This window comes from Lemur catta, chromosome 7 (genome assembly GCF_020740605.2).
Source record: "Lemur catta isolate mLemCat1 chromosome 7, mLemCat1.pri, whole genome shotgun sequence".
In the NCBI taxonomy this organism is placed as follows: domain Eukaryota; kingdom Metazoa; phylum Chordata; class Mammalia; order Primates; family Lemuridae; genus Lemur; species Lemur catta.
In genome coordinates, this window is record NC_059134.1 from 85958367 (window position 1) to 86060157 (window position 101791).

Consider the following 101791-nt stretch of genomic DNA (forward strand, 5'->3'; position numbering starts at 1 on the left):
GAGCAGCTGGGGACAGGCCCACTGCGCTAACCGCAGTTCACTGTTCATAACTCGCTGCCATTTCTGCAGAAGCTGGGGTGGCAGCCCCTTACTGCCTCCTTAGAAGCCCTTTTGCCCTTTCTGCTAACAAATGACCTGACTCGTGTCATTTCTCCTTTCCTTCCTTCTGCCCCCTTGGTCAGAGGTGCGGCAGAGCAGTGAACTGACCCCCAGGCAGGTTTCCTGCAAGGAGAGGAGGAAGAGGCCCAGCTCCTAGACCAGCGCAGTAAGCAGGAGTTGACCCATCTCTGCCAAGTTCGCTTGACAAAGGACTTTGGTACCCTTTACCTTCCAGCCTTTCTGTACCTGCCCGGCGCTGGCTGAGAGCGTACTCTTCTAGCAACAGCTGGGTCCAAGGAAAATGGCCCACCCCTCCCACAAGAATGCAAAGAAACAATCGGCTATTAATTTCCAGCAACAGGAACCCCTTCAGCCAGGAAATCTAAATTGAACAGTGATTAAGTCATTCAAGCTCCCTGGCCCCACTAACTTTCAGGACTACAGATGGCTCTGCGTTCCTCTTGCAGACCATTTTTAACCACTGGTCTGGGGAGGGTATTTCACTTTTAAATGAGGCACCTGCATGTTCTTGTCGGGCAGCACTCTGTGGTGGTTAAGCCCACAGACTAGGGAAGCAGAACGTTCCGGTTTGAATCTAAGCTCTACCATGTTCTGTGTGGCTTTGGGCAAGTTACTTCACTCCTGAGCCTCTGTGTCTTCATCCGCGAAATGGAAATAACAGTAACAGTCCTGACCTCACAGTGTTGTTTCATAGCGCTAGGAGAATTACATGAGTTGATATTTGTGATGTTCTTAGAAATAAGCACAGGAAATACTTTCAAGGGTTAAATTAATAAAGCAAATATATTTAATTATTCAACTGTGGATGGTACTTGCCTCTGTCCTTTCCTTCTCTCAGGACATCTGCCATCAGATAGAAGGAATGGATTTAGTAAAGAGGTTAAATACAGAGATTTGGGCTGAAATTGCCTCAGTTCAAATCCTGACTCCACCACTTGATTGGAGATTAAGTCACTTAATCTCTCTACTCCTAAGTTTCCTCATCTGTGAAATAGGTTGTAATTGTCCCTATTCCTTAGGATGCTCATGGGGAATGAGCTTTGTAAAACTGTTAGCATAGTGCTTACAGTTGCTAAATGCTCAATAAATTTTAGCTTTTGTCATTATCAGGCACTCAGAAAAAAGTGCCATATAAACACAGCGGTTCTGATTGCATGAGCTATCGTCGGGCCAAAGCTAACATACTGAGCAAATGTGGCCAGAGCCTCAAGCCAGCTCTCAAAGGCTGGCAGCTTGTCAAGGTGTGGAAGGATTCAGCTCTTCTGTGTTGGAGTCGTAGCTCCTCTACCTGCTACACAGAGGTGTGATCTTGTGCAGGTCAACATCTCCAAACCTCGAATTTGCTTCCTTCCTCTCTCCCTCCTTTCCTTCCTTTAATGAACATTTATTGAGCGCCTGCTCAGTGCAGGAGGCCCTGTGTTAGGTTCTAGACATTCCCAGATGGACAGTTGAACCATGCTCACATCACAGGCGGCTGTAGGCTGTAAGGATTAAACGGGTTACTGTTCACTGGGGGCCTAATTGAGGCCTGGTACCTAGTGTGCATTCAGTAAATGCCGGCTGCTCGTGCTAGTTTACTATCAGCTGTCCTGAGACCACATCTGTATTAGGTCTCATTACCCCTTCCATGAAGGAGTTGGCCGGTTCTTATGATGAGGCTCTCAGGCAGGACAAGGGGAATAATTGTTCAAGGTTACTCGTTTTGTTTCTGCTGTGGAGAGTGAAGCAGGGATTTTTTTTTCCTCTGTAAATTTGGGATACTATCAGCAGACCAGTCATCCAAGAAATTAAAAAGCAGAAAGCAGAGTCTACCGAGTAGATTCATTTAAGATCTCCCCTCATCTTAGACAGTCGTGGGCCCTTTCCAAGCAAGTTTGACTGACATGGAATTAATTCTTCTGTGTAGGAAAACGTTTCCCCAATTAAATGCTGCAGAATACTACTTCCTTAAGCTGTTAATAGTATTCCACGAGAAGAAATTAAATTATTGAATGTTTCTTTCCTGCAGACCACCTCCAAGTTCTTAATATATTAATGCATTTTATGATATTGCAGGCAGTATTTCAAAAAACCATTTGTCTAAGAAATCTTTCTCCAGTAGCACTAGCAGCATCTCACGGTATTACCCCTTTTCAGGAACAGTGTGAGAAATGCCCATCTAGAAGAGCTAAGTTAGAATTCATCAAGGAAAGCCAGGCTGGCACACTGAAACTCTGGTAACACAAGTATCATACTCAGAAGGAGAAGTGACGAGCAGACCAGAACTGCCCTAGTTAATGCTGGAGGATGAACAGAGGATTCTTTGTAAAGGGCAGCCATGCACTTGGCTGGCTTGGCTCACCTTGACTGATTGAGACACTCCGGCACTGTTAGGTACAGGTGTTCTTAGGAAACGGGGCATCTTTGTCCGCTTTTTGCTCCTGCAAAATTCCCCTCATTTCCCACATCCGGCAGAACACCTCCCTACAGTTGGTGGTTTGGATGAGAATATTTATCTTCCCCAAACAGTTCTGCAACTTCCTCTTCCTAAATTGGAGAGGTCACGATGACTGAAGGTGGGAAAGAACTTAGAATGGGAAATAAAACTGTACAATTTGTGGTTATTTCTACCTCGGACAAGCTGTGCGACCTTGGGAAAGGACTAAATCATTTCTTGTCACTTCATCATCTGTAAAATGGGGATGCTAATAGAACCCATTCCACGGTGTTGTCTGAGGAGTGAGACACAGCTTGCAAAGTGCCTCACGCAGTGTCAGCACGTTGTATGTCTGCAGTTAATATTAATGTCAGTTGTAATTGTTTTTTATAGATTCTACGTGTGTGTGTGAGTGTGTGCGTGAGAGAGAAAGGAGAGGGAAGCATCTGCAATGCTGGGAGTGTAACGTGAATTCCATTTTGCGAAGGAAGATTTAGACTGAAATGGAAAACAAATACATTTCCTACTAACTTCATCTCTTTCACCTAAAGAGATAATTTATAGACGTGATTCTAGGCAGAGAGTCCTAGAAACCAATGTTACTAATTAATTAGTGTCTTAGTTTATACACTGGTCTCTGGAGAGTTTAGTTAGTGTGAGTCAATGCCTAGAAGCTTACTTTGTGTGGGATGTACCTTGTGGGTGTATTATGGTACCCAGGACACTGAATTAGGGCTTACAGGATTGTGCGGTGGGCTTTGATTCTGAGAAAAGGGGCTTGAATTGCCCTGAGGGATTTTTGATCAGGCCTCTTGACCATAGCCTAGATGAAGTATCCTGGCCAGAATTCTTTCACAGTAGAGTTTAGAACCTCTTCTCTCTCCTTCTTTCTCCCCATCCTTTCCCTTCGCCCTTGACAGGGATGAATAAACTTAACACATTCTTGCTTATCCCATTTACCTTGTTATATATCCAGTGCAGACTACTACCTTATGGCATTATTTATGTTATATTCATGTGATTATGCTCCTTATCCTTATTTTACCTGTTTCTGAAGTGAGGAGGGTATAACATGATGCTTTACTTTTAGGATTACTATGTTATTTCCATATTCTTGGACTACTATGAAAGTCTTTATAGTCGACAGCATGCAATAATGCAATACATATTAGAGTATAAAGAAAGGCTAAAACATATGCGAACCAAATTGGGACTAGAGTACAATACTAGGCTTTACCATAAAAGAATCGGGATGGTTTATCTGGGGACACAAACATTATGGGTAATAAAGGCACAAAGATCTCTTACTTTGAATATGGGGCTTGATTATTTTTCTTTTGCCACTAAAAAAAAATGCATTACAATGTGCCAAACATTATGCCAAATATTTCACATAGCTCTCAAAAACCTCATTTAGACCTCACAAAATCCCTGAGAAATAGGTAGCATCTGCAACTGAGACTCCAACAACCCTCAAATGGAACTGCCCCCAAATGCTACTACTAGAGCTCAGTCCAAAGGGGCTTCTTCTCCACAAAGAAACATTTATTGACTCCAAGGTTTGGCTGACAGTACTAGAAAGGATGACTGTTCTGGTCAAGATATCTGGATTTCAAAGGACAACCTTACCTGGACCCTGGGCCTCACTATCTCAAATATTAATAAAAGGGGCCTCTCATGGAAACCTGGCCAAGCCAGGATTTATGGGAGTTGGGCCCAGGAACTTCGAGCACTCTCTATCTCTGTCAAAGCAAATACAACAAAGTGAGCAAAGGACTAAGGGAGTCCAGGGTGTGTGTGAGGGAGTTAATCCAATAACGGAATCTAATCTGGGTGAGGAAGGAAGTGAGGACAGGGAGGAAGAGCAGCCGTGGGATAAGGTAGTGTATCCCATGCCGCTGGAGATTTATGGGAGCCAGGGTACTCGCGGGAGTGACCTGGAAAGACAGGAGGTGGTGGTTAGGGAGTGGGAGAGGGTGTCACTAGGAAATGGCAACATCAAGGCTGACCATGAGAGCAAATGGCTCCCTAGAGTGGGGGACAAGGTCATTGGCACAGAGGGCAAGGATCTGAACTTCCAGGGTGTCGTAAGAATTCCTTCTATGGATATTGAAATCACTAAGAATTATGACAGGAGCAACATCTAAGACAGTGACCATAAACCAGCACTGAAGGCTTCCAGGAAAGAGGGGGATAAGCCAGGAGTCTGCAAGGACCACAACGAGGATGGGTAGTGAGTAGAACAGTCTGATGGTCTGATGGGGATTTTTAGGGAGGCACTGTGGTCCGGAAGTGACACGAGGAACAAGGAAAACCACCACTTCCCTCAAAGTCCAGTGATGCCAGGAGTGTGGGAGGGAAACCGTCACCATTTGAGAGGATCTGGGGGGCCTCAGTGGAGAGCCACAGTTCCTGTAGAACAGGGATTCTCAAAGTGTGGTTCAGGGACCCCAGGAACTCTCTAAGACCTGTCAGAGACCCACAAGCCCAAAACTATTTTCATAGAAATACTAATACTTTTTCGCTCACATTCTCTTACAAGTATAGAGTGGAATTTTCCAAAGGCTACGTAATGTGCGATAATGCAACATATCGAACGCAGAAGTAGATAGAAGAATCCAATAGTCTTCTATTAAGCCAGACATTAAAGAGATTTGCAGAAATGTAAGACAATACCATCCTTCCCAATGTTTTTTTTGTTTTGGAAAATATAGTTATTTTTCATAAAATATGTGATGGTTTTATTATTTTAAATTTAATAACTTAATTTTAATTTAAAATTTCAAATACAGCCAGTATTGGTAGATATAACCCACACAAACACAAGCTCTTTGGGGTCCTTGATCATTTTTTAGAGTGCCCTGAGATCAAAATGTTTGAGAACCACTGAGTTAGCACACATGTTCAGAAAAGCAGTTAAAGTATAGGGGATTTTGCTGGTGATGGCCTATGGGGTCCAATGCACACAACAAGAGGTTTTGGGGGGCGGGGAAGGGCTGGGAGACAGGTCAGAAATGGGGATGGAAAAAAGCACATGGTGATGACAATTTAGGGGGGATTAAGAGAAGCTTGAGCCTTGGTTTCTTGTACTGATGGGTAGAGACAGGGATGAAGGCCATAAGAGAGCTAGTCCTGATGTCCACAAGGCAGAGAGTGGTGATGGGGCTGTGAGTATTGCCAGGAAACCAGGAGCATGTGGAGCCCGCTTCTGCTGGGGGAGGATGAAGCCAGGAGACCAGTCCTCTTACATAGTGTGTGGGTTCCTTAGTTTGAATTCTAAAGGGCAGTCTGATCGGCACACCTCACCTGCTCTTGTGTCAGATGCTCACTCCCAGGAACAGCCACCTGATACAAGTCACAGGATAATTTGTTATCTCATCCTACAGAGCCTGAGGTGTGTGATGTTTCCTGGAGAAGGGAGTGTGGTCTGGGCAGATGTCCCCAGATTCTACCTACAATGACTGAGGAAGATGAAAAGCCCCTTTTTGGATAACTTTGAGTATTCACTTGGGGTGTTTCCCATTCAATCCTGTCTTAAGGTGCAGAGATGGACTGTGTGCTGACTTTACATTGTGACACAAATACTCGGATACTCGGTTTGTCATGAATGTTTTCCCTTGCCTCTAGATGCAAAAGGCCTCCTGAGACATGGGTTGGGCAATACAATGTCAGCATTTTTGGTCATGGCAGTGGTGACTTCCCACCGTGACCAAACTCCTTACCATGACCTACCATGTCCTATGTGGTCTCACCTTGATCCATTTCTTGAACCTTCTCTTTTTTCCCTCCCCACCTGATTGCTATGCTTCGGCCAAACGGGCCTTCTTCCCCCTCTAACTTGCCCAGGTTCCTCCTGAGTCAGGGCCTCTGTACTGCCCATTTCTTCTGTTTGGAACATTCTTCTGTTCCCATGGAACATGGGAACATGTTCATTATTTGTCAACTCCAAATTCACCTTCTCTGAGAGACCATCCCTGACGACCTTAGATAAAGCGCTTTTCTTTCTTCTGCTCAATCTAGTACCCTATTTTGTCTTCTTCACAGCACATATCAGTACTGGAAATGATCTCCTTTATGTATTTGTTTTCACGTGCATTACTTGTCTTCTGCTCCTGGATGGTAGGGACCTTGTCTTTCTTGTCGCATTTCTGCTACTTGACACCAATAAGTGACCAGCCAATATTTGTTGACCAACCGAATGACTTGGAATTGTGGGCAGGAATAACTGAAATCTGGACTATCCAAGGAAAATTCACACAGAACCACCAAATTTCTTTTCACTTTTAAGATTTGCTTATTCAGGTTATTCTCAAGAGACAATCAGATTTAAATCTCTACCAGTCCCTTTAGAATGGAGGGTGGCCACTCCACAATACCACCAGGCAAAAAAAGATAGCAAACACCAGCATACCAGAAATACCCCGTTGCTATCAAGAAAAGGATGAAAGGGACTAAAATAAGTTTTTTGTTTATGTCATCTAAAATTCTTCCAAAAAACAAACTTCAAGGCTCTCAATTTTTCTATTGTGGAAATTAAAAGGAGGGCAGAGGAGGGCAAGGTTTTTTTTTCATTTGTGTGCTAAGTCTTCCTGCTGTACCAAAGGTCACTGATTTTACACCCTGGTGTGAGATCAGATGCTGAGGCTATTTCTCAAATGGCCCCTTTATTAGGGATGGTGCAGTGCTGTGGATGTGTATTGAGTGCTTATGCAAGTGCTATATCTAGATTGGTATTTATCATGAGTAACCACATTAACTTACTTTATTACCTGAGCTCTAAGAATCTGAAAAATCTGTGTGTTCCAATGCTGCACGTGCTTGGCAGATCTACCCGTGCTGCTCCTCACAAGTTCTGTACAATTAACAAAAGATCTTGGATTTTCAGAGTCTGCTTTTTTTCATCTTTAAAAATGAGAAAACTTAACAGGTGGATATATGCTTTTCTTCACTGAAATACTTTTGTGAACTGGTCTGAGACATCCAGGTATCATAGAAGGTCTGAATTGGAGGTAAGACCTTGAACACCTAAATTTGGCAGATGTTTGTTTCACAGCCATTGTGTATAAGACACTTAAGGCATTAAATGCTGTGATTCTGTAAACTGATTTTCACTATTATTTGAAGATGGAATCAGTTAATCAGACAAGAAAGAATATAATGTAAAAGGGCACTGAATTGGTATTGGGCATCCCTGCCCTGTCCTTTCTTGCTTATGTATAACTTTGGGCAACTCACTTAACCCTTCCTGAACTTAGTCTGATCAGGCTCTTTTGGGGGATAGAAATGAGTAAGGGGGGTGGGGTAGGCAGGCACTGTCATGGGAACGAAGGAAAAGTAGAAAAACAGGCCTCTGCAAAAGCAGGAACTGAAAGGTGGTATTGACCCTGAGCAGCCCAGGGAGGGCCTCTGCTACTCCCTGTCTTGATGTCCACTTGCTTCCTTGTCTACAGCTTCCTTTACCTCAGCAGTGCTCAAACTGTGTGGTTCCAAGCAAGGTTTTGTTTGAAAAATGGATTCTCTTGCCAGGGGAAAAATGGTTTGAACCTGTGCCATCCCGTTGCATAATTTCTGCTTGCTCATAGCTCTGGCCCGTCCTAACTATGTGCCCGCATCCCTGCTAGCTGCATCAGGAGTGGCAGGAAAATGGGTGATCAGGCTGGGAACAAGAGAAGCAGGGAGTGGCTGGTATTGTGGCAAACTGGAAACTGCATGTTCTCCCTAAAAGGGAGAAAAAGTACTGCAGAGCTAGCCAATTGTGGCCATGCAGGCCTGCAGCAAGAACTGTGCTAGGTCTCCCAGATTTTTCAAGTCAAGCTGAAAGATCCATATTTTAGCATGAAGTTTTCTGATTTTTAAATATTGGCATGTAATTCAAAAAATGTTAACACCATGAGATTCAAACTACATACATCTAATATACATTTAATTGGGCCACAGGCAGCCAGTTTTAAGCCTCTAGAATCTAGAGTTCAGATATGTCATGACCTTTCAGCTTCTGCTTTGCTTACTAGCTCTGTGTGTGTGTGTGTGTGTGTGTGTGTGTGTGTGTATGTTCACATTCCTGAAATAGAATCTGATTGGCCCAGTGAACCTTTTAGGGCCAGAGTTTGTCACTGGGCAAATCTGTGGATGGACTGCCCCTGGGTCAGGTGACCACCCTTAGGCCTAAAAGGGCTGCCTAAGGGTTACTCTTTCAGCAGGGGCCTTGCTTGGGCCAACTTTCATTTCAGAGTCTGTGGACATGGCAAGCTATGTGTCTGATATGTCTAATAAAGACCTAGAATTTCTTCCTCCATAAATTAATGTTTAAATAGAATGATCTATGCTAGCTTCTCTTGACAAAATTCTGTTTCTTAATTTAAAAAATGCAATGTTTCCTTGACATTTAGAATTTTGGTTAAAAATGGGATGTTGACAAGCATAATGTATTGGCATTGATGGTCCTTAGAGACGAGCTCTGATTTATACAGAAATTTTGGCTACTTCTCATTTTAAGAAAATTCTGCTTACAAAATTAAAAACTCTTAGGATTAGAAAAGACTTTAACCTCTGCAAACCTCTCTTCCTGTCCTTGAATACTTTTTTATGGCATCCCCACCAAGCTAGTATCCTCCTATTTCACGAATACTTCCATTTACCAGGGAATGCACTTCTTCCAGGAACCTCTTTCATCCTAGGACAGGCCTGGTGATTAACTTTTTTTCTTATTGCACAATGCCCGGCCCACCACAGGCAATCAGTACAGCATATGCTAAATGAATTCACTCATCGATTCATTTATATGGTATTTGCTGGGTGCGTACTATGTGCCAGACACTGTTCCAGGAACTTGGGCTGTATCAGTGAACAAAACAAATCTGGGCCCTTGGAGAGCTGGTGTTCTAGCCTGAAAGTAGGAGGCGGTGAGACAGAGAGACAATAAATTAAAAAAAATAAATCATATAATACATTACAAGGTGATAGATACTATGGAAAAAAAAGTAAAAGGTACAGTTGAGTGAGTGGGGTTAGGAGGGAGGGGCAAATTACAATTTTAAATAGGTGGAAGAGGATAGGCCTCATGGACGGAACTAAAGGAGATGAGAGAGTTAGCAATGTGAAATGGATGCTCCCAAACTGATCTCCCTGCAGCCACGCAGAACTAGCTCCCTTTTCACTTCCCAGACCCGAGGGATAATAACAGCAGTAATAATCGCTTAATATCTTCTGAATCCCAGCAGCGATTCTACACACTCTCTCTGTTTGAATCCATTAAATCCTCACAGCCACCCTAAGAGATATCTACCACTTTTATCTTCATTTTCATATGAGTAAACTGAGGCCCAGTGAAGTTAAATAACTTGGCTAATAACTTGAGGCTAGGAAGAGGAGGAGCTGGTATATACACCTTGCTGTTCTGCCTCCAGGCATTAGTTCTTAAGCTCTCAGAACAGCTTCCTTGAATACCTTTCTTAAGTTCCTTCCTTGCTCTTTGACCTCTTAAGATTTTCTTTCCTGGGCCTGTGCTGGGTGCTGGGTGATTCTTGGGATGAGATTTAAAGGCCCTCTGTCATCCTGGGGTTTCTGCTGAAAACCCTTTAGCTTTACCTAATATTACCGGACTAGTGAGACACCCAGAGCTTCATTAACCTGCAACCCTAACACATAGGTTTTGTAAGGTCACAATGACCAAAACGAAAAGGAATTATGATCCGTTTTGAGATAAAAGGACACATACATTTTTTTCTTCAGCAAATGTCGCTGTGGTTTCAAAGCCTAAGTGTGATCAGGCAGCATTTTTAAAGTATTTCTTGCTCAACCATAGGGTGAAATTGTGCAAGCCAGTGAGTCCTGCAAACAGCTGCATCAAATTCTTAACACCTGCAAAAAAAAAGTTCTGAAAATAGTTTTACATTGTTTTTAATCTTGGGATTGGTTGGTTTTCTGTGGTTTTCAAACCCTGAAGGGCCCTTCAATTTATTAAACCTTCCGTTGGAATGAGAATTGGGGACTTTTAAAAGAATTTTGAGAAGTTAAAAGAGAGACTTCACTTGACTTATATTTTCATGAATGCACTTTAAACAACTTCTGGAATCAGCCTGGTGACTGTTGAAAGACAAAAAAAGAAATAAAAGAAAGGAAGATAGAAACAAACAAACAAACGAAAGAAGAAAAAGAGAGAGGGGGAGGGAGGGAGGGAAGGAAGAAAAAAAGAAAAGAAAAGAAAAGAAAAGAAAAGAAAAGAAAAGAAAAGAAAAAAGGAAGAGAAACGAAAAGAAAGAAAAGTTTCATGCTCCTGTCCTGTATTCAGTCTAGCCTTATTCCTTTTAAATGAGCCCCCAGAACCACCTCTCGGCTTGGCAGAGCTTCCCTCCGTGGGGCAGGGGCAAGGGCGGAGGCGGGGCTGTAGATCTCGTGTGAGAGAAACAAGCACGGAGCTCCTCGGACTTGGGGCATCCTCCTCGTCTTTTTTAAGTCAAAGAGCTTGGATTTCCTGAAATTGTCCAGCTGGATGTAAGTGCAGGGCCCCCCTCTCCACCCTCCCGGAGGGGTGAAAGTTGCAGGGGATAAGAAATGGGATGGGGTGAAGTGGGGTGGGGGTCGTTGGACAGAAACTAAAGCGATGTGCCTGGGACAGGAAAAGTGGGAGGAGGAGGGGGGGGAGGAGGAGGAGGAGGGGGAGGAGGAGGCGTAAGATGAGAGAGGAGGGAAACGTGTCACCAGCCCGGCTCTGGGAGCTCCGGGCCGCCGCGTTTGTTGACTGGCGCGGGAGAGGAACCGAGGCTGGACCGGACCCCGCGCGGGCAGAGCTGGGGGAGGAGAGAGGGAGGCAGAGCTCAGCAGAGCGCGGCGGCGAGGGCCATCCAGGTCGCTCATTTCTCTCCGGTGAGAAAACTTCCTTGGGAAGGCCGGAAACTTTTTCCTGGGCGCGCGGAGTCCGGGGCGGAGGCGAGTGGCGATTGTGCGCAACTCAGGGTGACTCACACCGGGGACCCCAAGGGGGTGAGTGGGGAAGTCCCCGGGAGGGGCCGGCGTCCTAGGCTCAGCAGTGGCACAGGATTAAGCAGGAAATCGCCAGGCACAATCTGGCGGGGCACGGCGGGAGGTTGAGGGTGGGCTGGGGAAAAGCGTCACATTTGGGGGGCAGGCAGGTGGGGACCCGCGCATGGTTAAGGGCGGACGCTGGAGGCGGGCACAGGGGACCATGCTGGCGACCACCACGGTGGGGCGGGCAGCAAGCCGCGCTCCCCAGGGGCCATTTAGGGTGATTGAGGGACTGCTGTGAGATGGGATGGGGGATGCTGCCGATCGTGGGACCCAGGCCGAGCCAGGAGGTCGAAAAAGAAAGTTTGCTTGTTTGTCTCTCTTGTTCTTCCTCTGCCCGAGGGACAAATCTAAATAGCTGCCGCCGCTCAGGGGCGGGCGATTCAGTGCCTGCAAAAAGCCTTTTGCTCGCCGTCCCCATTTCTGGAGGGGGGCGTGGGAGAGGAGGCAGTCACTTTGTCTCGCGTGTCGCAGCCCCGCCGACGGGGGCGGGCCGGAGCTGGCTGCAAGGAAGCCCTGGGGCCGCCCCGCTGGGGACCCCTTGCTCTGAGCCCGTGGCATCCCCTTTCCGTTCCATCTGGGGCGCCCGCCCTCCCTTTGGTGAGGCTTTGCCCTGCTCGCCCACCGCGTGCTCCCGCGCGCAGGGAGGACCCTCCCTTCCCAAGCCTCCTGCCGGATTTCCTAGGGGCCGCCGCCCGGGGTCAGACCCGGCTGCGTACTTGCGGCTTGTGCTTCAGGAATGGGCTCTGGGATGCCTCCCTGCCTGGCAACAGGGTTTTCCCCCAAGTTCCACCCAGCCCCTGCCCTCGAGCACATTGCCGCCGCCGCCTCTTCCCCCGCGGTGCCGGGAGCCCGCGTTTTGTTTGTCAGCAGTAAGGCGGTGAGTATTTATAGAGGCCACTGCAATCCTGCGGTGTGCAAGGTTTCAATTACTGCGATGCGCCCCACATGACCGAAAGCTCGCGCGCGGCTGCTCAGCTGCACGTCTGCCCCGGAGACCCGCGTGGAAGAAGCTCCGGGCTGGAATCTCCCGGCATCCCGGCTTGGGCAGAGTTCAGGACCTGTTGCTCAAACGATACGTGCAAATTCAGATGACCCATATGCTAAGGACCAGAGCCGACCACGGGCGCCAGTGGTCCAATGGGTTGCCTCCATCCTCACCCCTCATCCCCACCTCCCCAAGGCACGCTCGCTGAGGAAGCCTCGAAGACTGCCCTTTCTGACTTCTCTTGGGTGATCCTGACCGCCACCGTAGGTTTGCAGTCGTGCCATTGCATTGCCCTACATACTGCAAAATGTCATAGTGCTGAGCTCTGGTAAATTGCTTTGGGGTGGAAGGCGCTGTCACTGACAACATGAAGCGGAGGGGAAATGGAGCTTGCAGAAACTAATTTAGCCACATTTTAAATTTAGCTCCTGGTAAGGTTCCCAGCTCGACTGAGGAGGGGCAGTGCTTCTGTCTGTGGAACCTGGCTGGTCGGTCTTCTCCGGTTGCAGCATTGAGCCCTAGAATCTGATCAGGGGTGCTGTTTAGAGCGGTTTCTGTAGAAATGCAGCCTTGCCAATAGAGGAAACAATGCTCGGTCAATCCACAAAGTTGTCTTCAGTTTTTCCAACCCCAGGCTTTGTCTTTTCTGTGTTTTATTGATGCTTCTAACACCTGGAACCATTAATGTGTAAAAGAAGACAGGTATTAGAGATAAGCATGTCTAACTGGCTTATTTCTCAAGGGCTTAGTTTAGACCAGCTTGTTTCTCTGGGTTGGGTCCTCTTTTCTTTATTTCAGAGGGTGAGGTTTCAATAATGTTCTGTGTGTGAACATTGCAAAAATGTTCTTATTTTAAAAAGGGGGCAGGTGCAAATAACTCTTGTCTCAAACTCCTGACCTCAAGCGATCCTCCCGCCTCGGCCTCCCAGAGTGCTAGGATTACAAGCATGAGCCACTGCGCCCAGTGCAAACAACTCTTGAAGTCTTAGGATGCCTTAAACTTTGCACTAGGAGAGTGTGATAATATGTAATCCTCACCAAAACAATGATATAGGTATTATTATATACCCACTATATAGATGAGCCCACTGAGGTTTAAAGAATTTAGTATGTTGAAGGTCACACACACAGGGATGGAGCTGAGAATGGATTCCAGGTTCGTAACTACAGGTTTGTAGGCTGGAGATGTCTCTTTCTTCAGTTCCCCAGTTGTTGATTGGATCATCCTGTGGTTGATTAAATTGGTGGCTTTTTATTTCTTTTTTTAATGTTACAAAATGTCACAAAGTGGCTCAATTATTGAAAAAAGTCCTAATCTTGTCTTTAGAAAACTGTTAAACTATCTGAAAATCTCATGCGGATAGTCCAGACCTAAATGTCATAATCTTCATTTTGCTCATTGACTTAATATAGGTTCAACATTTAAGCCATTTGTGTATAAAATTGAATTCAGTAAGGACTTTGTGGATTTCTTAAATTTTTCCCCAGATTTCTCTATCCTAATGACTTGTAGGTATGCATGTATCTGTTTCTCTGTGGTTATTCCTTTTGTACTGCCCTTGTACAAGGTAAAATATGCTGAAATCTTTCTTGAATTGCAGACTTTTTCCTTTTAGTCCTTTCCGCAGAGCTAGAGCAATACAGAATTGATTTGAGAAATAGTGTGAGTCCCTCAGAAAGTTCCCTGCAATATCTAACATTCATCATTAAAGGTTTGTTCCCCAGAGTTGCCTCTGTATACAAAAAATGTAAATATGTGTTAAAAGGCAATGCTTGTAGAAATGATCCTTTGTTAACAAATCAGTGTGAATTAATATCTCGGTTGCCGAAATCTGAGAATAAAATGTTTTGTGGATTTTGTACAGGATATGGCATTTGGAATTTGGGAACAGAGAGAGTGGTACCCTGATAAGCAGAAAGTACTGTTTTATAAGGAAAGATTTTACACTGGAGCCAAGAAGGGGATGGGAGGCATAGAGGATGCATGATAGTGATGGGGCATCAACGATGAACTTGAGTTAATTCACATTTTTTCAGCACGTAGAGATCCAAGATTTACTTAGAAACTCATACAGTTAAAACAAATGGACCAACTTATTTATTGGATAAGTACTCTGAGCCAGGTACTGCTATGGGAATGATATTCAAGCCTCCCAACAACCCAGAAAGGTAGATATTATTTTCTCTATTTTACGGTGAGAAAACAGAGGCACAGAGGGGTTTGTTAACTTTCCCAGGGTCACACAGTCATTAACTTAAGCCTGTTGTTCTTTCCAGTACCTTTTGATACCTACCCTTGAAGGCCTTCAATGAAGAACCCAGGGTCCTAGGTTCTCAAGAAGGTCCTAGTGGTTCACATGGAAGTTTCTGCATCAGAAGTCAATGCCAGAGCCGTGCAGGAACTCTAAAAGGAGGGGACAGGAGGTGGGTGAACAATGGTGGCTGATGGGATGGTCCTGGAGAGCTCTTCCAGGGGTTACTCCATGGAAGGAGGAGAGAGGCCCTGTAGATACTGGGAGTGTGGGGAATTACTAGCATTGACCTGGGAGGGGATGGCTGTTGACCTTCCAGATGAGGTTCCCAGAGGGGAGAGGTAGGGAAGTAATGACCTCCACCTCCCTCGGAATGCCTTCCGTTGTGTGCCATCCTCTTATAATCCGTATAAATTAGGGAGCCTGTGAAACTTGCTTCCATTTTAATTGGACTTGGCCCCAATCTCTCTCTCTTTAAATATTCTTTTCTTATGCTTTGCCAGTTTATGGCCTTTGTAGATCAATCCTTGGATTTCATTTAGGGGAGAGAGAGAGAGAGAAAAAAAAAAAAGCAAAGGTTAGTGATTGCCTAAATTGGATTAAGTTCTGTCTAGCAGCCTTTAAAGAAATGCTGCTTGCTGTCTAATTACCATCAAGTAGGAATTTAAACGGTCTATTAAATTTAAGCTGACTTTTTTTTTTAACTCCCTGATATTTCCAGCTGTAATGTGTTCTGGGATTTTTGAGGGTTTTATGTATTCTTCTAATTCGTAATGGACATTCTTTGCCTCCCCCATTTTAAAAATATGACATTTCTGTAACAGGATAATAAATGATATTGTTATATACAGACGTCATTAAAGAGAAGAAGCTCAAAGCCAGGTTCAGCTGGCTCTGTCAGCCTCTGAAGAGCAACTCAGTTAACTGAGTTAACCCAGAAGGGTTTTGGAGAGGGGTAGACCTCACCCCAATCTCTCTCTTGTCCTTGTTTGACCATTGCCTGCAGGAAGGCCTGGTAAACATTTACCCCTGCCAAACAATCTGTCGTTATTATTTGCCCAATTTATTTGGCAGATGATTATATATTACATAAAATCATGTATTTGCCCATATATTAATCTCTCTAGGCTTTCATTCTCTTTCCCTCTCCTCAATTTTGAGGTGTAAATATAAGATTTCTCTATCACACGTATCAGTATTCTGGTTTCACTTTAGCTGGTTGCCAAATGCCAGCAACACCTCGTTTAATGTTCTCTCCTTACTTTACTTGTTACAGAATTTTCTACAACTTTGCCGGTTCTTTTTGACACAGGCTGCGTTCTGTGTTTTGTGGAAGGCATCTCTGATGGCATTTGGGTTTTCTAGCAAATACTAGGATTAAGGGACTGCGTTGGACTCCTTCAGCTGTTCAGGAGTATGTCAGCTTAAGTTGAGCCTGGAAGAATAGCCGAAAACATTTGTTTGTGTCTTCTTCCCAAGGACTGGGGGCAAACATCCACCATCAGCTCTGACGTGTGCCTGTATTAGTCTGAACCGAGCCGCCTCAAACCCTGTCACAACCTGCTTGTGACCTCAGCTGCGTAAATCCTCGGGGTAAACCCTTTTGACGCTTGCTGTTTAATTCTAAGTGCTTCTTTGGAACTGGTTTAGCGTCATTCCCCAGAAGTCTTTTGGGGAGACTGCGTCCACTCTGCTGTGGTGTTGGAGAACTCTGCTTCTGCTTCGTCGTGCAGGCTGCCGGGGGCCACCCCTGCGGAAGCTGTGTGGCCACTTTCCTTGTGAAGTTTATGGGGGCAAAATTGGTGGGTAAACACAGTAATCCTTTGTGGTGTTGGAGATAATTAAAAAAAAAAATTCTTCACCAGTCGGACAGTAGATCCCTTTCAGGCCTCATGACACCCCCCACTACCCCAAAGGTCGGTATCCTCTTTTCAGAGAGGCTGAGCTGTTGAATGAGCCCATGCTTTGCTCCTAACTGGCATCGTGGAGTTTTCGTATCTCTAAAATAATGAGATTGGCCCACCACGGAGGTTTCTTTCTGTTCTAAAATTCCATGGTTGCCAAGGAAGCTGGTCAAAAGCTGTGCTTCTCAAAGTGCGCACGCGTCACCCAGAGAGCTGGTAAATGACAGAATCCGAGTCAGTAGGTCTGGGCTGGGGCCTGAATTTCTAACAAGCTCCCAGGCGATGCTGATTCTGCTGATTCTCAGACCACAGTGTGAGTAGCAAGGCACAAGGGTCTTGATCAGGGTTTCTCAACCTTGGCCCTTGATGCTTCTGGCAGGGTAATTCTTTGTCGTGGGGGTCGTCCTGTGCATCGTAGGATGTTCAGCAGCATCCTTGGCTTCTACCCACTACCCTAGGACCCTCCACCTTCAGCCTCCACAGTTGTCACTACCCAAAAGTATCTCCAGACAGAATGTCCCCTGGGGAACCAGGGAAACCAGATCACCCCTGGTTGAGAGCATGGGTCTAGACCAGTGTTATCAAGGCTCGTTGTACATCAGAATCACCTGGAGGATATCTAGAAAGTACAGATTTATGTCCAGACTTCAGGCCGAATGAATGAGCATCACTGGGAGGGTCCAGGATAGCCGGGAGCTCTGCTTTTTGAGATTCTGGAAAAGTACAAGTCCTAGATCTGAGTCCTGGTGCTGTCACTCCACAGCTGTAGGACCACAGGCAAGTTGCTTAAATGTTCCAAACCAGAGATTCAACACTTCTACAACAGGGGGAATAATAGTGCTTACCTCCTAGGGTTGTTGGGGGAAAGTGGAGTGACATGAGAAAAGAGCATTACAAACTATAAAGTGCTGTGCAGAAGTTAGTGGTGAGTGTTATACCACAGGCCTTTGGAGTTTTACTTGATTGGTTCAGTTACTTTATTTATTTTGACCAGGGCTGTATTCATTTTCCCTTGGGCCTGGCTCTGCAACCTTCACAATATCTCTTCTTCATTCCTTTGTCTCTCACAGTCACAAGCTGTGTACATTTTTCTCTGCTCACTCTCATGCAAGGGTCTCCAACTGGCAGTCTGTGGGCCAAAGTTTGGCATCAGACATGTATTGTTTGGCTTGCATTGTATTTAAAAGTTGGGAGAGTTGACATCTAAGCTCAAGTTTCCAGCTTTTTTTTTTTTGAAAATGAGTCTCACTCTGTTGCTCTGGGTAGAATGCAGTGACCTCATCACAGCTCATTGCAATCTCAAACTCCTGGGCTCAAGCCATCCTCCTGCCTCAGCCTTCCGAGTAGCTGGGACTACAGGTGCTTGCCACTATGCCTGGCTAATTTTTTCTATTTTTGGTACAGACAGGGTCTCACTCTTGCTCAGGCTGGTCCTGAATCCCTGACCTCAAGTGATCCTCCTGCTTTGGCCTCCCAAAGTGCTAGGATTATAGGCATGAGCCATTGTACCTGTCCTCCAGCTTTTCTTTGACAAAGGAAAAGAAGACAGAGGATGTTCTTTGCTGTAGTTCCCACCTGGCCTTCTAACCTTGGTCAAGTTCTCTGTCTTTGCCCCCTGTAGGCATTGCGTTTGCCATCCCTCCATTAGACCTTAATGTTTTTTCTTTAATGACCAATGACTGTTCCCTTTTATTATTATTGGTAGGAGCCATATCTGGCTTGTCTTTGTGGCCAAGGTAATAGATGCTCACTATATAGTTGTTGAAATGGAATATTTTCATCCTATCCTGGTCGCTCCTATATAAGGCGTTGGATACACCTCAAGCTTCTAAAGCTCTTACCCATGAAAGCTTGTTTTCCCTTCTCAAAATTTCCTTTCCAGCCTCCAGTGCCCATGTTCTCTAGCGTTATGGGCAAGGAAATGGAGAACCTATAGTTTTCAGTTGACCTTTCATTAGCTTTGCCTTGTAGCTCTAGAATGTGATTTAACTTTTCTGCCTCAATCTTGTCTCAGCTGTCCATCTTCAGTTATAGCCGTCGGTGTCTACTTGCATTTATAGTATTACTTTGGATATTTCCTGCGAGACCCTGAGCTCCTTGGGAGCAGATACTTTATTCTTCTATGCCCCTATGAGTTCCTTTACGCAGACCCTCGCACATAGTGGACCTCGTAACATTTGGTTGCATTAAATGGACTTGAATGGGACTCAGCACCTCCATGAAGTGATCATACCTGGACAGCCCCATCTGCTTTCTGATCCTTTATTCAACGTTCTTTATACCTGGCTACACTTCCCTTCATCTGCTTTTCTTACGAAACAGCATTTAATCTTATTTCTGCAGTGAGAGAGTGGAGCTAATTTTTAACAAGTAGCACATTTTAATCTAGAGCAAATTTTCCCACACTTAGAAAACTCTCGTTGGCTGCCAGACCGTGGTTTTTGACCGCCCTCTCGCCCGCCAGGGTTTTATATACGTTACATGTCAGCAATGTAATTGATCACGTAATGGTCAGTCTTAGCTCCTGCCTGTGTCTAGACATTTTGGCTTACCGTGTGGTAGGCACTGCAGAATCACTCTGGATGGCATTTATGGGCCACACCCAAACCATCTGCACTCCAAGACACTTGATACTTAATGTGGACTTACAGGTGAGTAAATAAGTTGTGGGATTATTTCCCACAGTTTTGCGTAACTTGTACCACAGACGGGCATTTTTCTGGTGATTGTACAGTGGTTTGCAGGCCCCGGTGATGATGACATGATGTGATGATATAATTCCTTGTAGGTGCATCTAAATTGTCAGTGTTCTGAGTCCTGCGGACATTTAGAAAACACTGTTAGGCAGAGATAAACACTTGAGTGTGCATCCTGTTTCCTTTAGTGTTTACCGTTGCACAAAGTCAGACTCCCAGACTCTCCTGTCTGCGCTCGGTTTCCAGTGGCGCGCTGAGAAAGCTGTCTCCTGCTTCCTGTTGTGCCTTTTCCATAGTCCACACTTGACCCTTAACATTTTCTGGTTTGTAGGAGTCAGTGTCCGATCCTTGGCTGGCTTTTGTCTCCTAAGAGTTGTGAAGGTTGGTCCTTCATGCAAACAAACATGCTGTGCCACGCGGCAGGCGCCTCTCCGCTGCCTTGTCTGGAGGATCCACTGCCCAGCAAACCCGGTTTTCCTCTCCCACAGGGCCCAGGTCCACGTCCCTGTGGACAGAAATGCTTAGGTGGACCCGAGTTCAGTCAGCAGCAAAGACAATTGTTTTTGGTCTCTCAGAAACAAAAAGCTGCTCCTTCTCGGGGCTTGGGAATCCACCTTTCTTTTTTTTTTTTTTTTTGGGACAGAGTGTCACTTTGTTGCCCTGGCTACAGTGAGTGCCCCGTGGCGTCAGCCTAGCTCACAGCAACCTCAAACTCCTGGGCTTAAGCGATCCTCCTGCCTCAGCCTCCTGAGTAGCTGGGACTACAGGCATGCGCCACCATGCCCGGCTAATTTTTTCTATATATAGAAAATCCACCTTTCATTCCATTATTTAAAAATATTTCCTGGGAGCCTTTGATGTGCCTAACACTGTGCTCAGCACCAGGGTGTAGCAGTAAACAAGACGGAAAAGGTCTTTGCCTTTAAGGAACTTCCATGCTATCAGGGCTTGTGAGACGCTGAACGAGTAAACAGACACAGTGACTTCAGCTCTCTTGGTGAGGGCCATGAAGAAGCCAAGCCTCCTTCCCAGGAGGGACAGAGCGTGCCTGCTGCCAGGACAAGGTAAGAGGGGTGTTTGTGAGGGGAAGCGAGTGGCGTTCAGTCACTCGGCTCTGTGTGTGGCAGGCGCCAGTGTTGTTTGAAACAGAGGGCCAGGAGCTCAGGCTCCGGAATCGCGTAGGGTTAGACTCTCGGTCCCTCTTACTAATCTTCTCCCTTTGGGTGAGTGACTCCGTGTGCTTCCGTTTCTTCATCTGAAAAATGGGCCTCATGAAACCTACCTCACTGGTTTAGAGCGGAATTCACGGAGATAATACGATATCAATAGAGGCTTGTCACCGTCCTGACTATCACGGCCAGCCTCTGATGATAGTTGATATTACTCTAATCAGCAGTAATGTTAATAAAATAGTCATGGTAGGCAATTGGTTTGGCAAAGTGGTCCCATGCTCTTGGAAATGTACTTCTGACCTGATTTCCATGCAGTGGGCTGGGGAGTGGGGAGAGGGTGGACTCCAGATCTGGTTTCCTTGGCTGGCTTGGAGGGTCCTGCCTGCTGCGAGTTTCCTTTGGCCATACCTTGGGTGGTGCTGCTGGCTTGCCCTGTGTCTTTGAAGAGTGCGTCTGGGTATGCATGTAATACAAAGGGGTGCTTGTGGCTCCGTGGCTCCGGGGAGGAGTCGGCATGGGGTGAGAGTGAGATAAGACAGAGAGCTGCTTAGTTAAGAGGTTGGGCAGTGAGATGATGCGGTAGGTGGGCGTTGAAACATCAGCGGAGGGCTGGCTGTGGGTTTGAGTCGTGTTAGGGTCTGAGCCCCTGCCTAGGCGCTCAGAGCTACCCATTGTGTGCAGCTCCCAGGGTAGGGCTGAGTGCGTAGCCAGTGACGCTGGAAGAGAATCCTGGCTCTCAGCTGGGCCAACCCCTTAATTAACTGCAAGTCAGCAGACCCAGAGAAGTGAAGTGACTGGCCCAAGGCCACCGCAGCTGCTGAGTGCAGGCCTACTTGACACCTGGTTAGGCCCTGGATAAAAGGTCTGAAAGGCTGGTGGTTGTAGCTGTGATGGGATAGAATAAAGGTCACAAACCTACATATTTCTCCCCAAAAGAGCTGGTTGGCCTGGTGCATTAGTTGCCAACAAATCAGGTGATTTCACAAATCTGGATTTTTGGCTTCTCTTGGGAAAAATCAGATCTCGCAAAGCTGGGCTTGTATCCTGAGATGGCAAACACCAGATTGGACTGAGTGGCGGCTGCCTCCTTTAGCCTAAGCAGGGAGTGCTAGTAAAACAAGCTTGCTGTGTCTGCCAGTCTCACTCATTGCGACAGTCCCAGCCCGGTGCTTTTGGCCAGTTTGGGATGCCTGGTGCAGACGGAAAGGAAAGAGATGGGTTCTTCCTTTCATCTGCTTTCCTACAAGTGTTTACTTTCTGGCCCAAGAGTCCCTACACAAGGCAGCTCCTGCTGTGGAGTAAGTGCTGAATAAATAAATTCGTGTTGAATGAATGAACCAACTGTAATTAGTAGAGCCCTGGCTTGAGGTCAGAAGCTAAGTCTGAATCCTGACTTCCTCCTAACAGCTGAGTGACTTTGAACAAATCATAGAACCTTTATATTTTGGTTTTCTGTTTTTGGGGGAGGTGGTTAGGAGAGTCACTGTTGTCTTTACTTATTTGAATTGGTAATGAATTTTCTATTTTTTTTTTTTGAGACAGAGTCTTGCTCAGTTACCTGGGCTAGAGTGGGTGCCGTGGCGTCAGCCTAGCTCACAGCAACCTCAAACTCCTGGGCTTAAGCAATCCTACTGCCTCAGCCTCCCGAGTAGCTGGGACTACGGGCATGCGCCACCATGCCCGGCTAATTTTTTCTATATGTATATATATGTATGTATATATATATATATATATGTTTTTAGCTGTCCGTATAATTTCTTTCTATTTTTAGTAGAGATGGGGTCTCACTCTTGCTCAGGCTGGTCTCGAACTCCTGAGCTCAAACGATCTACCCTCCTCGGCCTCCCAGAGTGCTAGGATTACAGGCGTGAGCCACCGTGCCCGGCCGGTAATGCATTTTCATATTTCAAAATTCAAAAGCTACCAAAGCACTTATAGGGAAAAGCCTTTCCCACCGTGTTGCTGCCACCTAGCTCCCTGCCCTGGGCCAGTGTTGTCCATTTCTGGGTTGTCCTCCCAGAGATACTCAATGCACATGCAGAAAAATATGTAAATGTTCTTTTTCATCTTTTTTTAATGTATGTGATAGCATAATATAGACACAATTCTGTGTTTAGCCCTTTGGTTCGAAGCAGCCCTTAGAGAGCACCCTGGTCTGGGCATAACGAGATTTCTCCTTCTTTCTTCGAGCTGCGTGGCATTCCGTTGTGTGGGACGCCACAGTTTACACCTAGCCAGTCCGCTCTTGCTGAACGCTTAGGTTATTTCCAACCTGCTGCTGTTATGCAGAAGGCTGCAGTGAAAACCCTTGTTACAGAAGCCACTTGATGTGCCTGGAGTAAAATTCCTGGAAGTATTAATAGAATTTATGAGTCAAAGGGGATGGCCTGCGTCATTTTGGTAGATCTTGTTGAATTTCCCTCCGTAGCAGTTGCCCCAGATTGCTTCCCCCCCCCGGCAGTGCGTGTGAGTGACCGGCTCCCGGCCCTGCCGCCCGTCACCTTGTGGGGACTGAGGGTTTTGTGAAGAACATGTGTTGTATAATGCTGTTAATGCTCGCTACAGCTTTTTTGGGCCCCAACTGTGCCAGGCCATGACCTAGGTTATCTCCTTTTCATCTTAACAGCACCAAGATAAGCATAATGTTCGTTTGATAGACGAGGACGCGGAAACTCAGAGCATGTGAGGAACATACCCAGGCCACCCAGCCAGTACATTGCAGAGGCTGGATTTGAACCCAGGTTGGTCAGATTTCAACACCATGGAAAAGCCCCGTGTAATTTTAGGTGTCGGTATCCTGAGCTGATGCTATGGTTCCTGTGTTGTACAGTGTTTTACAGCAATAGCGCCTCGCATGCAGCCGGGGCATTCACCCATCTGGAAAATACCTGTGGAATGCCCACTTCACTCGGCACTGTGCTAAGACCTGGAGACATACCTGAGAACATGACAGGCATAGTGCCTGCCCTCGTGGGCCTCACAGAACTATCACAAATAATTCTGTAGTTGTTTATTGGAGTAGATGTGACAGGACTACAAAGAAGGTGGGGAGAGTAGGACCTAATTGGGGCTGGGGGGAAGGAGGACCTCTCTGAGCAAGGGAAGGATGTGTGGTGTGAGCCTGGAGAAGCGGGTGGGAAGTATTTCATGCAGAGGCTACAGCACGTGTCAAGGTCCTGGGGCAGGGAGGAGCAGGTGCTAGTAGAGGGAATGAAGAAGGCCAATGAGGTGGCTTGCACAATGGCTGGAGGTGAGGCTGTGAGGATGAGATTTGTGGATTTTAAGAGTTGTGGGAACCCTGTGACCTTAGACAAGTTAAACAATTGGTGCCTCCATTTCGTTCTTTATAAGTTGGGAATGGTAATAGCACCTACCTCCTGATGGCTTTAAGACCAAGCACAGGTGCTTTCATGCAGTTCTGAGTGCTACGTATGAAATACGTGATACATCTTAACTCAGTAAACATGAACACACATGTAAGAGAACGTTTCCCCCAAATGTGGTGTGCTCTGATATTTCTTGTTCTATTAAAGGTCAAGACCCTGTATGTTCACTTTTTTTTTTTTTTTGAGACAGAGTCTCACTCTGTTACCCAGGCTAGAGTGAGTGCCGTGGCGTCAGCCTAGCTCACAGCAACCTCAAACTCCTGGGCTTAAGCGATCCTGCTGCCTCAGCCTCCCGAGTAGCTGGGACTACAGGCATGCACCGCCATGCCTGGCTAATTTTTTCTATATATATTTTTTAGTTGTCCAGATAATTTATTTCTATTTTTTTAGTAGAGACGGGGTCTTGTTCAGGCTGGTCTCGAACTCCTGACCTCGAGCGATCCACCCGCTTCTGCCTCCCAGAGGGCTAGGATTACAGGCGTGAGCCACCGCACCCGGCTGTACGTTCACTTTTTAAATGCTGAGATAATACAGGTCAAGTATAGGCTGAACAGTTGGCACTCAGTAAATGGTGCTGTCATTGTCATCGTTGTCCTTTAGGAAGATCATTCTGGCTATGATTAGAGGATGGATTGGTTGAGTTAAATGACTGATCGTTATCTAAATCCTGACAGCGTGGAAGGACGTTGGGTCTTCATTTGTGTGTTCATGACCCACAGAAGGAGTTCCACCATCTCCCTTGTTTTCCTGGGAACGGGCTGCTTCTTGTTTTCTGGGCTGTCACATCAGACTGTGTGGCTCAGTTTTCTTTGACTTCTTTGTTATTTACGCTCAGAGTGGCTTTTTCCTGGAAGCCTCAGAGTCATTATAAGCCATGCACTTCTTTATTTTAAGTTGCTGGGCCGTGATTCTACTTCCCCTTTCAGAGTCAAAGGTTGGAGCCCTAGTGGAATTCATTTGCATTTTCCACTAAGTGCACCCTCTCCCTTTACCCCTGTGGCCCCGTCCCGTGCCCTGGCAGCTGTGAGCAGACGGTGACATATCACATTTCTTTTTCTCCAAGAAACACATCCTGGATCCTGGGTGTGAACGTTTTCAAAGAAACCCATGTGAGTCTTAGCAAGCAAGGCCCGTGCTGCCTCTCAGTAACCCTGTAACCGGGACCCCGGCTTTCCGGATAACTGAAATGAACTCTCTCAGCACCAAAACTGAACCATTTAAATCCCTTTTGCAGGGCATTTTTCTAAATGTAAACTGATGGGTCCTTCAGGAAAGAATACTCGGCAAAACCGTGGAGTTTCTTGAAGTCAGAGACGTTAGGCACAGAACTGCTTGTGACAGTGGTGGTGACGGTGGCTGCTGTGGGCCGAGTTGTGCCCCAGCCCCTGCAAATTCCTGTGTTGAGGCCCTGACCCCCAGTGCCTCAGAATGGGACTCTATTTGGAGACGGGGCCTTTCAAGAGGTGATTAAGTTAAAATGAGGCAGTGGGGGTGATCCAGTCTGACTGGTGCCCTTATAAGAAGAGGCAGTTTGGGCGACACAGTGAGACATCAGGACGCAGATGCACAGAGGAGAGACCAGGTGAGGACACAGTGAGGAGGCAGCTGTAAACTAAGGAGGGAGACCTCAGTGGAAACCAATCCTGCTGACACCTTGATCTTGGACTTCCAACCTCCAGAACTGTCAGGAAATAAATGTATGTTGTGTAAGCCACGCAGGCTGTGCTATATTGTTGTAGCAGCCTGAACAGGCTATCGCAGGGGTGCTAGTGATGGTGGTAATAAAAATACACAATAGGTAGCATTTATCAAGCACCTACTGTGTACCAGTACTATTCTAATCTTTAATTGAACCATCCCATCCAATCCTCGTACCAATCCTAAGTCACCAGCCCAGGGCCCCACAGGAAGCGGTGACACCAGCGTGGCTCTGGTGCCTCTGCTCCGAACCTCCACCACACCTGGCTCTAGCACCTGTACAGTTCAGGAACCATGCAAGGTACTTCACAGACAATATTTCTTCTCATCGCATCAACTCTCCAAGGTAACTGTTTTTATCCCCACTTTTCAGATGTAGAAACTGCGGTTCAGAGTGGTCCAAGGCCACACAGTGAGTGTGTTCGTTTCCTGTGGTTGCTCCAACAAATTACCATTACCTGTGTGGCTTAAAACAACAGAAATTTATTCTTTCAGAGTTTTAGAGGCCAAGTCCAGAATGAAGGTGGACCAGAGCTGTCCTCCCTCTGGGATAGAATCTGTTTCTTTCCTCTTCTGGCTTCTGGAGGCTGCTGGCATTCCTTGGCTTTTGGCCGCATCACTCCAATCTCTGCCTGTGTCTTCACATCACCTTCTCCTCTATGTGTGTCTGTGTCTTCTCCTCTCCTGTCTCTAACATTCTGCTGCAACCCCCTTATAAGGGTACATGTGATTGCGTTTATAGCCGTCCCCCACAACCCAGGATAAGCCCCTTCTCTCAAGTTCCTTAATGTAATCACATCTTTTGCCATATAAGGTGATATTCACAGGATCTGGGGATGCATCTTTGCTGGGGGGAGAGAGGAGGCATTTTTTCTCTCCACTGCGGTGAGCGAATGGCAGAGTGATCAAAGATGCCAAGGGTTGTCTGTCTCCAAAGCCACACAGGCCTGTGGCCTCTCATCCTTCAGAGCTCTAGGCCTTACGCCTCTCAACTCATTTTTTGCAACGCTATTTCTGGGCTGCAGTGGGGGTCAGTGTTAGAGTCAGAGAGTGAAACTAGCTAAGAACTAGTGGGCCCTTTGACCCAGCAGTTGCACTTCTGAGAACACACCCTACAAAAATGGTCGTGTGGTCCCTAAGACATACAGTTATGCTCATTCTTTGCAATAGCAAAAAACTGGAAACTACCTAAATATTCGTCCACAGGGGACTGGCTAAATCAAATAAGATATCCCCACAGTGGACTAGTTAGGCTACCATTAAAAATAATAAAGTAGACCAATATGTAGTGAGATGGTAAGATGGCTGTGATGTGTTATTAAGAGAAAACATTACCATTCTTGTTAAAATATTGTGTGTGCACACGTGTGACTATTAAAATTAAATAAAATGAAAGTTCAGTTCCTCATTTGCACTAGTCACACTTGAAGTGCTCAAAAGCCACATACGGCCAGTGGCTACCATACTGGACAGCACAGATACAGGACATTTCTGTCATCTGAGGAAGTTCCACAGGGTAGACTAGACTAAATGACTAGAAGGAGGCCTTTCACTTGGTATGTTACAGACTTATGTGAATGTTTACATTTTTTATAATAAATGAGAAAGCATGCTATTATCAGAAAAATAGGAACACATTTCCTGCATAAAAAGTAGAATGTTTCCAAGGTAACAGTCTATTTTTTTATGCAGGCAGTAGCTTATTATGATTATTTAAAGTGTATATTCTTGTGTGTATAAACTTTTCAAGTATGCTTCATATTGAAAATATTTTGAAATATTTAGAAAGAAGGAAAACTCCAATCACCCGGCAGGTGCACCAGTGGGCCAGGCGTGGAGGTAGGAGACTTTCGGCTGGGTCTGGGTCCCTGACCCGACAGCTTCCCAGCCGTGGCTGAGTCACTTAGCCTGCTCAGGCCTCCGTTTCCTAATCTGTGACAGAATCCCTGTACCACCTGCCTTCTAGGGTTGGGGAAAGATTTACAAGGACAACAATGTGTGGAACAACCTTTTGCAACTGAGGAACATGCTACCCAGAGGTGAAGTGTCAGTAAATAAGGCCTGAAAAGGCAAACTCGAATGCACGTGACCACGACGGGGGCTCAGAAGTCTTGCCTGCTCCCGAGTGGAGTATTTTCCAGATGCTGCTGAGGTCACCAGGAGCAGAGGGAAGTGGTGTCATATCCCCACTACTGTCATGGCTTGGCAATTTAGAAATAACTACAACAAAGCTATTTTATTTGTTTAACAAGCACTTATGCAGTACTTGCTTTTTTGCAAGGTACTGTTCTCCGTGCTTTGCAAATATTTACTTGTTTAATCCTCCTATAACCCAGAGGTAGTCACTGTTTGCATGGTCATTTCATGTGGGAGGAGATCAAGCCTCAGAGAGGTCAAGTAACTTGCCCAAGGTCACACAGCTTAAGGGGTGAGTGTCCACCTAAGGCAGCGTGGGCTTTCTCCTTCTGTCCTTTCTCACTCCTCTTGCCCCATCAACTATGGTCATAGAGTTCCTTATGCCAGCTTATTTATCTCAGGGGCATGAAACTGAGATTTTGGTATGAAGTCACATGACTGGTGTTCCCGACTGACTTAGTAGCTTCAGTTCTAGTTTTCTGGCTGAGTTTGGTACCATGGCAGAGTGGGGATGGGCTGGGCAATTTGGCTGATCTGGGCACCAGCCGATGATTTGCCACTTAGTAGCTGTGTGACTTTCGGCAGGTTACTTAACTTCTCTGATCTCGAAGTGGCATTTCATGAGGGTCGGGTCAGTTTACCTGGTGTGACAGTGCCTGGTGTCATGTCAGGCAGACAGTCGATGCCTTCTTAATTCCCATCGTCTCCTTCATCTTCATCTTAAGCAGTGAGCTTAGGCTTCAGGATTCAGAGATGCTTGTCTTTAAGGAGTTTGCAGCATGGCCTAGGTGGGGTTTGGGGAACATTCTAAATCAGGTGACAAGGAACCTGAGTGCTAGCCAGGCCTGGCTGTCTTCTGCCTCGGAGACCTTGGGTAAGTTTCTTGCTGCTTTGCCCCACTTTGTCATCTGTAAGTGGGCCTGGACTGGCCCCGCTCTGAGGCCCCTGTCTGTCCTGCCATCTTCTGATTTGTCATATGTGGGTCAGGACAAGCCCATGCCGGCAGGGCCAGCGCTGCAGCAGGTGGATCCAGGGAGTTTCAGTTCTTCCCTGCAGGCCACGCTTGCCCGTGCTCCCAACGGCATCCTCCCTGTGGTGCTCTGGGGAGGCCTCTTGGCCCTGCCCAGAAGTAGGAACGGTGGAGACAAACGCAGCCTCCCGTTCTCCTCCCCCGTCGGGATTGAGAGTGGCAGATTTGGGCGGTGAAAAATGAGTCGGAGGCAACTCCTTGTTGCGTGTGTGACTCTGCAGTTGCTTCGTGGCTGCGGGAGCCACAGTCATTGTTCTTGGCTGAAAATCACCCTCATTTAAGAGAGGTTGTGTGTGTGGCTGGGCTGTCATGTGCTTTGCTGGGTACTCAGGCAGCGTGGAGTAGGCGGCCTGGGGCCACCAACTGAGAAGTGGAGGGAACAGGAGCCAGTGTCATCCTCAGTGTCTTCCAGCCTCCCAGGGAGGTGGGTGTCCGGCAGGAAGGTGGAAGGTAAACACCTGGAACAATCCGTTCTGCTCACTTTTCTACTTCTCTGTGCCAGTGCCATGGAATGAGAGGCAGCTCCATCTCCCCAAGTTTAAGATTCTTGTAAAGGGAGTTAATATCCTGTAATTACACGGCTGAATTGCACTTAGCAGGCCCATTTCAAGAAGGGCAATGAAATGGATCCTGTCTTAGTAGCATGGTCTTTACAGGGCAAGGTAAATCCCAAAGCGAGCCAGTGTGAGGGTTTGGAAGGGGCTTGCATGGCTTTATTCCTTCTTTGCCTTATTTGTTGATTTGCATAGATCTTTCCAAATGATCCAGTGGTACTCTGACATTTTGAGACCTTCTAAAACTTAGCAGGCCTACTAAGACTTGCCCAGCATTTATAGATACATTTTATTAACTATTGGCTCATTCTGAGCATGGGGTGGAGGGGCAGAGACTATACAAGAAAATCGTACACAAGTCTGCTCTCCTTTTTAAAAAAAAAAAAGCTAAGACACAGGACAAGCCATTTCTTTTTTGGTTTGGCTCTGGGTATTGCAAGTTCATTGTTACTGTGTCCGTTACCTACAGACAGCTTTTAGCACCTCCTGTGTCCTCTCAGTGCACAGCTTTGGTGCCCATCTGAGCAGTCTAGACTGCTCCAGCTCTGACCACAGCAGCGTGTTCAATTTGCAGGTGGCACCTCAGTTCCTCCTTCTTCAAATGCCACAGCAGGAGCTGCACAACCTTCTCCTCGGCCAACCTGAAGGTTGCCACTCATGGCTGGAACGTCTCTTTTTCTTTCACCGTGGGTTTTGGGGCAGAGCAGAATTAGCTGGTGAGAGAGGTGGCAGTGAGAATACTTCTGGGCTAAATCTGCTAAACCCTCGAGAAAAAAAGTGACTGTAACCTTGGAGGTGTTTCTTTCTGTTCGTCACTCTGTTGAGCTCCCAAGCTCATCTTAAGTCATTCATTTAGACTGTAGATTCACTAAAGAGTAAGAGACTGAAATTACAGGTCCGCAGCTGCCAAGGAGAGAAAGAGACGCCTGAACAGAAGGCCTGAGGCCCCTGGCTCTGCCATTCTCCTGGGCATGTCCCGTGGCCTCATTTCATCTCTCACCAGTCCTGGGAGGTTGGCACTGGTAACAGCTGAGGACTTTGGACTCAGTGTGTCCAAAGTCATACAGTTTGGGAGTGGCCAAGTTAAGACTCGAACCCAGGTTCACTCCAAAGCTATTGCCTTTAACCACGAAGCCATAAAATCTCCCAGGAACTGCCACTAGGGAACAATATCCTTGAGCCCAACCCTGCAGGGTAAGTTGGGTTTAGATAAGCAAAGAGGAAAAGAGAGAGAATTCTGGGCAAGGAGAGCAGTAGGTAGGATGGGAAGCCTGGGGGAGGGGCTGAGTGTGACATGACACGGTGCCCCCCGGGGCAGAGCCACCATGGTCTCCAGGGCCATCGTTACGTCTCCCATTGCCTAAGTGAGTGCCTGTGCTTAACAGGTGCTCAATGAATATTTATTGCATAAATGAATACACCAATAGACAGTTATCTTCCCTATAGACTGAGTCCTTTGAGGGCAGGGACTTGGTCTCAGAAATCTTTGGGTGCTCCTCAGCTCACAGTGGTCAATAAACAGTAGACACTCAGTGAGTATGCCCGGATGGAATGAATGAACAAACAGCAGGTAAGGGATGGTGAGGGTCTGCGCCTGAGTGAAGAGACACTGATACTTTGGGGGACACTGAGCAATACGCATGGAGTGGCATGGTAAGGGCGTATCATGGAAGATCTTCAGTGCCAGGATGAGGAATTGTTGTGTTCTTCTGGAGGCAGGCTTTAAAAAGCCATATCTGGCTCATGCCTATAATCCCAGCACTTTAGGAGGCCAAGGCAGGAGGATCACTTGAGGTCAGGAGTTTGAGAGCAGCCTGGGCAACATAGCAAGACCCTGTCTTTGTGAAAAACAAAAAAAGAAATTAGCTGGATGTAGTGGCACCTGCTTGTAGTCCCAGCTACTCAGGAGGCCGAGGTGGGAGGATCGCTTGAGCCCAGCTGGTGGAGGCTGCAGTGAGCTATGATCATGGCACTGCACTCCAGCCTGGGCAACATAGTGAGACCCTGTCTCGGAAAAAAGGAAAAAGCCATCTCTTACTGCACAATGTTGGGGGCTTCAGGCACCCAGACAATGTCCTAACTGATGGGTATACGTGGGAACCAGAGTCACGCACAGCTCAGAAATCATTTTTCTGCAGGACTGGGCTCGACCTGGCCCCATGGTCATTGTCTTCCCATTTTGGGGTGACCACACTGTTATAATCAAAAACAAACCTGTGAAACCTTACAAATGGGAACCCTCAGGGAGTGGATGCTATTGCTGGGTCCAGGAGTTGATTTTAGGATAGTTTGGCTGGAAAGTCCCAGCCAAAATCCTCTAAGATTTGGTCTCCTCGGACCAGGAGTTCTCAGTAAAAGCTGCCCTCTCTTTTCAGGTGTTGGCTACATTTGTGATTTTAAGAAAGCCTGAGGGCGGGAAGGCAGCCCTGGGAGAAGCCCTTTTCCTGGGCAGTCAGAACCTTCCGGTCCTAGAGGCGAAGCCGAACCCTCACCTGGACTTATGACCCGTGGCTTCCCTCCCATTCTGCCCGTCGAGTTCCGCAAGATGGGCTCCTTCCGCAGGCCTAGACCGCGCTTCATGAGCTCCCCGGTGCTCAGCGACCTGCCCCGATTCCAAGCCACCCGGCAGGCTCTGCAGCTGAGCTCCAGCTCCGCCTGGAACAGGTAAAGGAGGCGGCCAGTGCGGGGCGGAGGGCTGCCACGGGCCAGGGCAGGGTGAGGGGGGACATCTGCGCGCTGGCTGAGCTGCTGCCACCCCTGGGATCTCTGCCTCTGGAAGGCCGTGATTACAGGGGCAAATGACATTGAGAGCAAGTTCTTACGTCCAGTTGTGTCCATTCGCTTACCTTATTTTAGTAGCAGGAAAGTAGATCACTGGGAGCCTCTGGCCTGTCAGAGTCAGTTAACCAGCCAGGGAAAGTTGGATTGGAATTTGCAGTTACTGTTCATGCTCATGAGTCACACTCCAAACTCTCAGAGGATCTGAAGGTGGGCTCGTGTGAGTTACCTCCTTCCCATTTGGGAAGAGAAGACATATATCTATGAAGAGTTAAATTGAGTGGCGTAAACCGAAGATTATCAGTACCTGTGAGCCACAGGTGCTTGGGAGTTTTGGTAGGTGTCTAGCCCACCTTTCCTGCACCAGGCAGTGCGTGGAGACTGAATCGGTTCTATGCCTTATGCTCTTGTGGGCTACCATTTTAAAAATCTATGCAGATACTCTTTGGATGAATTATGTGCATCATTATTTTAAAACATGACTGAATTCTTTGTCGTTTGGGTCAGTATGGGGGTTTTCAATGAATGGACACGGAAACCACAACTCCGATGATGGGGATGGAGCGGGAACTCTGAAATGTTGTGGTGTTAAATGGATTCTTATTCTTTAAAGAAAAGGCCTGGGGCCCTGGATAGAGGCAGGATTGTGAGCAGCTGTTTTGCTGAAAGGTTGGGCTGGGGTCCCAGAGCCTGTGGCGTTAAGCCCTGTGGCCCCGCGAGGGACTAACTCTTACTGCCTGTACGCCCCACGGGAGTGGGAATGGAAGTGGCATGTAAAGGAAACCAAAAAGGAAAGGGGCCAAGGAAAATGTTATTAAAAAGGCAAGGAACTATCATTTCGTGTTAGCGCCAGGCCACCAAGCTGCCCCGCGAAGGCAGTGACCTCCCAGGAGAAACAGCTCCACACAGGTCAGCTCCTGCTCGTAGCAAGTGCCATTTCGGATTCTTCCAGGCCCAGTGGTGCCAGGCACGCAGTTTCCTGAGAGCAGATCCCAAGGCCTGCCCTTTATTGTCACCGCGCACCAGCAGGGCTGCCAGGGAGGCGAGGGAGGAAGACCTGCCGCCTACGAGAAAGCGGGGGCCACTTTGGAGTCCTTTGAGCCCATCTTCCTTCCTCTCCAAGGACGCTGAGAAGGAAACGGTAGACTACGGGCCTGGAGAATGTGGCCGTGTTCGTGCCATGGGTTTCCTGGCCCTTCCACCCGCCTTCGGCCCTGAGTTGCTTGTTGAAATGGCCCTGAAGGCAGATTCGCTAACCAGGTTTTCTCTATTTCCCTGCAGCGTCCAAACTGCTGTGATCAACGTTTTCAAAGGGGGTGGCTTGCAAAGCAACGAGCTCTATGCACTGAATGAAAACATCAGGTATGTGGCAGGCCAGGTCTGGTGCTGTTTTCCCCCCATGGGCTTGAGCTGAGGCAGAGCCGGCTACCCCACCAGGAGCCTTACCTTAAGTTTTGTAATGTTTTGTTTTTCTTGCTGGGTTCTTGTTGCTTTTTCTGTCAGCTATATTTTATGTTGCTCTTATGGCTGTTGACTTCTGATCCAGAGACAGTTCATCCATTTGTTCATGTGTATAGTATGTTTTAGGGGGTAAGGGGTAGAGGGTTGATAGATGGTAGCTGTCATTTATTCTGTAAACATCTACTGTGCTCTGCTAATCATTAGGCACTATGTCAGGCCATGTGGCTTAGTGGTCAGAACCGGAATGCTTGGGATTTTATTGCTATACTTTTACTAAGTGGTTTACCAACAAATGCTTGAGTGTCTCCCTGTTGGCCAGGCACCAGAGAGACAACAAGGAGCAAAGACAGAAGTGGAACCTGCCCTCTTGGAATTTATTTTCATTGGGAAGATAGTCACTAGTCACTTAGTCACACATGTAAATGTAAAATTCAACTGTGACGGCTGCTACAATGCAGTTGATCAGATGAAAGCATGTGTTGGTATGACTTGATCTTGCCAGGGAGGCCAGGAATGGCGGATATGATGCTGGTGCTGTGATCTGAAGTGTCAGTGGGAATTAACTAGGTGAAGAGGGCTCCAGGTGATAGAAACTGCATGTGCAAAGGTCCTGTGGTTGCAATGAGCAAGGAACCAAAAGAAGGCCCGCCCAGGTGCATAGGGATGTGGTTGGGTTTGAAAGTCAGGCAGGTCCCTGAGCATCAGAATCTCCTAGGGGTAGGAGGTTGAACCATCAGAACTTTGATGGTTCCTCTCCAGGTGTGTTAAGTGCAGAACATCAAGGCCCTGGAGTGGGCAGAACAATAAACAAGGCCATTATTTGGGTCCTGTTTACATTTAGTTAAGGCCCGTGTTAAGAGTAAATGAGGTGTTTTAAGAGCTTTGCTTCCATTAAAACCTTTAGAGCTCATAAGTAAACAGAGTTGTGTTAAATTTCTACCCACGTGCTTGAATTTCACATCACACTCACGTAAATATGGAAAGAGACAAAAGCGATTATCTAGCTCAAAGGCTGATTTTACAGAGGAGGAAACTGAGGCCCCAAGAAGTTGAGTGATGGGGCCAAAGCTAGGTCAGCCAACCCTCAGGTTGCAAGAGCTCAGTTTTCCTCTAAGAACTCTAAAACTAAGATCCTGGCCTTTCCATGAAGTTCTTTAGCTCACAATAGAAGTGTAAATAAATAAAACAGCGACTCAGGAACGTGCTCATTGTTCCTCACTGCGGGAGGCTGATCCTGAAATTGTACTTAAAAACTCTGTTTGCGGGCAGCTAGGACAAGTAGAAGCCAAGCCAGATGTCACCCGGGGCTGCTGATTCAGAAGCCTTTAGGTGCCAGGCAGGCCTTCTAAATGGGTGAAGCTGGCCTGGGTGCCCAGAGGCGAAATCTCGCCCTCTATCAAAGGGGGATTACCTTGGCAGAACACAGGTGCAGTGATACATAATCTCATTTCTCAAGAAGAGCCGGAAATTGAGATTTTTATGTGAGATTTCCTGACTTTCAAATGTTGGTAAATAATCCAAATTTCCCCAAACATTGGTGCAGGCCAAACTTCTGTGGACTGAATGTGGCCAGCAAGCTGCCCCTTACGGGACCAGCTGTCACATGCAGGGGGGAGGCGTTGCTGCTGGGGGGTGAGTCCCAACAGCGCTAGGCACCTTCTCTGTGCATCGATACGTTCAACCCTCCTCACAGCCCTTTGTTAGGAGTGGTTGACAGAGGGGAAAATTATGGATAAGAGAAACTATATAACTTGTCCAAGGTCAGACAGCTGTGAACAGTGGAGTCAGGATTTGAACTCCTCTCTGATCTAGACATCTGCTATTAGTCAGCGTGGGCTGCCATAACAAGTACCATAGACTTGGTGGCTTGGACAACAGAAATTTATTTCTCTATGTTCTGGAGACCAGGAAGTGCAAGATCAAGGTGCTGGCCAGCTCAGTTTCAGTGAGGGCCCTCTGCCTGGCTTGCAGGTGGCCACCATCTCAGTGTGAGGTCACTTTGACCTCTTTGTGTGTGCGAGGGGGAGAGCAAGATCTCTGGGGGCCCTTCTTATGAGGACACTAATCTCATCATGAAGGCCCTACCCTCATGACCTCATCTGACCCTAACCATCTCCCGAAGGCCCCATCTCCAGATCTCACCCTACGGGGGCTAAGGCTTCAACATATGAATTTGAGGGGACACACAGCAAAACCTTTGTTCTTTGCACTATATTGTAATGTCCGAGGGAGAAGTTTTGTGTTGGGAGAAGGGTTAAGCTGATGGCTCCTGATCTTTTTTTCTGTCATCATTCCTGTCCCAAGTCCTCTGTGAGCTATCTCTGATCATGTCCTGGGATTGATACGCCACCTGAGGAGCGCGGCACTCCCCCACCCCCCTCTCTAGTGTTAGGGTTAGGGGTGCCACTAGAGGTTTCTCTCTGTTCTGAGTGATTTTTCAGACTGGTGGGAAATGCGTACAATGGGGGCTTGAAACTATTTGCTCAGATGTGAATTGAGCCCAGAATAAACCAAAGCTTTAAGAAAATCAGAGCTTTTACTCCCCATATTTCTGCACCTCTGTCTTCTGGTCTCTAATACAGTGGCTAGAATGGAGATCAGCTTTCACATCAGACTCGGGGTATAGCCGAGAGCGTGAAGCGCGTCCCAGGCATTGACGTGACCTGGATGTCCCAAGCTGAATAAAGCCAGCTGACCTGCACGTGCTCCCACAGCTGCAAGTTCCTATGTGGAAATAAGCACAGCTGCCCTTATGTCAGAACTTAAAACACTGAGATGGACATGCTGCTTTGTGGTTCCCTTCGAATAGACCCTTGGGTCTTGATTTTCCTTTTCATTTTCCTTTTGGAAGACTTGTTTGTGGAATGGATACATCAACTCAACAGGGTTGGGGCATGACCAGTGGGGCACGTGCTGGAGGGGGGGGCACAGGATGGTGGGAACGTTAGAAAAAAGATATGGAAGGAGAGAAGGCTGTGTTGTTCTCGGGCCCATCTTTCAATCAGTTGTGACAGTCCTGTTTGCAAGAAGATCTGTGCTAGGTTCAATAGAATTTTTTAACTTAACAGAACAGCTTCTGGATGCAGAGACTGGGGATCAAGATGAGGCTAGCGTGTGACCTTGGGCCAGTTACTTCATCTTTCTAAATCTGTTTTTTCTTTTATAAAATGAAGGTAATAATAATAGCACCAACCTCAGGGTGGTTCGGAGGATTGGGATAATGCTAAAAGCATCCTTAGGACAGGATCTGGTGTATAATAAATGTTTAATAATTCTTAGCCATTATTCTTATCACTGGGAACATTTAGGAATAATAAAGTGATAAATGAGGGTGAGTATTGTGCATGAGAGCACAGAGCGGTGTGATGAATTGCTCCATGCACAGCACTGTATAAAGACTTCTCCAGCAGTTTGGATGGGGTGAGCTCACTTTGAACTGGAGAGTCTGAGACTGGCTCCTCAAAGAGTGTGCTTGGAATTGAAGTTTGGGTGAGGCTAAGTTCTTACAAGGAGAGCCAGCTGTTTCTCCTTTCCACAGAGGAAAGAGCAAGAGGAAATGACTTTCTCAGTTCTTCATTCTACTCAAGCCAAATGGTAATAAACTTTTTGATGGATTATCCAAGTCCAGTGTTGAAGCCTAAATCAGTTTCCCTGGGCCACCCATCCTAGCCATCCCTGGCCACCTTTCTAATTGTGGAGTTAGCGTGGACCTGGGCAACGTGCATTTATTTAAATATTAGCCAGTGCAAAAGATGAATGGGAAGGTCGATATTTTATGTAACTGGGTCCTGTAATGCAGTCATTACAAATAAGTGGCCCATTCTCTTAAGACGTGTCTTTGAAAATGGGCTCTGGTTTAAATTATAGCAGACAGAATTTGAGGTTGCTATGAGGAAGAACTTGGGACTGAGGATAGCCAAGTCCTGAAACAGAGTATCAGATCCGGAGACATCTGTCTCTATGCTTTAAGAGTAAATCCATCAGAAATGTCACACCTCAATATAGCGGCCAATGTTCCCCCAAATAAAAATCAGGGCACGTGATCTGTTGATATGAAAACCATAAATAAGAATATTTTCTAATGAAACTGCTTTAGAAAGCAGAGCTTGTACATTGTTATATCCCTAAAGGCAAGACAATGACTTTTCGGAGTAGATATACTATGGCTAAATACCCCAATCATCACACAACCTATAATTCTGGCACCCCAAAATTTCCACCTCCCATAGCTTGGGCTGATCCTGGGAGCCTTCTTGTTTGAATTCTCTGTGGGTCCCTGACGTGGTTTTCAACGCCCCTCTCCAGCCTCACCCCTGCCGTGGCTGCATTTTGGCAGTGGGGATGAGTCTGGTTAGAGGTTTAGGTTTCATGAGCCCTTCCAAGAACGGGAGTGGCGAAGCTCTCTGCCCCAGGGGCACACTCTTCCTAAACAGTCCTCTCAGCCAACTGTCCTACTGATTTTATGTGACCAAGAAGAGTTAGAAAAGTGTGGAGGGAAAATACCCCCAAGGTTTATGTTTACTGGTTCTTGTAAGAACCTGTACACAGTAGGTTCTGCTCTGCCGGGTACTGGGCTGGGTTCTGGAGTGGCCCCTGAGGTAGCTGGTTCTTGCTCTTGGGGAGCTTACAGCAGAGTGAGAGAGGGGACCTACGCCAGCAGTTATCACATGATGTTTTTAGTGGGGTGATAGCAGAATCTGGGGGGCCTGGGCTGTGTGGGGGAGGGCCACATGATTAGATTCAAGACAAAGTGATATCTAAGTTGGAATGTGAAGGGGGAACACGCGGGGAGCAGGCGGAAAGGGCAGCTGAGGATAGAACTTTCCTGTCACCACTCTCTCCGTGCCCTCCCACCCCCTCCCACCCCTCCGACTCCCTGGGAGGACTTGTTTCTCTGCAGAAATAAATGCTCAGAGATGAGGTTTCCGGAAGCCAGACATGAGTTATCTGCAGCTGGCCCGAGGCAGGAAACGCACATTTTCCTTCTCTCTCCAACCTTCTGTTCTTGCCGGGAGGGAGGAGGCGTTGCGAAGGAAACCCCAGAGATTTTCAAGGAAAGGGGAGGTTCCAAGAATTGTGCTTGATCTCTGACAGGTCTGAGTTGAAATGTCCTCCTTCTGAGTCAGTTGGCTGCTCCAACCCCGCAGGGAAATCCACCTCGGATTTTTCCACCTCTTTCACGGAGTCTGCCGACTGCAGTGGGACCCACAGCTGGGGGAAGATCTGGAAGGGGGTGAGAAGGGGCGCCTGGGTCCAGCGCACGGGCTGGCGGAGTAGACCTGTCTGAGGCCCGATTCCATGAGGTTATGATTATAGCAGACGCTTGCTGAGCATTTAGTGTGTGCAAGGCTCTGTTCTAAGCTGCGGTCCCCAGCTCCTGGGCCACGGACCATTACCGGTCTGTGGCCTGTTAGGAACCGGGCCGCACAGCAGGAGGTGAGCAGTGGGCGCGCGAGCAAAGCTTCATCTGTATTTACAGCCACTCCCCATGGCTCAAATCACAGCCTGAGCTCCACCTCCTGTCAGATCTCCCCCACCCCCAGTCCTTCCACCCCTGTCCGTGGAAAAATTGTCTTCCGTGAAACCAGTCCCAGGTGCCAAAAGGGTTGGGGACCACTGTTCTAAGTGCTTTATGTATGTGAACTCTTTCAAAACTCCCCAGGCTCCTGTGAGATAGGTACTATGTCCCTGTCTTACAAGGAGGAAGTACAGACCCAGGCAGGTAGAATAACTCTCCCAGAGTCACCTATGGAGTAAGTGCCTGAGCTGGGATTTGAACCCAAGCCTCCTGTGTTCTTAAATACGTAGTAAGTAGGCTGCAAGAGGCACACAGAGCTGGCATTGTCCAGATGTAGGTTCGACACAGGTTTACCAATAGACCATGAGGAAAGGGGGGCATTGTCTTCTGAGGAGCCTTGGTTTGGGAAGGGTTAAGGTGAGGTCTTCTCTTTTGGGCCCCAGTGACTCTGCCCGATTGTGTGTTGCTCCCTGGTGCCCGCCGTGGTTGAGAGACAGCCTTGGTTTGGAGGGTGGGAAGGGTAGTTAGAGGGAAGCGGCAAATCGGAAACCCACGGGGATGGCCCACCTGGTGTTTGGCCTAAAAGTTGTTTAGAAATGTAGACATCTCACCTGAATACCCAGGTGTCTGGCCTCTCTGGAAAGGTCTGATGTGGCGATGCCAGACCCACAGTCTGGCATGGAACCTGCCAGGGGAGCGAGGCCTGGCTGCTGGCTTTGGAGAAATTCACCTGCTTCCCTTCCTCACCTGTGGCATGGGAGGCAGCACTGCCTGACGTTCAGGCGGGCCTCTGAGTCGGGATCCACCCGTGTCTGGCCCAGGCAAGGCTCTGCACATCAGTTTCCCCATCCACAATGCCGCATGCAAATGGCCTAGCATAGTGCATACCACATAATTAGGAGCTCAATAAATGCTCTTTGTCAGTCTGTCTCGTTTGTGTTTCTCACTGTCCCCACGGCCACCCACTAGAGTGCAGACAACAGGAAGGTGTTAGCACTCGTGTGTCCTGAGTCGTGGGCACCACCTCCTGTGGGCCCCATGGAATGGATCGGAGGAGGAGAGGGGTCTTTGCACAGGTCACTGCTTAAAAGATGCTGCCTCCTTGAAATACGTCCTGTTGCAGAAGCCAGGTGGGCATCTTCAGAGAATCTAACAGTCAGGCTGGGTGGGCACTGACTGGCTGTAGCGCTGGGCGCAGGACCCCGGGGGGACTGCTATTCCTGGATCTTGACGTGGTCTGGGTGGATCTCGCAAAGGAACCGGGGTGGGATTCTTGGGTGCTTGGGGCAGCCCCTATTAGCCAGATGGCACAGAAATATTTAACAACAGATGTGGTGTCTGAACGCACCCTGGCTACACTGCAGCGCTTGCCTGCAAGCTGCCTCATGCTCTTTAACCTCGCCTGGGAAGAGCATGGGGCAGAGAGAGGGCTTTTGCTGCCTTGGGTCTTTCCCTGTGTGCGGGGGAGATTGTGCCTCGGATTCGAGGTGGTTTCTCCCCGTCACATCTGCCCTCACCCGCTCTGCCTGCCATCCCGCCATCCCGCCATCCTGCCGTCCCTGAGCCTCTCCACCGGCTAGAATTCAGCTCTGGCAGTGCCTCCTTTATTTACCTTTAAACCCACAGAAGTGGGAAGTTGAGTTAACAAGACGGTGAGGAGTAAGCTAGCAGGTCTGCGTAATAACAGGAAATCCTGTCACCTGGGGTGGTGTCTCAGCTGGTCAGCCTGGGAGGGAGAAGGGGTGAGATAATATAGACCAGTGAATGGTTCCCCATTTTCTTTTTCCTATTATGGCTCCTTTTGGCTTGTGATTGAACTTCACGCTCTGTTTCCCTTTTTGGCCGGGTCCCACGTAACTCTTCCCTTCCCATTACTCTCGTCTCCCCAGCTTCCTCCTCCTAGCTCAATGGATTGGTGGTGGTGGTGGTTAGCAACAGAATTCTATTTTCAAATGAAACCCGGGCCCCGAAGTCTGGTACATGAAACAGATCGAGTGGGGGCCGCTGAAGCCGGGGGGCTGCTTGCATGTTAGTTTTTAGTACCAGCAACTGTTTTCTCCAAAGCTCTGCTTCTACTTTCCTACCTTCTTAACCAGGGGGATCTGGCCCTAATATACTGCCCCCTTTATGAGTTTCCTCTGGGTCCTCAATCCCAGGCGTAGGAGATGCTAGTTTGGTTGTACGTGTAAGAAGACGCTGAGAGCGGCGATGAGGAATCCTCATGAGCGTGAGCTTTGAGGTTTGACAGATCTCGGTGAAATCATAGCGGCTTGACGCTTGCTGAGCCTTGCTGTGAGCCAGGCACCGTGCTCGGAACTCGATGAGGATTAACTCATTTGACCCTTGCAATAATCCTGTGAAGCAGGCATCCTCCTCATCTTCATTCCTCAGTTCTAGTTGAGGAAATGAAAGTGTGAAGGACCAGTGAATCTGCCCAGGCTGTTGCTAACAACAGCTACTAAGTGGCTGTCGAGAGTCAGACCCAGGCAGCCCTGGGCTCCCTGCTCTCAACAGGACACCTGTCATCTCTGGCCTGTGCTTGTTGGGGTCATTGTCCTTGTGAATAAAAAATGAGGATATTGCTACCACCTTTCGGTTCTGTTTTAGGCGTAAATGGAGAAACACATATGTTGTTGACAATGGTATCTGGCACCCAGCAAGCGCCCAGTAAACTCTAACTGGAAGAGAAAAAGGCTCCATCCCAGGAGCAATTTGTTTACTGTTCCTTATTGTGATGATTATTTTTTATTCCAGTAGATAATTGCTTTGCTGTTGGCAGGGAAGGAACCCTAGGAAAGAGGGGGAAAGTAGAAGGCAGGCTGCCAGATTCTAGGCCCCAGCCTCATGGGAACGTATGTCCCAGGTATCGGGAATTAGGATTTTCGTCTTTTCCACATCTAGGGAACCACAAACCACAGGCTGTTTAATTCGGCTGTCTCTCTTGCTTTTCTCTTCTTCCTTGTCCTTTACCAGTTAAATTGGCACACTTAGTGCGTGAGGTTACAGGGTGAATTGTCCCTCTGTGATTTGGGCCTATGTATCTCTGTCTCGATACTTTTTACTCTCAACTTTAGGGTAAGACAAACCTCCCGTGCCCTACGAGAGGGTGGCCCAGACAGGAGGAAATTGTTGTCTGAGCTCTATCTGTTTCATCCTTTTCTTCTAGCATCCAGCACCATGTCTAACACATAACAGGTTTTCAGTAAATGGTTACGATTTGAAGAATTAAGTAATGGGGTCTCTGACCTCTGTGAGTTCTTTCCTTTTGGGGGTATAAGGAGAGTGTGACTCTTCAGTGGAAGAAGTTCTGCCAAGTTCCACTAGAGGTGGTGTGTGAGGACAAAGGTGTCTAAAATCCCCTTTTCTCAGTTCAGCAGAGATAAGAATAGAGGTTTTCGAAAGCCTTGTAACCCAGTGCACGCGGCATAAACACGGAGTATAGAAACAGATGGTAGATTTGCAGCGCGACTCAGCTGTGGTCTACCCACAGGTTGGCTTAGGCAGCACCTGTGGGTGGACCCCGGGCCCCCTTTCCTCGCCTTTTCACTCTGTTATGTAAGAGCAGAGGTTCTCAGGGTACCAGCCTGAGGGGGCTGGACAGGCAGGTCCCCCTGAGCAGCCTGCTTCCTGGTAGGGAGACTCACACCCATGATTCTTTCTCGGCTTCAGGCTGTCCTGCAGTCACCTTGGTTGTGGTGATTGTATTTTAGAATCTTTTAAAAAATTGTTTTTGAATAGGATTGTATTCACATGGTTAAAAAATCTTAAACATATAACAAGGTATACAGTGGAGAGTCTCCCACCCGTGTATCCCAGAAACCCAGCTCCCATTCCCAGCTTCCTCAGAGATAAATATTCTAACAGTAGCCGATGCGGCATTCTTCCAGAGTTTCTTGATGCATATGTAGCTGGCGAAGCTGGACACTTTATACCAGGTCCACGGATTGGACGACTCCGGTCCCAGGGCGGGTAGTACGTCATCTGTGGGACGGTGTCTCCCTTGAACTTCAGGGAATAAAGTTGGCTAAAGTGTTTCATGGCCCTATTTAATTTCCAGTAATAACTTCCAGCTTCTCCAGTCTCTTACTGGGGAGGGATGGAGAGGAGGACACACAACCTACACACACACACACACACACACACACACACACACACACACACATATATAAATGATTTATTGTATATATATGATTTTTTTAATGCATGTGTTTTTTTGTATATGTTTAAAAATCCAGGAGCTATATATTTCAGTTCAAAGGGACTACAGGAAACCAAATCATATTATAGCTAATACAGGCTCGAAGTACAGTAATTGCCCACCCAGGACATTAGAATCTTGACTCAAATGATCAGGTAGAGTCTGTTCTGTCTAGATGACTCTATAACAGTACCTAGTGGAGAAGGCTTTGAACTCGGGATTTGATAAAGGGACAAACACGCGGTTCTCCCGCTGTACCTGGGTATAGTCCGTTACGTGTAAAGTACATAAAGCAGATTCCCACATCTGTGTCCGGTTCCTCGTCAGTGAAGAACTAGTCATCACCCCGTCAGCGTGGCGGAAGGCACCGCTTCACATTCTGCTGCTTTATTCTTACCTGTGACTGACTGTCCTAGTGGTGCTGACACGGCTGCGTCTGGCTTCAGAGTCCTCTTCGCTAAGGCTTTGTCTTGGCAGTGGCATCATCTCCTCTGGCTTCTGCTCCATGATTGGCTGATTTCTACCTAGACTCTGTCTTCCCGTGGCGCTGTGCAGAGTGCTGGCCTTGGCCGGGGCTCGCTGCAGCCTTGGCTGCGGTGTAAGGGTGCTGTGCCTCCCGCCTCCCCGTGGGGTGCGGCCTCTTCCTGGTAGGGAGGGCAGAAGGCCTCTTGGATTCCTCAATTGGTAGCATCAAGTTTCACCACTGTGACACGTCCTGGGGCAGTCGTCACTGGTATAATCACGTCCAGCTCCAGTTTACGGTTTTTATGCCAGCACAGATCCCTCTTCTGTGTTGTTCCACGTGGTTTTTGACCTTGAAGGCCCCCTTACCCCTGACCTCTTTCTAGTTCATCTTACCCGTGGCATCTTCACGAGCACAGCCTTTTCCCAGCGTGGGTTTCTCGGGACACCAATTCTGCCACGTGTCATTTGAGCTCAGCCGTGTTAGTCCCTCAGCATCGTGAGTACCTGGGATATCCTTGGCAGAGGCTCTGCCCTAAGTGGCTCATTATTAGGACTTGTTTTTCCACTTTTTCATGAAGCTTGGCTTCTCCACCTATAGTTTTTTTTCTTTAAAGGTGGGGTGTTGCTTTGTTGCCCAGGCTAGAGTGCAGTGGCACAATCATAGCTCACTATAACCTCGACCTCCTGTGCGCAAGCCATCCTTCTGCCTCAGCCTCCTTAGTAGCTGGGACTGCAGGTGCACACCACCATACCCGACTGATTGTTTTCTTATTTTTTGTAGAGGCAGGGTCTCACTGTGTTGCTCAGGCTGGTCTCCAACTCCTGGCCTTGAGTGATCCTCCTGCCTCAGTCTCCCAAAGTGCTGGGATTACAGGCATGAGCTGTCACACCCAGCCTCACCTATGGTTTTGAGACTTCCCAATGGCCACCAAGACCTTGTTAGGAGGTGTCTCTGTCTCCTGTGGTTGGAAGCAGACTCCTTACCTCTTCCTGTTCCAAAGCCTCCACCTATCCACTGGGGGCTGCCTGCTTGGTTGCTGTTTCCTATCTGAGCGAGGCCTCTGCCTCAAAGACCAGCTACGCCCAACCTGCTCTTAGCTCAGTGCCTTTTGACAAAGGCTTCCCTGTCGCTGATCAGACTGCCCACACCTGGGAGAACCCCTGGGTTGTGTTGATGGGGTGGCCCGCCAGGAGCCTGCCATGAAACTGGATCTCAAAATGCAGCATCCACCACAGACACGTTTGCAGCTCTCCAGGGCTCTTTCTGGTACAGAAAGTTAGGTCATGGGTATTTCTCTCTTCTGTCTCAATGCTATTGTCCCTGTTGTCTGTGCAGAATGTCTTGCTGTAGCCTCCTGTTTACCCTTCAGGGACGTGTGTGAACGTGTTCTAGGGGGAGGTAACACCAGGAAGGGTTGTCAGAAGCTTGAGCATTTGTTCCTTAATAACCATAGCCCATGGGCTGAGTAAAGGAAATCAGTTGAAGCCATGAAGAGTTTACTCCCCGGGGGACGCATAGGCTCCGGGAAGCCAGTCAGTCTCGTTTTGAGCTTCCCTGGATCACAGGAAAGAAAGAGCAGGGGGGACGGCCCCATTATTTGTCAAGGGAGAAGCAGAGCTGGTTCCAAAACCCTTATTTTTTTGGGGGGGGCCACTTAAGATTCTTTGAAATTGTCTTGAGTATATTTATTAATGTGCTGTCCACCAACCCCCGAGAGTAGAAACCCCGGAGAGCAGAGCCCTTGCCTGTCGTGTTCACCTTCGTACTCCTGGTGCTAGAACAACGTCTGCCCTTAAAGGGCAGCTCAATCCTTGTTTGTTGCTGGATAAATAAAATCTCCATCCACCTGCCATGCTCCCCTTTGAGGACTGGCTCGGTCTGTCAGGGAGGGGTGGGGAGACCACCCGAACCATGGCTCCCAGTGGAATTTCAGGTCTGAGTGTCTCTGGTGGATTTGGAGGAGAGACGGGGTAGGGTTACGGGAAAAGATATTGAATTTGCAGAAGGACTGGGTTCAAATCTTGGCTGTGACTTAGTTGGGGGGTCCTCTCTGGGCCTCAGTTTTGTTTTTGTCTGTATAGGAAGAATATTAATTACCCCCCTGACACACACACATACTTTACCACCCTTGAAGAATGTATGAAAAATGCGTTTTAAACTATCAAGTGCTCTGCAGATGTGGAGGATTGCAAAATGGTGATGGTCTCTCTCTTCCTTACTGCTTTTTGCTTCATATGAAGCCAGGTGCCTTGGGCTGCCCCTGCCTACCCTGTTAGAGTTAGGATTTCCGGTGGCTGCCCTCTTCAGATGGTTACTTTCCCAAGGGAACTGAGGAGCAGATCTTCTGGGGTTTCTTTCACTGCAATTCCCCGATAGGAGTGGGGGCTGAGGGGCTACCAGGTCCTAGGAAAGTGCACTCCTTTCTTAGGCCTGGCCCCAGCCCTGTGCCACTGGCGAGCACATTGTCATTGTCATGGGCCTTGAGCTCATCACCACGAGCTGTACCATCGAAGGCTGCTTGACGGTGTTTCTCTCTCCCCAGGCGGCTGTTGAAGAGTGAACTTGGATCGTTCATTACAGACTATTTCCAGGTAAGCCATGTGAGTGTTGGCATCCGCCATCATGCATGTGGGCCCCTGTCCCTGAAGGGATGGCCAATACTGTGCAGCTGGATATTCCTCCATCCAAAATTACACGTCCCAGTCCCTGCTGCGTGCCAAGCACTGCAGAGCAGTGGCTGCAGAGGGCCACCAGGCCAGTGTGGTCCCTGCAATTAACAGACACTACAGTCTCATGCAGCAAGTCTCAGGACCCCTTTACACTCGTAAAACAATTATTGCTCATTTGGGTCATGTCTGTCTATCTTTACCGTATTAGAAATTAAATCTGGGAAGCTTTCAAACGTGTCTTAATTCATTTAAATAATATTTATTATATATTAGCACAAATAGCATTTTTTTCCGCTTGGTGATCATTAGTTGCAGCAACAAATAGCATTTTTATGAAGACTAACTTTGGGAATAAAAAGTAAGAAGAGTGGCATCGTTTTCTGTGTTTGCAAATCTCTGCACTGTCTTGCCTCTTAGAAGACAGCTGGATTCTCATGTCGGGTTCTCATCCAACCTGTTGTGATGTTGCCATCACGTAGCCTCAGGAGAACTTGTGGAGAACGCAAGGGAAAGGCAGAAACAGCTTAGTGTTATTGAGAAAATCGTTTTGACTGTGTAGATCCCTCGAAAGGGCCTGGGGGAGCCTCCAGGGGACCCTGAACCAACCACACTTCGAGAGCTGTTGCTCTAAGGACATTCTCCCCCACTCCCGTGCTTGGTGTTTAATTGGATGTAATTATGTGTGCCCCTAAGCCAAGTTATTTCTTGTCACTAAGCCTCCTGGTGTGTTCTGTTAAAGATAGATCAGACAAACTTCCCTCCTTCTTATACAATATCCTACAGGACTAATGAGCTCGAGGTTCCAGGTCCAATTAGAGGATAATTTCTAATCCACAGACACAGCTGCTTTCTTGCCTCTCACCAAAGGCATATGGTGGAGAGGGCGTGGGAGGTGTTGGGTGACAATGAGTAACTAACAGGGTGACACCTTAGTGAAGTTGGAATCCCCGGTTCTCACTTATTTGCTGAGTGGTCTCTGGCAAGCTGCTTTGCCTCTCTGTGCCTCAGTTTCCTTATCTGTAAAATGGAATAAAAATATGACTTACCTGATAGGTTACGGTATGGTGTACATGAAATAACACACAAAGCACTCAGCACATAGTGTGTCGGGGACAGCACAGAGTAGTGGTCAAGATCACGGCCCTTACAGGCAGACTGCCGGGTTCAGTGCCCAGCAGAGCCACCTACTACCAATCTGGGTTTTGGTTCCTTTTTTTGTAAAATGGGTAATATCAATAGGACCAAGCCTTCTGGGGTTGTCGTGAGGACTAAATAAGTTGTTATTTATAAAGTGCTTAGTGACTAGCACGGAGTAAGACAGAGTGATGTTTATTAAATTTATACAGGTGCCTATGTGTTATTATTCTAAAGCGTAATTCATCCCTTTTAATGGGAAAGTAACATAAAAATGCATAACATCTTGGTTCAGGCTGGTGATATGATTCTGAGTCCAAGTAGCGCATACTTTTAAGACAGTTTAAAGAGATTTTAGGTTTTAAAAATAAGGCAGGCATCCTTTTATTATTTTTCTTTACAAGATTCAGGAAGCTTAAACTTTTTTATGTGTGCTTTAAAAGAATGACAAATGCCAGTTGTTTAAAGACACAAACACACAGAGCAGAGAACAGCTCCTCTAAATCTGAACAAACTGAGACCCAACAGAAGCCTGGAATGCATTCGGGCCGTATGTCTCAGCTGCTTGGAAGACAGCTCCCTTTCGCGGAGAGACAAACATAAAGATGAAGAAACAGATAATTAGTCACCAGTGTGAATCATTTCAGTTGCCCTTGACTCAAAGGTCAGTCCTGGCCTCGCTTTTTTTCTCTTGCTGTCTCTACTGATTGATTTTAAATCCAGCCACAGAGAAGTGGTTTTTCAATCAGTCCTGGAGAAACCTGCTGAGCTGAGCTGCCTTCCTGCTTGACATTTAAAAGAGACACAGTTTGGTGTGGTTTAAAATGTCAGTTGTCTTTTGGCACGGGGGGCTACCCCTCAGACGGGTAGGGAAGGGCATTTGGGTGGGGACTTGTTTATCTGGGAAGCCCTGAGGTTTTCGGGGGCAGTTAATACTGCTTACAAAGCATGCGTGTTACTTAAAAACTAATAACCACTTGTCATTTCCTATCTGGAGCGTAATCAGAGACGCTGCTTGGTGAGTGTTGTGTCTCTTGCAGGGGAGTGTGCGGTGGGAGCTGGTATTCAGTTTTGAATCTGGGGCTTTCCTTATTTAAGGTGCTAGACTGGAAAGAGGCTCTCCTAGACTTTTTTATTTTTTTCCCAGTGTATAATAGATTTTAAGTCTCATATGGCACAGAGCTTTTTGGTTTTTTTTCTTACTCTGTTTGGTGCCCTACTTCCTACAAAGTCCCTGGTACATAGTAGATGCCCGATAAATGTTCTTGGGAGACAGGATGGGAGTGTCCACCACGGATACCTGGAATGATTTGGGATGACACACGCAATGGCATTCAATAACATTCAGCTGTGGGTAGAAAGTGTTGCCCTGTTTTATTGTCCCTCAGCCCTTAGGCCTGTGCTGGAGAGTGTCCTGGGTTGGGCCACTGTATCCTTCATCCTCCTCCGGCACTTGGCGGTCTCCTTTGTTCAAGGAAGTGGGAGCGGGCCTCAAACTTAGTGTCTTTAGCTAGGGACACTGACATTAGTTAGGATTTCATGACATTATTTTATTGGCATTGAGGTGATCATTCCACTTACAGTAACTGATGTTGCTACAGTTTCCTTTTTAAACACATTTATGTTTTTAAAAAGTGGATTGATTTAAGAAAAATAGCACGCAAAGAATAATACGGTAGATGTCCCTGGCTATGGCCCCAATTTGGAAGGTGGTTCAAGAGAGACTCGGGTTTGGAAAGCCCGGGACCAGGCACTGCTTGGAAATGGGGTGGTCCCAAGCCCTTCGCTCTACAGAAGAAATCTCCATGTGAAGAGGGAAATCCAGAGGGGCAGCTTATCACATTGACTGCCACACTAGAAAAAAATATTTTCCTTGGGGCCATGGTGTTTTATTACAAATATAGAATAAAAACTTCAAAAACAAAATGATCCTTTCTAACTTAATGAATAATTTAATGAAAAACAAAATTTATTGACTTCTATTCATTTGATCCACGTTTTTAGAATTGTCAATATAAATTGTAATAATAAGAACATAAACAAGTAAGATTTTCACAAACCAATGGCAGGTTCTGCCCAGGTCTTGCTTCATGAGGCCCCGGGCTCAAAACTAGCGTGAGTCAAATACAACTTGCGTGGCAGTTAATGTGTTCTAGAGGCAAGCTTGGCCTTCACATTCAACTCTCAGATGGAGTCTCATGAGGGAAAGGCAGAAGGGGCCCCAGAAAGTGTGTTCCCCCAGCAAGGGGGTGGGAGGAAGGTCTGAGAACAAATGAGGACCAGAACCCAGGAGGGGACAGGGAAGCCACCAAAACCGTGGATGTGGTTGTTCAGCAAGGTGAAAAGTGGGCTCCCTCGGTGCCGGGCTCCTCCATGCAAAGGCTCAGATGGTCGTGCCCCGGCATCTGCAGTCAGCAGTGAAGTCTGTCCCCTCCTGGAACCCCGACCCCCAACTCAGAGCTCACCACGTGTGCAGCCATCTCCTTGACTCTGCTTTTGAAAGTGAACATTTTCACTTTATAGCTTTAAAGAAAGACTCACAGAAAAAATATCCTTAGTGAAGACTCATGAATATGACCCCAGGGGACAGCAAGGGAAAACAGGTGGGAAAACCGTGCTTGTCTCACGTCTGCATGCAGAGAAGACAGGCCGTGTGATCCGCAGGGGCCTGGAGAGGTGTCCGTAAGACACCGGCCGGGAGAATCTCTAACATTTCCAGTATTGATTTTTCTTTTCTCTCTGTTTTGAATTGTGCCCAGGAGGAGAATTGGGGTTTCCAAGAGGAACTCTATATTCTTGTGACAGCTCTAAGGGATAATTGGTTCCTTGTAGTTTTTGAAACTGATGATATGGAATGTTCTGCATTTTTCTATAGCCTAATTAGGTATCTTGGCGGTTCAGGGCATGGAGGTGCTTGCAGATTGCACTTTCTGCCATTCTGCATCTGCTGGCTGCACTGGGTTTATTAGAAACTTTTTCCCAAGCCCAGAAAGTTCAGTCCTTTTTGTTGGAACTGGAGTTTTGCTTGATACAGAAACTCAGGCTAGAGTCAGTGGCTGTGAATGAGTTAGCAGGAAGAAAGGAAACTTAGCTACCATGATTGCCAATAGGTCATGGATGCCTGGTAGCGTTGGAGTTATACGTATGTGTCTGTGCATGTACATGTGTGTATACATGTGCATACATGTACATGTGCACACATGTGTATGTATATTTGTTTTTCCATTTGTTGCTCATATCTGTGAGAGTCCCCAGAGGCTGGTTTCCCTCAGCTCATCATTATCAGAGACTATTAAGAGCTTATGAGGCTGGGTGTGGTGGCTCACGCCTGTAATCCTAGCGCTCTGGGAGGCCGAGGCGGGTGGATCGCTCGAGGTCAGGAGTTCGAGACCAGCCTGAGCAAGACGCCGTCTCTACTAAAAATAGAAAGAAATTATCTGGCCAACTAAAACATATATATAGAAAAAATTAGCTGGGCATGGTGGCACATACCTGTAGTCCCAGCTACTCGGGAGGCTGAGGCAGAAGGATCACTTGAGCCCAGGAGTTTGAGGTTGCTGTGAGCTAGGCTGACTCCACGGCACTCACTCTAGCCCGGGCAACAGAGCGAGACTCTGTCTCAAAAACAAACAAACAAACAAACAAACAAACAAAAAAGAGCTTATGGCACGTGGCAGAGAGCTGAAGGGGGGACCCGTGTGATGTGTCCTGGCCACCACGGAGTTTAAAATGAAGACAGTGCAGAGTTATAAACACGTCTACACAGGTGACACACAGTGTAGCACTAACTGAAGACCTGAAGTAGACTTCAAAACAGGCCCAGAATAAACAAATATACTTTGTTAGGGATGAAGGTGGGACTTGTAAGAATTCATGGCAAATTGGGTGGAGAGAAGATGAAGAGTGGTCAAAATAACTTTTGTGATTTTCAAATGCAAATCAAAGAGGGGGAAAAAAGTTCCAGCTCTTCTCCGATCAGCCTGGGAAGGCTGCTCTCACAAGAGGATCCCCCAAATGGAAAAAGAGATAATTAGGTGGACACAGGGTAGTAAGAGGAATCCCACATATGCTCTGTTTTGAAGGTAAAATGGGGCCTGTCTACCAAGGGGCTTTGAACAAGGGGAGCTGGGATCTGGTGAGAAGGCAGGGCCAGCAGACAGGTTATGTTTTTAGGAGAGAAGGTCATTAGAGGCTGCATTTTGGATTCAGAAAGGCATCGTGGAGTTTGTAAACATGGGGTGGCCTCGAAGCTCCCAATGGCCACTATGAGGGGAGAAGATGAGGTGGAACTAGCCCGGTGGCTTCAAGATACATTACTCCCAGTGGGACTGCCCGCCAGCCAGCCGTCTCCTGAGCAATTACTTGAATTTTGTGCAATTATTTGAGTATTTTTTATTGTACTTTTCTCATACTTTATGAAGCCAAATGGAAAAATGGGTCTTGAAATTGATAAGCACAGATCCTGATGTAATTGAGATGAAGATGAACATCCACAGGCGAGCAGAAATGGCATGTCTTTAGCTTCGCTGGACTTGGGTTATTGCACATTCAATTGTGAAGGAAAGGAGCACGTAGATTCAAAATGCTGAAAATATATCACCCAAAGATGAGCTCTGAAGTGAGCTGTAATTAGGGATTTTATAATCCTTTTTTAGCTCTATGGGGACAGAATTCCTCCTATATCACGTAAGTGTGGTGTTCTATCTGAGTGCATATTTTTGGGAACCCATTATGTATGAAATCGGGTGATTTCTTGAAGACTAGGCAAGGATGGCAGGAGCTGGTTTTAGGGCATTGATGGGGGAAGCGTAGAAGGCAGGGGGTGGGGTGGATGCTGGAAGCACTGTAGTGTTAAAATAAGTAGAAACATCAGCCATTCAGTGGGCATGAGGGGTAAAGACTGAGTGGGAAGTGTTGGGAAATGTTTGTTCAATATGGAGAGTGACAGGCAACTTTCTCTGAGGCTCTTTGCGAGCTGTACAGAGGACAAAAGTAATGATAGCAGTAATGACAGCTAACATTTTCAAGTACTTCCGTGCCAGGTGTTGTTCTAAGTCTGTGGTCCTCAGAGTGTGAGCCTAGAGCCAGCAGCATCGGTAACACCTGAGAACATGTTAGAAAAGCAAATGCTTAGGCTCCATCTCTGGCTTATTGAACCAGAAACTCTGGGGTTGGAGCCCGGCACTCTTGTGTTTTAATACATTCCCTATGATTCTGATGCGTGCTCAAGTCTGAGACTGTGCAGAATGTGTCTCATGTGCTAATGGGTGTATTCCTCCTGACAGCCCGTGAGGAAGATCCTGTTACTATATATCCTCTTTTTACAGCTGAGGCTTAGCGAAGGGGGTGATTTGTCTAAGATCACACAGCTAGTAAAAGGTTCAGCAAAGATCCAACCCAGGTCATCTGGCCACAGAAGAAAAATTTCTTGGATTATGCTTTAAATGTTAAAATGCCCTCGAGACATCCCCTGGAAAAACAAAAAACCCAGAGAGGTGGAGTTTCAGGATTACTTTTTGTTTTTTGTTTTGAGTGTCTAGCAACTCAGACAGACATGGACTGTTTTCCTGCTTCCTTGCAAAAAAAAAAAAAAAAAAAAAATTTTTTTCTTTTTTCTTTTTTTTTTTTTTTAAGAGACAGGGTCTTGCTCTGTCACCCAGGCTGGAGTACAGTGATTGATCATATCTCACTGTTGGCTTCAACTCCTGAGCTCATGGTATCCTACTGCCTCAGCCTCCTGAGACAGGTGTGCACCACCAGGCCAGGCTAATTTTTTATTTTTATTTTTTGTAGGGATGGAGTCTTCCTCGGTTTCTCAGGCTGGTCTCAAACTCCTGGCCTCAGGTGATCCTCCTGCCTTGGCCTGCCAAAGCACTGTGATTACAGGCATGAGCCACCATGCCCAGTGCAAAAATAATTTCTTTCAAGCTATAATTCACCCTTTAATTATCACTGAAATGGTGCTAAATGAAGAAGTAGCATTAGTACCGAGTTTCTAAGCTTCTTCAGTCTCCATCTGGGGACTATTCTCTAGTCCCATCACACCCACATACCAGGATTGGTTTATTAGGAACTCTCTGGCCCCAGGGGTGAGTTGTGTTTATAAGACTTTTTGTTGCTTATGTAGGAAGGCATCCAGGTTCACAAGAGATGTAGACATCATTAGAGGTGTTGGCTGGCCTTTCAGAGTCACAGAGGAAAAAAGATGGAGGTGGCCCATGGTTTTCATCCCTGGGCTCATGCCAACAACAGGAACCTTGGAAGACACTGATATCACTGGAATCAAATGCTTGGAGTGGAATTGGTTCACACAGGTTCTTGGTAGGCAGAGCAACACGGCTGCTACCCCTCTGGGGTAGGAAAGAGTGTCCATTTGGGAATGGAATCCACCTGGGAGCCAGGTGTTCCCCATGCTAGACATTGAATGTGGACAGTGGAGGGGCAGGCCCAGCTGAATGGAAGCCTGTGGTAGAACCTAGTTACCTGGCCTGAGATCGCCAAGACAGCTGCCCCCAGTATCTGAACCTGAAATGGATCCCATCTCCTTTCTCTTGTGGGCAGGGACATAAGAAACCTCTCCAGAGCAGGAGAGCATGGTGGCTAAAGGCAACCAGCTTTTTGGCCAGGTAGGTATGGGTTCTAATCCTTGCTAGAACATTTACTAGCTGTGTGACCTCAGGCTTAGTACTTAACGTCTCTGAGCCTTTCTTAGTAGTAATCTAGTTGTAATCATGGTAGCTACTTCATAAGGTTGAGGAGCTTACTAAGTGAGATGACATATACAAAATACTTGGTACATAGCACAAAACCCACAGAGGAGGAGTTTCAGGATTACTGAAACAAATGATAGGTATTTGTATCTTAGTATTTTCATTATTATTGCCAAAGTAAACCAGAGGAATGTAGTAGGGGAAAGATATGGGTTTTGGATTCAGACCAACGTGGGTGCAAATTCTGGTCTCACGTTTGCTAGTTGTTTCTCTGAACCTCAATTTCTTCATTCATTAAAAGGGGATAGATTTGTGGCAAAGAAAAAATGTGATAACGCATGAAAAGAGTCTAAGACAGTTCCTGACACAGAGCAAAAACCAATAATGACTTTACTGACATGCTTACTGTCATTATCATTGTTACTGCTAAAGCATTAGACATGGTGGTAGCTAGCAGCCTTAGCGTTTACAGAACTGTGTGGAAAGTTCTTCCAGCTCGGAAGGTGAGGTTAGCATCTAGCCTTCTTGGTGACCAGTTTTCTCTGGGTCCCTCTGTCTGGGTAGGGGAGGTGCCTTTTTGGCAGGAGGCATATGTCACCGGCAGGCCCCACACCACAAACGCCCACCCCCCTCCTCCGCTCTCCCCACCTCCTCCAATCCTCCCTCCACGATGAGCTGGGGCTTTCCTACCCACTAAAGACGGTGGTTTGGGATGCCTTTCCCCAGACATCCTTGTTTGCATTCTTCCTAGCTAAGCCTCATTTTTCTGTTTGCAGCCCATTTTTCTATGTCTTAGAAAAAAACAGATACGTTAGCTGGGGTTTTTTCACTTCCAGATTCCTCTGCCACTTCATTAAAGTGCTATTTATTCCACGTCTAAGTTCATTTACAGGGTCAGGGAGGATGCATTAAGTAACAACGGGCCCAGTTCCAAGTCCCAAGTCATTTCCTAGGTGGCTACTGTTTAATGTGGCTTGGAGCCTTCGGGCTGGGGAGGTGGGGGTTGGTGCCATCAGGCAGGGAGTGGGACAAGAGAAAAGTCAGGTCTTCTCCAGCTGTTGCCATGCAGCCCATCACCCCTGCTCAGCTGCAAGCTGACTCAGATCCTTCTGGAGTCAAGCATTTGTCAGGGGGTGGGGATACTTTGAGACAAGGTCCAGGAAGACCAGTCACTTAGAAAGACAAACAATGGAAGTGCGGGCTGGTTTTCTTTCTTCCCCCTCCCACCATTTGAGCAGGCCTCAGCCTCACAGACATCAGGTTGGCATGTCCTCAGATGAAGTGACCAGCAGACAGGGTGGGCTTCATAATTTACAGGGCCCAGTGCAGAATGCAAATGTGGTCACCTGCTGGGCTGGGGGTGTCAATCTTCCCTTCCCACGGGCCTCCCACTGCAACCTCTGGTGGGGAGGTAACACCAGGAGATTGTAGCCACTATACTGGGCCAGTCTTGGCACATAGATCAGGGGTGGTGGGAGCCCCCGTCGAGTCACCAGCAAATGCACCACAGCGCTGCCGGTCCAGGGAGTACAGGGTGAGTGCCACCATGCCTCTCCCCAAGATGCTGCAGGATGCATGCCCAGCCCCGCCTCTCCCTGCAGCAGTGCCTAGACCCCTACCAATATAACCCTGTCCCCTGGAATAGGGTGACATGAGTGGTGGGGCCCAGGCACCAGGGCAGAGGAGTGGGTGCCTGAAAACCCCTCCTGGGATGTGGCAGGAAACAAGACCACAAGTGAATGGAGGCTTCAGACCCTGTTGCATGCTCTGTTGTCCCTTCAGACTTCCCTATAAAACCCAGATTCAGAGATGAAAATATTAAGAATTGAAGATGGCAGCCGCAGAGCACATGAGTGGAGGCCTTCAGAGTGCAAGGCCCTTAGGAATGCAGGACCCTTTGGGCCACAGATTCCCAGGAGAGGAGATTGTTGCTCAGTCTGAGACCCATCACTGAAGCTGGGATATGCAGCTGGGGCTCAGTTGTTGGAGCATGAAAAGGGGCACAGCTCCCCTGGGTAGATGGCGGGCAGCTCTCCAGGGAAGAGGGGCTGGGGGCGCGGCTGACCTATAAGATCCTTACTCCAATAGCATGTGCTGGATAGAAGGTGAATAGTGGAGAGACTGAGCTTCACTCCTGTGTGTTTCGTTGCAATCTGGGGGAGCCTCAGTTTATTCAACTGTAAGATAAGAGCAAAATCTACAAGCTTCTGCAGCGGGTAAATAGTTTCAAGATGCTTTTGCAAGGTGCTTTAGCTTCCTGGAAAATGGTTCCAGGAAAAAACTTGATTTTTTTTTTTTTTTTTGAAATGACAAGGTCTTTGTCACCCGAGCTAGAGTACAGTGGTATGATCATAGCTCACTGCAGCCTCACACCTCCTAGACTCAGTCAATCATCCTGCCTCTTAGCCTCCTGAGTACCTGGGACAATAGGTGTGTGCCACCATGCCTGGCTAATTTTTCTTATTTTTTGTAGAGATAGAATCTTGCTATGTTGCCCAGCTGGCCTTGAATTCCTGGCCTAAACAATTCTCCTGCCTCAGCTTCCCAAAGTTCTGGGATTACTGGCATGAGCCACTGAGCTGTCTAACATTTTCTTTTTCTTTAACAAAGTTGGTGTATTCCTATACAGTGTCACTCTAACATTGATTTGGGGTTCCATCCGCCATCTTGAAACTACATGGTGGCCAATTAGTTTTTAAAATTGGGTCATATCTGTGAATCTTAATTTGGTTTATGTATATCAGTCATAGAAATGTGATAGTACTTTTGATAAAATATTCTATTAGTACACTTGATAACGGCCTTTTCATTACTGACTCTTTACCTTGCACTCCTTTTATGAAGAAGTTGGGCTAAGATAGTAACCGTTACCATTGCTACCACCACCACCAATTACTAAGCTTGTAAAATGCTGTGTGTGTGTGTGTTTATAATGATTAATTCTTATAAGAACTTTATGATATTGCTAGTATTATGCCCTTTTACAGAAATTAAGACTCAAGGGAAATTGACTGCAAAATCACATAGCTAGAATATAGCTGAGCTGGAACTTGAACGCCCCCCTCCCCCATCTGATACCCAAGTTCTTTCCACTCTGCCATGTGTGCTGTCTTCATTACTGTAATAAGGTTTCAGGGTTTTATAAAGGACAATGCTAAGGAATGCATTAGGTTTTTTGGTGACATATATATCGCCTTTGCCCCTGCCTCTCCCATAAGCATAGGCCTGTGGCAGTCGAATAATGTGAGATGAATGGAAAGACACCAGCCCATCATTGGTCCCTGAGCTGCTATGACTTGCAGAGAGGCTGCTCCGTGTCTTATGGGACCAACTGTAGCCCTTCAAGAGAAGGAAGTGGTCTAGGTGGGAAGACTTGCTGGAAGGCAGCAAAGCGGAAAGGAAAGAACATAGTCTCTGGAACCAGGAAGACCAGCTGTCTCCCGTGGGCCGGTCTCCTCACTGACTCAGTGAGGATAATAGCACCAACCTGATAGGACTGAATTAAATGACAAGGAGGCTACACAGCCTATGATACACACAGGACACTCAACAATTGTTGGTTGCAATTGCAAGAAGACAACTTTACTCATTCTACACCTTCCCAAGCACATGCTCACTGCTGCTGAAGCTTTTGCATGCAGTCTCTCTCATGCTAGTGTGAGAAGCCCAAAATGTATCATGTTTAAAATTATTATTTCTGTATAAATAATACATTGCCTCAATGCTCCCTTTTGTAAATTTAGGTCATTAAGGGCCTCCAAGGACACTGGGTGTCAACAGTAGTGAATTCATCCAAGCTTGTGTCATGCCTCTTCCCTGGTTTGAGGGCTGAGGGTGGTGGTTGGGTTGGGCTCTCATCTCACTTGCTCGTTCGCTGTGGAAGTCTCCCTGTCTCCTGAGGTCTGGGCCTTCTGACAGATCAAAAGGCTTCTTAAACTGGCAGGCATGGCTAGCACACAAGTGCCTAGAACCCTGTGCCCTTGCCCGTTGGGAGTGGGAGAAGGCTTGTCCCTCACGCCCTGGAGCTGCCCGACTCTTGTGTTCTCTGTTCTCTTTTGGCAGAACCAGCTTCTCGCAAAAGGACTGTTCTTTGTGGAGGAGAAGATCAAGCTGTGTGAAGGCAAGTACCAGGCAGCCCGCAAAGATCGGGCCCTCTGTGACTCGGCCTTTGGTGTTGGGACAGCTGGACACTAATGTCCAAACGTGGCAGGCTCCAAGCGAGGGGTTCACCCTGTCGGGTTCTTCCCCAGCTAGGTGGCAGCTCTTGCATTTGGGGTCAGCTGCTTGTGGCAGAGTGAGTCAGAACTGTGTTTTTAAAAATGAAGTGGGATTGGGGTGGTTTCTTGGGAGACCTCACTAAGGGGGTCTTTCATGGGTTGCAGCTGGTGGTCTCCTTTGACGGGCCGAGTTATACTGGGGACCCCGCTGGGTCATTCCCTCTGGTCTGCCACAGCTATTTCCTATAGGCCTTTGTAATGTTTCTTGGGGTCATGGAAGCCAGGGGTCCTGTCCATTATGGGGACATTAGGCTAAGTAGACACCCACTTAATGGGGTATGATTTGACAGATGAAGGGCAATTTCCTTGTAAAATTTCCTTCTTGTAAGATTTTGGAATCCAGCTAGTGGGATGGAAAGGAACTGAAAGGAGTTGAGAAATGGTACCAAAGGCAAGAACTGGCCAAGCCAGTTCTACCAAGGGCTACTGCTAGCTCCCACCTCAGTGGGGCCTGATCTTAGCTTGCTACCTACTTGAGTGACTTTTGGCAAGTTGCTAATTTCTAAGAGTCTCAGTTTTTTTTATCGGTTTTAAAGTGATAAATTGGGGTGAGGGGCTATGGGGGGGATGAGGTGCATGGCTGGTGCAACACCACACTGGCGCATGGCAGATACGCACGCTGCTTCCTTTGCTTCCTTTCTGTTTTCCCCTGTAGCTAATGACCTCTCTCTGTAGGCCAAACTCGCTTCCAGGCCCACACTTACTAGGTCCAAATGTCATCCCTTTGCTTCTTCTCATTCCCTGGGAAAGAGACAAGTGTCCACTAAAGTGGCTCCTAGAAAGACAAAGTAGGAAGAAAAATGAGAAACTGCCGGTGGACAGTCCCAATGCCTGGCACTCAGTAAATGCTCACCAAACCTTTGGAAGAAGAGAGGTTAGAAATTAACCCCTCTGCGTATTTCAGAGTTGGCTGAACCTGTAGCCTTTTTTCCCCTGAATATATCTGTGCTGTGATTTTTTTTCCAAACCTTATAAACACCCACTAACCCAAAGCCTTTAAAAACCATTTTTTTTAATTGTGGTAAAAAAACACATAAAATGTACCCTCTAACCATTTTATACTTCAGAAGTGTTAACTATGTTCACGTTGTTGTGTAAAAGATCTCCAGAACTTTCTTTTGCAGAACTGCAACTCCATGCCTGTACACAGAACAACTACTCCCCATTTCCCCGTCCCCCCAACCCCTGACAACCACAATTCTACTTTTTGTTTCCATGATTTTGACACTCCAGGCATCTCATGTAAGTGGAGTCCTATAGTATTTGTCCTTTTGCAGCTGGCTTATTTCTCTCAACATAATGTCCTCAAGTCCATGTTGTAGCATATGACAGGATTCCCTTCTTGTTTTAAGGCTGAATAACGTCCCATTGTGTGTGTGATGCCACCTTATCTTTATCCATGTGTCCTTCAATGGAAGGGTCTTGTTTTTAGGCTACTTGCTTTGACCAGGAACTTAGTGGCTCTCTTGCATTTTGGAGTCAGGCTAGTATAGTACCCAAATGTGGGAGGCGGCTGCCTGGTGACGGGGGGAAAGGAAGCATTGTTCCTGGTCACATCATCTGTGTGTAAACCATCGGGGAGTTATTCCTGGAAATGTGGTGAAACAGCTCTATGAAAAAAGCACTGAGTGAAACCAGAGATGCAAGTGCCCTTAAAAGGGGAAGTTAAACGTCTCTCACCCAAGTGACCCTCGGCAGAGACACTCAGCGTGAAAACTCATAAAGGAGCTGGCTGGGATGAACAGGGATCGTCCACGCGTCTGTGCCCCTTGCCCGGCGTGGCCAGAGAGCACCAGGCCAGGGCATTCTCTCTGGGTGTCCCCTAGCCCCAGGGTTGTGAGTGTTGGGGTCCTTGCTGCACAGTGAGTGGGCACATGGGGAACCTTCAGGGGACTCTCCTATCTTCAACCAGACATCTCTACTTTTTTATGTATTAGGACTCCAAGGAAGATTTTTGTCTGGATAAAAGGATTCTTTTGCTATAAAGTAGTTTTGAAACAACTAATATGCTTTATCCAATCACTGAATAAGCTTCACTTTATTGACATATTTGTTTATATATTTACATATCTGTTGATGTATTTATCTATCTGTTTATATCTATACACCCCCGATTTATTGCTGCAGAAAGGACAGGTGGCAGCTCACGTCCACCTGTTGCTCTCCTGTGGGCAGGATATGCCATGTTAACTGCAGGAATCTTCTCCAGAGCTTTAGTGACTTTGACTCTTAGGAGGTTTCTTATACCCACCTATGTGCTTCTGGTGATCTAAACCCCTGTGGTACATTAGAGGGCAGATTTTATGGGGCAGTCATCTAGAACCTTCCATCCAAACCCCCTTCGTCTTTGCAGGGAGTTAAGTCCTTGACTGGTGGGCTGTTTTTGGAAGTGAGGTCGCCTGTTTCCTTTCACTCTTTCTTCCCCAGGGTTACCCTGTTTTGTTAGCCTGGGCCTGTCTGACTGTCTTCTCTGAACACCTTCCAAAACCTCCATTACTCTCTGAAGTTTGTTTGCAGCCAGCAATTAGACCTGGGTTCCCGAGAGGCGCCTTTCTGCTGACGGGTTTTAGGATTACCTCGTGTGCGATGAGCTTTCCGTGTTGGCACTGAAGGGGGGAGTAAGTAGGCACCAGCACTCACCTGCAGGGTCCTCTCCCTCCCCCTCCTCCAGGTCGGGAGGGCCTCTGCTTGTCCTCCTGGAAGGCGTAAGATAAGGGCCATCCACAAAGGAGCTGGAGTAGCCTTTTCCCCTCTGGGGTACATTATCCAGGTGTTGAGTTTACCTGGGTTTTAGGAATCGGGGTGACCTAACATTTCAGATGGCCCTCTTGACTTCCCCACGTTCTCCCTGCAGTGAACTAGCGTAGCCTACATTTGTAAGAGGATGGTGCTTGATTCAATCCAACCCTTGTCGGTTATCTGCTACCCTCCAGGCACTTCGCTAGGTGCTGAGGACTCAGTGGTGGACAGAACTGTCGTAGGATCACAGGCCCTAGTGAAACTCACAGACCGGTTATGGAGACGGATGTTAGTCACATCATCCCAAACATAAAACTGCAAGCAGGACAAGTAGGAGGGGCATTTGAACAGTAGGGAGAGACTTCCCTGTCCCATATTTGGATTAAATCGTAACCTCCTTCCACCCACCACCCTCAGCATATGCTAAAACCTATATGGTACTTTTTACTCATTCATTCAAAGAATTTTAAAGATTGATGTGTCGATGTGCCTGACACTGTGCCAAGCACAGCAGTACGGCGGCGAGCAGGACAGGTGAGGCCCTGTTCTTACTCCTATTCTAGCGAGGAGACAGAAGCAAATAAGCAATTCCAACAAACTGGGATCAGTGCTTTGTGCAGGGAAGTAGCGGGTGTCGTGGATTTGCATTTTTCCCTGGTGTATTTCACCTTGGCCTTTTAAAACCTGCTGGCTACTAGTCACGCCCTTGTTCTGTTCTCTCCTCAGTCCTGCTTTTTAGTGCCCATTAAATTAATAGACGGAAGGTGCCAAATGCACCTTTCAAGATTTGTGCAGTGGAACTGGCAGCGTCTTGCCAAATGCATCTCTCGGAGTCTAATCTTGGCCGACCCAGTTTCTCTGCCTGGGCTGAGCAGAGACGGTGCCCAGTATCAGCTCTGTTATCTAGGTCATTAAACAGCGGCCGCAGGGCAGGCTCCTCTCTGCCAGGGCCCGTCTTTCCTGGAGGTGTGGAGTTCCTCACACAGCCTTCTGGTGGCACTGGGTGACCCGTGTGCTCTAGCCTGGGGGTGGCACTTGGCCATAGCTCAGGCTTCCTGATCCTAGGGGTGAGCAGGGACAGTATCAGAAGGTGGCCCTGTGCTTGGCAGGTGGCCTCTCTGGAGAACGCTGCCTTCCCAGTTACTGTGAAGCACTCAGTGGAGGGGACAGTTCCAAGTTCCTTTCTGCCTCTCTTCACTGACAGCTCGAACCCAGAATAAAGCCAGTGTCTTAGTGATTAAGAAAACAAAACAGTATCTAACTGTGCACATGATCTTCCCAGATTAGGTTAGTCAAAAGCATGGGTTCTGGAATCCCTGGGACAGTTACTTGGCCTCTCTGAGCTTGCAAAGCAGAGGTAATAGAGTCTTACTCTGAGATATCTTATAGATAAGGAGTTTAGCATAGTGCCTGATAATGTTGTAACCATTCACGTGATAGCAATTACTATGTGGTTTTAAGATTTCAGCTCCCTTTTCTGGATTGGGGACTAGAAGGGCATATTTGCCTATTTTCAGTTGTGTCTTCCCACCCAACCCCGCATTTACTGTAGCAACACCTTGTAGATCAAATGTAGGCAACGAGCTCTCTTCCTGCCCCCGGCACCAAATGCCACTCCTCTCACTTAGAATCTTCCTCGTGAAGTCTGAGTTTCCACCCATGTGTGCATCCTTGCGAGACAAATATATTTTCTGCCCTGAGAATTTCTGGTGGTCTTAGCCAGGGATAAAGACCCCGCAGCACCACATCTCTGTTCTGTGGGCTTCACCAGCTCCTGGCTGCAAGTGTCCTAGCATGTGCGACTTTGCATTTTACATGGAACTGTCTTCTGGCCTCTCCTACAAGTAATGACAAGTTCTTTTCTTCCTCCCCTCCCATCTTCTCGCCCTCGTGTAGGTGAAAATCGCATTGAGGTTCTGGCTGAAGTCTGGGACCACTTCTTCACTGAGACTCTCCCCACCCTGCAGGCAATATTTTATCCAGTTCAGGTCAGTCTCACTGGGGAACGCGTCCTGCTGGCCTTTGCCATCTGTCCTCTCTCATGGCCTTGGCAGCCCGGGGCCTCCTGGTGAATGGGAGAAAACTTGGAGATTGGGCGCGTGCGTTGGTTAAGGACCTCGGAGATCTCTTGAGGGCTCTCTGGTTCTAAATTTAGTGCCTAACTTCAAGCGAAGAAGAGCGCCTGCATAACTAGCAATTTGTAGGCTCTCTTCACCCTGTTGGTTTTGAGTATGTCTTTATATTCTTGGAGTGGTTTGTTTTTCTTAGTTTTCAGAAGCAGAGAAGATGGGGGAAGGAGATTCTCCTTTTTCTTTCTCCTCCTGCCTCTCTCCTCCTTCCCTCCCTTTTTTTGAAGCACAATTTTTAAGCAAGTTTGCTGTTGCTCTCACATCGTGGGGAAGGAAGAGTGTTCCTTGCCTTCTGAGGATGAGAAGCCGTAGGATGTAGCAGGAAGAGCAGAGGACTAGGGATTGGTAGACATGGGTTCAAGAGTGCAGGTTTGGGCAAAATCATTTAACTTCTCTGAGCATGGCTCCATCTCACCTCCTGCAAAATGACGAATTTAGAGTAAAAGATGAGTGATGTCTCTTTAGTGTTCTTGTTCTGTGACCTCAGCTCATCCTACCACTTGTGTTGCTATCCTTGCCCCCTTCCGCGGGGGCTGATACCACGCTGATTGCTGCCAGGTCAGTTGCCACCTCTAAGGGAGGTTGACCAACAGATGTTCCAGTGCAAAATACGTGTCTGTGTCCTGCTGCAGTCTGCTCTCTGTCCTGCCCCTCCCACTGGGGTTAAGGCTTCTCATGTAATCAGTCAGGCTTTGTTGGTGTGGGTGCCGTATGCAGAATAGAGCAGAACCGTTAGGAACAGTTAGAATGACCTCCTACCAGAGTAAGGGCCCCCGTGGACTCTTTGCTCTGAACAGTGTTGAAAGGGATTTGGAATTGCTTAAAATATATGTCAAATATTTAAAAACTGGGAGGTTATGCGTACAGATTTCGTTTCCCATTGCAGGCCTGCCCCTACAATTTCCAGTAGGAAGCACAGCTAGAAGCCTCTGGCCTGCAGCCCAGTCCTCTTTGTCATCCCAACTGTGGACCATGCAGCTCCTGTGCCCAGGAACCTGCCCCTTCCTTGGATTAGTCACCCGTCGGCCAGCAGTGGGTCCTCTCTCAGGAAGACAGACCTGGGAGAGGGGATAGAGTTACCAGAGTTGGCAAATGAAAGTGCAGGGAGCTGAGTTCTATTTGAATTGCATATATAAACAAGAAGTAATGTGCTATTTGGAACATAGTTATGCCAAAGAAACTATTCAAATTTAACTGAGCATCCTGAGTTTTATCTGGCAACCCTGCTAGAGGGGGAGTGCAGACCTGGGTTTCTCTTAGGGCCATTTGGACAGGGTGCCAGTGCCTGGATGGTTCTAGAATGGGAAGTGTGGGATCTGGGTGGACATGGCCCCAGTACAGTCCGAGGAGGGCAAAGAGGGGCCCTCAAAAGCTCAGAGTCAGGCTGGAGCTCAGACATGAGGCTTAAAGGATGCTACTGCCCCGCTTTTCTTGAAAACTTGTAAGATCTGGCAACAGTTGACATTGCCCCGTCCCCCCTCATGCCCTAGCCACTGCCTTGAACCTTGCCTCTGCTCCCCAGTTTGCCACGGCCCCCACCTGCCAGCTTCTCCCTCTCCCTGTCGACTCCTGAGGGCATCCGCGTGTGCTCACCCTCTTTTATTCAGTTGGGTAAGATACATTCAGACTGTGGGTGGGGAAGCTCCGTGGCAGATGGGCACCAAAAGTGGTGGGTACCCAGAAAGGGCAAACTGTGCCTCCCCCCTCATTTTTGTTCTTCACTGACCCAGGTCCACATATTCAGGATTTTACAGGGCTGAATGCACTTAGCTTTTACTCTTTCTTTGGCTCAGCCTAGAGAAACTGGATGGCACGTTGGGGGTAACGTGTATATGCACTTTTTAATTTTATGGAGGACACAGGCTGTGAGGAGATGGGCTTGGTTTTGTTATGCTATTTCCCCCCCAGCCTAAAACAAGAATAGAATAGCTGACTCTAGGTTAGCATGAATTCCTTCTTTGATTCACTGTGAGCTGAAGAGATGTCTGGGCCTGGTAACAAGTCCATGCTCTGATTCGTGGCCCCAGATGATCCTCTGAGAAGGCAATGATTAACTGGTTTATATGGCAGGTTGGGATAAACCGGGTACTGTACACCCTCCCATAAAAGTCTTTTCTGCCAGCATCAGAGGCTAGATTTTTGCATACGGAAAAAGCCTTTATGGTTTTGGAGACCAGCAAAGGGTTCTCGAGAGAAAGCCTTGTGCTGTGGGAGGATTAATGACATGAGATACTAGAGCTAATTCTAACCTAAGTGGTGTACCACATTGCTGTCTGGGCCCGGTTCAGCTTGCCTTTCAACAAGGAGGCACCAGGTACAGGTTCAGCATGCCCCTCTGGTCACTTATGAACCCAGGCTTTTTCTCCTGAGTGTGTAATATCTAACCATGGGCTGGGAAGCCCCAAAGGCAAAAATCTTTCATCTTCTCCAGGTAAATGCTGTATCTGCCCATGCCTAGCCTATTCCCAAATGACTGTAGGTATTTCAGCGAAGAGGTAACGGTAACAGAATAATCTGGGAAAGAAGTGGGGGTGCAGGGCTGGGACAGCTGCACCAAAGAGCAGAGCAGTTCAGCACGTGGGCTGCAGAGTTAGCTCATGCCTGGCCTGGGTTCACGTCCTCACTCCGCCACTTACCGTCTTGATAATCTTGGCAAGATAACCTCACCTCTCAGAGCCTCGGTTTTCTTCTATAAAATCATAATATCTACTTCGCAGCGGTGTTAAGAAAGAGTGAGATAATATACAAAAAGCACTTAGTTTAGCCTACGATGTATGGTAAGGGCTTAAGAATTGCTGCTGTCATCATCAATATCATCATTATTATTTTTCTCTGTACAGCTGATGACCCATTTATTTGGATCTGTTTTTCACATTTCATGGGCTAAGCAGATGGGTCTGGAATGGGTGATGTTGAGTGGCCACCCTGTGCCTGGCACTGTGCCAAGGAGATGTGGGGAAGCTGGCATTGCCTAAGTGAGGCTGTGACCTGTATTTTCCTGTCATTCCACCTAAAATATCATCCCCCCAGTTGGTGTGAGATCGTAGGCTGTCTCATACGCTGTTGCTGGGAGTGCAGATTGATGCGGTCTTTTTGGAGGGCAGTGTGGCAGTATCTAAGACTTTTTAAAAGCTTATTTTAATCAAGCAATTTTCCTTTAAGGGAATATCCTCTGGATATGCTAACAAAAAGTACCCGAAGAGACATGGATGAATGTGTTTATTATAATAGCATTGTTTGTAGGCAAAAAAAAAAAAAAAAATGAAGGCATCTTAGTTAGGAGATGGTTGGTGAAATAGAATGTTCATGCAGTGGAATATTATGCAGCCAAAGAAGAATGAGGTAGGTTAGTATGTGCTGGTATGGTAAGATGTCCAAAATACACAAAGTTAAACAAAAGCAAGTTGCAGAACAGTAGGAACGGTATAATAATCTATGTGTGTTTACAGGTTATATGTGTGATTTTTATAGATGGAGGAACTTTCTGGAAAAATTCAGAATATAAATAAAAACCTTTAAGAGTGGTTACCTGTGTGGAGTGAGAATAAGAGATTAGAAGACGACTTCTGTTTACTGAACTGTTTTAATCTTTGCCTATAAATATCTGTTGCTTTATGATTTAAAATCGAAACCAAAAAGGAAAAGGCAAATAAATAAAAATTGTCTCTCTGGTGTGCAGTGCTGGGGAATGAGGAGAAGGGAACTCCTGGAAAATCAGTTCTGTGAATCAACTTGGCAGTAGATGGAGCAGGAGGTCCTGGAATTGTCTCTTCTCACCTCTCAGTCTTCCCTTTGCACCAGAATTGGCTTAGGAGTGGTTTCTAGAAGGCTGTGTGCCCCAGTCTTCCTCCTTCTCTTTCCCCATCTTTTATAGCTTAAATCAAACAGTTCTATTGTTCACTTCACTGGAAGGCTGTGAACAAAACTGGATATGTCCTATCAGCTCCCGGCATCGTACAGTACCCAGGGCCCTGGGCCTGGCCCGTGCATCAGAGTGACACCACCTGCCCAGCTTCTCAGAGGTAGCAAAAGAATAAAACCACGTCACAGTACCCTATAATTAAGATAGCCTATTTAAAGCACCCAACATGATATTAGCTCCCTTTATAATTATTTTTAGGCTAGAGAAAGGCACGGATGGTGGTTGTGCGTGTCTGTTGGGAGTGGAGGGTGGGGAGATATGGACGTAGCAAATCCACCCTTGCCCGTGTTTCTGTGCAACGCTAGGGAGGTATAGGAAATGTAAAACTTCCTCAAGGAAGTTTAAACCTTGGTGGACTGGGAGGATGGGAAGCCACGTCCTGTTTGGGAGGGTAGACACCCTAATGATGTCTTTGGCTGTCCCAAGAGCAGCTGAGCTTGTGTACAGTGCATGTGTGCGAAGGGGAGTCTGGGAAGCGGGCCTGCCTTCCCCTTTTGGTCTTGGGAAGCTTCAGGAGCTCTGAAATCCAATAGCTCAGGTGGAGCGCGGCTCTCCCTTGGATGAACTACAGTCGCTCTCTGGGCGTCAGGGTGTTTCATCCGTGAAGTGGGTTTTAGTATGGAACCTATCTCAAAGGGTGGTTGTGGGGGTCATGTGTGTTGTCTACATTTAACGTATTTAGAATCTCACGCAGCATATGGAGTTTTAATAACGTCAGCTCTTAGGATTAGCTGTGATTTTCACCCTCTGACCCCCCACACCCTCTCAATTGAACACGTCCCTTTCCTTCTACTTCCCTGATTATTTTTCTTCCTGAGTTCCTGGCATGTATATAACAACCTCACAGGTCTGATGTTTTCTTCCTTTGCCTGGCTGGTGATGGGTGCTCAGACATCTTACAGATGAGGTTGAGGAAACGGCCTTGGATGTGGGGCGGTGGTAGTGATCTTTTCTCTTGTTTCTCTCCATCCTCCTCCTCCTGCCGGCTCAGCATTTATGACAGCAGGGCCGCTATTGCATATGTGTCTTGTATAGTCTTTGGGTCATTCAGGCAGGTTGAGTTACACCTTGTCTTGGAAGAGGCTTGAATTCCAGAGGGTAGGGGCTGGCTCTTCAACTCTTTGACAGACCCACTGGGCCGTGCAGACGCCTCCTCCTGGCTCATCCTGTCCCATCTGGGCGTTCTGTAAACACGTGCTGTCCTGAACCTCATGTGGTTGGTGGTGGATCCAGCAATGTCTCACCTCCCGGCCCCCTTCCTCTCTGCTGTCCAGGGCCAGGAGCTGACCATCCGCCAGATCTCCCTGCTGGGCTTCCGGGACCTGGTCCTGCTGAGGGTGAAGCTGGGCGACTTGCTGCTGCTGGCCCAGCCCAAGCCGCCCTCCTCCATCGTCCAGATGTTGCTCATCCTGCAGGTGAGGCCCTGCTGGGACGTGCCCCGAGGCCGAGGGAGGGAAGGAGAGGGGGAAGAGGCTGCTGATCTGGGATAAGGGGGAAGGAATTAAACTCCAGAGCATCCTAGCTTGGTTTAGTATGCTTGAGTTTGTCCATGTTCCTTCGTCCATGTGATGTGCTCTCGCTGAGCGCCTGGCAGGCGCTGTGCTCAGCGCTGGGATTGCACTGGGCGGTGAAAGAACCGTGGTCCTTCATTCAGGAAGTGGATACCCTTCTCCCCTCTCCAGTGATGTCAGGGAGCCACAGTTGCAAGTTACACTGAAGAACCCTCTTTGGCCTAGCTCAAGCCAGACCAGGAACTCACCAGAAGGTTCCCGGGGTAGATGGACTTCATGGGGGATTATAGTCAGGAACGAGGCCATGTCAGGCCATGAAGCCACCAGCTTTTCTCCGCTTCCTGGTCTCTGCTTGTATCTGGTCTGCCTTGTCTCTCTCTGATGCTGCCTGTCCTGGCCTCTCCCCGTCCCTCCTGGACTTGGTGTTCTGTGTTTGTCTTGCTCCTGACCCAGTGTGCCAACCCACGGCTCATGTGTTTCCAGTGCGAGACGACCCAGTGTCTGCCTAGTGTCTCTTAATCCCAATTCTAAATCAACATTAGGAAGATGGGCTAACACTTACTTGTCCCTGGCTGTGTGCACGAGCCAAGGATTTTAAGTGTGTTGTTTTCTTAATCAAATAATCCAAACAACCACCTTATGAAGCAGGCATTGTTATTCCCATTTTACAGATGAGGAAACTGAAACCCAGGAGGTTCACGTGCCTGCCTAAACGGTAGTAAGATTTGGAACTGTGCACTCTCTGCTTCCTCCCCAGAGACGAGAGTTTGATTGGTCCAGCTTGGGCTAGGTGACTCCTTTGCCCAAGCTGTGACCTTGAGTAGGATCAAGCAGTATAAACAGGGACTTGGTGAGCCCATTCCTATGGGTAGGGGCACACAGGACACAGGTCTCAAAGGACAGGGCTGTGGGCTCAGGGCACCCCCACAAGGGAACTGCTCTGCCTTGTACCTCTAACTATTAATAGCTCACATGCTGCAGCATTAGCTCTGGCCCTCCCCAGGGTAGGGGATTTCTTTCTTTTTTTTTTTCTTTTTTTCTGAGACACAGTCTCACTCTGTCACCCTGGGTAGAGTGCAGTGGTGTCATCATACCTCACTGCAACTTCAAATTCCTGGGCTTAAGTGATTCTCCTGCCTCAGCCTCCCGAGCAGCTGGGACTATGGGTGCGCATCACCACACCGGACTAACTTTTCTATTTTGAGTAGAGACGGGGTCTCACTCTTGCTCAGGCTGGTCTCAAACTCCTGAGCTCAAGCAATCCTCCCACCTCGGCCTCCCAGAGTGCTAGGATTACAGGCGTGAGCCACCATGCCTGGCTGAGAATGCCAGGTCAGGCATTTCTGTGGAAGAAAAGGAGAAGGAGATAGAAAATGCGTGTGCAGCTTGTGTCTGAGAAGCCTGGATGAGAGCTTGGATCCTGAATAAGTGGTCTTGAAAATGAGCCCTCTGGGCTGCCACCCTCCCGTTTCCATTTATAATATTCTGGGGATGAGAAGTGATCCCTTCGTGTTTTTGGTGGTGGTGGTTTGGTTCTGTTGGAAGGAGAATCGGTCCAGTCCAGCAGGTGAAGGCTCTCACGTGTTGATGCTGGAACAGAGGGGCCTGTCTCTGTAATGAAAAACATCTAGCACATTCTGACATTCTGGCTCTGTGCCAGGCAACCCGACAAGCATATGAGAAAACTGTTGTCATCCCTGAACCCCCAAGGAAGGGTTCGACTGTTTGCCCAGGAGAATCTGCCTCCATCTCTCCATGGGGCAGCTTCAAGGCGGATCCTTATGTTTTCTCCATGCTCCTGTGCCCCCAGCACCCAGCACAGTCTCCGGCACGTAGTAGGTGTTAATTAAACATTATTCAGTGAATGATGGTGCCAGCCAGTAAGAGCCTGAGGAGGACTGACTCCTAAAAGCCCACGTTGGTGACCGCTGTGCGGGGCTTCCCCTCTGACAGAGGAAAATACAGTCAGAGGAGCTCCATGGTCATGGTGAATTTCTAGAAGGTCAGGCAAGGAAAGGAAAATGGCATAGACTCCACTGTTTTGCCCCTTGCATAGCTGGGATGGACGAGGAAGTTGGCCACCTGGCTCAGGGTCACATCTCATTTGTGAGAGAGCTGGACTGTCCCCCATTCCGCAGTTCTCACTCTTTCCACCTTCCCTCAGCCTCTCCCTGCAGCTGCCTCCCTCCCGCAGTCTCCCAGGTACTGGGAAGTGCCTGGCAGCTTCTAAGACAGGGGCATGTGGCACCGTGTTCCTGAGGCCTCCTGGGAATGTTCTCCCCAGTAGCTGTAGCGCCTGGGGCTGGGAGCGTGACCTGGAGCGTGACCTGGAGCGTGACCTGGAGGGCCTCGGGTCTTTCTCCAGCCCAAGTTCATCTTCCTGAGCCGCAGGGGCTGTAGCCCCTGGACCTGCATGGCCGACCAGGTGGCATTGCCCGGGGCTATTCCTGCTGTCGGAAGTTTGGGCCTCAGTGCTTAGAACTGTACGTTCTCTCCCCACGCCCCCACTTTTCACAGTGCCATGAGCCCTGGGGCTGGTTTTTTTCAAAACTACCTGAGAAAAGAGTTCTTTCTCCAGCCTTCGTTTCTCCCTTTTCCATTGTTCTTCCAAAATACCCCTGAACCTATTCCACCCTTCTCAGAATGCACAAGGGGCTCAAACTCTCCTACCATGGGCCGTGTGCTCTGCCCTTAGGCTGTCCCAGCCTGAAGAGTGACGATCTGGTCCCTCCCACCTGGAGCAGACAGGTCCCGAAATCACCCTGAGAGTGGTACGTTCGGAGGGGCCCCATCCAGCCAGGTGGGGTGTGCAGCCTGTGCTCTGAAGACCCTGCGCTTGCTTTAATCTTCTCCCATCACCTTCTTGAAATTCATAATGATTTTTGAACAAGGGGACCTGCATTTTCCTTTTGCGATAGGCCACGCAAATTCCATAGCCAACCAAGCGCTGAGGGCAGCACCTTCCTCGAGGGCTGTGTGCAGGCCAAGTTCTTGGCAGCTGCTTTTCTGGAAGGAAACCAGCCAGCTCCAAATCACGTGCTCATTACCCCTTTTCTTCCGACCTTTCACTGCTGCTCCTTTTTCTGCCCTTTCTCCCCCTTCAGCATTAGGAATTACAGCAGGGAGAGGCATGAGGGAGAAGCCACGTATTTTCCCTGCCTGTCTTCTCTTCTGGCTCCTTCCCAGCCCCAACCTCCAACTCTCTGACAGGACAACCTCTTTGAGCACAGCCCCACGGAGCCTTGTCTCTTTCCCGCTCAGGCCCCGTCTCCTGCCCGGTGGTCTCTGCTTCCTCGCAGCCCCTCAACGTGAGAACATGTCTTCAAGTCCTTTCCATCAAGACACTGGATTCCCTAGGAGGCTGCTGGTTTTCTAGAAGATGTTGGTTACTGGTTCCTTTTCGCTTTTGACCACTGTGGTCATTTGTTTGAGTTGGTGTTTACTCAGGGCTTAGCTCTGAGGGCTCCTGTTGTGCTGAGCTTTTGAAACTGGCTCTTCGTCTTGGTGCTAAAACTGTGCTTAGTTCTAGAATAATTCTCCCTTTCTTTGGTTGTCCTGAGCTTGTCCATATTCTTTACCCCTTTCATTTCTAGCCTGGCAACAAGTGGCAGTAAGAGGGGCTCGGGGCCAGGTAGGGTGGTTTCCAGGCTGGGATTTCTGCCATTTACGGGCTGTGTTTTCCTGGGTGTGTTACTTAACCTTTCTGGGTCTTTATTTCCTTCTCCGTAGAAGGGGGATAGTGAGAGCACCTTCCTCTTTTGGTTGTTGGGAGACCGCCGTGCACTGCTCCACGTCAAGTGCCTGTGTTGTGTGTGTGAACGGGTCACTGTGACAGTGGGGGTGGGATTGTTGCCTCTGGGACCAGGCTGCCCTCAACCCTGGAGCCGGCAGGGGCGCACCCATGCGCACGGACAGGGCCCGGTGGGAGAGGCTGCCGGGGGGCTGACCATGCCCAGATCTCATCGCAGAAACCTGTGACAAGTGACTAGGGCTTCAGGCCTCAGTTTCCTCTATTCGAGCCTCAGGGGTGCTGCCCGCTGGCAACACTGCCTTGTAGCAGGACGAGGGCTGCCAGGCGTCGCTGACTGGGTGCCTGCTGGCCGTGGCAGCTTTCACTGACCTTTGTCTCTCTTGGCTTTTCATTTCCAGAGTGTTCACGAGCCCACAGGCCCCAGCGAGGGTTATTTGCAGCTGGAGGAGCTGGTGAAGCAAGTGGTTTCTCCCTTCCTCGGCATCAGCGGGGACCGTGGCTTCTCAGGCCCCACGTACACGCTGGGTAAGGGACGCAGCTCCCGGGTTGCCAGGAGCCCCGGTGAGGACGACACCGGCTCTGTCTAACGGGACGCTGATTACGCGCCGCGCCTTCGCCGCCTCTGTGGGTCACGTGCTCACCTGTGCTTTTCCCTCACTCACGTTCCTGGCCTCCCCAGGTTGCAGAAACCTCCTCCCCCCGTGCTGATTCCTCCCCGGGGGCCAACACGGTGCCTCTGTGGTGGCGCTTGTCTCATCCACATCTTTGATCTGTGGCTTTGATCTTATTCGTGTGCCTGGGACATTACTTTTTCTATATTTGATACCAGAAACTGCCTTGTTACGCCCTCAACGGAAAAACCACTCGTGATGCATTTCCCTTTGAAAGCAGCTCGGAATGTGAAGGCAACTTGTTTGTGTGTGGCAGGTGCTGTGAGCGGCTGGTTCCCACTCCATTTCTGTAGGTGCTATCGCACGACAAGGAAAGGGGCTCCTGGATTTGGGGACGAATCCTGTCGGGGCCTGTTTTGGTGGCTGTAAAGTGAGCATCCGTGAGCATCAGGCTGTGTACTGGGTGCTTGGACAATCTAGAGCTGAATCAGGTCTCTCCCTTCTCTCGGTGAGACCACGGTGTAGACGGGCTGGGTAGGAATAGCTATATAATGTACTGATATAAGATAGCTCTCGGTGAGATCACGGTCTCGGTAGAATAGCTGTATGGGAAGGCTTGCAACCAAAGACACAGTCACTGTCTGAAATGTAAGCCTTTAAAATGCAGGAATTTTTTGTTCGTTGTTCTGTCCCCAGGAATGGGGCCTGGCATGTAGTAGGCGCTCAAAAAATATTTGTTAGATAATGGCAGGCAACTGTACCCTAAGACAAGGGGGTTCCGGCACCCGCAGAGGTGCAGAGGCAGAAACAGATACTGAGCTGGGAACCGACTGCCTGCCCTGCTCACGTTAGTGGTGCTGTAGCTGAACCTCGAAGAAGGGAGCAGCCTCCAGCGAAGTTCCTGCCCCTTTCTGGGCCTCTCTACCGCAGAAAAAGTCAGGGCCAGCCGGCAGATTCCACGATCCTAGAGACACCAGCTTAACCACAGCTGCTGTGTAACGCAGGGTGCCAGTGCCCGCCGGTTCTTCCCCTCCTCCTTTGGCTCGCTCCCTCCAGCCAGGAGCCGGGACAAGCCGGCGTTGCAGTGGCACTGAAGGCAAACAGTCTCCTGCCCTCACCCCCCAGCCCTGAGCTGGAGCCCACCTTCCTGCTGGCTCAGCTCACCCAGTTTGGGGAGCCGGGGTTGGGGGATCCAGGGAGATGTCAGGACGTCAGCATGTTAGCTGGGCCATGGCAGGAATGCCACCATTTGGGGGCCTAATGCCACTGTATGGGGAGAAAAATAGTTTTTCTTCAACTGTCATAAGCCCTTAGAACAGTCCCCTCTAATGGATTAATGAGAGAAAAACAAACAGGAGTTTATTAACATGTATATTTCACATATACCTGGGACACACCCAGGGAATGGGTAGTTGTCAAAGAGGTGGCTTTGGATTTCAGTTTGTATAGCATCTTTAACAAAGAATGGTACCTTTTTAGAGAAGTGATAAGACAAAGGAAAAGGAGTTTAAGTCTCTAGGGGTGGCAACTTGTGGGAAGACAAATAAATGGCAGATAAAGGTTAGTTAGTAAAGCTTGTTAATGTAGACTCCTCTGGTACCATCTCCAGACAATAAGGGTCTAAAGTTGTCTTCAGGGGTGAATCTCTGTTCTCCCTGGCAGAAGGGGGGCAGGATACCTTTGTCTTTGTAAATCTGGGTGCTGCTTTTAAGCAAGTAGAGGGAGGACAGAGTTCTCCTGTACCTGCTTCATCATTGCCTTCAGCTCAACAGTCCTCGCGTCCGGGAGGCATATTTTGGGGTAGTATGTTCTGGTCTCCCACACCAGGAGCAAGAGTGGATTTTGAAGTTTGTTCAGTGAGGACTCACTGTCAGAGAGGATACCTTTCGTTTTCCAGCTAACATAAGAATAACACACGCTTTAATCTAATTATAAAGACCTGAGGTTTTTATTCTTGCACTGAGGAGAGTCCCTGCCTCTGGAGAGTTGTCTCAGTAGAGGCAGAGGGAAGGACCTTACCCTCTTTTTGTTAATCTTTTTATTATTTCACCAAATGTGTTCTAAGACCGTGTCCCAGGCACCTTGTGAGGTGCTACGGATATATCCTCAAACAAAACCAACTCGTCCCTGTCCTCCAGTACACACAGCCCAATGAGGAAGTCACCAACGAGTCAGTGACTCATCAGTGTGCAAATATTCTGAGAGGGAGAGGGATAGGGGCCACAGAGCCCCCAGTGGGAGACTTCACCTTGATGAGGAAATCAGAGAAGGCTCCCTGGAGGAAGTGGTGTCTGTGATGGGACCGGTGGGGTAGATACGAGGTACCTGAGTAAACAGGGAGGGAAGACTGTCTAACCCAGGCCAAGAGGAGGACCTTTGGGAGGATTTGGAGGGCAGGAGGTGAGCAGGAGGGCAGAGCATTTGAGGAACTGAAAGAACATTAGAGTTGCAAAGCTGCTTGTGTCGGGCGAGGGAAACCACTGGACACAGGCCATGCCCTGAGCACTGTGCCAGGTGGGCTGGATGCCAGGCCACACTGCTGTTCCCATTTTACAGGGGAGGCAAGTGAGGATTCAGGTCACCTGGCTGTTGGAGCCAGGATCCCAAAGCCCAAGCTGTCGGCCCTTTCTCAGCTGGCCCACGCGTTCTCCCTTCACTCCACCTGCCCGTCAGCATTTAGGAGGAGACTTTATTAAGGGACAGCTGAGGAGTTCCTTAGCCCAGGAAGTATCCTAGGCTAGACATTTTGTCTCAAACCTCTGGATACCAAAAAAAAAAATAAAGTGGTCACAGTGGTGCCTTCCTTACTGAGGACATCCCTTTCCAGAAAAAGAGAGGACCCTTGGGGCCTCAGTCAGCCCCTCAGTCAGCCCCTCAGTAAAATGGGACGATCATATTTATCCTCCCTGTGGGGCAGGGGTGTTGACACGACTGGCTGAGGTAAGAACTAAGGAGTCGAGTCGGGCGTGAGAAATCCCTTCACCCCTGGGGCCTGAGTGGGGCGGGAGTGGCCAGGGGCAGCCAGGGCCACCCGGGCTCTCAGGGCCACCACCCGCACTGCGTGACTGACCAGGCTGTTGGCACGTTCGTTCCTGCTGAGGCTGGTCCTGTCGTGCCCCAGTCTCCAGTCACCCGTGGGGTGGGTGAGCAGAGCCGGAGAGCGGCTCACTCAGGGGAGCTGCTCCCTGTGCCCAGGTGCCCCCAGGCCTCGCCCTGGGCCTACGAGCTGGCCTCAGTCTGCCCTCCCGCCCTCCCCTCCGAAGAGGCCTCTTTTGTACAGGGGTGGTGGGGGTGAAGAGGAGGGCAGCAGGAGAAACAGGCAGGTTCATCAGAGGCCGGCCCCCGTCCCACCTTTCGAGTTCCCAAAGTCTGCAGGCTTTGTCCCCACTGCTGACGGGCCCTCTGCGCACACGCTGGGCTTCTCCACACAGCAGCCCGACCTCCCAGCAGTCCCCTCCACTGTGTCTCCAGTGGGAGGGCCCGTCCCCTTCGGGAGGCTGTGACTGCTCTGCCTGCGTGACAGCCAGGCATTCATGGCTTTCAGGTGCCGGCCCGGAGAGCGGCGCCCACAATGGGCTTGGTGTGCAGGGGTCACAATGGCTGCTTTATGGTGGCCGCTCCGGTGGGGCCCCACCAGAGAGCCTGGCAGATCAAAGGCCTGGGAACCGAGTCCCCAACAAAGGGCCTGAGGACAGCCTTAGCCAGCTTTGCTTCTCTCCGGGGGGTTTGAAAGGGGCTGCGCTGCTGGCTCGGTGCAGGGATGAATGCCAGCGCTCAGCCGGGCTCCTGGAGGGTGAGGAAGGAATAAAGGCTCCCCGGCCCCACCCGTGTGAAAGGCCAGGAGAGGGAAGAGGAGGTGGCCTGGAGGAGCTGGCTGAGGTGGCAGGACCCAGCCCTCCCTGCTAACGGGCACCCCTCCAAGGGAAGGACCAGTTTGTAGGTCCCAGGGGTACCTACAGGGTAATGAGTCCCTTAATGAGATTCCCTTCCCTGGGTGACATGACCCAGCCCTCTCTGGGGCAAAGAAGAGAAAGAAGAGGAGGACAACAAGCAAGAGGGTGGGTAGTTCTCTGGGTTTCAAGGCCTCCCGGGGGCCCCAGTAGGACTGACCCCAGTGGGGACACGGCTGACGCACTCGTCTAAGGGTTGGCTCTGGAGCCTGGCGGGAGCTTAGCAAGGAAGCGCTGCCTGCCCAGGGGACTCAACACAGCCCTGCTGCCTCTGTGGTCTCGGCTCTGCCCACACCCAGTCTTGGGAACCAAAACATTCCACCCAGAAAGCAGAAGGAGAGCCGTAGTCCCCTCCCGTGGGTCATCGCAGGGAGAGAGCTGCGGAGGCAGCTGTGGAAAGAGCCGGAGCCTCGGAAACCACGAGGGCTGGGGCTCAGCTTGTGAGGCCTGGAGCAGGTCGCTTAACTTTTCTGAGCTGCAGAGGGCTAAGCACAGAGGCCCTGTCCTTCTGTTCAGGGACAGCAGGAGGAAGAAGCTGCCCTGTCTCAGGGCAGGGCCAGGCAGAGTTGCCACCTGCTGTGTTAGGGACCCAGCTAGAGGCGGCCTTGGCCCCGTGGAATCGCTCCGGGGGGAGGTTATGTATGCCTCCCTCTCTCCCCCGCCCCCCGGATCCCAAACCACATCTTGGCGCTTGCCATGCTGTGTTGCCATGGCCTGATTATTTGTCAGTGTCCCCCACGGACTGTGAGCTCACTGAGGGCAGGGAGCATGTTGTTACCCTCTGTATACCAAGACCTCGCACAGACCTGTCCTGGGGGTGAGTGAGTGAGTGAATGGCCAGTCTGAGTTCAGTCTGCAGGTCACTCCCCATCTGAAATGACTTCTCTTCTTCCTCCTATAAATTTCCGGGATGGTCCTTCCTGTACCTCTGCCCTGACAGTTGCCACATTAACACCGACCTTGTTCTGACGGTTACGTGCGTGCAGGTCGTGAGCAGGTGCTTTGCTGTCAGCCTCGGGCTCGAGTCCTGGTTTCATCACTAACTGTGACTGTAAGTTCTTCAACATCTCAACCTCAGGTTCCTCTGCAAATGGTCAGAAGGAAAGCGTGTCGGTGGAGCACTCCTTTGTTGGGGATGGTCCCTAGCACATCGTAGATGCTCAGTAAATGGTTGCTCCTTAGACTGAACCCCTCCACCCAGGCACACGTGTGCTGGGCTCAAGCCCCTTGTGACAGGCCTCAGCAGATTTATTTTTCTTTCCTCTTAGCAGCTAGTGTAGCGTTTTGCATGTACAGGTAGTAGCTTAAAAAGTGTTGAAGGAGGGGGTGTCAGGGTCCCTTACCCAGGGCTGGCCTCCTTGCTCTGGTTCCGGCTCTCAGCCTGTGAGCCCTGCTCAGTGGCAGCCATAGGTGGCCTCTCTTGTCTGACACTGCCTGGTGACCCCTCTGAGGACCATCGGAGACACCTTTCCTGGGCTCTTCCCGTGGGGTTGGGACCCATGGAAACCATCACACGAATTCTCATTTCCTCCAACAGTGCTGCAGGTGTCAGCCGTGCAAATCGAGTCCCTATTACCTCAATTTACCCTGTGTCCTCTCTGGGCCCAGTCTTTGTTCTGACTCTTTCCTCTTTTTGGACTGCCCACTCTGGCCATATCTGCCTGGCCCAAGTTTTAGCCATGTTGTAAAATCCACCATTAATACTGCTTCTTTCCTGAGACTCCTTCCCCAAGCAGGAGTCCCCCATACGCCCATAAAACATTATTTGAGTCTTTGCCAACAGTAGAAATGATCTAGATACTGTCTGCCTCTCTGGCTCTACCCTCTGTGCAGAGATTTGCACGTAGAAAATGTCCACTGAACAGGTCTAGTTTAGCCTCCTGCTGGGCTGGTTGAAGGGTTCAGGCCACAGCGTGAGTTTCCCAACAGTCTACAGTGCTTGCTTTTAACAGCAGTGCAAGAGAAATGAATTGTTTTCCAGGGAGTTTCTTTAAGGACAGTTCTTTAATGGGGTCCTTGCTGCTTTGAACTCTATTTTATAGTTATCGATTTGGGGGATTATAAAAGTAATACAGGGTTATTATAAGAATGCAGGCATTACAGAAATAAGACACTTGGAGGGTACAAGCGTCCATGCTTCAGAAAGAACCTCTGTCAACGCTTGGTATGGATTCTTTCTTCTCGGTTGCTCCTTGGTGTTTTGTCTCCTGTCTCCAAAGAGGAGGGCCAATGGCCCCTCTCCAGGCCACTGCCAGCCTCTTGTCTAGTACCTGCTGGGGGGCAGTGTTTGCTACCGCTGGGCTTCAGAGGGTGGGCTGGCTCAAAGAGTGTGGCTTCCAAGGGCAGCAGTAGTGCCTGGAGACACAGCAGCGTGTCCTGGGCAGAGTTTGGGCTCTGCCATCTAGAACCTAAGAGAATTGGGCTGAGCTGTGTTTTCTCATCTGTGCAGTGGGGATAATGAGAGCAGCCCTACCTGTTTGGGGGGAGATTGAGACTGAACAGTGAGCCCCCATGGATGGGAACACACTCCAAACCTTCAATTCAATAAATTCTGATTTCTACATATTATCAGTTGGTTTTGATAAATTGTTATTGTTACCACCAAATGGGTCCCTTGGGGTTCTGAGCCAGTAGACTTGGAGTTTAGTCCTAAGGATTAGAATTTCATTCTCTTGTCATTACTTACACACACAGACACACAGACAACAGTCTGGTGATGGGAGTGCCGTGAGCTTTGCGGATGGACGCTGCAGAGCAGGCCTCGCTGCGGTCCCCATCCAGGAGCGTGAGCTCTAGAAGTGACTGACGTGTGTGTCCAGGGCCCTCCAGACCCAGGGAAGAGCAGAGAATAAACTAAAGCTGTGTGGGCCGTGTCCCCCAGGCCAGTCTATGGCAGCACAGTTTGCTTTCCCCTTGGAAGGTGGGTCAGCCCCGTCCTGTCCAAGTGTGGTGGGAATTGATGCTCTCAGACCCAGCTCCACTGCCCCCTGCCCTGCTGACAGAGGGAGCGTGTTTCTTTTGGGTCTTCAGGGTCTCAAGGACATGGGCACTGTGGAAGGCAGGGACAGGTGACGAGGTGTGGGTGATTGGAAGGCTGGAGAGAGCTGTGCTCTGGCACAAAGGGAGGTAGAGGAGAAGAGAAGGCCTTGAACAGGACCCGCCTGTTCCCCAGCCCTCCACAGCTGTGTTAAGGGCATCGCCATGCCTTCAAAATGGCGCTCTCCCAGGCCAGGCTGCCTTCAGCAGCTGGACCGTCCCGCACCCCTGCCTGGCTGAGGTTGTCCGTCCAGCTCACAACGGGATGATGGGCCTCAGTGGGAGAGAGCAGGGCTGCCTCGAGAGAGCACAGGTGGCATGGGGGGTACTTCTCTGGGACCTTGTCATGGTGCCACTGCTCTAGGCTGGCTGGGGATTGGGAGTTGGTAGATATGCTTCCTCCTTTGGGAATCTTCTCCCCAGACCTCAGTGACCCTACTGTTCTGGTTCTTCTCCTGCCTCTCCGACCCGCCCAGGGTTTCCTTCCTTCTGGAGAGGCAGTGGCGGCGCTCACCGTTACGACACTCGGCTTCCGGAGGCTGATGCTTGTGTTCCAGGCCCAGCCCAGCCTCTTCTTTGAGACATCAGACAAGTCTTTTAACCTCTCTGTGCCTTAGTTTCCCTTTTGTAAAATGAAAATAGCAATAATAGCTTCTACCTCATTGTGTTGACAGGATTTAATTGGTTCATAGACACAAGATGCTCAGAATAGTTCCCGGCGCTCTTAGGCACTACCCTGCGTGTTAGCTCTTAGTACTTTTATTGTCCTTTTAGGGGGCCTCTCTCATGTTATCCACCCCACACAGATTCATACAGGAGAACAATTTAGTCCTTGACCCTGTCTTCATTGTCAGAGGGGTCACGTTCACTCTGACGGCTCCAGCCATCACCAAGGTCCTCGGGACTCTGTAATTTTCATATCCCAAAATGTTTTCTTTTTGTCATTATAAGAAAAATGCATGCACATGGACTCAAATTTGAGAAATATCTCCCCAAAAGAATAAAGGAAAATTTTAAAAATCATTGGCAATACCTTTACCCAGCAACAGCTACTATTAATATTTTGCTACACAGCCTTCCCAGTTATTATACATATGTGTATGAACTCGACACCCAGGAGAGCCTCAGTTTTGTTCAAAAAGAAAAAAATGCATATAATACTATTGTTTATATTCTGCTTTTGTCGCCAAATATTATACTGTGAGCATTTTCCAATGTCCTTAAATATTATGTGAAAATAATCAAATTCCTATCTTTATGTAGAAACTTTCTCCCCAGCTTCAGCATCGCATATCGCAATTTGGCTGTGGAGGCTCCTCAGATGCGACACAGCCAGAGCCGAGCTCTTGGTCACACAGGCTGCTGCCTGTGGCCCTCGCCCCTTCCCCAAGTCTGTTGTCCCACCACGGCTCAGTGCCTGCCACCACCTCGATCCCTCCTGCTCCCACCCTGTTCCCGTGGTCTCCTGTTCTTGGGTTCTGTTGTGTCAGTCTCTGTTGTCTTGCCCGCATCATCACAACTCTAGTTCCTGTCCCGATCACCTCTCACCTCGACTCTGATGCTAGTGCTTGTTTTTTTCACACAGGATCCATATTTGTTATGGAACGTAATCCCCGAGCCTTCTCCCTGGCTTTCCTCACTCTGGCCTCACTGGCTCCAACCCATCCTGCCACACTCCTGCCAAGGGGGCTCCAGAGGCATTGTGCCATCCTGCCCCGTGACCTGCAGGGTTACCTGCCTTCCCCTGCTCTGCCCTGGCCTAACACATCACAGATGCTTCTGTCTGGCATTCAAGGACCCTTGCTCCCAGGACACGGCTCGTCCTGCCAACTCGGGCACATCCCCGCTGTCTCGTGTGCTGTGTGTTCCAGACAGGCTGGGACCTGATGGGCCCTGTCTCAGCCGCTTGCTCAGGCTGTTCCCATTGCTTGGAGCGCCGTCACCCCCCATCTCCTCCGGGAGCTCTGCCACCCTGAAGGCCCATTGCCAATGTACAGCCTCCCTGGCAGGATTCCTGATTGTCCCCAGACAGGCAAGCTTTTTCCAGCCTTTGAACCCCCTGCACTTGGCTTGCCCTTCCCTTGGGGCACCTCGCCTCCTCTAGCTAGGGGATTGCTTTGCACGGGCATCTGGGAAGAGCAAGGAGTGAGACAGACCTTGTTTGAGTCCCAGCTTCTGCCTTCTTAGCTGTGTGACCTCGGATAAATTATTACCTCTCTGATACTCGTTTTTTCCTCTGTAAAGTGGGAGCTATCACTATATCGTGACTTAGGTTCAGTTTTTAGGAAGATTCAAAAGGTGTGTGTCAAGGTTCAGCAGTTTCTGCATTGTGGTGATAGCTCAAAAGCTGCAGTTTTATCGTAACTTGCATCGAGCCCTCCTGGCATCTGCCTCCTTGGGGCGGTCCGTGGAACCTAGCCTGGCTGTGATGGTGCTAGAGGCCATTTGAATCCGGGAGAGTTGACTTGAACAGACAGCACAGGTACCAGACCCTTGACCTGGTGGGAGACGAGGGCACTGGTCGTCCTGGTTCAGTGTGATTTGCAGGATGGTCCTGCTGCCTTGGCTTTGATAGCTGAGGCCACTCCCCAGTCACCTCTTCTGCAGAATTTAAGCTTCTGAGGCCTCTTTCACGTCATCTGTTGGAACACAGAGGCCACTCTTGCAAGGAGCCAGGGGCTTCTTTGAAGCTGGCCAGCCAACACCCAGGTCTTCAGAGGAGATTGGTTGAAAGGTAATTTAGGGCAAATCCAATGAAGCCTGGGCAGCAGCTGGGAAAGAGAAACCATTCCCTTGACCCTTCTCTATGAAAGAAAGGCTTTTAGTGACCACCTAACAGGGCAGGGTTGGTCAGGGGTGGTGTCTGGCATGAATGGGTAAAGTTGCATGAGAAACCTTTAGACGTCGCCAAGTTCCTCCCTTGCGTTTCAGCAGGGCTGTGCCTAAAGCTGTTCCTAAAGGTTGAGCCACTACCTCGCTCTTCCCCCAAATTGATTGGGAGCTTCTGACCACCATTGTCGCCTCCCCAGTGACAGCCTCTGCTGGTTTTTCTCTTGCAGGCAGGCGGCACTCCAGGGTCCGGCCCAAGGTGACTCTGCTGAACTATGCCTCGCCGATGAGCATGGCCAACCGGCCGCTGAATGAGATGGCCCTGACGCCACTGACGGAGCAGGAGGGGGAGGCCTACCTGGAGAAGTGCGGCAGCGTGCGGCGGCACACGGTGGCCAACGCCCACTCGGACATCCAGCTGCTGGCCATGGCCACCATGATGCACTCAGGCCTGGGGGAGGAGGCAGGCAGCGAGGACAAGTGCCTGCTCCTGCCGCCCAGCTTCCCCCCGCACCCCCGGCAGTGCTCCAGCGAGCCCAACATCACCGACAGCCCTGACGAACTGGAGGAGGGGGCGGGTGGCAGCCAGGAGGGCTCAGAGCTGAACTGCACTTCCCTCAGCTGAGTTGAGGTCTCCAGGGCTTCCCAGCGCCTGCTGTGCAACCAGGATGCAGACAGCTCCATCCCCGTGGGCAACCGAGGGGCTCTTCCTAAGGGCAATGCCGCCTTAGGGTACAAACCTGGGTGAAATGCCCTCGGGGGAGACCCTTGTGGTAAACCTCTTCATTTTGTTGACTGTGACCCCCCTCGTTGCAGCCACATAGACCCAATTGCCTAATGGTCACTTTCTGACTTGCAGCCTTGCCTGCCTGCCTCAGATCCTCAACTCTGAGCCTTTTTCCCCCAGATGTTGGACTGCCAAGTCCTCCCAATGATACAGCCAATGCCCTTAGCATGACTGTAGCCAGAGGTTGTTACAACACACAAAAAACCACCGAGGATGTGTTGGTCTTTGGGGTTCCCCTGTAGGCTCCCTGTGATGCAGAGGCTTCTGCGTGAAGAGAGTTAGGAGGGAGGTAGCCCCTTTCCCCTTTCCTTTTGTGTCGAGTGAAAGTAGACTGCACTCTTGCCAAGCATGGCTCTGGGAATGTGGCTTCCTTATTCTAGTTTCAGAATTACTGGGAAAGAGTTGTCCCACTGGTAGGGAGGGTCTGTCTGCCTTCACTGCCTCCAGATCCTGTGCTGCCTACACGAAGGCCTTTGGCTTTTGGCCCCGGAAGGATGCAAGGCTGGAGCAGCCCTGTCTTTCACTGAGCGGCACATCTGCCTCTCAAGTTTTCCCCCAAGCTCAAGGAACTAACCTCCGGAGGAGTAGCTGCTGCCCGCATCTCTCTCTCATTTCAGAAATGGATCGATTTCTTATTGTGGGTATGAGAGGCCGGCTGATAACCAACTAGTCTGTACCTGGATTTGACTTGAATTTTTAACATGTGTATTGTTTCAAAAAAAAAAAAAAAGTTTGCAAATATTTGCACGTAGGATCTTGCACTGTTCATTTCTAATGGGGTGTGTTTTTGAACAACAACAAAAAACAAAAACAAAAACAAAAACAAAACAAAACAAAACAAAACAAAAAAAAAAAAAAAAAAAAAAAAAAAAAAAAAAAAAAAAAAAAAACCAAGCAAACCCCCTGGGAAAAGAACCTGGAAATGGTCCAGATAAAGTGACCCATGCCGGGCGGGGCTGCTATGCTACAGAGCTCTGGAAGCAGCTGGATTTGAATCCAGAATGCGCTGTGCTTGTGAGTGTCATGGTTTCTAGGAAAAGCTGTATGGAAGTGGGGAGACTTCAGTTTGCCTCATGGGCAGAGGATTGTAGCAAATGGAATGTTTCCATGCTTCAAAGCGGGGGGAGATGTGGGCAGGAACTTGTGGAGGGATGTTTATTCCCTGTGATTAAAGAAGTGCCCAGAAGTGCCTGGAATTTCTAACGTGTGAGGTCTCAGAGTGCCATTTGGGGACAGCTGACTCTGGCACTGTGCTGGTTTTTTTTTTTTTTTTTTTTTTTTTTTTTTTTTGAGACAGAGTCTTGCTCTGTTGCCCAGGCTAGGGTGCCGTGGCGTCTGCCTAGCTCACAGCAACCTCAAACTCCTGGGCTCAAGTGATCCTTCTGCCTCAGCCTCCCGAGTAGCTGGGACTACAGGTATGCGCCACCATGCCCGGCTAATTTTTTCTATATATATTTTTGGTTGTCCAGATAATTTCTTTCTATTTTTAGTAGAGACGGGGTCTCACTCTTGCTCAGGCTGGTCTCGAACTCCTGACCTCGAGCAATCCTCCCGCCTCGGCCTCCCAGAGTGCTAGGATTATAGGCGTGAGCCACCACGCCCGGCCTGTGTTGGTTCTTAATACTGCTCCCTGCAGGTGTGAGGCTCTTTATACACCTTGAATCCCTGTCCACCTCTCTGTATTTGCTATCAGCCCACTGATAACAGCTCTAGGAAAAGAAATGGCTCCCCTGACCATCCTGTTAGTGTTTATGACATCTCAAAGATGTGAGCCACTTTGGCTTCTAGTGTGGCAAGGGGCGGCCAGGCAGAAGGCGAGTTTCAGTTTAAGCCGCCATCAGGGGAAGAGACCTTCTAAACTCATCTAAGTCTTGATGGCATTTCCCTTCTGGGTGAAGACCTGAATTATGACCAGAGTTGTGCTCTTGATGGCTTATAATTTAGAAATTTTATTTCAAAAGTCATTTCATTTTCATCCTCCTAAGAGAATGATAGAAGATAAATATCCAAAGGAGATCTTCTGAGAATTAAACAAAAAAAGTCTCTATGTATGTGTTGGATAAAGTCCCTAAATTAACATGCATTAGCAAATAGGACATCAGTCGGTAGCAACATGTTGATTTATTTAACTGATGGCTACTGTCCTTATTAGGATGCTTAGCACTTGAGACTAGTATTTATTGATCCAGGCAAAGTAATTAATTATGCTTGGGTTTGGTTTTTTAGTTTACAAGGTTAGCCATATATATATATATATTTTAATGCCTTTTACATGTCTTTAATGTCCCTGATGAGGAGCGCAGTCATCAGTTAAATATATAAGCTCTTGCACTGGGAATGAGAGCGTCAGTACAGACCCAGTGTACTTAGTTGCTGGGTTAGCCAGTTTACACCTTTACCATTGAGGTACACACTTGATATCTGTGCAGTAAACAGACTGTACCTATAAAAATTTTGATGTTTATGGGCATTTTAGCCATCAGAGCTATTGCAGGAATAATAACTGTAGTGTTTCTAACCACTTTTTCTCACCTTTATGAGATGAAGATTCATTTTCGTTATTTATGCTAGAATTTTCCTACAGCTGAGGTTTAATGACAGCAAGCAATCACCACTCTCAACTCCAAGTGAGCTCACAAACCAAAAACCTGTCATGTTGTCTGTTTCCAGAGCGGAGTCAATAAACATTTTGTACGCCTTACCCTGTTCTTGTGCTGGGTGTCTCCAGGATGTCTTGACCGAATTTGCAAGTGTAGCAGTCAAATTAGATCTTGATGCGTCCTGTCCTCAAACCCTCTGCACCCTCTTCTTCCGCCTCCTCGTCCCTTTTCCTGCTGCCTCCACTCCAGAGGCAGGCAGCAGCCCCAGCTGATCTCCCCTGGCTTTTGTTCACCATCTTGGACTCAGTCGGCAAGTCATTTCCCAGAAAAACAGCCTGTCTGTGGACCTTAGAAAATACTGAAAAAATGTCTGAGAAGCCAAAGCTCTTTCTCAAACCAGCTTGGTCTCTGTCCCCAGAGTCTTTGGCCTAGGGGGATACTTACCGTATTTACTCATGGACTGTCTCCTCATATATTCTCTGCTTGGCAGAGGAAACTTATGATATTTTACTCTCTGCATAAATACTCCTAGGAGGGCAATAGCAGCATTAGTCTGAGGCCCCTGAAGGCTTAGTAAGAGACTTCGAAGAGGTGTGACCTAAACTGACTGACAATCCTGTAGGTTGTAAAATGGGAGTGTGCGCATTTTTGTTGAGCCCTCACAGGCTGTAACTACAGTAAACGGCTACTGCGTGGTCTCCCTCAGTAGGTTCCCTGAGCGCACCCATGACCTCGCAGTGCACCAGCGTCCTCGTTTACCCACCCACTCATCTACCATGACATATTCATGGAGCTGCCGCTGTGTAGGCACTTTCCTTGGTACTAGGGATACAGCGATGAACAAATAGCCAAGGTGCCTGCTGTCTTGGAGCTTGCAATCTAGCGAGGGAGGCTGGAAATCGGGTCAACAAAAGCATTTCAACTAATGAACAGCCCCGGACACAATGAGATGGCAAAGTGCCAGCAGCTGGAGGGTGAGGAGAGGACGACCGTGAGTCGGTGGCTGGAGGTCTCGCTCAGCGTTGGCTGCACTGAGACCTGAGTGACACCATCTGCTTTGTTCCCCATCGCTGCCATAATGAACTACCACAAACTTAGTGGCTTGAAACAACACACATCTATCACCTCATGCTTCTGTCGGTTAGTCTGACATGGGCCTCCTGGGTCTGAAATCGAGGTGGTGTCGGGGCTGTGTTCCTTGCTGGAAGCTCTGAGGGATAATCCGTTTCCTTTGCCAGCTTCTAGGTGCTGCCCATATTCTATAGACCATGGCCTTCTTCCTCCATCTGCAAAGCCAGCAACAAATGGTTGGTTGTTGGTCGAGCCCCTCTCACGTCACATCACTCCAACCCCCATTCTGCCTCCCTCTTTCACTTTAAGGACCCTTTGTGATGACATTGGGCCCACGCAGATAATCCATGATAATCTCCCATCTCAAAGTCCTTAATCATATCTGCAAAGTCCCTTAGGATGTGCACATCTTCGGAAGGAAGTCATTATTCTGCCTACCACACAATCCTTAGTTGTGGCTGCTTCTGCTGATTACCCTTTTGTGGGTAGAAAGTTCCTGACAGACCACCTTAGTTGCTCAGGAAACTCCCTGTCCACCTGCCCATCTGAAGGTTGTGTTTCGGTAGGAAACAGTAGGAAAGCAAGATGAACAAAAAACATCCACTCCGAGGGTTCACCCTGTGTTCTTGCCAAGGGGCAGTGGTAAGTTGGCTACAGCTCTTCTGAAAGTCCCTAAACGCCCTTGGCCTCTCCGCTGGCCAGAGATCCTCTGGTGTCCTCTCCGACACGCCTCCTCTGGCCTCCATCCCTTCTCAGCTGGACTGAAGATTTCTGTGCATTCTGCCCCTGCTGCCTCCTGTGCTGACGTCTGTCCCAGCAGGAGAAACGCCAGCCACATGGTGTGCTGGGGACCCCGGGAAGAGGAGACTGCAGCTCACAAGCGCGCAGGTGCTGGTCTCGGGGCCCATGGAGACTGGGAGGCCTGGCCCGAGGGCCTAACAGCCTGCCCTCCCTCCAGCCCCATGGCCCAGCCCTTCACTTGTAATTGAATTTAGAAATTAGTATATTTATTTCTTTAAGTACTTTAGTTTTTCTGACAGCAAGCAAAATCATCTGAAATTCTAAATTCTTATAGAAGATAATAAATTAAACTTGTAAATAAGAGAAACCTAAGTCCTCTTCAATATTTTTATATTCTAAACTTAGATGTCACCATAAAAAATTACAAGTCTAAATTCTCAATTATACATTTTAAAGTGGAGTTATAAAACTGTCACTCTCAATAGGCTTTATCCGCTTAAATATCACATGTCTAAAACACCAAATATGCACAGATTCCTTCCTGACATAAAAAAACCAGTGCTGTAGTTTTGTTTCTTTTAAATCTTTCTACCCTGAAATCTAAATCTTCCTGGAGTGTTGGTGAGCTATTGTCTCTCAGCTTCAAGCCTTTTCTCTATGTTTGGATGCTGTGGCTGGGATTCTGTTATACAAACATTTCCACTTTGTCACCTGCGTCCTTGATAGGGTCTGCCAATGGGGGGCGCTAGAGGGAGCCTGGGAGGCTGGTGGAGGGAGAAGAGCTGGGCTTATCCTGTCATTGTCAACACCATCTGGCAGGGGCAGTGGGGTCCAGCAGCAGCAGTGAGTCCCTGTTTGCAGTTTCCCCACATTCCCACAACCAGCCTCAACATCTCCCCTTGGAGATGCCAGTATTGGCCAGCCTGGGCCCCTTCTCAGAAGTCTGAAGCCTTCTGGGGGCCCCTCTCTTTTTTTTTAGGGACACGGTCTCTCTCTGTTGCCCAGTTAGAGTGCAGTGAGGCAATCACAGCTCACTGCAGCCTCCAACTCCTGGGCTCAAGTGATCCTCCTGTCTTAGCCTCTTGAGTAGCTAGGGCTATAGGCACGCACCACCACACCTGGCTAATTTTTCTCATTTTTTTTGTAGAGACAGGGTCTTGCTATGTAGCCCATGCTAGTCTCGAACTCCTGGCCTCAGTGATCTGCCCACCTCAGCCTCCCAAAGTGCTGAGATTACAGGCATGACCCACTGTGCCCGGCCTTCTAACCTTTTAAATTTCAATCATCCTTGACTCTTCCTTTTGTTTCCCCAGTTCTAAGAGTGGTAGTTGCTACCTGTAGTTACTGCCTCTGTAATTCTTCTTTGCCATTTTATTTGCCCAATACCTGATTAATAATTCTTTATATTAAATCATCTCTGTTGAAATAACTGATGTGGCTTTTGTCCTCTGACTAGACTCTGAATGATGAACCAGGATTGAAAAATACACACCCACTCAAGAAGATAATAACCATCCCAGGTAACCGAGGAATTTCAACCAGAAATTTCCCGTCGCTGCAGACATGGAGCGATGCTTCTCACCTCCACCTCAGAAAACTGTAATGTCATTTCAAGTAATTTTGGTGACTGCTCCTCAGCATTCCTGAGTTTGCAGGTGGAGCACACTGGATTCTTGTCTGAGTCCCCGAGAGACACTGGGTCCTATTTATGGTTGCTTAGTCAATGACTTCATAACTTAAAGGAAGTGACTTGTAAGCCCTTGTTCCTGCATTGTACAATTGCCTAGTTCTTCAGTTAGCTTCAGAAGTATGCCTTTCTCACTAGGACACTCAGTAGATTGGTTTTTAATTTCCTTTGCTCTCTGGCCTGAGTCTAATGACCTTTGAGAGGAATCCCAAGCACACTAAATATCTTGAACCTAATAGACTTCCGAATTCTTTCATATTTTCAGGGCTACATAAATCTTTTTTTTTTTTTTTTTTTTTGAGACAGAGTCTCACTTTGTTGCCCAGGCTAGAGTGAGTGCCGTGGCGTCAGCCCAGCTCACAGCAACCTCAAACTCCTGGGCTTAAGCGATCCTCCTGCCTCAGCCTCCCGAGTAGCTGGGACTACAGGTATGTGCCCCCATGCCCGGCTAATTTTTTCTATATATATTTTTAGTTGGCCAGATAATTTCTTTCTATTTTTAGTAGAGACAGGGTCTCGCTCTTGCTCAGGCTGGTCTCGAACTCCTGACCTCGAGCGATCCACCCGCCTCGGCCTTCCAGAGGGCTAGGATTACAGGCGTGAGCCACCATGCCCAGCCCCACATAACTCTTAACAAATGCTTAAATTTCAGTCTGATATCAGTTAAATATTTCAGATAGCTTTGTTTGTGGTCCAACTGATGAGCTCATTTCATTCTCTGTAGCCTGAAGTAGGATTAAGTCAACTGCCTGCCAGCAAACTTTTGCTGCCCACTCTAGAGCAGTTTTGAGAAGGACTCAATAAATGGAAATAGCATAAGGCTTCTGGTTCTTCCTAGGGGAATGGCTCGTAACAGATTAATCTTCCTTGTAAAGTAATTATAAAAGCTAGGCAAAATATGTACAGCAAATGTTTGAACGAATTGGAGAGCACCCAGTGCAGGCAGCACCTGAAAGGCTGTGGTCCCGGAGAGAAAGGAAGCAGGAGGCCAGCTTCCCATTCTTCCTGGTTTTTCCCCTGAAGGCATTTTCCCAAATCACAGGTGGGGTGAGGGTGGGAGGGAGTGGGTGACAGCAGAAAGCAGCAGCCTGCCTGGACCAAGATGAGAGTTTAAGGCCGCCAGAGACAGGCGCAGTGGCTTATGCCTATCATTCTAGTACTCTGGGAGGCCAAGGCAGGAGGATCGCTTGAACTCAGGAGTTCGAGACCAGCCTGAGCAAGAGTGAGAACCTGTTTCTAATTAAAAAAAAAAAAAAAATGCTGCCAGAGCTGCTGGAATTTGAAGGTAAAATGATAGGGCTGAACAAGAAATATGCACACAAGTTCTCCTCAAGATGTTGGCTGACTCCCAAGCTGAGCATATGAGGTCTGTCCGGAAAGTATCTAGCCATTGTTAATTTAACAAGAACAGTTTGCCAACATCGATGTAAACTGGCAGCCAAGGAGAGTGGACTGGAATGCACATGCGTGAACAATGACAACATCACTGTACCAGCCAGTGGGGCGCTAGACGCTGTTGGCTGTTGAGTGAGCATGTGTACTGTGTGGCCGGTTACATTCAAAATGACGGAGCCAGTAGAGCAATGAATCCGCATCAAATTTTGAACTAAGCTTAAGCTTGAACATTCCTGCACGGAAACTATTCAGATGATTCAGAAGGCCTTTGGGGACAATGCAATGAGTACAGCGCAAATAAAAGTGTGGCACAAATACTTCAAAGATGGTCAAGAACCTGTTGAAAGTGATCCATGTTCTTGAAGGCCCGCAACAAGCAGAACACCTGAGAATGTTGAACGTGTATGGGTTAGGTTAAGAGATGCTGGGAGAATTGTGTGAGGTCCCAAGTGCCTACTTTGAAGAGGACTGAGGCATTATTGTTCTATGTACAATGTTTCTTGTATCTTATATCTTCTTTAATAACTGTCTCTATTTTTCATATTACATGGCTGGATACTTTCCAGACAGACCTCATATACAGCAAGAACTACAGGAAACCAGCATAAAGGAAAAGAGAGCAGGGATGCTAAATAGATGAACCAAGTTTAGCTGCTACATAATGCTGAGGAGATAGAGGTTCAAGTCCCACCAAAGGTGGAAGGGCTTTGGCAAAACATCCTGGGCTTAGGTTAAAACCCCAGAAGGGCTACAGTCTAGGTGTAAGGGTCATGCCCAAAACAAGACTGTAGGCTTAAACACAGCTATTAATGTATCAGCAATTATAAATGGACTAAACACCCCAGTGAAAAGACAAAGTTGGTAAGACAAGATAAAAAATAATAATATGCTGTTTATGAGACACACTTTCAATATTAGGACACAGAAAGATTGAAAATAAAAGGATGAAAAAGATATATCATGTAAACACTGGCAAAAGAAACTTGGTGTTGCTAATTTAGAATCATGCAAATTTTCTAATGAGAAAAGGTCAATTCAAAAGGAAGATATGAATTATAATACAGGTTGAGTATCCCTTATACTGAAATGCTTGGGAAAAGAAGTGTGTCGGATTTGGATTTTTTCAGATTTGTAATATTTGCATTTGTAATATTTGCATTTCTGAGTGTCAAGTAGGTGCTCTGAAAGTTTTGCATTTTGGAACATTTTGGAGTTTGAAATTTTGGATTTGGGATGCTCAACCTGTACATAAATGATCATTTATTGGTCACCAACTACATGCCAAGTACCATCCTAAGTATTTCACATTCCTTGTTTTTTGTAGTCTTCCAGGCAATTTTATGAAGTAAATTTTTATCATCTCAATTTTGCTAGATGAGGAAATTAAAGCTCAGCGAGGTTGAGCAACTGGCCTAAAGTCACACAATTAGAAAATGGTAGAGACAGGATTCAAACCTAGTTCTGTCTGATGTCTTGCCAAAGAGCTTTTAATCACTGCTCTGCTTTCTAAGCACCATCCTGCCTGTGGTGTGCTTGCCTGAACTAGTTGTAGAGGGCCTGTGCCCACAGGAGTATGATCTAACCTAAGGGCAGGCCATTCTGCAGGGACTCCTGGAACTCTGAACTGCAAACCATTCAAAAAGGTAGTATGTCTGTCTGTCCGACTCTCTCTTATACACACACACACACACACACACACACACACACACACACACACACACACACTTCTGTATAAATACTCTGCTCTTCCGTCATATGATCCCCAACAGGTTACTCCAATTGAGTCTAAGGGACCTTCCAGGTCATGGGCCACAGCCCAACTTCTTTGAATTCCTTGGTCCAAATTCTCAAGAACCTGATTGGTCCTATTCAAGAATCATGAACCTGCTGGGCGCGGTGGCTCATGCCTGTTATCCTAGCACTCTGGGAGGCCAAGGCGGTGGATCGCTCGAGGTCAGGAGTTCGAGACCAGCCTGAGCAAGAGTGAGACCCCGTCTCTACTAAAAATAGAAAGAAATTATCTGGCCAACTAAAATATATCTAGAAAAAATTAGCCAGGCATGGTGGCGCATGCCTGTAGTCCCAGCTACTCGGGAGGCTGAGGCAGTAGGATTGCTTAAGCCCAGGAGCTTGAGGTTGCTGTGAGCTAGGCTGACGCCACGGCACTCACTCTAGCCAGGGCAACAAAGTGACACTCTGTCTCAAAAAAAAAAAAAAAAAAAAAAGAATCATGAACCCATCCCTGATCTAATCAGCTGCTGCCAAGGTGCACCATCTCACATGGTTTTAGACTTAACCTCTGTTAAATCCTTCCTTTGGCGTTGAAGGGGCAGGTTAAGCAGTTCTCTGGGAAAAGGAGAGCCTTGTCCACTCTAGACTGAATCAGTGCATATGTTGGTGGGTAGGAGCCACAGCAGAAGAGCTCAGATAATCCTTCCCAAGCAACCTCTAACCCAGGTCTTTTCCCAAAATGCAAATATCCCTAGAATGGAGGACAGCCTGCAGGCTCATGTAGAAGGGGCTCGGGAGCCCTGAGAGAGAGTGGGGAACAAATGGGCCCATCATCAGGGAGGAAGCGGGGAACTTGGAGGAAACCATGAGATAAAGCACTTCCTATAGTGGGCGGTCTCAGGCTGGGGCCCCTTCTCTGCCCTTGAGCCACCAGAGGGGCACTTTCTCTCACAGCATTGCCATCAATGGCTGCTCCTCTTCCTACCTGGGCAGGTGCAACTGGAAAAGCCCACAGAGAAAATAGGCTGAAGTTCTGGCATAATATGCTGTGGTGGTAGATAGCCAGGATGCTGTAGGGGGAGTTCAGAAATTCTACGTGTCTTTCAAGCTCCTGAGACCTCCAAGGATATTACTGTAGCAAATAACTATAATAACATTTAATACTTATTTAGGGTTTTAGAAGAGGCCAGTCACTGTGGGTTATGCCTGTAAACTACTTTGGGAGGCTGAGGTGAGACAGTAATTTGAGGCCAGAAGTTCAAGACATAGCGAAACCCCATCTCTAAAAAAAATTAAAAAAAAAAAAGCCAAGTGGTGGCGCATACCTGTAGTCCCAGGTACTCCAGAGGCTGAGGTAGGAGGGTCACTTGAGGTCAGGAATTTGAGGCTGCAGTAAGCTGTGATCACACCACTGCACTGCAGCCTGGGTGACAGAGTGAGACCCTATCTCAACAAACAAATAAACAAAAAAAAACACCTCCCCCCCCAGACTTTTAGAAAAAAACATATAAGAAAATTATTGAAATGTTGAGTTAGGCACAGATTTCTTAGATATGACACCAAAAGCATGGTCCATAAAAGAAAAACATCATCAGTTAGACTTCACTAAAATTTGAGGCTTTTGTAGTTCAAAAAACACCATTAAAAACAAAATTTGGATCAGAACCTGGGCTAAAAAAGGACATGAAAAGATAAGCAACAGATCGGGAGAAAATATTTACAAAACACCTATCTGATCAAGGACTAGTATCTGGAATTTATAAAAAACTCTTAGAAATCATTAAGAAGACAAACATCCCAATCAAACAAGGCAAAAGATATAAACAGACATTTCATCAAAGAAAATACACAAATGGCTCAAAAGCACATGAAAAGACGCACATCATTAGCCGTCAGCGAAGTGCAAATCCTAACTACAATGAGATATCATTTCACACCTACTAGAATGGCCAAAATAAATAAGATAGACAATAACAAATGTTGGCAAGGATGTGGAGAAATGGGAAGCCTTGTACTTCATTGGTTGGAATATAAATAGCACTTCACCAACAGCCACTGTTTGAAAACAGTTTGGCAGTTTCTCAAAATCTAAGCCTAAAACTGCCATATGACTCAGCATTTCCATTACTAGGTGTCTACCTAATAGAAATGAAAACATGTGCACACAAAAAACTTGCATGTGAATATTCACAGCAGCATTATGCGTGATAGCCCAAACTGGAAACTACCTAAATGACCCATCCAATGGATAGACAAAACAAAGTATATCCATACAGTGGTATTTTAATTGGTAATCAAAATGGAACAAACTACTGACACATGCTACATCATGGACAGACCTCAAAAACATTATGCTAAGTGACAGAAGCCATATATAAAAGACCACATATTATATGATTCCATTTATACGAAACATCCAGGGAAGGCAAATTTAAAGACATAGGTAGATTAGTAACTGCCTGGAGCTGGGGAAGGGAATGAGGATTAACTGTAAATGGGCATTAGGAATCTTGTTGCAAAGATGAAAATGTTCTAAAACTGATTTATGTTGGTGGTTGCAACATTTGGTAAAGTTACTAAAAATTATGGAATTGCACATCAGAAATTGGTGATTTTTTTCTTGTGGTAAAATACACATAACATAAACTTTGCCATTTTAACCATTTTGAGGTGTACAGTTCAGTGGCATTAAGTACCTTCACATTATTGCACAACCAAACCACCATCCACTTCCAGAACTTTTCATCTTCCCAAACTGAATCTCTGTGTACCCATTACACAATAACTCCTTATTCTTTCCTCCCCTACCTCCTGACAACAACCACTCTACTTTCTATCTCTGCATCTGACTGCTCTAGATACCTCATAGAACTGGAATCATACGATATTTGTCCATTTGTGTCTGGGTTATTTCACTTAGCATAAGGTGTTCAGGGTTCATGCAAGTCATAGCATGTATCAGAATTTCATTCTGTATGTGTATGTTTTATTGTAAAATCTTTGTATAACCTAAAATTTAACACTTTAACCATTTTTAAGGGTACACTTTTGTGGCATTAAGTGTATTCTCATTGTTGTGCGACCATCACCACCATCCATCTCCACAATGTTTTCATTTTCTCCAGCTGAAATGCTGTACCCATTAAACACTAACTCCCTGATCCTCCTTCCCTTAGCTCTTGGCAGTCACCATTCTATTTTCTGTCTCTATGAATTTTGCAACTGTTAGTATCTCATATAAGTGGAATTATACAATATTTGTCCTTTTGTGACTGGCTTATTTCACTTACCACAATGTCTTCCAGTTTCATCCATCTTGTAGCATTTGTCAAAATTTCCTTACTTTGTAAGGCTGAATAATATTCCACTGTATGTATATATCACATTTTGTTTACCTATTCATCTGCTGATGGACATTTGAGTTGTTTCCACCTTTTGGCTGTTGTGAATAATGCTGCTATGAATATTGGTGTATAAATATCTGGATATTGCTGAATTCTATGATATGTAAAATGTATCTCAATAAAGTTATTCTGAAATAAAACATCAATATTTTTTCAAAATTTAAAGAGCCAATAAATGGCAGATGCTGTTATTATCAATATCTTAAAGAGTGGTAAATTTGATCAATGAAGTAGGTTTGTAAAAATTAATTTAATAAAAAAGACATGTTCTTGGTTTAAAAATATACAGAAAATTACAAAGAAGGAAAGAAACATAATCCCACTTAGAGATAACCACTGAAAGATTACCAAAAAAGTTTACTAAAATTTTCATTTTCATTGAAATTAGAAGCAACTGAAATGAAATGAAATGAAGTTGCTGAACTTCAGGGGTTTATTCACAGCAGAGATATTCATTCTTAAACTGTTAACATCTCTCCAAAGGCAAAAGAAGTTATAAAAAGATACTGAGGTTGGATTGGACCACATGGTTTTTCTACTTCAGCTCATGTTTCTTGGTGGCTATAGTTTAATCCCCCAGGTAGACAATTATTTCATAAAAATCAGAGGACATTTCTGATGTTTAAACAAAAAAGCCCCCGAATTTTTAGATAAACAAAAGAACAAAGTTTAAAAATTTAGCAAACTTTTAGGATAAACTTCTAGAAGAAATTATTAGGGAATGGTTAGCTCATAAGCAAAATAACTGCAAAGAAGACGAATCACCTATTTAAAAAGCGGGAGGAAGTGATTGTAGCTAGTGTCTAAAATAAATCCAAGAAGTCATACATCAATTCTGAATATGTCAGTGTTCTCCTCCCTCTGAATTAATTGGTTCTTTTTTTTTTTTTTTTTGAGACAGAGTCTCGCTCTGTTGCCTGGGCTAGAGTGAGTGCCGTGGCATCAGTCTAGCTCACAGCAACCTCAGACTCCTTGGCTTAAGCGATCCTACTGCCTCAGCCTCCCGAGTAGCTGGGACTACAGACATGTGCCACTATGCCCGGCTAATTTTTTCTATATATTTTTAGTTGGCCATATAATTTCTTTCTATTTTTAGTAGAGACGGGGTCTCGCTCTTGCTCAGGCTGGTCTCAAACTCCTGACCTCAAGCGATCCACCCGCCTCGGCCTCCCAGAGTGCTAGGATTACAGGCGTGAGCCACCGCGCCCGGCCTTGGTTCTTATTTTTTAATATATCTGCCTCCAGCCTGAATTTTCTTACCCAGAGGTATAGAGTCCACACATTTCATGTTCTACTGTCTTTATTCATTGCATAAAGTAATTATTTAAAACTTGGAAATAAGGCAAAAAGTTGGGTGACATGCACTTCCAATGCCATATTGGAGAATTATTTAACAAGTCAACCCAAGGATTATTTAATTTTCTAGAAGAAATATTTTCTAATTTTTCTATTTAGATACTGTGAAGTTACATGTTAAGTTGTATTTTTCTGTCTGATAAGGAAGATAACCTCACAGGTTACGATTTTATTAGCCTGCAGGACTTCAACCAGTTCCATCTGTAACCTAGTAATCTTACTTTTTGTTTCTGAGAATGCTTTTCCTGGTGGATTATATAAACCCCTTTTCCTTGAGTGCTCTTGCAAGAATCAGCTTTCTCAGCTACTGAAAATGGTCCATCATAAACTAACGAGCTGAATAAAACCTTTGACATATGTCCATTCTATATTTGCATGAGAGTAATAATTTTAACATTTTAACAATTATGCTTTGGTATAGCTGATATACCTCAACTCACACTTTCTTGTCCCACTTACTCTTTAGGTACAGAAGAGTCACCTGGGGAACCTATTGAGAATGCAGATGTCCCCCTCCCCAAGAGCCTAATTCAGGGGGTTTGACCTGGGCCTTGGTGCTATGCATTTTAAGAAGCTTCTCAGGAGATTCTGAGGGTGGTGGTCCTCAGACCAGACACCTTGAGAAAGTCCCCCAGTGCATTGGGTGCTGGTGATGATCCTAAGGCCATATTGGTTCTCACTGTTCAGAGTGGATGAAGTTGGTTGAGCCTCAAACATTGAGGCTTTGGGATGGACTAGAGTCTAACAGACCATTTTCCTAAATTTCAACTTGGACATGACAATTGATTTTGATGTTCACCCACTCACTGGCTGTATCAGAATGGGGTGGGGCTGGGGGCACCCAGGAACCCGTATATATAGGTTGAATCACATGAAATTGCTGAAATTTGACCTCTTTAGTGACCTTAGGAAAATGGCAGTTTCATATGGTTTGACCTAATAATGTCTCAGGTGTTTCTAACTTTAAGCTGGATTTGGCAGCCAACTTGTAAATATGACAATTGAGATGAGATTTCCAATATTTGGGGAAAGTGCTTCATAGCTTTCATCAGACTTAAAGCAAAAATTTAAGAACTTTCTTCCCAGAAAAAATGCACAAAGTACAACTTTCTGCATACAAGCTTAGAAGGATTTATGGACTCCTTAAAGGTCCAAAGACTCGAGATTAATTCTATTTTACAAATTTTGTTGTGATGGCTGCATTTCCTGAAGGCTGCATTTGTTAGGAAGAGTTTTGCCGCCACCTACTGCCACATATTAATAGTTTCTAAGCTGGGCTTGCTCTATTCCTGCCTTGTCAATATCTTTCTTCCAAGAAGCTATCATCTCACACCAACTGACAGAGTAGTCTAATTCTAGGTGGAAATGGGCACCAAAAACCTATTTATTTATAATTCACACATTGCACTGGATTATTGTTAGTACAGGGTATGGGGAAAAATTTGTGTTTCAATGGAACACTATGTGTTGTTTAGTTTAAAGTACATCCTTAGCTGATTCTAAGGAAGTTTAGGATAACAAGGTTGAAATAGAATGACAAGGCTATTTGGTGCTAACGAAACTGATTTTACAACTCTGAACTGAATAGCAATACAAAATAATTATTTCTAGGAATGCAAATTATGTCCTGTTTGGGAGGTTCTCAACTTTCCTCCCCCACTGTGGAAGAAGCTAATTTTGTCTCCATTTGCATATTTATTCAGTATTTCTGGTCTATAAGTGTATTTGTTCTTTGGATTCTCCTTTGAACCAGTTATATCATATTCCTGGTTTCTTCATTAAGAGCTAAATAGGATCTTTCACATGTGCTTGTTTGGTATATTATGATACTACTCTTCTTTGAAAATTATTCTTTAACAAGGGCCAAAACTCATATTAGATATCTCTGATTCCCATCTAAGAGAAGTCTGGCCCTTTCCTTGAAAGCTCATAGCCTAATTAAAGAGATGTAAGTAAGAAATCCCTCCCCTGTTCCTTACTGCTCCATTCAAACAGGTAAGACTCTATCTCATTGCGTCTAGGGAGGTATGTGGCAAAACGAAGAGGCTTGTAAATCTTTCTGGATTTTATTTTCCTAAAGCTTAAGTCCTTAAGAGAATTTAGATGAGTGGAGTGGGAGAGAACTCCAATGTTGAAGGAACCGAGAGGAGCTGGGACTTTCCTTCCATAAAACAATGAGATTACCTCAGGCTGAAGGAGAGAGGCAAGAGCAGTGCCTTGGAGCCCAGTGTGGAGCAAGGCTGGGCTGGGTGGGCCCCGAAGTTGGGGTCCCTGGTTAACCCCTGTGGGCCAAAGGCCCTTGACAGAGTTCCTGTGTGTGTGTGTGTGTGTGTGTGTGTGTGTGTGTGTGTGTGTGTGTGTACAATGAATGAATTTGGCCTCTATCCTCAGGTCTTGACTAAAGAGGCAAGTTGCAGTCTTATAAACTCATTTGTGTTCTTGGGCTACGTTCATTCATTCAATTTTGGGGGCTACATTTTAAAAGTGAATAAAATACCAGACTGCATCAGACAGAGTAAAAGCAAGTGTTCCATGAACTTTCAGTCAGTATGTATTGTTCCATCTATCTATGTAATTTTACTGTGGGTCATAAGGGAAAATACTGCAAAACACTGACCTCCAAAAGCATTTTAAAAAGTCAAATTTAACTCCCATTAGACTACTTGCATTCAGAAAATCTGCTTTCTCTCCTTTTCTTCTTTCACAGTGGTTCCAAAGGAATCACATTAGGTTTGAAATAAATTTTCCTTTCAGGCTCCTAACCATTGTTGAGGGAAATGAATCTGGGATCAAGACAGAGGCCAGATCTCCTCTGGACAAGTCTTTTTTTTTTTTTTTATCAATCTCTACCCATGAAGTTAGAGCAACAAGTGGGAAAGTGGGAAGGATAATCTTTCAGGATTCTGGAATATATTTTTCAGCGTGGTTTTATTATTTAGCTTTCAAGAGTATAAATTCCATAAAGATCAAACTCACTTTCATATTAAAATGTACAAATTCCTACCCAGACTAAGCAAAAATTATTGTGATTAGACATCATTCCCTGACAAGGATACAATTATCACTTTTATTTTTCTCCCTGCTGGTCTTATTTTAAAAATGTGACAGCAGGGTGATAGATATCCACAGAATGGACTAGAATAAAGTGTTGAGAAGTTATCTGAAAGAAAACAGAAGTAGAGTATTTTAAAATTTTTTATTGCTTACTTTGGTATTAATAATAGTATTTCACTTTTGGAACTTTTATACTCCACTTAGGGAAGTTGAGCCTATTTTAGAAGAGAGGGGTTGACCTATAGGAAGTGTTCTAAAAATGCTTTTAATAGCCCTACAATAGAGACAGCTTTACTGAAAAACCCATTCAGGAAGTTTGCTAACTAAGGAGAGGGCAGAGAGAGCTACAGCCCTTTGGTCTTTATTTATTGGAAATAAATTCATGCTGTTATCTGGTTTCATACTTTCGATTTATCTGTTTTTCTCATTGGACCTAAAGTGGCTGTGGAAAAATCTCTCTTCGGGCCTGATTTTGCATTGTAGTACATGTGCTGCTAAAGCGAGAACCCCAATTTTGTATTGTAAAATGCAGTCTTAAAGGCCCCAGGGCAAAAACCACAGCCTAAACAAAGGCTGAAATGAATCCTCATTTACCGTTTCTAGAAGGGGCAAGATACTAGTTCTTTTCATTTTGAGTGAAAACTAGTGCCTGTAATTGTTCTTCTCTCCTGACATAGTGAGTTACACAGTCCCCAAAACAGAATGATGAAGCAAAAATCAAAGTAGTCAAGTTACTTCATTAAAAATCACTTGGGATATTGCTTATATTTTAATATATATTTCATTTTAATTAAGAGTGCTTTTTCGTTAAGACATTGGTGCAATACACAGGCTGATAAGGGAATAAGAACAGAGAGGACGGGTAAGTGTGTCAGCCTGGCATTTGTTTTTTCTAAATCA

The 101791-nt window shown here is 47.4% G+C and overlaps 1 protein-coding gene across 7 annotated transcripts; it reads left to right on the top strand.

Moving 5' to 3' along the window:
* The first annotated feature begins 10760 nt into the window (after positions 1-10760).
* PRR5L (proline rich 5 like) lies at positions 10761-84683 on the top strand. 7 transcript variants are annotated; one of them, XM_045557821.1, is made up of 10 exons: positions 10761-11029; positions 23199-23313; positions 31752-32040; positions 33436-33516; positions 46340-46388; positions 58373-58430; positions 63223-63314; positions 68652-68792; positions 73038-73164; positions 83296-84683. In XM_045557821.1, the coding sequence occupies exons 3-10, from the start codon at positions 31877-31879 to the stop codon at positions 83688-83690; spliced, it is 1107 nt and encodes a 368-aa protein (XP_045413777.1). In that variant the 5' UTR covers positions 10761-11029; positions 23199-23313; positions 31752-31876; the 3' UTR covers positions 83691-84683. The 7 variants fall into 7 exon arrangements, with proteins under 7 accessions (XP_045413777.1, XP_045413781.1, XP_045413780.1 ...); XM_045557824.1 differs by lacking the exon at positions 10761-11029 and adding an exon at positions 11229-11401; XM_045557823.1 differs by lacking the exon at positions 10761-11029 and adding an exon at positions 14866-14972.
* Positions 84684-101791: the final 17108 nt, after the last annotated feature.

Excerpts from the sequence above, each read along its gene's own strand:
- PRR5L (XM_045557821.1), top strand. The coding sequence starts at position 31,877 with ATGACCCGTGGCTTCCCTCCCATTCTGCCCGTCGAGTTCCGCAAGATG. Across the intron at positions 33,517-46,339 it reads GCACTGAATGAAAACATCAG|GCGGCTGTTGAAGAGTGAAC; the intron begins GTATGTGGCAGG and ends CTCTCTCCCCAG. Across the intron at positions 63,315-68,651 it reads CAATATTTTATCCAGTTCAG|GGCCAGGAGCTGACCATCCG; the intron begins GTCAGTCTCACT and ends TCTGCTGTCCAG.